We start from the raw sequence: 144,179 nt of genomic DNA on the forward strand, positions 1-144,179 counted from the left end.
TTTAGTATTTATAATCTTTTCATTTTAAATTATATAGTTGTTGCTTTTCTTCCTTTTTTTTGTATGCAGTTGCTTATCTCCTTTACCACTTTTCATTTTCAACATTTCTTACTATTTCATTTAAATGTGTTTTCTAAAAGGAATATATTGATAGGTGTTGGGGTTTTATCCAACCCAATCTGAGAATCTGTTTTATATATTGGAAAATTTAATCATTCATATGTTTTATTCCTTTCTCCCTACTTTGCATTTTTTTAAAAATTCCTTATTTACCTTTAAATAGTTCCCTTATTTAATTTTCCTGTTTGATCATTATTATTACTTAACTTTTCCATCTTTTTAATTAGGATATTCTATTGTACTTTTTCATTCAACTGGTTACTATTATTTTCATATACTCAAAATGAAATCTGTATGAAAGTAAGCATTATATAAAAACCAGAGGTCCAGTGCACGAATTCATGGACATTGAAAGAAAATTCATTAAAAGAAATATTTTAATATCATTATCCGCTCTTTCTCTATAATAGAAGTGTCAACCAAATTCACAATCGACAATGACAAATGGAAACACATGCGTGAGATTGGTGCCAGCGAGAGCTTTATATATATAGATAAACTTGCTTAATTAGACCTGCTTTCTGATTTAGCTAACCTTTTTCCAGCCCAGTGAAGCACCCCAACTTCTCTTTCAGGTAATTGTCAGCAACACAGCAGTAAATATCAACACAAAGCAGATTATTATTGTAGATCATGCAGGGAGAACAAAGGATGAAATATTTAACTGTAGCAGTGTTTGACTATATTCTCCGCAGTGAGAAAACCTGAAGTCATTTTCAAGTTCCACCATTTCTTACTTCTTTTCGTCAGGTCAAGTTTCTAAATTTTCTAAATCTCTGTTTTCTGGATAATGAAAAGAAAATAGGATTCTACTGAGTCTCCTATCTACCTACCCCAGGATTTCTGTGAGGATCAAATGAGATAAGACATGGGAAATGCTTCACAGACATTTGGTTAAAGTGTAAAATGTTTGCACCTGGATATAAAGCAAGTCGTGTTCCTGGGCTAAAGAAAGTGCAAGGAGGCTAGTCACTAGGGAGAGGAAGCTGGGCATTGCTATGTGATGTCATTACCTGGCGTCCACAGCAACTGTTTCCAGGCTGGGCTAGGCTATGGGCTGCATTTTGCACCATGGGGTCTCAGCAGCATTGCCTTTGTTCCTTCTTCCCTTCCTATTTCTTCTTTTTACAGCAGACCCTTTAGTATTTCTTGCATTGCTGATTTGGTGATAATAAACTCCCTTAGTTCTTTTTTGTCTGTGAAGCTCCTGATTTCACCCTCTGTTAGGGGCCAGATGTAAGCTGGCAAGGTCCTTGCACCTGAAGGGGATAACAAGGCTGGGACCCTTACCCACACAGTTTTCCCAGTCTTGTTTCCCAGACTATCAGTTGATAGTCTGATGGGAGATCCTTTGTAGGTAACTTTCTCTCTCTCTCTCTGGCAACCTTTAAGATTCTTACTTTGTCATTGGTGTTTGCTAATCCTATATAATAAAAGGCCCAAATGCAAATAGACCGAATGGCAGAACAACTGGAACAACCAAACAACTGAACAACCAGTCACTATGACGTGCGCTGACCAGCAGGGGGCGTGCGTGGAACATAGTGGGTGACAGCCACAGTGGGATCGTGGTCCAGGTGAGCAGGGATGCCTTTCTGAGTGAGCCTCTGGTGGTTACTGAAAATACTTTGCTCCTGTGTGCAATGATCCTGCTCAGCACTTGCACCTGCTGCTGGTGCCAGAACTGCTTGAACCCGCTGCCGGCACTAAAGCCACCACTTGCACCCACTGCCGGTGCTGGCCCCACTTGCCCTCACTGCTGGGGAACCCACTGCTGGCGCTGGCCTCAATCGCTCCACGCCATCAGAGGGTGCGCATGGGGCTGGCACCAACAGTGCATGGGAGTGGCAGAAGCAAGAGCGGGACTGCTGGCAGACAGGGGACTGGGGGCCGTGGCAGGATGGCCAGGCGGGGGTGCAGTGGATGGGCCAAGACCCACCCCTGTGCCCACCACAGCCACATGGCCCAGAGTTCCTTTCAAGGTGCACGAATTTGTGCACTGGGTCCTGTTTCATTACAATGTGTCTTGGTGTCAGTCTTTTTGGTTTCATTTTGTTTGGGACTCTGTGAGCTTCTTGGACTTGTGTTTGTTTTTGTGTGTTTGTTTTTTGTTTTTGTTTTGTGTGTATGTTTTTATTTTTTAATTAAATCTTTATTGTTGAGATTATTACAGTTGTTCCTCTTTTTCCCTCCCATAGCTCCCCTCCACCCGGTTCCCACCCCACCCTCTGCCCTTACCCTCTCCCCCCTGCACTGTCCTCATCCATAGGTGTACGATTTTTGTCCAGTCTCATCCCGCACCCCTCATACTCCATTCCCGCCTGAGAATAGTCAGTCCATTCCCTTTCTATGTCCCTGATTCTATTATATTCACCCGTTTATTCTGTTCATCAGATTATTTATTCACTTGAGTCTAAGATTCACTTGTTGATAGATGTGTATTTGTTGTTCATAATTTGTATCTTTACCTTTTTCTTCTTCTTCCTCTTCTTAAAGGATACCTTTCAGCATTTCATATAATCCTGGTTTGGTGGTGATGAACTCCTTTAGCTTTTTCTTATCTGTGAAGCTCTTTATCTGACCTTCAATTATGAATGATAGCTTTGCTGGGTAAAGTAATCTTGTTTGTAGATTCTTGGTATTCATCACTTTGAATATTTCTTGCCACTCCCTTCTGGCCTGCATAGTTTCTGTTGAGAAATCAGCTGACAGTCATATGGGTACTCCCTTGTAGGTAATTTACTTTTTTCCTCTTGCTACTTTTAAGATTCTCTCTTTGTCTTTTGCTCTTGGCATTTTAATTATGATGTGTCTTGGTGTGGTCCTCTTTGGATTCCTTTTGTTTGGGGTTCTCTGTGCTTCCTGGACTTGTAAGTCTATTTCTTTCACCAGGTAGGGGAAGTTTTCTGTCATTATTTCTTCAAATAGGTTTTCAATATCTTGTTCTCTCTCTTTTCTGGCACCCCCATAATTCGGATGTTGGTATGTTTGAAGTTGTCCCAGAGGCTCCTTACACTATCTTCATATTTTTGGATTCTTTTTTCTTTTTTCTTTTCCGGTTGGGTGTTTTTTGCTTCTTCATATCCCAAATCTTTGACTTGATTCTTGAGATCTTCTAGTCTGCTGTTGTAACTCTGTATAATATTCTTTATTTTAATCAGTGTATGTTTAATTTCTAGTTGGTCCTTTTTCATACCTCGAGGGTCTCACTAGATTTCTTGAGGGTCTCACTAAATTTATCGGCGGATTCTAGAGAATTCTTGAAAAACCTTAAAAGTGTGGTTTTGACCTCTATATCCAGTAGTTTGCTTTCTTCCATTTCTGTCATTTGTGACCTGTTTCTTTGTCTCCACATTTTTTATGCTTCCCTGTGTTGATAGAGTGGCTTTCTGTGCTAGGTGTCCTATAGGGCCCAGTGGCTCAGCCTCCCCAATTACCTGAGGTGGACACTCTTGGTGCACCCCTTTGTGAGCTTTGTGCACAGTCTTGTTGTAGTTAAGCCTTGATTGTTATAGGTATCACTGGGAGGAATTGACCTCCAGGCCAATTGGCTGTGAGAATCAGCTGTGTCTGCAGTGGGAGAACTTCTGTGCTTGAGACACCCTTCTGGGGCAAGACTTGCTTTAGTGGGGCTTTGGTGCTCACTGAGTCTGCACCCTGAGTGTGTCCCTTATGGGTCTGAGGAGTTGTAATCTGGATGGTCCCACTCTGACCACTGGGTACACTGGCTCTTGGATCTCTAAGGAGGTGCTAATTTAGCCTCTTCCTGAGACTACCCAGCAGGAGCCCAGCTGTGAAGCAATGCAAGGTGTTGTGGGGCCTTCGGCCTTCTTTTGGAAGTTCTGGTTTTCTCTGACCCAGCTGCAGTTTGTTAGGTAATTTTCAGATGGCAAAGGGCAAGGCCTTTCATATGCAAAAGCCTCTGCGCACAGCTTGCATGGGGTGGGGTCTCTGGGAATCAACAGGGCGGAGCAAGCAGCTATGGCTGCTCCTCAGTCCTACCCTAAGAGGCCCCACTTCTCAGTGTCCCAGTAATGGCTGCAAGTACTTCTGAGAGAAAGCCACCTCGCATTCCAACCTATGCCAGACAGTCCAGTTTCTCCTGTATGAGTCTGGGTCCCCAGAGACTTGCCCTGAACTGGAGTTCAGAGCAGTCAGGAGCTTGAGACTCCCTCCCAATTGAAAAAGACAACCGTGTCCTCAGTTTCCAGCCCTTTCCATGTGTGCCATGTCTTCAGCTGCCAGCCCTTTCTACATGCGCCATGTCCTCATCTGCCAGCCCTTTCCATGTGCGCCGCATTCTCAGTTGCCAGGCCTTTCCTCGTGCGCCTCTGTACCTCTGCACTTTACTTCTGCACCTCCTCTGAGTCTCAGTGTGCTTTTCTCTTTCCTTCTAGTTGTAGAATTTCCACTCAGCCAGCTTTCCTGTGGTTCTGGATGATGTCCGTTTTGTCTTTTAGTTGTATTTTTGTAGTGGTTGTGCAAGGCAGCAATATCCGGTGTTTACCTATGCCGCCATCTGGGTTTCTCTGTAATTATTGTGTTTGTTTTTTATTCCCAATATCAGGGAAGCTTTTTTGCCATTATTTCTTCAAAAAGGTTTTCTAATACTTGCTCATTTTCCTCTCCTTCTGGTCCACCTATTATATGAATGTTCTTTACTTTTGTGTTGTCCCAAAGTTCCCTTATATATAAAGATAAACTTGCTGATAAAAATCCTACTGATTTTTAAATTTTTTTTTCCATTTCCTGCTCTGCTTGGGTATTTTTTTTCCTACCTTATCTTCTAGCTCACTTATGTGGTCCTCCCTGCTTCTAGTCTGTTATTGCTTTCTATTGTGTTCTTTATTGCAGCGATGTCATTCTTCATTTCTTCTTGGTTCTTCTTCCTTTCCTCTGGATTCTTACACATATTGTTGAATTTCTCTTCCATCCTTTTCAGTGTCCTATGACCATTGCTCTGAATTCTTTGTCTGACAAATTGCTTGCCTCCATTTCGTTTACTTCCTTTTCCAGTGATTCCTCCTTTTCTTTCATACGGGGACTGTTTCTTTGTCTCCCCATGTTCGCTCTTCTCAGGGTTTCTTGTTATATAGCTCTCTCTCTCCTGTGTTGACTTAAAGGCACAAAATACAATATGAAAAGACACAACACACAGGGCACCAAACACAAATGTATTCATCATACCAATAATCCCAAATAAAGGTGACTACCAGAGAAAAGAGTGAAAAAATGATATTGAGATAAACAAAACATGTAAAAGAGAAAATAAAGTGAAGAAAAAGTAAGGGGGGGAAATATATGTATATGGGGAGAAAACTCCGAAAAACCAACAACTATTCTAAAAAATGCAAACAACAAACACCCAAACAACAAATACTGAGATGAATCTGAAGAGGCAGAGCTTATTTCTAGAATGTAAGGTCAAGGAATTGAATGAGTGGGGAAATGTCCATGATTCAGTATATAGGAGGTAGAATGAGAATGAGTGTATAATAAGAAAAGTAATAAAGAAAATACAAAAAAAGAGAAAAATATATATGTTTAAAAATATACATTTATATTAAAATATATATAAAAATTATATAAATATAAATAAATATATATATATATATATATATATATATATATATATATATATATAATTCTTTTCCCTTTCTTTATTCTATCTATCTATGTATTCATCTATTTTTGGAAAAAGAGAAATGAGAGTAGATAGGCCTGAGTTGTTGACTGAAACTAATTAAGCTATTAGTAGATGAAGAGAACAAGCAAGGAGAGAAAAATAGAAGAAACAAAAAACCAAACTAACAAACAAACAATCAAACAAACAATAAGACAGAAAGAAAGAAAAGGGGGGGAAAAAGAAAAGAAAAAAATTTGCCTAGTGAAGAAAGAGAGGAGAGAAGTGTGCATGGACTTGGAGCAGGGGTGAGGAAATTAGATATATGAGTAAGTTCAATTTTTAACAGGGAGTCAAAAGAAAGGATAGATAAAAACTAAAGCAGGAACAAGTCAGAAAAACAGGACCAAAAAGGGGAAAAGTGAGGAAGAGAGTGTTGGCATAAAGGACAAATTGAGATAAAGTAAAATAATGCTAAAATAAAAATAAAAATAGAATGTAGACCACTAATCCAAAAATAAAATAAAATAAAAGTTTTACAAAAGGTAAAATAATAGTAATAGAAATTAAAAATAAAAATCTACACTAATAAAAGAGAAACATGCAAATTGATGTCACTCACTACACCCAACAACCAATCAGGATGAGTATGCAAAATAACCCAACAAAGATGGGGGTTAATTTGCATATACAGGCACAGAGCAAAGACTGAAGACTGAAGACGACTGAAGACTGAAGACTGAAGACGACTGAATTCTGGAGAGGCTTGGTTTCTCTGGGACCAAATGCCTGGGTCCCGGGTGCCAGACGAAAACCGGTGCCAGAAGCCAGGAGAAGGAAGGCCTATTGCATGAATCTCTTCATGCAATGGGCCTCTAGTATAATAATGTAAAAGTAAAATAGAATGAGAAAAAAGAAAACAAATTTAGTTGCTTAAATAAAAGATAAAAAATAAAAATGTGAAGTAATGAAGGTTGTTCACTTCAGCGGTGCTTCAATGACCCATGGGGTCTGTTTTAAAACCCCTCTCTACTGCTCTGCCTGGCAGGTCTTTTTCCTGTCAAGTAGTCAGCACGGTGTTGAAGTTCCCTGTGATCCATCGCTCCTATGTGTCATAAGCCACAACCTTGTTTTCAAGCAGGCAGGATCTCTCTGCTCACTTTGTTTCTCTGCCTGCCTTCAGTGTATTTACAGAGTCAATTTCTGACACAACCCCTGGGTGGCAGTGTTTCTGGATTAGTTTCCAGAACCAAATGGTCCCTTGACCTGCCTCTTCTTTCCCTGCTGCACTTAATACTGGGTGGGAGGGACTGACTGACCCAGAGCTGGTTTCCTGCTCCTCTCTCCTTATTCTGATCCCCAGTTTCCACAAAAAAACAGCTTTCCCCTGCAGTCCCAGTGAGTGTTTTTAATAGGAAGTTCCTATGTACTGGGCTTAGCAAACAAGGAAGTAAAAAAAACAGAGGGACTGTGCCAACCTGTATCTTTCTCCGCCCCCTCCTCGCCCCACCAGCACTGTGAGTCTGAGAAAGAACTTCAGGCTGCCTTTCTGGGCACAGTGTCCCATGGCTGTGGCTTAGATATAGAGTTCCCCTCTGCCAGCAGCCCTGTGGACCCCCTTCCACATTTGAGGGCTAAACTGACCCCAAGGCCACAGATTTGATGGGGCGCAGTCTCCCTCTGAGACTCCCTGCAGCATGCGTTTCTCCCTCAAGCCTTGATCCCAGATCTCACCTCTCTCCAGGTGATCTCTGACTTTTCTGTCCATGAATTGCCTCACCACCTGTATTTAATTCGCCACTTCCAGGTGGGTGTTATTCAATTCAGCTGTTCCTTCTATCTGCTGAGTGATGAGGCCCAAGACCTGACCGTGTATTCAGCTGCCATCTTGTCTACCCCTGTACAAATATTTTAGGCACCTGTGGCTGGGGAGGCTGGAGTCTCAGTCTTTGTGGGTTCGCAGCTGAGGCAGCTGATCCCTGGGCATTGTAGTGGTAGGGTCCTGGGAGGTATCCAAGGTCTCCCTGGTTGAAGGTAAGGCTGGGATTCCAATCACAGCTGCTCTCCCCTTCAAGATGCCACGGTCTCTGCAACACAGACAACTGCTCTGGGAGAAATTTCAGCAGTAGTAGAGGCTGCCTGGCCAGTGGAGCCTGGTCAGCCAGTCCCCAAAAGTCCTGTGGAATATAACTGTCCCTCACTCACAAATACAGAAACTCTCTGCATGTCTACACACTCTCCTTTCGCTCTCACACTCACACATTATCTTGCAGCCTGCCATCCCATCGGCCGCCATCCCATTGGCCGCCATCTTGGATCTTTCTATGCCTTTTTTTTTTTTAATATATTTTATTGATTTTTTACAGAGAGGAAGGAAGAGGGATAGAGAGTTAGAAACATCGATGAGAGAGAAACATGGATCAGCTGCCTCCTTCACACCCCCCACTGGGGATGTGCCCGCAACCAAGGTACATGCTCTTGACCGGAATTGAACCTGGGACCCTTCAGTCCGCAGGCCGACGTTCTATCCACTGAGCCAAACCGGTTACGGCTCTATGCCTTTTTTTTATATACCAATAATGAACTCACAGAAAGAGAAACTAAAAAACAATCCCATTTACCATTGCAACAAAAAAAAATTAAGATACCTAGGAATAAATTTAACCAACAAGGTAAAGAACCTGTACTAAGAAAATTATAGGACACTGAAAAAACAGATAGAGGAGTCGCTGCTGCCCGAGGAGCAGCCCCAGCATGACTAAACACCTAGATCCTTTGGTGACAGTAAAAATGGGTAGACAAAGAAATCCCCAAATGAAAGAAAAGCATCACCCTAAAAGCAGCTAATTGAACTGGAGGCATGCAATATGTCATAAAAAGAAATCAGAATAAGGATCATATACTTAAAAACCTGATGGATGAAAAAAATCAACAACTTATGTAATAATCAAGAAGAAATAAAGTGTGATATAGCTGCAATAAAAATACACCATGGAAAGTTTCAACAGTAGACTAGGAGAAGCGGAGGACCAAATTAGCAAATTAGAAGAGAGGGAAGCAAAATACACCCAAACTAAAGTGTAATTAGAGAAAAAAATTAAAAGACAGGAGGAGAGTCTAAGGGAGCTTTGGGACAACATGAAACGAAGCCACATATGAATAATAGGGGTGCCAGAGCGATAGGAAGAGGACCAAGTATTCGAAAACCTATTTGAAGAAATAATGTCAGAAAACATCACTGATATGTGGAAGAAAAAAGTCACACAAGCACAGAGTCTCAAACAATATGAACCTGAAGACCCACACCAAGACAGGTCATAATTACAATGGCAAATGTTCAGGACAAAGAGAGAATTTTAAAGGATGCAAGAGAGAGGCAGAAAGTTATGAAACAGGGATCTTCCATTAGATTATCAAATGATTTCTCGACAGAAACACATCAGGCCAGACAGGAATGAAAGGAAATTTACAAAGTGATGCACAGCAAGGGACTAAATCCAAGATTACTCTATCCAGCAAGGATATCATTCAAAATTGAAGGGGAAATAAGGAGTTTCACAGACCAAAAAAAAAAAAAAAAACACAAAAAACTAAGGGAGTTTATCACTACCAAGCCAGCAATGCAAGAAATGCTAAAGGGACTGGTATAAAAAGAATAAATAAAAAGGAAAGAACCAACACAGGCACAAAAAATAAAAATGGCTACAAACAAGTACCTATCAATAATAATTATAAATGTAAATGAAATAAATGCTCTGATCAAAAGACATTGAATGGCTGAATGGATAAAAAAAACATGACCAATATATATGCTATCTACAAGGGACCCACAAAGACTGAAAGTGAAGGGATGGAAAAATATCTTTCAGGCAAATGGAAATGATAAAAAGCTGGGGTAACAATACTTAAATCTGAAAAAATAGACGGCAAAGTGAAGGCCATAACAAGAGATAAGGAAGGCCACTTCATAATACTAAAAGGAATGATAAAACAGAGGATATAACCCTGGTAAACATATATGCACCCAATGCAGGAACACCCAAATACATAAAAAAAACAAACTGGAAGATATCAAGGGAGAGATTGAGAACAATACAATCATAGTAGAGGACTTTAATACCTCAATGACATCACTGGATAAATACTCTAGACAAAAAATCATCAAAGAAACAGCAATCATAAAAGATTCACTAGATCAGATACACTTAATTGACATCTTCAGAACATTTCACCCAAAGCCACGGAATATACGTTCTTCTCAAGTGCACATGGGTCATTTTCAAAGTTAGACCACATATTGGGTCACAAGCAAAGTCTCTCCAAATTCAAGAAGATTGAAATCATATCAAGAATCTTATCAGACCGCAATGGCATAATATTAGAAATAAACGACAATAAAAACAATCAAAAAAATCCTAACACTTGGAAGCTGAATAGCATGCTATTAAACAAAGATTGGGTTACCAGACAGATCAAAAAAGAAATTAAAAACATCGTGGAAACAAATGACAATGAAAACACAACAATCCAAAACCTATGAGACACAGTGAAAGCAGTCCTGAGAGGGAAGTTTATAGCTCTACAAGCCTACCTCAAAAAAAAAAAAACAAGAAAAAAATGGTAATAAATCATCTAACTCTACAGCTTAAAGAATTAGAAAGAAAGCAACAACAAAATCCCAGAGTGAGCAGACAGAAGGAGATAATAAAGATCAGAGCAGAAATAAATGACACACAGACCCAAAAAAATATACAAAAAGATCAATGAAACCAAGAGCTGGTTCTTTGAAAGGATAAACAAGATTGATGAACCTCTAGCCAGGCTCACCAAAAAGCAAAAAGAAAGAAGACCCAAATAAACAAATTCAGAAATGAAAGAGGCGAAATAACAACAGACCCCATAGAAATACAAAGGAGTGTTAAAAAAAATACTATGAACAACTCTATTCCAACAAACAAGACAACCTAGAGGAAATAGACATATTCCTAGAAAAATACAACCTTCCAAAACTCAATCATGAAGAATCTAAAAATCTCAATAGGCTGATAACTATAGAGGAAATTGAAGGAGTCATCAAAAAGCTTCCAGCAAACAAAAGGCTGGGGCCAGACGGCTTCACAGGGGAGTTTTACCAAACATTCAAAAGAGAACTAAAACTTATCCTCCTCAGGCTGTTCCAAAAAATTCAAGAGGAAGGAACACTTCCAAGCTCATTTTATGAGCCCAGCATTACCCTAATACCAAAACCAGATAAAGACAACAATGAAAGAGCATTATAGGCCAATATCCCTCATGAATATAGGTGCCAAAATCCTCAAAAAAATCTTAGCAAATCGGATCCAGCATTACATTAAAAAGATCATCACCATGAGCAAGTACGATGCAAGAATGATACAATATCCGCAAATCAATAAACGTGATACATCAAATAAACAAATGAGAGATAAAAATCACAGTCATATCAATTGATGCAGAAAAGGCATTTGACAAAATTCAACACCCTTTCTTGATAAAAAACCCTCAGCAAAATGGGAATAGAAGGATCATACCTCAACATAATAAAGGCCTTCTATGACAAACATACAGCCAACATCATCCTCAATGGGCAAAATCTAAAACCATTTCACCTAAGACCAGGAACGAGACAGGGATGCCCACTTTCACCACTCCTATTCAGCATAGTTCTGGAAGTGCTAGCAATAGCAATTAAACAAGAAGAAGAAATAAAAGGTATTCAAATTATAAAAGAAAACATAAAACTGTCATTATTTGCAGATGACATGATACTGTACATAGAAAACCCTGAAGACTGCATCAAAAAATTATTAGACTTAATAAATGAATTCGGCAATGTAACATGATATAAAATTAATGCAAAGAAATCTATGGCATTTCTATACACCAATATTAAATTTACAGAAAGAGAGATTAAAAAAACAATCCCATTTACCATCGCACCAAAAAAATTAAGCCACCTAGGAATAAACTTAACTAAGGAGGTAAAGACCTGTACTAAGAAAACTACAGGACACTGAAAAAAGAGATAGAGGAAGACATAAACAGATGGATGAACATACCATTTTCATGGATTGGTAGAATCAACATCATTATAATGTCCATACTACCCAAAGCAATCTATAGAGTCAATCCACTCCCTATTAAAATACCAATGGCATATTTCACTGACCTAGGATGAACTCCCAAAATTTCATCTGAAATAAAAAAAAGATCCCGAATAGTTACAGCAATCCTGAGAAAGAAAAATAAAGTAGGTGGGATCTCAATACCAGATATCAAGCTGTATTACAAAGCCACTGTTCTCAAAACTGCCTGGTACTGGCACAAGAACAGACATATAGACCAATGGAATAGAATAGAGAACCCAGAAATCATCCCAAACCACTATGCTCAATTAATATTTAACAAAGGAGGCAAGAACATACAATGGAATCAAGACAGCCCCTTCAATAAATGGTGTTGGGGAAATTGGAGATACATGCAAAAAAATGAAACTAGACCACCAACTTACACCATACACAAAAATAAATTCAAATTGAATAAAGGCCTTAAACATAAGAGGGTAAACCATAAAAATATTAGAGGAATCCACAGGCAGCAAAATCTCAGATGTATACCGAAGCAATATCTTCACCAACACAGCTGCTAGGGCAGTGATGGCGAACCTATGACACACGTGTCAGAGATGACACGCGAACTTATTTTTTTGGTTGATTTTTCTCTGTTAAATGGCATTTAAATATATAAAATAAATATCAAAAATATAAATCTTTGTTTTACTATGGTTGCAAATATCAAAAAATTTCTATATGTGACACAGCACCAGAGTTAAGTTAGGGTTTTTCAAAATGCTGACATGCCGAACTCAAAAGGTTCGCCATCACTGTCCTAGGGCCATGGAAACTAAAGGGATAATAAACAAATAGGACTACATCAAAATAAAAAGCTTTTGTACAGCAAAAGAAACCATCAACAAAACATTAAGAAAGCCCACTGCATGGGAGAACATATTTGCCAATGTTATCACCAATAAGGGTTTAATCTCCAACATTTATAGGGAACTCATACAACTTAATAAAAGAAAGATAAACAACCCAATAAAAAAATGGTCAACAGATCTAAATAGATACTTTTCAAAAGAGGACATAAGGAAGGCCAAGAGAGCCCTAACCGTTTTTGGCTCAGTGGATAGAGCGTTGGCCTATGGACTGAAAAGTCCCAGGTTCGATTCTGGTCAAGGGCATGTACCTTGGTTGTGGGCACATCCCCAGTAGGGAGTGTGCAGGAGGCAGCTGATCGATGTTTCGCTCTCATCAATGTTTCTAACTCTCTATCCCTCTCCCTTCCTCTCTGTAAAAAATCAATAATATATATATATATATATATATATATATATATATATATATATATGATTTTTTTAAAAAAAGAAAGGTCAAGAGACATATGAAAACATGCTCAAAGTCACTAATCATCAGAGACATACAAATCAAAACGACAATGAGGTACCATCTCACACCTGTCAGAATGGCTATCATCAACAAATTAACTAACGACAAGTGCTGGCGAGGGTGCGGAGAAAAAGGAACCCTCTTGCACTGCTGGTGGGAATGCAGACTGGTGCAGCTACCGTGGAAAATAGTATGGAGTTTCCTCAAAAAACTAAAAATGGAACTCCCATTTGACCCAGTGATCCCACTTCTAGTCTAGGACTATATCCCAAGAAACTAGAAACACCAATCAGAAAGGATATATGCACCCCTAAGTTCATAGCAGCACAATTTACCATAGCTAAGATTTGGAAACAACCTGAATGTCCATGAGCAGATGAATGGATTAAAAACCTGTGGTACATCTACACAATGGAATACTATACTGTGGTAAAAAAGAAGGAATTCTTACCATTTGTGACAGCAAGGATGGAACTGGAAAGTATTATGTTAAGTGAAATAAGCCAGTTAGAGAAAGATAAATATCACATAATCTCACTCATTTGTGGAATATAATGAACATAATCTGATGAACACAAACAGATCCAGACACACAGAAACATTGATCATGTGAACAAGATGATGTTTTGACTCCTGGTGGGTCAGCCTGACCATGCTTATTGGTTCTGCTTGCCTGATTTACAGCTGAGTCAACTCCCTAATTACTTCTCACAGGCCTTAAAAAGAAAACTTTAAGAAAAACTTAACCCTCTATTCACATATAAGTATATATGTTCTAAGATTTAAAATATTACTTTTCAGATTAATTCAGGTGCTCTATCTATCAGGTTGTAGGTCTCCCCTATCAATACCACATTTATGCAAAGAGGTGACACACTGGACTACAGGATGTTTTTGAGCCCTTGATGAATACACACTGGGAAATGCCATTAAAATGTCATAAGTATGCCTTCCTTTTAAGAGTTCCAATTACCTTTACAGCAGATTGTCTCTTTGCTTTAAGAAATTTACATTCTACCTATTGTTTCTGGGAAAACTTCAAGTGTCTTGAATGTAAATATCTTAAGAGAAGCTAAGAGTTTTATTGAATGTATCTAGGTATCAGGTGTCTGCAGATTTTTTGGCTTCCCTGGGAAAAGTGTCTTTTTCTCTCTTTGGATTTGGATTGTTATGTATATCATTGTCCTTTTTCTTTGAACAGTTGCTATTGTGACTCATGCTGTAAGCAAAAAAAAAAAAAAAGAAAAAAAAAAAAGAAAAGAAAAGAAAAGAAAAAGAAAGAGAAAAAAATTCTGAGAAAATAGACTGAATCAGTTGGAAACCCAGCCATCTTTTGGGACCAAGCAAGTGACATAAATGTTTGTTCATTCTAACACCGTATTCAGAGGTGAGTAGTTCAGGGGTAAACTGGAAAGTTTGTGTCTTCTCAAGGAATACCAATTCCAAAAAAAATTTTTTAAGCACTCTGAATTAAGTTTTGTTTCTAGCCATCATAGAACAACAGGGACCAGATTTATCCTCCTACCATAGCAAAGAGAAAACATCAATTTTCAGACACAGGACAATAGTCAGTGGTCCTATAACAAAGGAAATAGGAATGGTAAGTCCTACGTTGTCCAAATTTATTTCTGTAGTCTCCATTTATAGTATACCAGTGACCCAGTGCACAGATTTGTGCTCATTGAAAGGCAATTCATTAGAAGGTGGCAGGTGGGGCGGGACTGGGCAGGACTGAGCGAGAAAGGCCAGACATGCCTTTGAGCCAACCTCCTGTGGTCCCTCCATGGCCAGCCACACCTAGGGCAGCACAGAGGCTCGAAGAGCATCTGCAGTGTGAGCAGAGTCCCTCTGGCAGGTGGATTACCTCGGCCTAGCCTGCAGGGATCAGGCTCCAACGTCCCCCAAGGGGTACTGGATTGTGAGAGGGCGGTTCACTGCAGTTCAGCAGCTCCTGCATTGAGCATCTGCCCCCTGGTGGTCAGTGTGCATCACAGCTACCAGTTGGAGCGTCTGACCGCTGGAGGTCATTGTGTGTCATAGCTACTGGTCAGATGGTTGGTCGGTTGGACGGTTGTTTAGCCTTTTATATATATATATAGATGGAAGGGTGCCTACACAGAAGTCAGAAATCACACTACATTGAGGAAACAGAGTTTGGTGTTTGGGAAGGCCAGTTTTCTAGAACTTGGGAGATAATGCTGAGAAGGCAGCAGCTACATATAGAGAGTTCTGCAGAGATCTGCATAAGGTTGCCCTGAAATCTTCTGTTGAGGACTGATCTGTAAATATGTGTGAGGAAACCACCAGAAATAATGGGAATAACTACTAAAAAGGAGGATCCAGAGCAATCTTTAGTTCTCCCACAATCTGAGACCAGTTTGTGGAAAAACTATCCAATACACTGGGCACAGGACAGAGTATTCAGAGAGGCGTTCCCCTAATAATGGAGCCAGGCTAGCTCTTAATTAAAGGCTGCTCTGAACTCATCCTATAAAGCATAAAATAAGTCTCCAGGGTATCGGACTAATTTCAAGAAGTTTAATTGCATCCCAAAACAAAGCCCAACAAAACTGAAATGAACACACTGAAATCTAGCATCTTCAAAATTCAATATCCTGCCATCTAGTAAAATTTAGCAGTCATACAAAGAACTAGGAAAATATAACCCCTAATAAAAAATATCAAATTAATAGAAATAGAAATAATGCAGAAAGGATATTAAATTACTACAAGTCTATAGATATACAAGGTAGAAGAAAATATGAACATGATGAAAGAACTGGAAGTGTCGTCAAAAAACTACAAAACACTTGTAGAGCTGAAAAATAAATGATCTCTAATGAAAAATAAATGAAGATATTAACAGCATATTAGATACAGCAGAAGAAGCCTAGTGAATTTGGAGATATTGTGACAGAAAGTATCCAAAATGAAACACAGAGAAATAAGACTGAAAAAAGTCAAGGGAGTGCCAGTGGTCTGGGAAAATATCAACTAGTCTAGCATATGTGTAAATTAAGTCAAAGAGGGGGAAATATTTGAAAAACATCCCCCTGGACAGGTTGCTCAGTTGGTTAGAGCGTTGTCCTGACATGCCAAGGTTGCAGGTTTGATCCCTGGTCAGAGCACATATAAGAAGCAACCAATGAATGCATAATTAAGTGGAACAACAAATTGATCTTTCTCTCTCATCAGTGAATAAAAAAAATTTTTTAATAGATTTAAAGAAATTATAGGTAGAAAATTTCCAAATTTGACAAAAAGTGTAAACCTTCATATTCAAGAAGCTCAATGCCTTCTAAGTAGGAGATACATGAAGAAAAAACACAACAAAGCACATAACTTATTTTCAGCAGTGATAAAGAAAAACATCTTAAAGGAGAAGAAAGGCCCATTACTTATAGAAAAACAAAGCTATAAGTAATAGCATACTTCTTCTCAGAAACTATGCAAGACAGAAATCAATGGAGCAAAATATTTTTCTGAAAAAAAGTCAATCTAGAACTCTATAACTATAGAAAATATTTCAAATATTGAGATGACAAAAACTTTTTCAGACTAAACACTTGAAAAATTTTATCACTAGAAAATTGCACTACAAGAAATGTTAAAGGAAGAAGTACAGAAGGAAAATGACCCCAATGGAAATTTGAATTTACACAAAGGATTGAACAACATGGGAAATGGATCGATCACTGGCTTTAGTTTATTACAAAAAAATGTAAAGTTTATTTTCCATTGTTGACATTATTACAGATGCCCACTATTTTCCCACTTTCCCCCTCCACCTATCCCCCACCCCACCTCAGTCCTTCAACACGCTATTGCCTGTGTCCATGTGCTATGCATATATGCATATAAGTTCTTTGGTTAATCTCTTCCTGTCCTCCTACCCCCTCCCCTCTGAGATGTGTCAGTCTGTATCCATGCCTCTGGACCTATTTTGTTCATCAGTTTATTTTGTTCATTAGATTCCACATATAAATGAGATCATGTGATACTTGTCTTTCTCTGACTTATTTTATTTAGCATAATAATCTCCAGATCCCTTCATGCTGTCTCAAAGGTAAGACGGTCTTCATTTTTACAGCTGCATAGTATTCCATTGTGTAAATATACCACAGCTTTTGTATCCATTCATCTACTGACTTGGGCTATTTCTAGATCTTAGCTATCTATATATATAAAAGCCTAAGCTACTGTCCGACAGTCCAACCAGTAGCTTTGACATGCAATGACTATCAGGGGGCGGACGCTCCAACCGGTAGCTATGACGTGCACTGACCACCAGGGGAAAGACACTTAACGTAGGAGCTGCTGAGCTGCAGTGACTTGGCAGCTGCCATTCTCGGGTGATTCACCCAGAACCAGAGAGGAGGGAGCCTGATTTCAGGGTGCATCATCCAAGAACCACCCTCTCGCAATTTGGGACCCCTTGGGGGATGTTGGAGAGCCAGTTGTGGCTCAATACCCAGAAGCCAGGCCGAGGAACTCCACCTGCCAGAGGGTTCCTGCTCACTCTGCAGATGACCTTTGAGCTGCGGCTCAGCCCCAGGTGCTGCCAGCCAGGGAGGGATTGCAGGAAGTTGGCTCCAGGGTGTGTCCAGCCCATCTCACCCAGTCCCACCCCACCAGCCACCTTCTAATTAATTTCCTTTCAATGTGCACTAGTTGTAAATAATGTTGCTATGAACATAGGGGTGCATATATTCTTTCTGATTGGTGTTTTGGAATTCTTAGTATTACCATTGTAAAACCTGGTTATTATAATTTAACAGGAAAGGAGCAAAGGGAAGACTAGATAATATAGGCATGCTATTTATACAGCTTTGCAAGGAAACCACAGTTAACATTCTCCAAGTGTGTGCCCCGCAGATCACTGGGGGAAGGGACTGGACAATAGATGCATGCCCTGGGTAACAAGGGAAGATGCTTGCTTGTCAGTCACACCTGGGAGCAAGTCAGTGGCCTATTTTGGCAAGGGTGAGAAATCTGACATACTTAGCTCCTAAATAAGGAAAGATCCCCCTCTCTTTCTCTTGCTGCTTGCCCATGACTCCTGGATTGCTGGGCTTTCATGTTCTGCACTTGCCTGTGTGGCCCACAGCCACATGAACTCCACATAATGGAATGATGTTTAGCCAGTTGCTACATTGGACCCAACTCTACCATGGAATAAAAACTCTAGATACTGGCTATGCTTTTAGCTCTGCTAAAGCCCCAGCTGCGCCTGTCTCAGGAATGGATTGAGGGGAAAATGAACTTTGGAACCCGGGGAATGTAATTCCATGAAAATAAAAGCCTTTTACCAAATCTCATCCTTCTGTGGGGGCCTCTAGAAATGCTTAGTCCAGCAGTGCCCTCAGAACCCCACTCCCACTAGTGATGAAGAAATTCAACTTTTCAGTAATATTAGGATATATTCCCAGAAGTGTGATTCCTGGGTGAAACAGTGGTTCTATTTTTATTTTTTTGAGGAAACTCCATACTGTTTTCCATAGTGGCTAAACCAATCTGCATTCCCACCAGGAGTGTATTACACTTCCCTTTTCTCCACATCCTTGACAGCACTTGTTGTTTATTGATTTATTGAAGAACAGGCATACAGATAAATGAAACATAACAGAGATACCAGAAATTGACCCATGCCATTATGGTCAATTAATTTTTGACAAAAGAGGCAAGAGCATCCAATGGAGTAAAGACAGTCTCTTCAATAAATAGTGTTGGGAAAATTGAAGAGGTACATGCAAAAAAAAAAAAAAAAATGAAACTAGACTACCAACTTACACCATACACAAGAATAAACTAAAAATAGATAAAAGACTTAAATGTAAGTCATGAAACCATAAAATCCCAGAAGAAACCATAGGCAAAAAAATCTCAGACATCTTACATTGCAGAATTTTTGCTGATACATCTCCTAGGACAAGAGAAACAAAGTAAGAAATAAATACATGAGACTACATCAAACTAAAAAGCTTCAGCACAGCAAAGGAAACTGTTACCAAAATGAAAAGGCAATCCATGGTATGGGAGAATATATTGGCCAATGATACATCTGATAAGGGGTTAATTTCCGAAATACATAAAGAACTCATACAACCCAACAAGAAGGAAGACAAATAATCCAATTTAAAAATGGGCAAAGGACCTGAATAGACACTTCTCCAAAGAGGACATAGAGATGGCCAACAAACATATGAAACAATGCTCAATGTCACTAATCATCAGAGATGAAAGTTAAAACTATAATGAGGTATCAGCTCACACTTGCCAGAATAGATCATTGCCTTTAAAAGGAAGATTAGCTAAATAAATAAATAAATAAATAAATAAATAAATAAATAAATAAATAAATAAATAATTAGCTTTGCTTTCTTAGCCCACAGCTGCACTTTATTTATTATTTTTTAAAATATATTTTTAATGATTTCAGAGAGGAAGAGAGAAGGAGAAAGAGAGACATCAATGATGAGAGAGAATCATTGATTGGCTACTTCCTGTACAGCCCACACAGGAATAAAGAGCCCGCAACACAGTCATATGCCCTGACCAGGAATTGAACTTCCTGGTTCATAGGTTGATGCTCTACCACTGAGCCAATAAAGATGAAATTGAGATATCAGGATCCTTTGATTCATGGAAGAAAGTAACCTACTTTAAGAAACTGGATACAATGTAAGTTAATAAAAATATAAGAAAATGTTTATTTTCCTTGGCCTTATAGATGTTAATAATTTATCATGTGCCTTATGTAACAAAAATTTTTCAGTAAGTTGTAGTTTCATTTTGAGATTGGAGTTAAAAGAAAAAGGAATTGAATATTTAAAATAGATGTGGTAAGTTCATTAAAGCCAAATATTATTTATTCTAGTTTTTAAAATTAGAAATGAAAAAGCAACTGAAACATTTTACAGAATGTAATACTGTATTGTCATGGCTGGAGCACACAAAATCTTAATGAAGCTGTGTATAGATGGCATTGCAATACCTGCTGGATGAAAAGTCAATAAAAAAATCATGGATGTATGTTTTCCAAATATATAGTAAAATTTTGTTTGTTTTTCTTAAATCCTCACTGGAGGATATGTTTTTATTGGTTTTATAGAGAAAGGAAGGGAGAGAAGCACTGATCAGTTGCCTCTGGTATGTGCCCTGACGAGGCATTGAACCTGCAGCCTAGGCATGTGCCCTGACCTGAAATCAAATCTGCAACCTTTTGGTGTGAAGCGCCAACAAACTGAGCCACCCAGCCAGAGCTGTAGTAATTTTTTAAAAGATATGTTTTTATTGATTTCAGAGAGAGGAAAGAAGAGGGAGAGAGAGATAGAAACATTAATGATGAGAGAGAACCATCAATCAGCTGCTTCCTGCATGCCCCCTACTGGGTACCGAGCCTACAACCTGGGCATGTGCTCTGACTGGGAATTGAATGTATAACCACTGAGCCACATCGGTCAGGCTATATAGCAACTTTTTAAATTAAAGATTTAACTGAAATGAAGATTGAGATATCTTGTTGTAGAATTCTGAATTTACCTAAAAAGAAAATGGGCAGGTCTATGTAATAACTTAATCAATAAAGAAATTTTTTTTAAAAAATGGGCAGGTCCAGAGAAAGATAAATACCACATGATCTCACTCATTTGTGGATTATAGAGAACAACATAGACTGATGAAAAGGGACAGACTCAAAGACTGAGAAACAGCAATCAGGCTATCAATCCCCAGAAGGAAAGTAGGGGAGGGCGGGGGTAAGGGGAAGAGATCAACCGAAGGACTTGTATACATGTATATACGCCATACCAATGGACATGGACAACAGGGGGATGGGAGCATGAGTGTGTGGGGGGGGGAGGTTGGGGGTTAATGGGGGGGATGAGGACACATTTGTAATACCTTAACTAATAATAAAAAAAAAAAAAAAAAAATGGGCAGGTCTACTGATTTTGCTGTTTTGCCTGTATCTGTCTGGTACAACACCAACAGATCATCAAATGTCTTTTATTTGAATGATTGTCAGTAAATACTTCAATTAAAATATTGAAATGTTAAACTTTTTGAATTTCATAACTTAGCTTAGAATATGTACACTGACATTTGCATTGATGGTGCAAAAGCCAGGTGAGTAAAACTGAAAGCACAAATTAAGTCATTGTATTCTACCCTAAAACACATATGTTGGAAAGGAAAGAAAGAAAGTTTAAGAATGTCCTTTTAAAAACTTATAAAAACCATTAATCTTATTGAGTACATGCCCTTTTAAGATTTTGTGATGAATGGGAACTACATGTAAATTACTTCTGGATACTAAAATACTGAGTTTTCAGAAAAAGCATCTGTGTATGTCTATTGAGTTGCAAGCTGGAATCACTGCTTTTTTTTATAGCACATTATTTTTACTTGAAACAATGACTGAGAAACTATGATTATTTAATCTGAGTATTAAAGGCATTTCTCTTGAATAGAAATAAAGCCTATTAACAACAACAACAGCAAAAGGAACTGAAAGATTTGATGCCAGTTATAAAAATCAAACCATTGCTAGGGTTGGAACAAGCTGTTCTTGATGGGGAACATAAAAATACACTTTTGGGAGGGGGCTAGCAATCTGACTCTGTACCTAGTTAATCAGTATCCCTAATGCACATGCTTGCTAGCCGATAATTAACTCACTGTGCCTTCCTTAATTATCTGGTCTTACAAGAACTATTTACCTAAATACTCACATTTTTTTTTCTTTTTAAATATATATTTTATTGATTTTTTACAGAGAGGAAGGGAGAGAGATAGAGAGTTAGAAACATTGATGAGAGAGAAACATCGATCAGCTGCCTCCTGCACATCTCCTACTGGGGATATGCCCGCAACCCAGGTACATGCCCTTGACCGGAATCGAACCTGGGACCTTTCAGTCCGCAGGCCGACGCTCTATCCACTGAGCCAAACCGGTTTCGGCTACCTAAATACTCACATTTTACAGAGGCCATAAACCATGAACGATACACAACCCCTGGAGGGGGTTATCAGCGCTGGTGCCAGGCCAGGCCTTCAGGTGTGGTCTCACGTCCCTCACCCCAACACATGGAGCTTTTTTCAAAGCCTGCAAAAGGTCCGGAAGTCTGATCCATATTTGGGGAACAAAGAAAGCAAAGGGTATAAAGAGAAAGCTTCCTCCATATTGGTTTGCTCAGGATTTGAAAACAGGCTCCCCTGAGTCATGGTACTAGTACATCTGGAAATAAATGGTTTTTTCCTGTATCTCTGAGTACTCCTGTGTATTTTTCGGTTGCCTGGTAAATTCTGTAACATTCTGACACCACAGAGGGAGATCTAAGTGGGAGTTGAAGTTCATACAATTATACACTGGTGAATTGCAGTGGGGTGAGGGGTTGTTCATATTTAAGAAAAAAGAATAAAAATAAATACAAAATTGGGCACAAAGTGAGTATTTTTTAGAATGAGAATACAACAAATTACTAAAGGATTAGTAATTCAAGTCCCTTTCTTCAAGATATCTTTTCATGCAATTTAACCAGACATGTTTGTATAGAAATGCTTTTATCTTGTAATCTGGCTTCCTCACTGCATCTAGAACCCATGACTACAGACTCCCAGCCCATATAGGTCCCATTAAAGTTTACAGGGGACCCAAAGCTGCACACAAATTCACTTCTCCTCTTACTGGTCCTAATAGAGCCTGATGCTTCTAATATTATATCATAAGTGTAAACTTAACCAATGAAAGAAAAAACCTGCATAACGAGTACGTAGGTAAGAAGCAGAACTCTTATTAGCACACAGAAGTCCTGTGGAGTCCAGCCACTATGTCTTTGCCTAAGTGAAACAGGAATTTTAGGGGAATACAGGCAGGTTAGGGAATTTTTAGAATTCGGGCCCATGGAAAAAACATAGAGCTATAGATTGGGAGAAGGTACATTTCCATAACACAAGGAAGCTAGGAGCAGTTACATTTCCATAAGACAAGGGAGCAGCAACAGGTATATTTCCATAAGAAAAGGGAACTTGAAGTAGCCAAAAAAGGTCCATATTTACAAAATAAAGAAGAAAGAAAGCCCAGACAGCGGTTCTCAACCTATGGGTCGTGACCTCTTTGGGGGGTCAAACGACCCTTTCACAGGGGTCGCCTAAATATATCCTGCATATCAGATGTTTACATTACGATTCATAACAGCAGCAAAATTACAGTTATGAAGTAGCAACGAAAATAATTTTATGGTTGGGGTCACCACAACATGAGGAACTGTATTAAAGGGTCGCAGCATTAGGAAGGTTCAGAACCACTGGAATAGGAGGACAATGAGGGAAGAGAGCCTCAGGAGTCATTATAGTAACCAATTCAAAAGGGAATATTGACCAGGGGGGATATCAGGACACAGGAACTGCAGCCTTTATAAACCATGGAAACAGGAAGTCGGTGGGACTCTTTACCCCTGCCCACATGGGAGTCCGTTTTGTGTGACTCTCTCCCTGGTTGACAATACTCTGTGTGCATTACCACATGTCTTTTCTGGGTGAAGAAAGCACTGTTCGTATAACTCCACTGGGAGAGGATACTATAAGTTACCTGTACTAGGGTTTTCCTATATTTCACCTGATGCCCCTTTTCCTGTTGCTATGTTAATCTGTATTCTTTCACTGTAGTAAACTGTAACTATAACAGCTTTGCTATATTTTGTTCTTCTAAACCTGAGGATGATCTTGGGGATTTCCTGAATCATAGCCTAGCAAAGGTCATACAGATGTTTTCCTACCTTTCATTTTTAAAGCTTTATTAGTTTATCATCCATATTTTGGTTTTCAATACCTTTAGAAATGATTTTGGTCCATTGTGTGTAAAGTACAGGTCAAGATATATACATATTTATTCCATATATTCACTTGACCTTGCACCAGTTATTGAAACAATCATGTTTAGAATTACACTGCCTAATTCCTTTTGTCATAATAATGGGGAAAATGAGACATTGGGGGGGGGTGGGGGGGAGGCTAGCAATCTGAATCTGTGCCAGTAACCTAATGCACATTCTTGTTAACCTATAGCAGTGATGGCGAACCTATGACACGCGTGTCAGAGGTGACATGCGAACTCATTTTTTGGTTGATTTTTCTTTGTTACATATATAATATAAATATCAAAAATATAAGTCTTTGTTTTACTATGGTTGCAAATATCAAAAAATTTCTATATGTGACACAGCACCAGAGTTAAGTTAGGGTTTTTCAAAATGCTGACACACTGAGCTCTAAAGGTTCGCCATCACTGGCCTATAGTCTGCCCCTTCTTTAATTATCTGGTCTTGCAAGACTTGTTTACCTAAGTACTACTCCCATTTTAGAGAGGCCATAAACCATGAACAATACACAACCCCCAGATGGAGTTATCAGCACTGGCGCTAGGCCAGGCCTTTAGGTGCGGTCTCACAGCCCTCATCTCAACACATGGGGCTTTTTGCAAAGCCCACAAAAGGTCTGGAAGTCCCATCCCATATTTGGGGAACAAAGAAATCAAAGGGTATAAAGGGAAAGCTTCCTTCATATTGGCTTGCTCAGAATTTGGAGAGAAACAGTCTCCTCTGAGTCCTGTGCTAGTACATGTGAAACATCTGAAAATAAATGGGGTTTTCCTGTGCCTCCGGTACTCCTGCGTATTTTTTGGTCGCCTGGTAAATTCTGTAAAAATAAATCATCTGATCACCTGTGTATCTGTTTTGACCATTAGTTTAAATTCTCCAGCTTTCTTACTTTTGAAGACTAACTTGGTTATTTGTGGCTCTTAAGTATTTACATTGTTTTTGGTATTTAAACTTTTAACAATGATACTCATTTGATTTATGTAATTTTCAAACTGTTAGAATAAAAAATGTAGCATTGCCAATCAATTGGTGTGTCTCTCTCACATCAATGTTTTCCTCTCTGTGTCTCTTTCTCCCCTACCCTTCCTCTCTTTTACTCTCTCTAAAAAGCAATGGAAAAAATATCCTTGGGTGAGGATTAACAAAACAAAACAAAAAGTAGCATTGTTGCTGAGGTGAAGGCAATATACAAAAATAATTTTATTTCTATAAACCAGCAATAAGTAGAAAACAAAGTATAAAAAGATAGGCTAATAATGTTTTATTAGAAAAATATTTCTCTTAAATATAACTTTTAAACAGATCTGTGAAACTAGAAAGTAATTTTTCAAATAATTTGTTAGTATTTTCCCTGATATTTCCTTTGGAATTATTTCCAGTTTTAAGAAAGAAAACAATGTAAAAACTGTAACTCATTGGTAGTCATTTTAGTAGAAACATACATTCAAAATATAAATAAACATACGTGTTATAGTTTAATGATTTTTATAGGAAAGGTTTTTACTACTTACTCTTTGGTATTTGAGATTTTAAAACTAATTTTTTTTCTCTCTTGATATTGAAGCTTATAATTGTCTTTCACTATCATTAGTTCAATATTAAGTAGTAATGTCTTAAAAAATTTAAATCAAAACCTAATCCAAAAAAAAATTATATGCCCTTATAAAAAGCTTAAAACTTTTTAAAAGTAATTCTAGAACTTCAATGACCATATTTACTACTAAGTCAGCAAACTGATAACTGCAATTAGAGGCTACTGTATCTAGATGATACAACATTTATATAATAACTAGGGGCCCAATGCATGAATGTATCTACCTTGAAAGGAACTGTGGGTGAGGCTTCAGTGGGCACAGGGGCAGGTGTGGGCCCATCCTTCGTGCCCCCACCTGGCCCCTCCTGCTGTGGCCCTTTGTCCCCTGTCTGCTGGCAGCCCCACTCCCGCCGCCACCATTGCCACACGCTGATGGCACTGGCCCGGCTCATACCAGCTAACGGGTGTGAGCAGGCCAGCACCGTCAGCAGCTGCGAGCAGAGGCTGCTGCCCCAATCATAGGGGTCGGGGTCGGCAGCCACCACTTGCACCTGCTGATGGTGCTGAGCAATCGGGACCGGTGTCGGGCACCAGCAGCAGGTGAAAGCAGCAGCTCTGCCACTGACAGCAGGTGTGAGCAGGGCTTTCGCTGGCAGCGGGTAGGAGAGGTGGCTGTCGGCCCTGATCACTCCTCAGGAGCAGGGGGAGATGGAGAAGCCCTGAGGGGCAATTGGGGCTGGCAGCGCCGCTTGCATCCGTTGATGGCGCTGAGCGATTGGGGCTGGCGACAGGCGCCGGCAGCAGATGTGAGTAGGGCCAGCGCCAGCAGCAGGTGTGGGCACCGACAGCAGGTGCAAGCACCCAGCAGGACTGCGGCATGTGGGAGCAAAGAATTTTCAGTAACTACTAGAGGCTTGCCGCAATGACAGCAACAGGCACCCCACCTTCGTCTGGTATCCCTGCTCACTTGCTCCACATCCCGCCACTGCCAATGCCTGCCATGTTCTGTGCTCTGCCATCTGCTGCCAACACCATGTTCCACGTGCACCCCCTGGTGGTCAGCGCATGTCATAGTGACCAGTTGTTCGGTTGTTCCGCAGTTTGGTCTATTTGCATATTAGGTTTTATATATATAGATAATTATAACATTCCAGTTTAATCCCCTGATTTGCTAGCTTTAGTTTGTCAACAAGTTCTACTGGTTTTATTGTCTTGTGATTAGATCAGCACACAATATATTTTACTTGTCTATTGTGTATGAAAAAGGGACCACATACTATACCTGACAAGCTCAGGGGAGACCTCCATGGCAGGCCTTACAAAGTGAGAGACCTACAATAACTACACAGGTTGGTCTGAAATTAATACTTCCTAACTAAAAGTGAGTCATAATGAGTAGTCATGTCCTAGGCTGGTATCTGCCCTGCCAAAGGTCAATCTTTACCTAACAGAGACTGTCTATTATTGTCTGTTTGCATCTATGATAACATACCTTCGAATGTCAGAGTGATCCCTTTTTCCAGACACCTCAGAGCATAATCTCGCACCAGAACAGGAGACCACAGAACCCCTCATTATCTTGTTGTCCTGCATACCATCTCTATGTGCTATAAATGTTGACTGTTAACTATCCTATACCCACCAATGTAAAAGAAGTATATGTCTCTCTGTTTTACCTTTTACACAATCCCAGAGATTTCTCAACTATGCTTTCTCCTACCTTCCTAATCTACCACCAATGGATTTTATTTAACCCCCTTACATCTTCTCCTTTGATTCTAATACATATAACAAGGTACAAAACTGCCATTCTCTAGAGCATTTTTTCAATCTGTTGAGATTTTGCTTCCTGGCAATAGTCAATTTGGCTCAAATAAACTCAAAATTTTCTGTGTCAGAAACATCTTATGTTTCTGTGACTGAAACATGTTTCTTAGGTTGACACTATAATTAAGTTCTATTTTCTAAGTAGCAAGCAAATGTTCAAGGAAGCTTTATTATAATAAAGGAATGAGTAATATTTCTATTTCATTTGATGTGATTTTAAATTTTAATTTCCTGACTTCTCAAAAAATAACTAGAGCATTATATTTCCTGAAAAAAAGGAAAAAAGCCCTGCTAAACAATTACTTTCTAAAGAAAGTATAGGGCAGCACAATGAGAGAAAATAGTAAATAATCTGTCAGTTCAGACAGACAAGTGAATTGGTTGTATCTCAAACACAGGGAATCCCTATCATGAACCCATAGTTCTGGTCAGACACCCTAATTAGATTACACTGGATGATAAGACATTTCTATAGTTAGTTCCTGTGATAAGAAAATTTGGTCTTCATCCACAGGTTCCTGGCTCTCAGCTCCCAGAACCCTTGCAATTTTATGACCAATAAAAGCAATGGGAGCATCTTTTGCTATAATATTTTGGTCTCTTGTCCTCAGTTCCTGAAATGGCTTCAGGGTCATAAAGGTGAAGTAGGTGTCCAGTCATATAACATGCCCCTTTCACCACAACTGGGTTTATGTTAACAAGGCGACTTTTGGAAAGCACTTAAGGATGGGGGCTGGTTTCCAGGGGAACCAAACTTGAATAGAGGGTCTAAACTTTCAGTCCTACTCCTTGATGAAGGGAGAGGGGAAGAGAATGGTGATGGGATGGAGGTGGAATCAATCACCAATGGCCAATAATTTAATCGATCATGCCTATGAAATGAAGGCTTCATAAAACCCAAATAGATGGGGGTCAGAGGCTTCTGGGTTGGTGGAGTGTGGGGGAGAGCAGCATGCTCAGGAGCAACAGGAAAGCTCTAAGTTCTTTTCTCATACCTTGCCCTAAGCATCTCTTCTATCTGGCTGTTCCTGAGTCATATCCTTTACAATTAGTGATTAAAGTAATCTAATAAGTGAAATGTTTCTCTGAGTTCTATGAGCTGCTCTAGAAAATTAACCAAACATAAGGAGGGGTCTGTGAGACAAATAGATGATAACCTGTGCTTTTGATTGGCTTCTGAAGGTGGTGGGGGTGCAGACTTATAGGACCCACCCCTTAACCTGCTTGAGGAGGGGGTCATGTGAACCTGATCTATAGTTGGTTGGCCAGAAGTACAGGAACCAGGGCTGTGAATGGCCTCTGAAATGAAAGGCTGTGTTGTGGGACTAAACCCTTAACCTGTGGAACCTGATGCTATCTTTGGGTAGTGTCAGAATTGAGTTAAATTGTGGGATATACAGCTAGTGTCAAAGAAGTCCCTGTGGGTGTAGGGAACCCTCTCCTGCACATGCACCCCCCCATGTTGGAATCTTTAGTTCCCCCAAATGGTAATTATTATTTATTTACCTATAGGTTTATAAGCCCTTTTGTAAGAAAAAACAAATCAATATAGCTCAGCCATATAATTTTATACACTAAATATATACTATGTGTTATAGAATATATTTTGTGTTATATACACATATTATATACTAAGTACAAAACATCATGACCTTCCTCAGTTGTGGCTAACCTTTATAACTGGCACAGCCATTAGGCTAAAGACAGTGGCCACTCTTTTACATATATGTGTGTTGTCCATGAAAGGATCCTGGTAAAAATACCTTACTGAGAAAGAAGTCTGAGCTTTAGTTACCCAGAGGAATGCTTTTTCTCCAAAAGGGGCAGCTGCAGTTCTCTGAGAATAGAGCAGCAGTGTGCTACAGCTGCCACTATCCAGCAGAGGTGGCAGGAACACCATGTGCACAAAACAGTAGATTTGTAGAAGTAGGAGACATAGGAATGTGAAGCTTAAGAAGAAAATAGGCTGTCAAGGGAGAAAGAAGCAAAATTTGTCCTAATGCACACAATTTATTCTCCTGAGACAAGTGCTTTCAATACAAAGATAACGTTGGAAGAAACAGGAATTTCTTCCTTGTTTATTTTCCTTTAATATTTGCTTATATCTCAATATTTATCACAAACATGTAATAAAGTTGATATATACATATCTGTTTCTGCCACTGGACTCTGAACCCACACCCTCAAAATTTTATACTTGGGTAGAACTGAATAAGAGGCACTATCAGTATATATGCCAACCCATAAAGTAGCTAATAATGTTACTATACACAGGTGCACAGATTTTGGATTAACTTTGTATATCCTCATTGAAATGGTGGTAACTTTTTGTCTTTGCATATATTATTTTGCCTGCAGAAACAAATTGGAAAAAATCCCAAAAGTTTTAAAAATTTACTAAGAGAAAAATGTGCCTCCTTTGATTAACATAGCCAAGGTGAAAAACTCTATGTAACATTGCAATGTTAACCTGAGTTAATATAAATCATGGATTATAAAGTTGTAGTTACATTTAATTGCATTAATCTGACCCCCATCTCAGTAAACAGTATCTCTTCTAGTAGTTTAGGACAAAAACCATGCAATGACAGATGATGCTTCCCCTTCTTTACATCTGAACTTTGAGTAAATTCAGTTAGGTATGTCTTTAGAATATAGCCAGAATGCACCATTTCTCACCAGCTTCCCTGCTATCACCTGTCATTTCTAGCTTGGATTATTATAATACTAGAGGCCCGGTGCATGAAATTCGTCCACTGGGGGGGAGGGGGGCCCTCAGCCCAGTCTGCACCCTCACAAAGTCTGAGAGCCCTAGGGGGATGTTGGGCCTAGGACAGCAGTCGGACATCCTTAATGCTGCCGCAGAGGCAGGAGAGGCTCCTGCCACCACCACTGTGCTCAGCAGCCCTGAGCCCGGCTTCTGGCTGAGCAGCACTCCCCCTGTGGGAGCTCACTGATCACCAGGGGCCATCTCCTGTGTTGAGCATCTGGCCCCTGGTGGTCAGTGTGCGTCATAGCGACTGGTCATTCTGCTCTTTGGTCGATTTGCATATTAGCCTTTTATTATATAGACCTAGTGGCCTGGTGCAAGAAATTCCTGCATGGGGGGGATGCCCCTCAGCCTGGCCTGCACCCTCTCCAATCTGGGACCCCTCAGGGGATGTCTGACTGCTGATTTAGGCCCGATCCCTGTGTGTGTGGGATCGGGCCTAAACTGGCAGTTGAACATCCTTCTCACAATCCAGGACCCTGGCTCCTAACTGCTCACCTGCCTGCCTGTCTGGTTGCCCCTAACCACTCTGCTGCCTGCCTGATCAACCCCAAATGCCCCCCTTCCCAGCCTGATCACCCCTAACTGCCTTCCCCTACTGGCCTGCTCGCCCCCAACTGCCCCCCCCCCCACTGGCCTGCTTGCCCCCAACTGCCCCCCGTGCCACCCTGCTCGCCCCTAACTGCCCCCCCACCGGCCTGATCGCCCCTAACTGCCTCTGCCTTGGCCCCACCACCACGGCTTTGTCCAGAAGGACATCCAGAAGGTCTCCCAGAAGGTGTCCCAGTCTAATTAGCATATTACCCTTTTATTAGTATAGATTCTAAAGTGTCCATTCTTTCAACTGCTCATCCATTCACCCATCCAACAATTACTAATAAACAACCACTTAAATCAAACACTGTTTTGAATACTTACAAACACTGATATTTGCCCTTCTGGCCTTTAGAAAAAGACTACCTCTTACCTATCCTGAATATTAATATGGTGCATATTCTAGACATAACTGCAAATGTACTAAACAATCTATACTGAGAAAATTAATAACCAGTTAAGAAATTATTTTTCAAGTTGGGATTTTAATGCTGTGCTTCTAAACCAAACTAAACTGGAGAACTTAATGTCATTAGGAATATTCTGATAGATCACTGTCAGTAAATGTTTTTAGCATATAACTCAGAAGGAATAAAAAAAATTGAACCATATTGCTATATTAACATACTTTTTATTTCCAACTTAAGTGAACAAAATATTTTGGCTTTTACATATCTAAAAAAAAAGAGAGAAAAAGAATTGAAGTTTGCTGCAACCTTTTGCAGTGATGATTCAGGATCTGGAGAAGGGGCCATGCACAAATGGATATACTAGACAAGAAATATATATTTAGAAGGCATGGGGGAACCAGGTGGAGACCTACTCTCTAGTGGAGTGGCTCCCTGAATGTCTGGACCCATAGCTTTTTATTTACTAGAATACACATTTGCCCTTTAGTAAAGCAAACAGACATAAATGGTAAGGTTTGGTAAACAATAAAGGATTATCAGGGTTAGGGGATTGCCTTCAGCCATTCAGCCAGCAGCAAGGTAATACAATGCTGATTCTCAGCCCTTGCTGAATATCAAAGTCCATCAGCTTTCTGATGGACTTCTCGCATTTATATGTTAACTACTTGTTGGTCTTTGCCTCCAGCAAAGTTAAATTCTGTCAAATTCTAGCAATAAAAAATATCCATCCATGCCAACTAAAGAAAAGTGATAAAAAGCCCAATCTCATTAAGAAATACATTTCAATAAAATACTACATCTTATAATAAATGAAAATTGTGATATTTATATTTTGATCAGCTGAATTGGCTTAACTTTTAGAATATTATGATCACAAGATATGCAATAAATTTAAATATACACACTGCTGTGGGAAAGAATGATAACCAATACGGCTTTCATGCTTAAAACCATACTACATAAGAGCAGAATTCTGTAAGTCAGGGTTTCTCAATAGTGCAGCAATGTTGACATTTTAGGCTGGCTAATTATTGTTGTTTTGCAATATCCCTGGACTCTTACCACTAGATGCCAGTAGCCCATACCCCACACCCTTGTTAAGACCAAAATTACTACAGATATTGCCAAATGTCAACCAGGAGGCAACAGTCCCTAACTGGGAACTACTGCTACAGGGGATAGAATAGCAATACAATGTGAAACTTTGACTATCAAAGAACTAGGTCACTTTTTAAAAAATAGATGACAGTTATCAAAATACTATAATATTTAATTCCATTCAACATTTAAGAGTGATATGTCGAGTGAGACTCCCTCCACGTTCTGCGTGGAGTAGGGTTCGGTATCTGAAAGAGGAGCTGCACAACAAATGAGAGAAAAAGACACGAGATAATTTTGCAATATTGGGGGACCAGGCGGCAAGTCCCGAAGGACTTCTCCCGATGCTCAGGCCGCTCCAATCTTTTATTGATCTGGAGTAGCCCTTAGGGTAAGGAGGTTTCAATGACACACAGATCAGCAGACAATTTCCAGGAATATACAAAGTATCTGATTAACTCATCAATAGATTTCCGAGAGTAGGTAGAGTATCTGATTAGCTCATCAATAGATTTCCGGGAGTATCTGATTAACAATAATCAACAAGGATCTACATAAGTATCTAAGGAATTAAGGGAACTAAGGTGGGGATGCTTCAACTATTATTACCTAAATTAACTGGGTGGTTCCTAGATTAACTGGGAGGTGCACAGCCCTGACCTTTGCTAGGACTTTCAAGCCCTGACCTTTACTAGGACTTTCAAGGGCTACTAGCTTTTGGGGGGTCTCTGTCTAAACTCAGCTAGTGAAGACAATGAATGGACTCCGGCAGTGATAGATATTGTAAAATGACATTTTATGATGTACTGGAAACTACATTATTCGCCTTTAATTTAAACTTTTTGGGAAACAAATTTGGATGTTAGCTTATAATCTACTAGCCAATAGCCAAAAGTATTCTGTAGTTTATAGGATAGGTGGGTAGTGTACATTAACATTAACTTACTGACCTTTTTCCAAACCCTAATAAAGTACTTTAGAATAATCTTGCCAGAGGCTAAAACCAACAGTAATTAGCATATTATGCATAAAGACCCATTGGAAGGCCAATGGACTTTGATATTCAGCAGGGCTGAAAATCAGCATAATATTGCCCTGCAGTAGGCTCAGTGGCTGAAGGCAATTCCCTAACCTGATAATCCTTTTACCATTTACCAAACTTTACCTTTGATATGGCTGTATGCATTCCTAAAGGGCAAATGTGTATTCAAGTGAATAAAAGCTGATAGGTCCAGGGTTTCAGTGAGCGTCTCCACCAGAGAGAGGTTTCTGCCTGGCCCCCCATTCTTTCTATATTCATATTTCTTGTCTAGTGTTTTCATTTGTGTGCTGCCCCTTCTTCAGATCCTGAACACTAGCCATAAATGGATGCAACAAATCTGAGTTTATCTCATATAGCTCTATGCCTACCCCCCACCCCACTTGGGAATGCATTAAGCTCCTGAAGATTATCTTTCTTGATAAGTTTAGAAAATCTAACTGAAAAGAATATCAGGGCTTTTATATAAATGTAAAATATTTACATAAAAAAAGCAAATGTTTTTCAAAACTCAGTATGTATAGGCTAATAACCTTTTTTACTTCCATTTTTCAAATGATGCCTATACAATTGCAAGGATTTGGAAGTTGAGAATAGTTTAAGAACTCCAAAGACATTTTCCATACACAGAAACAGTGCCATCCTTAATCCTGCTACTAACAATCTAAATAGCCCCTCACTATGTCCCAATTATCACAGCTTAATCAGTTTATTGGCAAGTATGCTAATAGACCAATCATTCTAACTATAAATATAAAAATGTATGTAGTGCTTTTATTGTTTTAAACATTTCTACATAAATTATCTCATATTAATTGGACACATCTATAGGACAGGTACAAAAGATGCTAAAGATAAGAAGTCGCTCTTTCTCCGCCATCGAGGTGCATGTGTTTGCCTCTGCCTCACCATGTCTTCCCACAAGACTTTCAGGATCAAGAGGTTCCTGGCCAAGAAACAAAAGCAGAATCGGCCCATTCCCCAATGGATTCGGATGAAAACTGGTAATAAAATCAGGTACAACTCGAAGAGGAGACATTGGAGAAGAACCAAGCTGGGCCTATGAGAAATCACACATGAGAGATGACTCACATATTTATGCTGTATCCAGGTTGCCTACACCCTTAAATGAATGAAAAGATGCTACTGTCTGGACAGTTGGGGCATTTTAATTGGAAGATTAATGAACTTGTGACTTTGCTCTGTTGATTTTTTCCTCCTGAAATAGAAGGTTGATTCAGTAATAAATGTGAGATCTTTAAAAAAAATAAATAAAGATAAGAAGTCTACTGTTTAGTAATAAACTTGCCAACCTTTCAACAGCATCAGCCCTGACATTTCCAGACCAATCATATTAAATAAACTCTATTGTTCTAAAAATTCTCATTTGAGATTCTGCTCAGAACTTTACATTGTATGGAGTTTTGGGATGCTTGAAGGCAAGAAACCAAATTACTGCCAAAGGTGGATGTCCTTAGTTGTGACAGCGAAATTTATTTAAGTCATTTTGACAACTAAATCTTCCAATTTGTCTGTATTTAATGCAATAGCATTTAAGAATCACTTCTATATTGAATATATTAAATTGTCCAAAGCTTTCTTTCAAAGTTTGAGTTCTTATATCATGAAGGACAAAATACTAACTTCAACAAGACTTCTCATGACAACGGCTCATTTACAAACAGCTGTAGAGAAAAGTGAATTTGACAGTGTTTCTCATTAGGCCCCTGTAGAGCTGGTCTATACATGCCAATTACTAGGGTCTCCTAAAAATTATTGTTCAATCTCTAAAATTAACTCAATTAAGACCCAGGTATTTAATACCGTATCAGAAACCACCTATCCTTCAGACTAACAACTCCTCATTCTAACGCTAAAATTGAAAATCATTATCATTCACAGCTACTGGTAGAGTCCTGGTCCTCTAAAATTTATACCAAAACAAGGCGCTGTAGTTCATTCCCGAGTTATTTTTGCAGTGCTGGCGTCAACTAGAGGCAACCCGCCCGCGCAGAGCACCAGGAGGCCCCCACAGTCCGCTGTCCCCTCGGTTACCGCCACAGCAAGTCCCCGCCTGCGGGAACCACGTGGGGTGCCCTCCCTCCTGCTCCTCAGGGACCCGAGGGGCGGCTCCGGGGCGGTCTCTGCGCCCAGTAGGAAATGGCTTCAGGGTCAGTCTGGGAAAGCAGACCGGGAGCAAAGCAAACCTGCCAATAGCTCATCCAGGCTTCTCCACAACCGGGTAGGACTCACGTGGACACCAGGCCAGGAGAGTTCCCTGTTCCTCCTACTGTCCCTTTAACACGGTGTCTTAAGGCTTTCAATTTTGCGTGTCCACTCAGGAAAACTTAAGATGCCTTTACCAAAATAACACGCCAAAGACGAAATCCCCAAGGCCCCACAGCCCATGCCTTTCCTGTTTTCTCCAGAGGTTAGTACCCCTAGCCAGATGCACCCCCAACCATATAAGGGCGGGGGAGGGGCACGATGCCCCGCTCACTCCGCCCCGCCCCACGCGCGCTCTCAGCGATAGGGAGGTGCATTAGCTTTTCGCAATTCAGTTCTTCTTGTCCCTTTCCCCCCCACCCCCCCGCCCCGCCCTCAGAGGACCATTTCCATGGTGGGAAATGTCAGGCTCCAGTAATCTTCCACAGTCATGAAAGATGAACTATTACTAAAAGTCTTCTCACCACCAAGCTCTCGAGTTCATCCCTCCTCCAGGGCTCGGGCTCGAACTCCGCCCCACGGAGACGCCCCGCTGCCACCCAAGAGCCGCGCTTACGCTTTCCGGGTGGCGCGCGACGCGCGCGTGCACCCCGCGTGCTCCGCCCCCGGTTCCCGGCGTCTCCGGAGAGCCAGCCAGGAACCTTGGCGTGCGGCAGGCGCCTCCTTCATCCCATCTTCCTACACTGTTGCTGCTTGTGGAGTGAGACACTCCAGCTTTTCTTCCCCTTCCGTGAGTCCCTCCTTCGATCTCCCCAAGACCCGACCGCCGCTGCAGCTCTCGCACCCTGAGAGTGCTGTGCGCATGCGCGTGCGTGCGGGCGCGTGGCATTCGGGCCCAGCGCCCTCGCCTCCTCTCCCGCCCCTCCATAACTTGGCTGGCTGAAAAGAGACGCCCTGAGAGTCGGTGCGGGGGCTCGGCGTTAGGAGCTCGAGAGTTGTGGAGACTAGGGACTGGAAGTCGCAGCCTGCTAGAACCGGCTCTTCCCCCCTCCCGCTCTAGCTCACACACCTACTCTGCTCCCATCCCAGGCCGCGCCCTCGCTCCTCCTCCCGTTCGGGGTTTTGGCGCGGCGGGGGCGCCCAGGAGGGTGCCCTCGCCCTCCGGTGCGGACGGGCGGCGGGCGGGATGTGGCGCCTGGTGCCCCCGAAGCTAGGCCGCCTGTCCCGCTCGCTGAAGCTGGCGGCTCTGGGCAGCTTGTTGGTACTGATGGTGCTGCACTCGCCGTCGCTGCTCGCCTCCTGGCAGCGCAATGAACTGACCGACCGGCGCTTCCTACAGCTCAATAAGTGCCCGGCGTGCTTCGGCACGAGCTGGTGCCGACGCTTCCTCAACGGGCAAGTAGTGTTCGAGGCGTGGGGCCGCTTGCGCCTGCTGGACTTCCTCAACGTGAAGAACGTCTACTTCGCGCAGTATGGCGAGCCCCGCGAGAGTGGCCGGCGCCGCGTGGTGCTCAAGCGCCTGGGCTCGCAGCGCGAGCTGGCGCAGCTCGACCAGAGCATCTGCAAGCGGGCCACCGGCCGGCCTCGCTGCGATCTGCTGCAGGCCATGCCGCGCACTGAGTTCGCGCGCCTGAATGGCGACGTGAGGCTGCTCACGCCCGAGGCTGTGGAGGGTTGGTCCGACCTGGTGCACTGCCCCTCACAGCGCCTGCTCGACCGCCTAGTGCGCCGCTACGCCGAGACCAAGGACTCGGGCAGCTTCCTGCTCCGCAATCTCAAGGACTCGGAGCGCATGCAGTTGCTGCTGACCCTGGCCTTCAACCCCGAGCCGCTGGTGCTACAGGTAGGCGCGGAGTCCGGGCCGGACGGCGTGCGGGAGGGGTAGTGCGGGAAGCGGGAGTCAGGAGAGGTGGCCCCTTGGCCCTCGTTACCCAGTTTGCACCCTACCCGCTTGGGCCAGGCTGCGGGCGTGGGAAGGGGACAACGCTGGGGAACCTTGGGCGCTGTGCGGTACTGCGGAGGGCGTCCGGGGCGGGTGCAGAGTCCGCCCTTGTCATCTAGACGCGGCGCTTCTCGGATTTGACTGCGGATCCTTCAACACCAGAGGGAGCGCATCTGCTGTGCTCCCAAAATGTCTTTCCTAGTTTTCTTCCGTTCTCCGTGCCTTTCTGATTTTATCCGCCGGTCTGGACTTCCACGGCACAGTCCGTTCACGAGTCCTTGGACCTTTCTTATTTCTTAGTTCTTTTCAAGTGTTTTCTTTACCGAATCTGCTCTCCCCTTTAGTACCCTGCAAGGCTGACCTACCTTCGGCTCCAAAGTCTGTCTTTGTTTTATTCCTTAGCTCATTTACTTAGCAGATCCTTGGAAAAGCTGACTTGAGGACAAGCTGGGAAAGATAGGGACTGAAATGGGGACTGTGTTCAGGGGTGGGGTTAATCATGAGTCTTGCTCTGGGTGGGATTAAGGAGAGGAAAATATTAAGGCTTCCTAGGATTTGGGGGCTGGGAGGGTTATTATGGCCAGGATGTTTTCATCCTGCTCCTGTGACCTTCCCTATTCTTCTGGTATTTTGCTGCAGGAAAGAGGTGAAATGTTAGGCCAGGGCAAGTAAAAGGGAAAAAGAGATTCTCACCTCTCTAATGGAGTTATTGGCTCTCTCTTGACCTTTTTAAAACAAATGTACCTTTTAGGGGAGTAGGTTGAGTTCTTTGTAATGTGACAGCAAAAAGAAAACAAAACTTAAAAGAAAAGAAAAAACAAGGTTGTGTTTACCTTTGGAGCAGTTACTGAGTTTCTACACATTCCCATCCAGCAGTCGAGCTGTGTCCTTGGATAGTGGTTACAACTGGGAGTATGATCCCTCCTGATAACCCTAGGAAAAGTTAGTTGCTCATTTTCCACACCAGTTTTGCTGTAGTATTTGAAATACAAGGCGAAAAAAACATGATTTAAAAGTAATCACAAATAATTGTGATATAATTTATGTCCTTTCTGTGCTGTTAGGAATGTCACTGATGGCTGGGGGTTTTCTATGGGTTGCATAAATTAGGAATCATATTCATTTATGTTGCTTTCTTTTCTCAAGTTCCATTGCCCAGCTTAGCTAAGAGAAACTAGTTTCCTTTGATTGGTTAAGCCAAATAATTGTAACACAAAATAAATATTTTGCCTCAAACAAAACTTTAGTGTGTGTCTTGGTAAATTTTAAGTTGTGATAGGATATAGTATGTAACGAGTCAAATTCAAAGTATGGATTATATATTGAATATTGCTCTCTTTAACAGTGAAATGGTTGAACGTCCATTGAAGAGGTCGTTTTAAAACTAGTCAGCCATTAAAGTTTGTCTGTATTTGTGATATATACATTTGATTTGACACTTTTTAAAAATTTGAACTGCCTTTTCTCTTTGAAAAATAGACGATTATGTTAGCAAGGTGATCCCTGGAAAAAGATTTAGCATTTGTGGTTTGCTGAGTATATTACTCTCTTAATTCTCTGGGATTCCAAAATTTAGTAAGGAGCTACAGTAGTAGAATACACATTTTCTGCACTTACAATAATGGCTGGCTATTAAAAGACTAAAGGCCCTGTGCCCAAAATTCATTCACTGGGGGGGGGGGGGGGGGGGTTGTCCCTCCGAATGCGCCCTCTTGCAGTCCTGGAGCCCCGCAATCCATCCCCCTGCAGAGCCTGCTGCTGCAGGGTAGCCTGGGCCTCCTTCTTTGGGGCAATCGTGGAGCCCTCTGATTGATCCCCCCACTGGCTGGTGACCTGGGCCTTCCTCTGCGGGTTGATCATGGGGCAATGGCGGGGCTCCCGACCAATCGCATCGCACCTGCCTTGGATGGCCTGGCGCCTGTGGGTGTCATAGCGTGGTCGTTCAGCGCAGTTCGGTTGATTTGCATATTATGCTTTTATTATAGAATTTTATCAGGTAATGCTATTGACATATTAGAAACAGCTAATGTTAAAACTAATATTTTAAAAACATGTATTATGTATGCAGTTCTTTATAAGCATGACATTTAAATATGAGAAACTTCAGCATTTGATAAGCAAGTAGAAAAATAAGGCTTATTTTATTTATTTATTTATTTATTTATTTATTTATTTTTTAAATTAAATCTTTATTGTTCAGATTATTACAGTTGTTCCTCTTTTTTTCCCCCGAAGCTCCCCTCCATCAGGTTCCCACTCCACCCTCTGCCCTTATTCTGCCCCCTACTGTCCTCATCCATAGGTGTACAATTTTTGTCCAGTCCCTTCCCACACACCCCCAACCCCTTTTCCCCCTGAGAATAGTCAGTCCACTCCCTTTCTATGCCCCTGATTCTATTATATTCACCAGTTTATTCTGTTCATCAGATTATTTAGTCACTTGATTTTTAGATTCACTTGTTGATAGATGTGTATTTGTTGTTCATAATTTGTATCTTTACCTTTTTAGAAGGCTTATTTTTAGATAACCGATCTTCATAGAGCTTCTACTTTGTTTATAGAACCACTTCATCTTTGGTAAAAACTAGTGAGTTAAGAAGTGTGGACAATATTACTTGAGGTCTGATGATGGCAACGGATGAATGGATTAGAAAACTGTGGTACATATACACAATGGAATACTATGCTGCTGTAAAAAAGAAGGAATTCTTACCATTTGCAACAGCATGGATGGAACTGGAGAGCATTATGCTAAGTGAAATAAGCCAGTCAGTGAAAGAAAAATACCACATGATCTCACTCATTTATGGATAATAAAGACCATTATAAACTGATGAACAAAAATAGATACAGAGGCAGAGCAGCATTAAACAGACTGTCAAACTACAGTAGGAAGGCTGGGAAGGGTTGGGGGGGCGTGGGGGTAAGAGATCAACCAAAGGACTTGTATGCATGCATATAAGCATAACCAATGGACACAAGACACTGGGGGGTAATGGAGGCTGGGGGAAGGTCAAGGGGGGGAAAAAGGGAGACAAATGTACTAATATTTTAAGCAATTAAAAAAAAGTGTGGACAATATTACTTGAGGTCTGATGATGTTATAAAACCACTAAAATGAAAGGAATCTTAAAATTCTGTGATCAAGTACAAAGATTGTTACACACTAAGTCAAATCGTGATGTTCATTACTTTTTGTTATCTAGACAAACGTATACAATTTTAGTATTTATACCAGTTTATATAAACTGTTAATAGCTGTTTTTGTTAGTTTTGGAATACAAGTTGATAATATTATAAAAACTCACTAAAATTTGGTTCTTTATTTATATATATTTTTTGGTTCATGTATTTTTTTTTCCCCCTTAATCTTTACCCCGAGGATATTTTTCCATTGATTTTCTTTTCTTTTTTTTTTTTTTTTATAGAGAGTAGAAGAGAGGGGAGAGACAGAAACATTGATGTGAGAGAGACATATGGATTGGTTGCCTCCCACACGAACCCCAATGGGGGCCAAGGACCCAGCCTGCATCTGAGGTACATGCCCTTGACCAGAATCTAACCAGGGACCCTTCAGAACGCACGCTGACACTCTATCCACTGAGGGAGGTTCATGTATTTTTAAAAATGTTTTTGTAAGGGTACAAGCATGTGTTTTACAGTTTAAATCCCCCCCCCCTCCCCTCCTCCCCCCCCCCCCCCCCCCCCGTCCCCTACCCCACCTCCCAGGAGATAACTACTTATTGAATTTTTGGACATTTTGTGACGAACTAGATTTTCCCTATCTTATAATGTCTAAAAATTAATTACTTTGGAGAAATTGTCTTTTGAGCTGGCATCATCTAACTATTCTTAACAAAAGTTCCAGTGTAGTAATAAGCATGTTTCCAAAATAAACATTTAAAAACCTCCTTTATAAGGTACTAATGAAATAATTGAAAAACATTTTTATGATCATCAAGCAACAGGGTAATGCTAGTAGTACCTTTATTTTCTACTCTGATACATTCTTTTCATCCTCACCCTTTTTAACCTCACCAAGAAGTATATTTTAATTACGAGTATGCCATAATCCTATGAAAAATTTTGGGGAGAAGGACTTCGTTGATTTTATATTGTGCAATAGCATTCTTGGAATATTCAAAAGTTGAGGCGTTGAAGGATTTGGCAGAATGGCAACATGTTTTCTGTTACTGTATTGGTAAATTTTCTATCAGTATTTGTCCTGTTCTTGAAGTTATACAAGTTGTGTATGAGAAAACAGTGTTGCCTAGATTTCCTGAAGTTCAGATTATATCTCTGACTTTTTCACCTGGAGATAGTGAAGATGGTTTCTTAGAAATAAAGGAAGCTCTTAATTGTTCAGGGAGGTAGAGATGGAAATTTGTTTTACTGTTATATTTTGTAGAACTTTATTTACCTTAAGTTTTCTGAATCATGATTTTAATAGGACTTCTTTGATTTTTACAGTATGTAGCTATCATATTTAAGCTTTGCATTTTAAGCTTTTATTTATTTTATTTTTTAAATATACTTTTATTGATTTCAGAGAGAGGAAGGGAGAGGGAGAGAAAGATAGAAACATCAATGATGAGAAACACTGATTGGCTGCCTCCTGCATGTCCCCCACCAGGGATCGAGTCCACAACTGGGCATGTGTCCTTGACCAGAATGGAACCTGGGGCCCTTCAGTCCGCAGGCCAACACTCTATTCACTGAGCCTAATTGGCAAAGGCTAAGCTTTTTTTAAAATTCCTGTAAATGGCATGATACATTCAAAACACCTTATTATATAGTAGTGCCTGATTTATAGTCAGCACTCAGTGTTAGACATTAAATAAGGTAAAGGTAACTTTACCTGGTGTATTTGATCAGCTGTTTTGAAGCTTGTTTGGTATGGATCACCTTAAAAACAGTTATGATTCCTGCTATGAACCATATTTTTATTTACTTTGATTTAGTACCTTCCTACATTATAGGATAGATTTTAAAGACATCTTTGAGTGATTGTTATTTTTATCCTTAAAAATCATTTCTACAGGTGCAGAATATATTATTAAGGTGTACTGCCTAAACTGTAGTTTTTGAAGTAAACAAAATATTATGGCCATTTAGCTAATTACAGGTTGATAAACTTTTTTTATGGGACTTATTTTACTTATCTATAAAGTGAGACTGTTGGTTCAGATCCTTCTCCTTTTCGACCTGAACATCCTGTGACTCTTGACTTGAGAAAGTATTTTTTTACTTCTTTTCTGAGCTTGACTTTAATTTGTGGGTTTAAGCTCTTCTAAAAGCGGGTTGGGAGGTTTGAGACTTGGCCAGAATGCATAAACAACCCTATTTCACATTTGTCTTTCTATCCCAAAATGTTTACACACATGAAATCATATTAAAACAAAACAAAACCAGAGACTGCCTTTACAGGAAAAAATATGGAGGTAAAGGTAGCCAAGGATCTCGTGGGTCTATATTGCATTTAGAAAGGATGTTCTAGACTTTGTCTCAGGAGTTTCTTTTCAAGCAACAGCTTGGGGAGCCACATAACGCTCCAACTGGCTGCTGCTGCAGTAACTGCATTCCCAGATTTAGGCTTCAGAGATGGTTCTGACTAGGTAGTTCTGAGTAGAGCACTTTTTATTTAATAAATTCATAAGCTTAAGACTAGAGGGTTTTTGTTGTTTTTCATCGGAGGTTTTATTGACATTTTTGACACTTGAATGACCTTCATGAAAGATCAAACAAAAATAATTATGTATACCTCAGATCCAAGAAGAGGGAGACTTGTATTTTGGAAAGACCATAGAAATAGTAACCTTAGGAAAGCGTCTCTTCCAGGTTAGTGGACTAAAATCATTTGACATCCTCACCTATTTTCTGGATTAATCCATATCTTTTTACCATAATTAATTCTAAGTGGGTTTTTTTCTGTACTTTTTCTAGTCTTTGAACTCTCTTTTTATTTTCATATTTCCACTGCATGGGTCAGCAGATGTTCCTCAAGTGTGTTGGTGGGAAATAAAAAGCTTAATTTGGGGGGGGGGGGTCTGCTTTCTGGACATAGGTTTTCAGTTTCTCAGGGGATCTTCAGACTGGTTTTTGATCTCTGATGTATTGGCTTATGGTCTCTGGCCTACTTCCTATATTTCTATCATTGCTGCTGACTTTTTTTTATATGTATACACCATCATATACATATATTATACATTAAGATTTCAGGAAGAAACATAAAATCTGGGTACATTATAGTATATTCATCTCTCATATAAACAAAAGTAGATTATCCAGGCAAAAATACAACCTACTAACTTATATGTGTTTCCCATAAATCTTATCTGGTCTGGAGAAAAAATACGATGTGAAATAAACACTTGGGGATCATTCACTGCTATTTACAAAGCCAAGCCAGAGGATGACACTGGCCCTCCCTGCCTTCGCCTGACTCTTTTTTTTTTTAATCCTCACCCTAGGATACTTTTCCATTGATTTTTAGAGAGAGTGGAAGAGAAAGGGAAAGAGAGAAATATCAATGTGAGAGAAACACATCGATTGGTTGCCTCCTGCATGAGCCCTGACCAGGGACCAGGGTGGGGAGGACCCTACAAGCAAGATACCTGCCCTTCACTGGAATTTAACCCTGGTCTGCAGGCAGACACTCTGTCCACTGAGCCAAACGGGCTAGGGCTGCTGCAGACTCTTTAGAATGCTGGCATTTTTTTCTTTCTTCACTTTTCGCTCATTATTTGTATATCAAACCAGTAGGGCCTTAAAATATAAGCCCTGTGTTTTTCCTACATCTACAGTGAACTTTAGTATATGATTGCAAAATGTCTTAAGACTTTAATTACTAGTGTAAGATGAAGATTGTTACTCATCCTGGTCATAGACCCTGAAAGGCTTTAAATTATATAATCAATTTGTATTTTATCCAATTTGTATGTCATTTTTAAAAATAGATTCTTGATGGGAAGTTATCTGTTAAATAACCGGAAGCTCTTTGGACTTACAGTCCTGGATTTAGAATGGGAAGAAATTAATTTTGTTTATTTGATAAATATTGTGTTGTAAGGCATTTGGACTGAAAGGATCTTTCTAGGCAGCAAGAAGCTTACTGTGTAGGAGGTAAGTATATAAATAATTACTGTCAATATAGCATTGTAAGTCCTACAAAAAATACGTACACTCTATTAGATACTATCTGGGTATATCTTCATAGATGCAGATGCTAGGGAAAATTTCATACAGGAATTGAGTTCTGAAGGATAAATGGAATTCTGCCTATAGATTAGGGGAGGAGGAGACAGAAGCAGTAATGGGGACGGTATTGAGATAGCATTCTATACTACCTTAAAGTTATTGAGTGGCATTGAGCAAGTTAATGTTAAAGAGCCTGAGTTTTTTTTTTTAATTGTTTTATTGCTTGAAGTATTACAAAGAGTATTGTATATGTCTCCTTTTTTTCTCTCCCCTTGACCCTCCCCTAGCCTCCCATTCCGCCCAATGTCTTGTGTCCATTGGTTATGCTCATATGCATGCAAACAAGTTCTTTGGTTGATCTATTACCCCCACCCCCACCCCCACCTCACGCCCTAACCCTCCCCAGCCTTCCAGCTGTGGTTTGACAGTCTGTTCGATGTTGCTCTCACTCTGTATCTATTTTTGCTCATCAGTTTATAATGGTCATAATTATCCATAAATGAGTGAGATCATGTCGTATTTTTCTTTCATTGACTGGCTTATTTCACTTAGCATAATGCTTTCCAGTTCCATCCATGCTGTCGCAAATGGTAAGAGTTCCTTATTTTTTACAGCAGCATAGTATTCCGTCATGTACATGTACTAGAGTTTTCTATTCCATTCATCTGCTGATGGGCACTTAGGCTGTTTCCAGATCTTAGCTATGGTGAATTGTGCTGCTATGAACATAGGGGTGCATATATCCTTTCTGATTGGTGTTTCTGATTTCTTGGGATATATTCCTATAAGTGAGATCACTGGGTCAAATGGGAGTTCATTTTTAACTTTTTGAGAAAACTCCATACTCTCTTCCATAGTGTCTGCACCAGTCTGCATTCCCACCAGCAGTGCACAAGTGTTCCTTTTTCTCCACATCCTCTCCAGCACTTGTCGTTTGTTGATTGGTTGATGATAGCCATTCTGACAGCTGTGAGTTGATACCTCATTGTTGTTTTTATTTGCATTTCTCGGATGATTAGTGACTTTGAGCATGTTTTCATATGTCTCTTGGCTTTCTGAATGTCCTCTTTTGAAAAGTGTCGATTTAGGTCCTTTGCCCATTTTTTGATTGGACTGTTTACCTTCCTTTTGTTAAGTTATATGAGTTCCCTATAAACGTTGGAGATTAAACCCGTATTGGTGATAACATTGGCAAATATGTTCTCCCATGCATTGGGCTTTCTTGTTTCCTTGATGGTTTCTTTTGCTGTGCAGAAGATTTTTATTTTTATGTAGTCCCATTTCTTTACTTTCTCTTTAGTTTCCAATGCCCTAGGAGCTGTATCAGTGAAGAAATTGCTTCAGCATATGTCTGAGATTTTCTTGCCTTTGGATTCCTCTAGTATTTTTATGATTTCCCATCTTACATTTAAGTCCTTTATCCATTTTGAGTTTATTTTTGTGTATGGTGTAAGTTGGTGGTCTAGCTTCATTTTTTTGCATGTATCTGTCCAATTTTCCCAACACCATTTATTGAAGAGACTTATCTTGACTCCATTGTATGTTCTTACCTCCTTTGTCAAATATTAATTGAGTATAGTGGTTCGGGTCAATTTCTGGGCTCTCTATACTATTCCACTGATCTAAATGTCTGTTCTTGTGCCAGTACGAGGCAGTTTTGAGAACAGTGGCATTGTAATACAGCTTGATATCTGGTATTGAGATCCCACCTACTTTGTTCTTCTTTCTCAGGATTGCTGCAGCTATCCTTCTTTTATTCCAGATGAATTTTTGGAGAGTTCGTTCTACCTCTGTGAAATACGCCATTGGTATTTTAATGGGAAGTGTGTTGAATTTATAGATTGCTTTGGGTAGTATGGAAATTTTAATGATGTTGATTCTACCAATCCAAGAACATGGTATGTTCTTTCATCTGTTTATGTCTTCCTCTATCTCTTTTTTCAACGTCCTGTGGTTTTCTGAGTAGAGGTCTTTTACCAACCTTAGTTAAGTTTACTCCCAGGTATCTTAATTTTTTGGTGTGATGGTAAATGGGATTGCTTTTTTAGTCTCTCTTTCTGAAAGTTCACTATTGGTGTATAGAAATGCCATAGATTTCTTCGCATTAATTTTGTTTCCTGCTACATTGCCAAATTCATTTATTAAGTCTAATAGTTTTTTGATGGAGTCTTTAGGGATTTTTATGTATAATATCATGTCATCTGCGAATAAGGACAGTTTTACTTCTTTTCCAATTTGGATGCCTTTTATTTCTTCTTCTTGTCTAATTGCAATGGCTAATACTTCCAGTACTATGTCGAACAGGAGTGGTGAGAGAGGCATCCCTGTCTTGTTCCTGTTCTTAGAGGAAATGGTTTTAGTTTTTGTCCGTTGAGAATGATGTTGGCTGTGGGTTTGTAATATATGGCTTTTATTATGTTGAGGTATGATCCTTCAATTCCCACCTTGCTGAGAATTTTTATCAGAAATGGGTGTTGGATTTTGTCAAATGCTTTTTCTGCTTCAGTTGATATGACCATGTGGTTTTTTTCTTTTAATTTGTTTATGTGATGTATCACGTTTATTGATTTGCGGATATTGTACCATCCTTGCATCCCTGGGATAAATCCTACTTGGTCATGGTGTATGAGCTTTATGATGTACTGCTGGATCCGATTTGCTAAGATTTTGTTGAGGATTTTGGGATCTATGTTCATGAGGGATATTGGCCTGAATTCTCTTTCATTGTGTTGTCTTTCCCTGGTTTTGGTATTAGGGTGATGCTGGCTTCATAGAATGAGCTTGGAAGTGTTCCTTCCTCTTGGATTTTTTGTAGTAGTCTGAGGAGGATAGGTTTTAGTTCTTCCTTGAATGTTTGGTAAAACTCCCCTGCGAAGCCGTCTGGCCCTGGGCTTTTGTTTCCTGGAAGCTTTTTGATGACTGCTTCAATTTCTTCCATAGTTATTGGCCTGTTGAGATTTTTAGATTCTTCCTGATTGAGTTTTCGAAGGTTGTATTTATCTGGGAATATGTTCATTTCCTCCAGGTTGTCTAGTTTGTTGGAGTAGAGTTGTTCATAGTATTTTTTTTTTATTATCACAAATAGGTTTTTTTAATTGTCATTAAATGTCTGAATTTTAAACAGATTCTTGGATGTTCATAGTATTTTTTAACAATCATTTGTATTTCTGTGGGGTCTGTTGTTATTTCGCCTCTATCATTTCTGATTTTGTTTATTTGGGTCCTCTCTCTTTGCTTCTTGGTGAGCCTGGCTAGAGGTTCATCAATCTTGTTTATCCTTTCAAAGAACCAGCTCTTGGTTTCGTTGATTTTATGTATCGTTTTTTTGGTCTCTATGTCATTTATTTCTGCTCTAATCTTTATTATTTCCTTCCTTCTGCTCACTCTGGGCTTTTCTTGTTGCTCTCTTTCTAATTCTTTGACTTGTAGAGTTAGATGATTTACTACCATTTTTTCTTGTTTTTTGAGATAGGCCTGTAGAGCTATAAACTTCCCTCACAGGACTGCTTTCATTGTATCCCATAGGTTTTGGATTGTTGTGTTTTCATTGTCATTAGTTTCCAGGATGTTTTTGATTTCTTCTTTGATCTCATTGTTAACCCAATCAATATTTAATTACATGCTATTCAACTTCCAAATGTTTCAGTACTTTGGGTTGTTTTTATTGTAGTTTTTTTCTAGTATTATGCCCTTGTGATCTGAGAAGATGCTTGGTATGATTTCAGTCTTCTTGAATTTGGGGAGACTTTGCTTGTGACCCAATATGTGCTCTATTTTTGAAAATGTCCCATGTGCCCTTGAGAAGAACATATATTCCGTGGCTTTGGGGTGAAATGTTCTGAAGAGGTCAGTTAAGTCCATCTGATCTAGTGAGTCATTTAGGATTACTGTTTATTTGCTGATTTTTTGTCTAGAGGATTTATCCAGTGACGTCAGCGGTGTACTAAAGTCCCCTACTATGATTGTATTGTTGTCGATCTCTCCCTTAATATCTTCCAGGAGTTTTTTATGTATTTGGGTGCTCCTCAATTGGGTGCCTATATGTTTATCAAGGTTATATCTTCTTGTTGTATTGATCCCTTTAGTATTATGAAGTGGCCTCCCTTCTCTCTTGTTATGGCCTTCACTTTGAGGTCTATTTTGTCTGATATAAGTATTGCTACCCCAGCTTTTTTTTTCTTTTCCATTTGCCTGAATGATATTTTTCCATCCCTTCACTTTCAGTCTGTGTGAGTCCCTTCTAATGAGGTGGGTCTCTTGTAGACAGCAAATATATGGGCCATGTTGTTTTATCCATTCAGCCACTCGATGTCTTTTGGTTGGAGCGTTTAGTCCAGGGGTGGGCAAACTTTTTGACTTGAGGGCCACAATGGGTTCTTAAACTGGACCGGAGGGCCGGAACAAAAGCATGGATGGTGTGCTTGTGTGAACTAATATAAATTCAAAGTAAACATCATTACATAAAAGGGTACAGTCTTTTATCAATAGTTTTATTCATTTCAAATGGGCCGGATCCAGCCTGCAGGCCATAGTTTGCCCACGGCTGGTTTAGTCCATTTACGTTTAAAGTTATTATTGAAAGGTACTTGTTTGTAGCCATTTCTATTTTTTATTTCTGTTTTCTTTCTGAGCTTTTTATTTCTTCTTTTTACACCAGTCCCTTTAGCATTTCTTGCATTGCTGGCTTGGTGGTGATAAACTCCCTTAACCTTTTTTTTCTGTGAAGCTTCTTATTTCCCCTTCAATTTTGAATGATAGCCTTGCTGGTTAGAGCACAGTGGGGCCCTATTTACGAGTTTAATTCATTCTGTGACGGCGCTCGTAAGTCAAATTACTCGTATGTCAAATCTTAATGTGAACAAGTGAGACACATGATGCTGGGCTGATGTTGTGGCATTCACTGTGACATTTGCTGTACCAACTAGCGGTGCGGTATCTGAAGCTGGCTCATAACCCGAATTTTAGCTCGCAACTCAAAGCAAAAAATCGGCCGAGAGACGGCTCTTATCTTGAAAAACTCGTTATTCGGGACACTCGTAAGTCAAGGCCCCACTTTATTCTTGAATTCAGTCCTTTGCTTTGCATCACTTCGGAAATTTCCATCCATTCTTTTCTGGCCTGATGTGTTTCTGTTGAGAAATCATTTGATAATCTAATGGGATATCGCCTGAATATAATTTCCGTCTCTCTCTTGCAGCCTGTAAGATTCTCTCTTTGTCCTGAACATTTGCCATGGTAATTATGATGTGTCTTGGTGTGGGTCTTTTCGGGTTCATCTTGTTTGGGACTCTCTGTGCTTGTGAGACTTTTTTCTTCCCAACCTTACGGAAGTTTTCTGATATTATTTCTTCCAGTAGGTTTTCTAACCCTTGTTCCTCTTTCTGTTGTTCTGGCACCCCTATTATTCGTATGTTGTTTCGTTTCATGTTGTCCCAAAGCTCCCTTAGGCTCTCCTCCTGTCTTTTATTTTTTTTCTCCAATTGCAGTTTAGTTTGGGTGTGTTTTGCTTCCCTGTCTTCTAATTCACTAATTCGGTCCTCCGCTCTTCTTAGTCTACTGTTTAAACTTTCAATGGTGTTTTTTATTGAAGCTATATCAGTCTTCATTTCTTCTTGGTTCTTACATAAGATATTGATTTTTTTTCATCCATTTCTTCTTGATTCTTTCATATGTCGTTGATTTTTTTCCCTCCATCCGGTTTATGCCCTTTAGGACCCTTAATCTGAATTCTTTTTCTGACATGTTTCATGCCTCTGTTTCACTTAGCTGCTTTTCTTGCGAGTCCTCCTCTTCTTTCCTTTGGGGGTTTCTTTGTCTACCCATGTTTGATCTCACCAGCAGATCTAGATGTTAAGTCGTTCAGGGGCTGCTCCTGGGGTGGCAGTGGCTCCTTGGGCTGCAGTCGCTCCTTGGGTGGTTGTGGTAGCAGTTTCTCCTCAGTTGGCAGCAGCTCCTCTGGTGGCTGCTGTTCACAGCTGTGGTGGCTCCTCTGGCTGGTTGGCGGAGGCTTCTCACACAGCTGCTGTTCCCCAGACAGAGGGTGTGCTGATCACGATGCTGCTGTTCCTTGGATGGGGGCGTGCTGCACATGCAGCTGCTACTCCTTGAACTGGGGCTGACTGCTCACGTGGCTGCTGTTTCTTGAATGGGGGCTGGCTGCACGCTGCTGTTGTTCATCTGATGTGGTGGGCTGCTTGTGGGGCTACTGCTCCTTGGACTTGGACAGGTTCATTGCAAGTCTGCTGCTCCTCGGATGGGGATGGGCTCCTTGCACGGCTGCTGCTCTTTGGATGGGAGTGAGCTGGACACGTTGCTGCTCCTCCTTTTCAGGTGTGTGGTTATGTGGCTTGCTCTCTAGCACGGCACTGCATGGTCTCGTTAGCGCTTCAGGCTGCCCCTTTAGGCGCAGTCCTCCGTAATTATGGAACCCAGGTCTCAAATCCCCTGGCGCCAAAAGTCTTGCAGATTTCCTTCCCCGTCAGGGGTTGGGCCTGTCCCAAGGGACGCGGCTGGGTGTCACATGGTCTCCCTCTGACCCTCTGGGCTCAGAGATCTGGCAAACTTTTTCAAGCCTGAGTTTCTTAATCAGAGAAGTGGGAATAGTAACATTTATCCAACAGAGTTATTTTAAAGATTAAAGGAGATAGGATTATTTAGATAACATACACAAAATATCTTTAGTGATAACTTTTAAAAAAATATATTTTTATTCATTTCAGAGAGGAAGGGAGAGTGAGGGAGAGATAGAAACATCAATGCTGAGAGAGAATCATTGATCGGCTGTCTCCTACACACCCCCTACTGGTGATCAAGCCGGAAAACCTGGGATGTGCCCTTGACTAGAATCAAACCCGGGACCCTTCAGTCCTCAGACCAGCACTCTATCCACTGAGCCAAACCAGCTATAGCAATGATAAAGTATTTTTACAAAATATTATTAATTTATAAGTTATCTTAGTCCATTTTTAGATAACTATAGTAGTTGAAAAGGTCTTTCATGCATTATGTTTACATCTGTCTTAGAAATGTATAAATTTTACTCATAGCAAATGTTCAAATGTCACCCCTTTTACATGTACACATATCATATATACCTATGTGGCTGCTGCTTCAGGCTGTAGTGTTTTGGGAATAGTAATTAAAAGGGGGGGGCTTAGGGATTTGTCCCATATGAAGTACAGTGAATTGAATGAATATTGTAGGACATAGGGTTCAGTAGTACACAGCAAATAGTTTAATTTTTGTCTTTAAATCATTATTATAGTTTAATAATTTACTTAGTAATTGATGAATAATTTTAAAAATGGAGGTTAATTCTGGGTTATTTATAGCCATTTTTAAACTCTGAGACAGACTGTCTTTTTTTCTTTATTGATTAAGGTATTACATATGTGTCCTTATCCCATTGTCCTCCCACCCCGCATCCTCCCACTCATGCCCTCACCCCCCTAGTATCAGTGTCCATTGGTTAGGCTTAAATGCATGCATACAAGTCCTTTGGTTGATCTCTCCCCCTTACCCCCACCCTCCCCTACCTTCCCTCTGAGGTTTGACAGTCTGATGGATGCTTGTGTGTATCTGGATCTATTTTTTTTTCATTAGTTTATGTTGTTCATTATATTCCACAAATGAGTGAGAACATGTGATATTTATCTTTCTCTGACTGGCTTATTTAGCTTAGCATAATGCTCTCCAGGTCTATCCATACTGTTGCAAATAGTAAGAATTCCTTTTTTACCGCAGTGTAGTATTCCATTGTGTAGATGTAACACAGTTCTTTAATCTACTCCTCTGCTGAGGGGCACTTAGGCCATTTCCAAATCTTAGCTATGTTAAATTGTGCTGCTATGAACATAGGGGTGCATATATCCTTTCTGATTGGTGTTTCTAGTTTCTTGGGATATATTCCTAGAAGTGGGATTACTGGGTCAAATGGGAGTTCCATTTTTAGTTTTTTGAGAAAACTCCATACTGTTCTCCACAGTGGCTACACCCATCTGCATTCCCACCAGCAGTGCATGAGGGTTCCTTTTTCTCTGCATCATGGCCAGCACTTGTCATTCGTTGATTTGTTGATGATGGCCATTCTGACAGGTGTGAGATGGTGTCGCATTGTCATTTTGATTTGCATCTCTCAGATGACTAGTGACTTTGAGCATGTTTTCATATGTCTCTTGACTTTCCTTATGTCCTCTTTGGAGAGAATCTATTTAGGTCCATGGGCTGTGCCAGGCCATCTCAGCCAAGGGTTCGGTGAGCCTGAGGCGGGGCTGCGAAGGATTTAGAAAAGACAGACAAAAAGAATAAGCTGCGTCTAGGGCAGGGGTGGGCAAACTTTTTGACTCGAGGGCCACAATGGGTTCTTAAACTGGACCGGAGGACCGGAACAAAAGCATGGATGGAGTGTTTGTGTGAACTAATATAAATTCAAAGTAAACATCATTACATAAAAGGGTACGGTCTTTTTTTTTTTTTTTTTTTAGTTTTATTCATTTCAGACGGGCCGGATCCGGCCCGTGGGCTGTAGCTTGCCCACGGCTGGTCTAGGTGGATCTCCTGTGCCTGGCTGAGGCCACAGAGAGGGATCCAGAGGGCAAGCTGAGCCTTTATTTTATAGCCAGAGGTAAACAAGGTAGTGGTCACCATAGTTACAATGTTCTTGTGAGTTTCACTTGTTTTGGCAGCACTTGCTGCATCTCCCAGAGCCCATTAGCTACCCAGATAGTATCTAGGGAGAGTCATAAGGTCAAGCTTAATTATGCTAAGAGGGCTGTGCCCTCTAAGCTGGGACTTGTTTGTGGCTTTGCCAACAGGTCAGTCCAAGGCTTAACCCTATAGCCACTCTCTACAGTTGCCCATTTTATTATTGAGTTGTTTATCTTTCTTTTGTTAAGTTGTATGAGTTCCCTATAAATGTTGGAGATTAAACCCTTATGGGTGATAACATTGGTGAATATGTTCTCCCATGTAGTGGGCTTTCTTGTTGTTTTGTTAATGGTTTCTTTTGCTGTACAAAAGCTTTTTATTTTGATGTAGCCCCATTTGCTTATTTTCCCTTTAGTTTCCATTACCCTAGGAGCTGTATCAGTGAATATACTGCTTCATCATATGTCTGAGATTTTGCTGCCTATGGATTCCTCTTATATATTCCTCTTATATTTTCATTAAGGGCCCGGTGCACGAAATTCGTGCATGGGGGTTGGGGGTCCCCTTAGCCCGACCTGCACCCTCTCCAATCTGGGAGCCCTCTCCAATCCGGGAGTTTCTGTCTGTTTTTGCAATCATATGAGCGAATTGTCTGAGACCCCAACCCAGTTTGGTTTGATGCTCACAGAATAACAGAGGTCTTTTTTTTTTTTCTTTGCTCCATTGGTGGAGATTTCCTGGAAGTTGCAGGATATCTTCCTTTTAATTTTTCCTTGACACTCTGACTTTACTTATGTCTTTCACCTTTGTCTTCCCTCCATCCCCCACCTGCAACAGTAACTTGCTCTAGGCTCACTTTGCTCTAGTTTCTAGGGCAGGAATGGGCAACCTTTTTGTGAGTGTGTGCCAAAACCAGCAAAATCTATGACTTAAAATTCTTCTGCATGCCAACCCTAATTTTTTGAGAATATATTATGCCTACTTGATATCTCTGAAGGTGTACGTATGTGAAGAACCTTGAAGAAATAATAAAATTCATTTGAACGACAAAAACACACTATATGATGTGAAAAATACATTTATTTTTTAATGTATACATGTACACTGATAGTCCGGCAGAAAACTTTATGACTCCGTTTGATATTATCAGTGGGACTTCTGGTGCTGCATCACTGATGACAGAGATTTTACATCAGGTTTATATTTCGTGACCTTCAGAGATATGCATGAGTTACTACTTTCATCCGTCAGGCTACTCCTATTACGAGACTTAACAAAATTCATCACTGAGAACAAAGATTCACAACTGTATGGTTATGAAACCAAAACACTGGTCGGATCTTGGAAGACAGGGAGCGTTAAGGCAGAGGCATAGAAATTGCTCTTCCCCTCTATCATCAATCCATGTCTATGGTCTTTAAGATAACATGTGATGTAAAATCATTTATTTATCTAAGATGCACCTACACTGAATTTATCTGAAAAATAAAAAAGTCGATATTAAGAAAAAAATTGTAAATGGAAGATTATAAGAGAGGGTTTCACGTGCCAGCAAAAGTTACTGGCATGCCATGTTTGGCACGCGTGCCAGGGGTTGCCCACCCCTGGTCTAGGAGATCCCACAGTGTGTCTGCCACCAGAACTACAATTCCCAGCATTCCTGGTGATCCCCATGCTCTGGGCTTCCGCTTCTGGTCCAGGGGGTGCAACCAGAACTACGATTCCCAGAATTTCTGGTGCTCCCCGCATTCTGGACTTCCACCCTCCAAGCCACTCGCTCTTGGTTCACTCTCCTCTGCCAAGTCCCCCAAGCCGCCCGCTCTCCTGCCCCGCCCCTGGCCGCTTGGCACCTGCATGCATGTGCGCTGCCCACAGGCACACCATCATTGTCAGGTTAATTTGCATACTCACTCCTGATTGGCTGTGGGCGTTGTGGAGGGATTATCAATTTACATATTTGTTTATTAGTACTAGAGGCCCGGTGCACAAAAATTTGTGCACTCGGGGGGGGGAGGGAGGGTCCCTCAGCCCGGCCTGTGCCCTCTTGCAGTATGGGACCCCTCGGGAGATAACGACCTGCTGGCTTAGGCCTGCTCCCGCGTGGCAGAGGGCAGGCCCAATCCCTAGGTGCAGCCCCTGGTCGGGCTCAGAGCAGGGCCGATTGGGGAGTTGGGGCGCCGCCCCCTGTCATACACAGAGCAGGGCGATAGGGAGGTTGTGATTCCACCCTCAGTCACGCTCAGGGTAGGCCCGATTGGGGGGTTGGGGCATCATCCCCTGTCACACTCAAGGCAGGGTTGATGGGGAGGTTGCGGCGCCACCTCCTGTCATGCACAGAGCAGGGCCAATCGGGGTTGGGGCATTTCCCCCTGTCACTCACAGAGTAGGGCCCATCAGGGGGTTGGGGCTCTGTACCCTGTCACGCACAGAGCAGGGCTCATCAGGGGGTGGGGGCGCCGCCACTCTCAAACTCAGGGAAGGGCCGATGGGGAGGTTATGGCTCTACCCCGTCACACACAGAGCAGGGCCCATGGAGGGGGGGGCGGTTGGGGTGCCGCACGCTGTCACACGCAGAGCAGGGCCGATCAGGGGGTTGGGGCGCCGCACCCTGTCACACACACAGAGCCGCAGGGCGATCAGGGGGTTTGGGCGCTGCCTCCTGTCATGCTGATCCCGGTGCCGGGAGGCCTCTAGGTTCCACTGATTCCGGTGCTGGGAGGCATATTACCCTTTTACTATATAGGGTAGAGGCCTGGTGCGTGGGTGGGTGCCAGCTGGTTTGCCCTGAAGGGTGTCCTGGATCAGGGTGCGGGTCCCCACTGGGGTGCCTGGCCAGCCTGGGTGAGGGGATGATGGCTGATTTTGCAGCTGGTCACACATCCTTCAGGGTGGGGGTCTCCACTGGCGTGCCTGGCTGGCCTGGGTGAGGGGATGATGGCTGTTTGCAGCTGGTCACACACCCTTCAGGGTGGGGGTCCCCACTGGGGTGCCTGGCCAGTCTGGGTGAGGAGCTGAGGGCTGTTTTCAGGCTGGGGGTGACTGAAGCTCCCAACCACTGCTTTTTTCCTTTTTTTAAAAAAATTTTATTCTGGGCCAGCTTTAGCTTTGAGGCTTGGCTCCAGCTCTTAGGCCTCCGCTGCTGAAAGTAGGTTTCTGGCCTTTGCTTACAATGTTGCGATCCTGCTGGCTGAAGCCTGGCAGGTTTCTGGGGTTTTGTTTAGCTTTTATGTTTGTTACATAGTTGCTTGCAGCTCAGAGGCCTGCAGCGGCAGGTGAGGAACGTTGGAGTCCTCCGTCACTGAAGCAAGCAAGCCTCATGTTAGTTTCAAGCTGCCTGGCTGCCAGCCGCCATCTTGGCTGGCAGTTAATTTGCATATTACCCTGATTAGCCAATGGGAAGGGTAGCGGTCGTACGCCAATTACCATGTTTCTCTTTTATTAGATAGGATAGGTGGTTTCCTGTCTTATGTTTAAGGCCTTTATCCAGTTTGAGTTTATTTTTGTGTATGGGGTAAGTTGGTGGTCTAGTTTCATTTTTTTGCATGTATCTGTCCAGTTTTCCCAACACCATTTATTGAAGAGACTGTCTTGACTCCATTGTATGTTCTTGCCTCCTTTGTCAAATATTAGTTGTGCATAGCGGTTTGGGTTGATTTCTGGGTTCTCTATTCTATTCCATTGGTCTATATGTCTGTTCTTGTACCAGTACCAGGCAGTTTTGAGAACAGTGGCTTTGTAATACAGCTTGATATCTGGTATTGAGATCCCTCTTACTTTTTTCTTCTTTTTCAGGATTGCTGTAGCTCTTTGAGGTCTTCTTTTATTCCAGTTGAAGTTTTCGAGAGTTTCTTCTAGGTCTGTGAAATATGCTGTTGGCATTTTCATAGGGAGTGTATTGAATCTATAGATTGCTTTGGGTAGTATGGGCATTTTATTAATTTTTTAAATTTATTTTTTAAATATTGATTTCAGAGAGGAAGGGAGAGGGTGAGAGAGATAGAACCATCAATGATGAGAGACAATCATTAATTGGCTGCCTCCTGCACGCCCCCTTCTAGGGATTGAGCCTGCAACTCGGGCATGTGCCCATGAACAGAATCGAACCTGGGACCCTTCAGTCTGCAGGCCGTCACTCCATCCACTGAGCCACACCAGCTTGTGCTAGTATGGACATTTTTTTTTTTATTATTATTATTAGTTAAGGTATTACAAATGTGTCCTCATCCCCCCATTAACCCCCAACCTCCCCCCCACACACACACAAACTCATGCTCCCATCCCCCTGTTGTCCATGTCCATTGGTATGGCTTATATACATGTATACAAGTCCTTCGGTTGATCTCTTCCCCTTACCCCCGCCCTCCCCTACTTTCCTTCTGGGGATTGATAGCCTGATTGCTGTTTCTCAGTCTTTGGGTCTGTCCCTTTTCATCAGTCTATGTTGTTCTCTATAATCCACAAATGAGTGAGATCATGTGGTATTTATCTTTCTATGACTGGCTTATTTCACTTAGCATAATGCTCTCCAGTTCCATCCATGCTGTTGCAAAAGGCAAGAGTTCCTTTTTTTTTTACCGCAGCATAGTATTCCATTGTGTATATGTACCACAGTTTTCTAATCCACTCATCTGCTGATGGGCACTTAGGCTGTTTCCAAATCTTAGCTATGGTGAATTGTGCTGCTATGAACATAGGGGTGCATATATCCTTTCTGATTGGCGTTTCTGGTTTCTTGGGATATATTCCTAGTAGTGGGATCACTGGGTCAAATGGGAGTTCCATTTTTAGTCTTTTGAGGTAGCTCCATACTGTTCTCCACAGTGGTTGCACCAGTCTGCATTCCCACCAGCAGTGCAGAAGGGTTCCTTTTTCTCCACATCCTCTCCAACACTTGTTGTTTGTTGATTTGTTGATGATAGCCATTCTGACAGGAGTGAGATGATAACGCATTGTCGTTTTGATTTGCATCTCTCGTATAATTAGTGACTTTGAGCAGGTTTTCATATGTCTTTCGGCCTTCTGTATGTCCTCTTTCGAAAAGTGTCTATTTAGGTCCGTTGCCCATTTTTTTATTGGATTGTTTATCTTCCTTTTGTTAAGTTTCATGAGATCCCTGTAAATGTTGGAAATTAAACCCTTATCGGTGGTATCATTGGCAAATATGTTCTCCCATGTAGTGGGTCTTCTTGTTGTTTTGTTGATGGTTTCCTTTGCTGTGCAAAAGCTTTTTATTTTGATGTAGTCCCATTTGTTTATTTTCTCTTTAGTTTCCATTGCCCTAGGAGCATTATCAGAGAAGAAATTTCTTCGGCATATGTTTGCGATTTCGCTGCCTGTGGATTCCTCTAGTATTTTTATGGTTTCCCGTCTTACGTTTAAGTCTTTTATCCATTTTGAGTTTATTTTTGAGTAAGGTGTGAGTTGGTGATCTAGTTTCATCCTTTTGCATGTATCTGTCCAATTTTCCCAACACCATTTATTGAAAAGACTGTCTTGACTCCATTGTATGCTCTTGCCTCCTTTGTCGAATATTAATTGGGCATAGTGGTTTGGGTTGATTTCTGGGGTCTCTATTCTATTCCATTGATCTATATGTCTGTTCTTGTGCCAGTACAAAGCTGTTTTAAGAACAGTGGCTTTGTAATACAGTTTGATATCTGGTATTGAGATCCCACCTACTTTGTTCTTTTTCAGGATTGCTGCAGCTATTCAGGGTCGTTTTTTATTCCAGATGAATTTTTGGAATGTTCGTTCTAGATTTGTGAAATATGCCGTTGGTAATTTAATGGGGATTGCATTGAATCTATAAATTACTTTGGGTAGTATGGACATTTTGATGATGTTGATTCTACCAATCCATGAACACGATATATTCTTCCATCTGTTTATGTCTTCCTCTATCTCTTTTTTCAGTGTCCTGTAGTTTTCAGCATATAAGTCTTTTACTTCCTTAGTTAAGTTTATTCCTAGGTATTTTAATTTTTTTGGTGCAATGGTAAATGGGATTGCTTCTGTTGTTTCACTTTCTGTAAGTTCACTATTGGTGTAAAGAAATGCCATGGATTTCTTAGCATTAATTTTGTATCCTGCTACATTGCCAAATTCATTTATTAAGTCTAATAATTTTTTGATGGAGTCTTTAGGGTTCTGTATGTACAGTATCATGTCATCTGCAAATAAGGACAGTTTTACTTCTTCTTTTCCAATCTGGATGCCTTTTATTTCTTCTTCGTGTCTGATTGCAATGGCTAGTACTTCCAGTACTATGTTGAACAGGAGTGGTGAGAGGGGGCATCCCTGTCTTGTTCCTGTTTTTAGGGGGAATGGTTTTAGTTTTTGCCCATTGATTATGATGTTGGCTGTGGGTTTGTCATATATGGCTTTTATTATGTTGAGGTATGATCCCTCAATTCCTATCTTGCTGAGAGTTTTTATCAAGAAAGGGTGTTGGATTTTGTCAAATGCTTTTTCTGCATCAATTGCTATGACTATGTGGTTTTTCTCTCTCAATTTGTTTATGTGATGTATCACGTTTATTGATTTGCGGATATTGTACCATCCTTGCATCCCTGGGATAAATCCTACTTGGTCATGGTGTATGATCTTTTTGATGTACTGCTGGATCCGATTTGCTAGGATTTTGTTGAGGATTTTGCCATCTATGTTCATGAGGGATATTGGCCTATAATTCTCTTTCATTGTGTTGTCTTTATCTGGTTTTGGGATTAGGGTGATGTTGGCTTCATAGAATGAGCTGGGAAGTGCTCCTTCCTCTTGGATCTTTTGACATAGTCTGAGGAGGATAGGTTTTAGTTCTTCCTTGAATGTTTGGTAAAACTCCCCTGTGAAGCCATCTGGCCCCGGGCTTTTGTTTGCTGGAAGCTTTTTGATTACTGCTTCGATTTCCTCCATAGTTATTGGCCTATTGAGATTTTTAGATTCTTCCTGGTTAAGTTTTGGAAGGTTGTATTTATCTAGGAATATGTCCATTTCCTCCAGGTTGTCTAGTGTGTTGGAGTAGAGCTGTTCATAGTATTTTCTAACAATCCTTTGTATTTCTATGGGGTCTGTTGTTATTTCTCCTCTTTCATTTCTGATTTTGTTTATTTGGGTCCTCTCTCTTTGTTTCTTGGTGAGCCTGGCTAGAGGTGTATCAACCTTGTTTATCCTTTCGAAGAACCAGCTCTTGGTTTTGTTGATCTTTTGTATTGTTTTTTTGGTCTCTATGTCATTTATCTCCGCTCTGATCTTTGTTATTTCCTTCCTTCTGCTTACAGTGGGCTTTTTTTGTTGCTCTCTTTCTAATTCTTCGAGTTGTAGAGTTAGGTCATTTATTCTCATTGTTTCTTGTTTCTTGCAGTAGGCTTGTAGAGCTATGAACTTCCCTCTCAAGACTGCTTTTGCTGTGTCCCATAGGTTTTGGATTGTTGTGTTTTCATTGTCATTTGTTGCCATGATGTTTTTTATTTCTTCTTTGATCTCACTGGTGACCCAGTCGTTGTTTAATAGCATGCTATTTAGTCTCCATGTGTTTGATTTTTTTGGATTGTTTTTGTTGTAGTTGATTTCCAGTTTTATGCCTTTGTGGTCTGAGAAGATACTTGATATGATTTCAATTTTCTTGAATTTGAAGAGACTTTGTCTGTGACCCAATATATGGTCTATCATTGAAGATGACAAATGTGCACTTGAGGAGAATGTATATTCTGTGGCTTTGGGGTGAAATGTTCTGAAGATGTCAATTAATTCCATCTGATCTAGTGAGTCATTTAGGATTGATGTTTGGTAATTAAATGGGGATTGCATTGAATCTATAGATTGCTTTGGGTAATATGGACATTTTAATGATGTTGATTCTACCAATCCATGAACACAGTATCTTCTTCCATCTGTTTTATCTTCCTCCATCTCTTTTTTCAGTGTCCTGTAGTTTTCCGAGTACAGGCTGAGACAGAATCTTAAAAGATTTATTATGTGAAGTATGTATGCTGCTTCAGGGTCTTTGTATTTTGACTTTCTAGTGCTCATTTGGAGCTCTAACTATCAAGTAAAGAGATCTGACAAGAATTGTATGGCATTGGTCAATAGTGCCAGTAACTGATCTATATACCCTTGGATACAGTAAAGTTGACAGGACTAGGCACAATTTGTGCAGTCTTTGCTTTCTGGGGCATCAGGTGTGGACAGCAAACAAATAAAGAACAAGGTAAATTCGGATTTACATCCTGTGGTGGAGAATTGAATTGGGGATAAAATATTTTAAATTGGGTGGTCAGGAACTGCATTTTAGCGGAGGTGTGAATGATGAGAAAAAGCCAGAGGTGCTAAGTTCTGAGGGCAGTGGGGTTTTAGCCAAGAGATACGGTAAATTAAGAGGCCCTCAAGCAGAATCAAGCATGGGAATAGGGAAGCATGGTAGAATATAGGGTCACAGAGGAGGTAAACAAGGACCATCCTATATAATAAAAGAGAAACATGGTAATTAGCATGCATCTGCTACCCTTCCCATTGGCTAATCAGGGCAATATGCAAATTAACTGCCAGCCAATATGGCGGCTGGCAGTCAGGCAGCTTGAAACTAACATGAGGCTTGCTTGCTTCAGTGACGGAGGAAATCAACGTTCCCCGCCTGCCTTGCCGGCCTCCGAGCTTGCAGTTTGAAACATAGTCACAAATATAGAAGCTAAACAAAACCCCAGCGAGCCAGGATCTCAGAGCTGGAGTTGATACAGTGTTTCCATTATAGAACACAAACAAACCAGTTACCTGCTTTCAGCAGCCCAGGCCTAAGAGCTGGAGCCAAGCCTCAGAGCTAAAGCTGGCCCAGAATAAAAAAAATGAAAAAAAAGGAGTAGTTCGGAGCTTCAGTCACCCGCCAGCCTGAAAACAGCCCTCAGCCCCTCACCCAGACTGGCTAGGCACCCCAGTGGGGACCCCCACCCTGAAGGGTGTGTGACCAGCTGCAAACAGCCATCATCCCCTCACCCAGGCTGGCCAGGTACCCCAGTGGGGACCCCCACCCTGATCCAGGACACCCTTCAGGGCAAACCAGGTGGCCCCTACCCATGCACCAGGACTCTATCCTATATAGTAAAAGGGTAATATGCCTCCCAGCACCTGGATCAGCGGAGCTGCGAGACCTCCTGGCACCAGGATCAGCATTACAGGGGGCAGCGCCCAAACCCCATGATCGCCCTGTGGCTCTGTGTGTGACACGGGGCGGGGCCACAACCTCCCTATCCGCCCTGCTCTGTTCATGACAGGGGAAGGCGCCCCAACCCCCTGTTCATCCCTGCTCTGTGCCTGATAGGGGGGAGCTCCTCAACCCCCTGCTTGCCCTGCGGCTCTGTGTGTGACAGCGTGCGGCACCCCAACCCCCTGATCCACCCTGCTCTGTGTGTGACAGGGTGCTGCGCCCCAACCCTCCCCCCCCTCGGGCCCTGCTCTGTATGTGACGGGGTAGAGCCATAACCTCCCCATCGGCCCTGCCCTGAGTATGACAGTGGCGGCGCCCCAACCCCTGATTGGCCCTGCTCTGTGGGTGATAGAGGGCGGTGCCCCAACCCCTTGATCCACCCTGCTCTGTGTGTGACAGTGGGCGGTGCCCCAACTCCCCTATCGGCCCTACTCTGTGAGTGACAGGGGGGAGCTCCCCACCCCCCTGATTGGCCCTGCTCTGTGCGTGGCAGGGGGTGGCGCCGCAACCTCCCCATAGACCCTGCCTTGAGTGTGACAGGGGGTGGTGCCCCAACCCCCCAATTGGCCCTACCCTGAGCGTGACTGAGGGTGGCATGGCAACCTCCAGATCCGCCCTGCTCTGCGCATGACAGGGGGCGGCGCTCCAACTCCCCAATCAGCCCTGCTCTGAGCCCAACCAGGGGCTGCACCTAGGGATTGGGCCTGCCCTCTGCCACCCGGGAGCAGGCCTATGCCAGCAGGTCGTTATCTACTGAAGGGACCCAGACTGCGAGAGGGCACAGGCCCGGCTGAGGGACCCCCTCTTCCCCCCGAGTGCACAAATTTTTGTGCACCGGGCCTCTAGTATCCTATATAACCTTCTAACCATGCTTAATGAGTTTAGGATTTTATTTTCAGAGCAATGGGATGCAATAATAGGGGTTTTAACAGGGCCTGGTTTGTGGAGATAGGTTTTAAGTGGTAAGAGAACTAGTTTGAGGGAGAGAGTGGTGGTTTGGATTAAGATGGTTGCAGTGGAGGTTCTGAAAAATGGTCAGGCCTAGTATACTTTGGAGAAGTAGCTGACAGCTTATTAAAGGGATAAGGGAAAGGGAAAAAGTAAAGGATATCTCCTGGGTTTTTGGTCCAAGCTAGTACTGTCTGGCGACTCCTTTTTTTGATGAGGAAGCCCAGAGAAATAATGGCTTTAGAATAGGGGAATGGAGTTTTGTTTTGACTCCATTAAATTTAAGGCAACAATAGAAATACAAATCTAAAACCAGGCACAACGTATTTAACAGAGAGATACTGATATTTTGCTATTTTTCTTTTTTTTTTTTTAATTAAATCTTTATTGTTCAGATTATTATATTTGTTCCTCTTTTTCCCCCCATAACTCCCCTCCTCCCAGTTCCCGCCCCACCCTCCGCCCTCACTCCCCACCCACTGTCCTCATCCATTGGTGCACGATTTTTGTCCAGTCTCTTCCCACATCTCCCACACCCCTTTCCCCGCCAAGAATAGTCAGTCCATTCCCTTTCTATGTCCCTGATTCTATTATAATCAACAGTTCATTCTGTTCATCAGATTATTTATTCACTTGATTCTTAGATTCACTTGTTGATAGATGCATGTTTGTTGTTCATAATTTGTATCTTTACCTTTTTCTTCCTCTTCCTCTTCTTAAAGGATACCTTTCAGCATTTCATATAATCCTGGTTTGGTGGTGATGAACTCCTTTAGCTTTTCCTTATCTGTGAAGCTCTTTATCTGACCTTCAATTCTGAATGATAGCTTTGCTGGATAAAGTAATCTTGGTTGTAGGTTCTTGGTATTCATCACTTTGAATATTTCTTGCCACTCCCTTCTGGCCTGCAAAGTTTCTGTTGAGAAATCAGTTGACAGTCGTATGGGTATTCCCTTGTAGGTAACTGAGTTTCTTTCTCTTGGTGTTTTTAAGATTCTCTCTTTATCTTTTGCTCTTGGCATTTTAATTATGATGTGTCTTGGTGTGGTCCTCTTTGGATTCCTTTTGTTTGGGGTTCTCCGCGCTTCTTGGACCTGTAAGTCCATTTCTTTCACCAGGTGGGGAAAGTTTTCTGTCATTATTTCTTCAAATAGGTTTTCAATATCTTGGTCTCTCTCATCTTCTGGCACCCCTATAATTCTGATGTTGGTACGCTTGAAGCTGTCCCAGAGGCTCCTTACACTATCTTCGTATTTTCGGATTCTTTTTTCATTTTGCTTTTCCGGTTGGGTGTTTTTTGCTTCCTCGCATTTCAAATCATTGACTTGATTCTTGCGCTCCTCTGGTCTGCTGTCGGGAGTCTGTATAATATTCGTTATTTCAGTCCGTGTATGCTTAATTTCTAGTTGGTTCCCCAATATAAGATCGAGGGTCTCATTAGTTTTCTTGTAGATCTCATTAAGTTTATCGGCGGCTTCTAAACAGTTCTTGAGAGACCTTAAAAGTGTGGTTCTGAACTCTATATCTTCCATTGACAATTTTGTCCTGTTTCTTTGTCTCCGCATTTTGTTATGCTTCCTTGGTGCACCCCCTAGTGGTCTTTGTTCACAGTCTTATAGTTAAACCTTGACTGTTGTAGCTAATACCAGGGAGGGTTTGACCTCCAGGCCAAGTGGCTATGAGAATCAGCTGTGTCAGCAGTGAGAGAACTTCTGTCCTCTAGGGAGGTGCTAATCTAGCCTTTGCCTGAGGCTATCCGGCAAATGCCTGTGTGCAGGGCTTGGGCGGGGCGGGTCGCACAGGATCAACAGGGTGGGCCGGAGAGAGCAGTTATGGCGGCTCTCAGTCCTGTCCCCAGGGGCTCTGCCTCTCTGAGTCCCAGCACCCACTGCAAAGCTCGGAGGGAAAGCTGCACTCGATCTGACCGAAGCCAGACAGTCCCGCTTCTCCCGTTTGAGTCTGGGTCGCTTAAAGACTCTCCCGGATCTGGAGCTCAGAGTCTGCGACTCCCTCCCGATTGAAAACGCCAACCGCGCCCTCCTCCGCCAGCCCGCTCGCGCACTCCGCACCTCAGAATTTGACTTCAGCACTGCGCCTCCTCTGAGTGTCCGTATGCGTTTCTTTTTCCTCCTAGTTGTAGGACTTCCACTCAGCCAGCGTTCCTGTGGTTCTGGGTGATGTCCCTTCTGTCTTTTAGTTTCACTTTTGAAGTAGTTGTTCAAAGCAGCAAACTCCGGCGTTAACCTATGCTGCCATCTTGGTTCTCCGATATTTTGCTATTTTTCTGAAGGGCTGTGTTAATTCACTTTCTGTTTTAAAGGAACCAGAGAAGTTAGTACTGTTCTACTTGGCAGATTGTTTAAAGAAATCAGATACTGAGTAAATAAAGTAAGGTAGCATTCTTAGGTTATTAGGTCAAAGAAACTTATATCTTTTTTTCTTTCTTTGAGTTTTTTTTTTTTTATTGTTTATGAGTATTTGCGATTGGTGTATGTAGGAGTATTTCAACTTAGAAATGTGGATCATAATTGCTAGTTGTGAGAGTAAGAAATGGTCAGTTGAGACTAGTAAATTTATGCATATTTAAAATTTGTAGCCGCATGATTTTTTTTTTTCTTTTGTAATGGGGGAGAGCATTTCTTGAGCTATTTATTTTAACTGATGATTTATTTCTATTACATGTAGATAGTTTTCTATTTTTGAGGTGTTTTAACACTAGTTTCCAATTTTAGATATAGCTGTTGGATATATATTCAGTAAAATAACACAACCTTACTATTTTTTTAAAAATATATTTTACTGATTTTTTACAGAGAGGAAGGAGAGAGATAGAGAGTTAGAAACATCGATGAGAGAGAAACATCAATCAGCTGCCTCCTGCACACCCCCTACTGGGGATGTGCCAGCAACCAAGGTACATGCCCTTGACCGGAATCGAACCTAGGACCCTTCAGTCCGCAAGGCGACGCTCTATCCACTGAGCCAAACCAGTTAGTGCTCAATCAACCTTACTATTTTTAATGCATTGCTTAATATTGTTTTTTTGGAATCTAGGTGGGTGAAAAATGACATTCAGAAAATCATTTAATGAAATAAATGGGACATATTCTATGACTTGAAAATCTTGACATTAAGATTCTCCAGTTTTTGACATGGATATTAGCCACTATTTGGTAGCATAAATTAAAAAACCAAAGTTATAGAGTAATTTTAGCAAGAATTAGGTGACCATTAATTTATCTCAGTAATTTTACTCTATTCACTCTCCAGACAGTTAACAAAGCTGTGAACACATTAGTCTGTCACCAGTACAATTGACTAATCTCTATGAACAGCTGTTACAATATGCATTACTACAAGGGAATTTTGTTCAAATTTGGGCTTTTAAAAATAACTTTGAAACTCAAACTGAATAAGCATTTTCTATGCTTCTGATAACATTTACTTTATAAAAGTGTTCTAAAGTTTAAATTTGTGAGTGCTTGGGAGAGCGCAGAGAAATGCCAGTTCTGTAGAAAATCTATAACCATATCTTAGATTGTATGTTTTCATTATTGGTAGATTTATTTTTAAGTCTGTTTCTTTTTGCTAGGAATTTTTTCTTTTTTAAAGAAACACAGTTTATAACACATTTCTTCATTAGGTGAACTGCAAAGTTAGGCTCATTTTAATGGTATGTTATGAGGTAAATGACCATTAAATAGTTTATTTTTCTTGTATGAAAGGAATTATGGTCTTTTGTATAATTTTTAAAATATTTTTATTGATTTTTAGAGAGAGGAAAGGAGAGAGAGAAACTTCAGTCGGCTGCCTCCTGCATGTGCCCTAAGAATCAAACTGGCAAACTTTTGGTGCATGGGATGACGCTCAACCAACTGAGCTACACTGTCCAGGGCTAGACTTGACCGTATTTTAATCTATGAGTTACATGCTATTCATTATAAATAAATAAAACCCAGAGGCACTGTTTTATGTATTTTTATTCATACATTCCATGTCTCTTTTTTTATGACTGTGTTCTGAAAGAATAAAATGACCTGGTAGAGCAATGTCTATTAATCACAAGATGTTGTGATATTGTAAAAACTTGATGTTAGTTAATTCTAGTATATAAAATATATTTTTAAAAATATATTTTTATAGATTTCGGAGAGGAAGGGAGAGGGAGAGAGAGATAGAAACATCAGTGATGAGAGAGAGATAGAAACATCAGTGATGAGAGAGAATCATTGTTTGGCTGCCCCCTGCACACCCTCACTGGGGATCGAGTCCACAACCCAGGCATATACCCTGAACAGGAATCGAACTGTGACCTCCTGGTTCAAAGGTCGATGCTCAATTAACTGAGCAACGCTGTCCGGGCAAAATATTTTTAATGTTAAGGCTTTGATTAACATATATCTGAGTGTTTTTTTAGCGTGGTAGATGTTAGTTTGTGTTTTATTCTATTAGTTCCCAATATGACCTGGTCCCTACCTCCTTCTCTAGACTCTATTACCTCAAGGCATTTCCTCCTCATTAATTTAACTGTGCCTGTCCGGCCATCCCTCCCACCCCCCAACCCTTCCAGTTGTGAAAAGAAAGTTTCTGTCTCTAACATTTGCCTGGCAAGTTCTTGCTACTCCATCCTCAGTCTGTCTATTATACTGATCCTTTAGATCTCTGCTTACGTAGCACTTCCTTTGACAGGTTGCCCTTTACTACACGACTTAAAATAGGTCTCTACTCTTTCTTTTTTTTTCTTTTTTCCATTTTAAAATTTTTTTAATTGTTTTATTGCTTAAAGTATTACAAAGGGTATTACATATGTCTCCTTTTTTCCCCGCCCTTAACAATCCCCCGGACTCCCCTACCCCCCAGTGTCTTATGTCCATTGGTTATGCTTATATGCATGCATACAAGTCCTTCGGTTGATCTCTTACCACCACCCCTGCCCCTCAACCCTCCCCGGCCTTCCCACTGTAGTTTGACAGTCTGTTCAAGGCAGCTCTGCCTCTGTATCTATCTTTGTTCGTAAGTTTATAATGGTCTTTATTATCCATGAATGAGTGAGATCATGTGGTATTTTTCCTTCATTGACTGGCTTATTTCACTTAGCATAATGCTCTCCAGTTCCATCTATGCCGTTGCAAATGGTAAGAGTTCCTTATTTTTTACAGCAGCATAGTATTCCATTGTGTAGATGTACCACAGTTTTCTAATCCATTCATCTGCTGATGGGCACTTAGGCTGTTTCCAGATCTTAGCTATGGTGAATTGTGCTGCTATGAACATAGGGGTGCATATATCCTTTCTGATTGGTGTTTCTGATTTCTTGGGATATATTCCTATAAGTGAGATCACTGGGTCAAATGGGAGTTCCATTTTTAGTTTTTTGAGGAAACTCCATACTGTTCTCCACAGTGGCTGCACCAGTCTGCATTCCCACCAGCAGTGCACGAGTGTTCCTTTTTCTCCGCATCCTCTCCAGCACTTGTCGTTTGTGGATTTGTTGATGATAGCCATTCTGACAGGTGTGAGATGGTACCTCATTGTTGTTTTGATTTGCATCTCTCAGATGATTAGTGACTTTGAGCAAGTTTTCATATGTCTCTTGGCTTTCTGAATATCCACTTTTGAAAGGTGTCTATTTAGGTCCTTTGCCCATTTTTTTGATGGGATTGTATATCTTCCTTTTGTTAAGTTGTATGAGTTCCCTATAAATGTTGGAGATTAGTCCCTTATCAGATATAACATTGGCAAATATGTTTACCCATGCAGTGGGCTTTCTTCTTGTTTTGTTGATGGTTTCTTTTGCTTTTTATTTTGATGTAGTCCCATTTGTTTATTTTCTCTTTAGTTTCCAGTGCCCTAGGAGCTTTATCGGTGAAGAAATTGCTTTGGCATATGTCTGAGATTTTGTTGCCTTTGGATTCTTCTAGTATTTTTATGGTTTCCCGTCATACATTTAAGTCCTTTACCGATTTTGAGTTTATTTTTGTGTATGGTGTAAGTGGGTGGTCTAGTTTCATTTTCTTGCATGTATCCGTTCAATTTTCCCAACACCATTTATTGAAGAGACTATCTTGACTCCATTTTATGTTCTTGCCTCCTTTTTCAAATATTAATTGAGCATATTGGTTCGGGCCGATTTCTGGGCTCTCTATTCCCATTCTTGTGCCAGTACCAGGCAGTTTTGAGAACAGTAGCTTTGTAATACAGCTTGATATCTGGTATTGAGATTCCACCTACTTTGTTCTTCTTTCTCAGAATCGCTGCAGCTATTCGGGGTCTTCTCTTATTCCAGATGAATTTTTGGAGAGTTCGTTCTAGCTCTGTAAAATATGCTATTGATATTTTAATGGGAAGTGCGTTGAATTTATAGATTGCTTTGGGTAGTATGGACATTTTAATGATGTTGATTGTACCAATCCATGAACACGGTATGTTCTTCCATCTGTTTATGTCTTCCTCTATCTCTTTTTTAAACGTCCTGTAGTTTTCTGAGTAGAGGTCTTTTACCTCCTTAGTTAAGTTAACTCCTAGGTAACTTAATTTTTTGGTGTGATGATAAATGGGATTTTTTTTTTAGTCTCTCTGAAAGTTCACTATTGGTGTATAGAAATGCCATAGATTTCTTGGCGTTAATTTTGTATCCTGCTACATTCCCGAATTCATTTATTAAGTCTAATAGTTTTTTGATGGAGTCTTTAGGGTTTTTATGTATAATATCATGTCATCTGCGAAGAAGTACAGTTTTACTTCTTCTTTTCCAATTTGGATGCCTTTTATTTCTTCTTCTTGTCTAATTGCAATGGCTAATACCTCCAGTCCTATATCGAACAGGAATGGTGAGAGTGGGCATCCCTGTCTTGTTTCTGTTCTTAGGGGAACTCGTGTTAATTTTTGTCCATTGAGTATGATGTTGGCTGTGGGTTTGTAATATATGGCTTTTATTATGTTGAGGTATGATCCTTCTGTTCCCACCTTGCTGAGAGTTTTTATCAAAAATGGGTGTTGGATTTTGTCAAATGCTTTTTCTGCATCAATTGATATGACCATGTGGTTTTTTTCTTTCAATTTGTTTATGTGATGTATCACGTTTATTGATTTGCAGATATTGTACCATCCTTGCATCATTGGGATAAATCCTACTTGGTCATGGTGGATGAGCTTTATGATGTACTGCTGGATCCGATTTGCTAAGATTTTGTTGAGGATTTTGGGATCTATGTTCATGAGGGATATTGGCCTGAATTCTCTTTCATTGTGTTGTCTTTCCCTGGTTTTGGTATTAGGGTGATGCTGGCTTCATAGAATGAGCTTGGAAGTGTTCCTTCCTCTTGAATTTTTTGTAGTAGTCTGAGGAGGATAGGTTTTAGTTCTTCCTTGAATGTTTGGTAAAATTCCCCTGTGAAGCCGTCTGGCCCTGGGCTTTTGTTTCCTGGAAGCTTTTTGATGACTGCTTCAATTTCTTCCATAGTTATTGGCCTGTTGAGATTTTTAGATTCTTCCTGATTGAGTTTTGGAATGTTGTATTTATCTAGGAGTATGTCCATTTCCTCCAGGTTGTCTAATTTGTTGGAGTAGAGTTGTCCATAGTATTGTTTAACAATCATTTGTATTTCTGTGGGGTCTGTTGTTATTTCTGATTTTGTTTATTTAGGTCCTCTCTTTTTCCTTCTTGTTGAGCCTTGCTAGAGGTTCATCAATCTTGTTTATCCTTTCAAAGAACCAGGTCTTGGTTTCATTCACTTTATGTACCTTTTTTTTGGTCTCTATGTCATTTATTTCTGCTCTAATCTTTATTATCTCCTTCCTTCTGCTCACTCTGGGCTTTTCTTGTTGCTCTCTTTCTAATTCTTTGAGTTGTAGAGTTAGACGATTTACTACCATTTTTTCTTGTTTTTTGAGATAGGCCTGTAGAGCTATAAACTTCCCTCTCAGGATTGCTTTCATTGTGTCCCATAGGTTTTGGATTGTTGTTTTCATTGCCATTAGTTTCCAGGAGGTTTTTAATTTCTTCTTTAATCTGTCTAGTAACCCAATCAATATTTAATATTATGTTATTCAGCTTCCAAGTGTTTGAGTATTTTGAGTTGTTTTTATTGTAGTTTATTTCTAATATTATGCCATCGTGGTCTGAGAAGATGCTTGGTATGATTTCAGTCTTCTTGAATTTGGGGAGACTTTGCTTGTGACCCAATATGTGATCTATTTTTGAATATGTCCCATGAGCCCTTGAGAAGAACGTACATTCCATGGCTTTGGGGTGAAGTGTTCTGAAGATGTCAATTAAGTCCATCTGATCTAGTCATTCATGTAGAATTGCTATTTCTTTGCTAATTGTCTAGAGATTTATCCAGTGATGTCAGTGGTGTATTAAAGTCCCCTACTATGATTGTATTGTTGTTGATCTCTCCTTTGATATTTTCCAGGAGTTTTTTTATGTATTTGGGTGCTCCACCATTGGGTGCATATATGTTTATCAGCATTATATCTTCTTATTGTATTGATCCCTTTAATATTATGAAGTGGCCTTCCTTATCTCTTGTTATGGCCTTCACTTTGAGGTCTATTTTGTCCGATATAAGTATTGCTACCCCAGCTTTCTTTTCATTTCCTTTGCCTGAACGATATTTTTCCATCCCTTCACTTTCAGTCCGTGTGAGTCCCTTCTAATGAGGTGGGTCTCTTGTAGACAGCAAATGTATGGGTCATGTCTTTTTATCCATTCAGCCACTCAATGTCTTTTGGTTGGAGTGTTTAGTCCGTTTACGTTTAAAGTTATTATTGAAAGGTACTTGTTTGTAGCCATTTCTTTTTTGTTCGGGTGTTTTCTTTCTGAGCTTTTTATTTCTTCTTTTTACACCAGTCCCTTTAGCATTTCTTCTATTGCTGGCTTGGTGGTGATAAACTCCCTTCGCCTTTTTTTTCTGTGAAACCTCTTCTTATTTCCCCTTCAATTTTGAATGATAGCCTTGCTGGATAGAGTATTCTTCGATTCAGTCCTTTGCTTTGCATCAGTTTGTAAATTTCTGTCCATTCTTTTCTGGCCTGATGTGTTTCTGTTGAGAAATCATTTGATAATGTAATGGGAGATCCCTTGAATGTAACTTTCCTTCTCTCCCTTGCAGCCTTTAAGATTCTCTCTTTGTGCTGACCAGTTGCCATGGTAATTTTGATGTGTCTTGGTGTGGGTCCTTTCGGGTTTGCCTTGTTTGGGACTCTCTTGTGTGATTTTTTTTCTTCCCCCCCTCTGGGAAGTTTTCTGATATATTTCTTCAAATTGGTTTTCTAACCCTTGTTCCTCTTTCTGTTGTTCTGGCACCCCTATTATTCGAATGTTGTTTCGTTTCATGTTGTCCCATAGCTCCCTTAGGCTCTCCTCCTGTCTTTTAATTTTTTTCTCCAATTGCTGTTCAGTTTCGGTGTGTTTTGTTTCCCTGTCTTTTAATTCGCTCATTCGGTCCTCCGCTTCTCCTAGTCTACTGTTTAAACTTTCAGTGGTGTTTTTTATTGCAGCTATATCACTCTTCATTTCTTCTTGGTTCTTACATAATTCATTGATTTTTTTTTCATCTGTTTCTTCTTGCTTCTTGCATAACTTGTTGATTTTTCCCCTCCATCCGTTGTATACACTCTACGACCCTTAATCTGTATTCTTTTTCTGTCGTGTTGCATTCCTCTGTATCACTTAGCTGCTTTTTTGGCCAGTCCTACTTTTCTTTCCTTTTGGGGTTTCTTTGTCTACCCATGTTTGATCGTACCACCATAGCTAGAGGTAGAGTCATTCAGTGGCTGCTCCTTGGGTTGCAGTGGCTCCTCGGGCTGCGGTTGCTCCTCGGGCTGTTGTGGTAGCAGCTCCTCCTCAGTTGGTAGCAGCTCCTCTGATGGTTGCTGTTCACAGTTGTGGTGGCTCCTCTTGCTGGTGAGGGGAGGCTTCACACACAGCTGCTGTTCCTCAGACAGAGGGCGTGGTGATCAGGAGGATGCTGTTCCTTGTATGGGGGCGGGCTACAGAAGCAGCTGCTACTGCTTAGAATTGTTACTTTTAATCTCTTAAGCGGCCTCATTGCAAGGTGTTTTCCAATAGGGTGTGTCAGCTGTCTTCCCTGTAGGCAAGGCAGATATCTATCTCCCCAGGCAAGGCAGGTGTCTATGTGGCTGTGTGAAGGAATGACTGAGCCGAGGAGACTTGGAGTGTCTGCCTTCTGAGCTCTGTCCCCCGAGTCCCCAGTGCTGGCTTTTGCTCTCACAGCTCCAGTCCACTTCACCCTCCCTCTGCCAGAGCACAAGGTGGGTGGCGCCACAGGGAATGTTTGTGCCTTGGCCCTTTAAGAGGGTGCCTGAACTTTCAGCTGCCACTCCCTGGCAGACAGCACCCTACTGCTTTTCACAGCTTGATGTTATGTGGATACCTTCCTCAGTTTGGTGCTCTCCTTTGGGGAGCCTAGCTCCAGTATTAGATCCCAGAATTCTCAGTGGCACCTCCCCCCCCTCCACCACTGTCTGAGATATCTCTCTGGGACTTCAGTTCCCCTCTGTGTGTCATGTCTCTGCCCCTCCTACCAGTCTCTATGCCGGCTCCACCTTCGGTCCTTGGGTATCAAGGTTCTCTCCTGTGAGTTTTCCGTTGAATATTCAGGAAGCCTTCTCGTATTTCAGTTGTAATTCCAGCTTGTTCCTGGGAGCTTGACCATGCAGCATCCTCTACTCTTTCTTGATAGACTCTATTTTTCTGTAATTGGTAACAAGTTCCATCACTTATAATTTGTGTTTAATAACCATCCTCCCAACTCAGGCTAAAAAATCTTGAGAATAAGGACTATATTTTATTTACAACTGTTTACTTAGCATTTCATGGTGAAGTTAGGCTAGATCTAGGATTTTTTAATTCAAAGTATTTTCATTACACAACAATTTTCTCACTGCTTTTTACTGCAGCTGCTTATATATAGTAGTCAATGAAATGTGGGTTAACCTACAGTCCCTTATCAGCAATTCCATATTTAAAACTCTGTAGAAAATAGGTTTTATCAAATTAAAAAAAAACAAAAATAATAAATGTGAAAAAAACATGAGGTAATTTATGTGCTTTATTCCACTTAGGATGAAGAAGCTTACGTTATTTTTGCAGCAATAATAGATGTTTTTGTGAGGTTCTCTCACACACTATTAGAGGTATTGCTTAATATGAGATGCTCCTGAAAACTTCTGAAAGGGGACTCCTGGACTAGGGAGGTTGTATTTGCTTGACTTTGCTTTTGAGTTTAGGTGAATCACTTAAATGGTGCTGATAAGATTGAACTAGATCAGTGGTCAGCAAAATGCGGCTCAAGAGCCACATGCGGCTCTTTGGCCCCTTGAGTGCGGCCTCGACGTTTCAATTGCACTGTACGTGCGCGCCCACACGTGGTATTTCGTGGAAGAGCCACACTCAAGGGGCCGCAGTTTGCTGACCACTGAACTAGATTTACAACTCAGGTATCTTCCAACTCTAGAATTAGATTTCACATCCTTTTTATCTACACTAATAAAAGAGAAACATGGTAATTGGCGTATGACCACTACCCTTCCCATTGGCTAATCAGGGCAATATGCAAATTAACTGTCAGCCAAGATGGCAGCCGGCAGCCAGGCAGCTTGAAACTAACATGAGGCTTGCTTGCTTCAGTGACGGAGGACTCCAACGTTCCCCGCCAGCCGCTGCAGGCCTCTGAGCCTGCAGTTTCAAACATTGTAACAAATATAGACGCTAAACAAAACCCCAGAAACCAGCTTTCAGCCGGCTGGCTGGGATCTCAGAGCTGGAGTTGATACAGAGTTTCGAGAACCGAAACAAATCAGATACCTGCTTTCAGGAGCGGAGGCCTAAGAGCTGGAGCCTCAGGGCTAAAGCTGGCCCAGAATTAAAAAAAAAAAAAAAAAAAAAAAAGAGAAAAAAAGGAGCAGTTGGGAGCTTCAGTCACCCGCCAGCCTGAAAACAGCCCTCAGCCCCTCACCCAGACTGGCCAGGCACCCCAGTGGGGACTCCCACCCTGAAAGGTGTGTGACCAGCTGCAAACAGCCATCATCCCCTCATCCAGGCTGGCCAGGCACCCCAGTGGGGACCCCAACCCTGATCCAGGACACCCTTCAGGGCAAACCAGTCGGCCCCCACCCGTGCACCAGGCCTCTATTCTATATAGTAAAAGGGTAATATGCCTCCCAGCACTGGGATCAGCGGAGCTGAGAGGCCTCCTGGCACTGGGATCAGTGTGACAGGGGGCAGTGTCCAAACCCCCTGATTGCCCTGCAGCTGTGTGTGACAGGGGGCAGGGCCACAACCTCCCTATCAGCCCTGCTCTGTTCGTGACAGGTGAAGGCGCCCCAACCCCCTGATCGGCACTGCTCTGTGGGTGATAGAGGGCGGCACCCCAACCTCCCCCCCCCCCCCCCCCCCACAGGCCCTGCTCTGTGTGTGATGGGGTAGAGCCATAACCTCCCCATCGGCCCTGCCCTGAGTGTGACAGTGGTGGTGCCCCAACCCCCTGATCGGCCCTGCTCTGTGGGTGATAGAGGGTGGCGCCCCAACCCCCTGATCCGCCCTGCTCTGTGTGTGACAGGGGGCGGTGTGCCAACTCCCCTATCGGCCCTGCTCTGTGAGTGACAGGGGGGAGCTCCCCAACCCCCTGATGGGCCCTGCTCTGTGAGTGTCGGGGGAGCTCCCCAACCCTCTGATGGGCCCTGCTCTGTGCGTGACGGTTGGGAGCTCCCCAACCCCCGATCGTCCCTGCTCTTTGTGTGACAGGGGGCAGCGCCCCAATCCCCTGATTGGCCCTGCTCTGTGCGTGACAGGGGGTGGCGCCACAACCTCCCCATCGACTCTGCCTTGAGTGTGACAGGGGGCGGTGCCCCAACCCCCCAATCGGCCCTACCCTGAGCATGACTGAGGGTGGCATCGCAACCTCCCCATCCACCCTGCTCTGTGCATGACAGGGGGCGGTGCCCCAACTCCCCAATCGGCCCTGCTCTGAGCCCAACCAGGGCCTGCACCTAGGGATTGGGCCTGCCCTCTGCCACCCAGGAGCAGGCCTAAGCCAACAGGTCGTTATCTCCCGAGGGGTCCCAGACTGTGAGAGGGCACAGGCCGGGCTGAGGGGCTCCCCCTCCCCCCCGAGTGCACAAATTTTTGTGCACCAAGCCTCTAGTTGATTACATAAACATGATACTTGTTATGATAGGTGATAGGTTACTTCAGAATTTAGATGTATTTTGTATTGTTTACATATTCAATGAAAAGCAAATTAAATGCTGTTATTTATGGGTATATGTGTTGCCAAATTACAAATATTATATTTTTAGTACTCGTGGTTGCTCTGTATATTTCTCAGAGCACTGAGTGAAAATCTGGTAACTAATTTACCTATCCCATTGTAAATTAAAAACTGCTAGAGAATAGTGAAGATGTATTTCTGATTTAATCATTCTTGGCTATATTTAGAAGGAGTTCATTATTTGTAGATGCTTTTCAGGTAGGTAATAACAAAGTAAGCACATCTGTTGATGAATATCTGGACTTTTTATTCATCAGATTGAATTAGGAAACATGAAAATGTTTTGGTAATTAATTCTTTATAAAGAAGTATTTAATCTACAAAAAAAAATTATGCTTTTTTTTCTTTGATCCTTGTATTGCCTGATGAATATGTTGATACAAGAGATATTTCCATTATACAGAGGAAGATACTAAGCTCTAAGAAGTTTTGATTTTGCCAGGGTTATACAGCTAGTGAGAGGCAGAGGTGAAAGTGGACTTTGAAAGGTAGCCATTTATTTTTAGGTTCACTATTCTACTTATCCTATATAATAAAGAGGTAATATGCAAAGTGACCATCACACCCTCGCACAAGGTGGCCGGCAGGGGAGGGCAGTTAGGAGCAACCAGGCCTACAGGGCAGAGCAGTTGGGGGCAACCAGGCCTGAAGGGGAGGGCATTTGGGGGGGACCAGGCCTGCAGGGGAGGGCAATCAGGCTGGTAAGGGAGCAGTTAGGCATTGATCAGGCTGGCAGGGGAGTGGTTAGGGTGTGATCAGGCTTGCAGGCAGAAGCAGTTAGGGGCAATCAGGCAGGCAGCCAGGCAAGCGGTTGGGAGCCAGCAGTCCCAGATTGTGAGAGGAATGTCCCGGATTGGAGAGCGTGCAGGCTGGGCTGAGGGACACCCCTCCTCCCCCCCCCCCCCCCCAGTGCACTAATTTCATGCACTGGGCTTCTAGTATACAATATTATCCTTTAAATATAGAACTTTATGTTATACATCATAAAGAATATAAAATTATCTAAATTTTCTTATCTTGATTCTAGATATTTTATGTCATATTCATTTTATTTACTCTTAGGATGTAAGGTGACATAGTGGTTTTGTTTATTTGCTCCTGAAAGCTTGTTTTTAGGCTGCTGTTAATACATATATTATTGTTATTAATATTATTTGAGTTTTATGATATCCAAGAAGTAACTTAAGATTTCCTATTTAAAACAAAAACAAAAAAAGATACCTAGACATGGTGATTTATCTTGTTTCAGCTTCAAAATACTTTTTATTTTATAAATTAACGGTGAAGATATTTAATATTTCTTTAAATCTTAGCAGTAAAACATGTTTGGCTTAATACTTAAATTTCAACTTTTAATATTAGCATTGGTAGTAATACTTAACAGATGCTTTCTTATAAAATACAGTAATATTATAACTGTTTCTTGCAGTTGTACAATCTTAAACTATTATTTAGTTTAAAAAGCTTTACATATTATACTTTATGACATACATTCAAAATTGATGAAAAACCCTGAACAATTAGAGTGCCTCTAATCTAATTATAATTTAAATCATTCTACCTTTAAACACTCCTTCCTGACAGAAAAATATTTGTATATTTTTTCAAATGTAAATTCATTAAAATACATTTTATTTCAGATTACTTTAAATGATGTGCCTGTTCTAGCCATTTTGAAAATCTGATTGTAAGATTTGGTTTAAAAATTTTTTTTAATATATATTTTATTGATTTTTTACAGAGTGGAAGGGAGAGGGATAGAGAGTTAGAAACATCGATGAAAGAGAAACATCGATCAGCTGCCTACTGCACACCCCCTACTGGGGATGTGCCCACAACCAAGGTACATGCCCTTGACCAGAATTGAACCTGGGACCCTTTAGTCCATAGGCCAACGCTCTATCCACTGAGCCAAACCGGTTAGGGCTTGGTTTAAAATTTTAAAAGTGTGGACTGCAGTAAATGTCTTACACTATTACTGTATTTTATACTCTTGTGGGAGTTTGGTAATCAGAAGTAAGAAGTTGTGTTTCTTATTGTTCGATATACTTAAGAAATCCAAGCCATAAAGTCTTAAAATTTTGCCTCAAACTGCCTGACCATGGTAATTTTGGTTCTAAGTCAGGATTGTTTTTTTGGTGTTTTATTTACTCCTCACCTGAGGATATGTTTTATTGATTTTAGAGAGAGAGGAAGGTAGTAGGAGAGAGAAACATCAATTGGTTGCCTTCTATATGCACCCCTATCGAGGGTTGAACTGGCAACCTAGGTGTACAGGGTGACACTCCAACCAACTGAGTCACCCAGCTAGTGCTAAGCCATGATCGTTTTAAGTCCTATATAATAAAAGGCTAATATGCAAATAAACCAAACGGTGGAACAACCGAACAACTGGTCGCTATGACATGCACTAACCACCAGGGGGCATGCGTGGAACCTGGCAGGCGTCAGCAACAGGCGGCAGAGTGTGGAGCATGGTGGGTGTAGGCTGTGATGGGTTGTTAGAGCAGGCGAGCAGGGGCGCCAGACAGCCTGTCGCTGTCATCGGGGCGAGCCTCTGGTGGTTACTGAAAATTCTTTGCTCCTGTGCGCCTCAGTCCCACCTGGCACTTGCACCTGCTGCTGGCACCGGCCCCGCTCACACCCGCTGCTGGCACCGACCCCAATCACTCCATGCTGTCAGTGGGTGCAAGTGGGGCCGGAGCCATCAGCGCGTGGGAGTTGCGGCAGTGGAAGCAAGGCTGCTGGCAGACAGGGGACCAGGGCCACGGTGGGAAGAGCTGGGTGGGGGCGTGGAGGATGGGCCAAGACCCGCCCCTGTGCCCACCGTACCCTCGGTCCACAGTTCCTTTCAAGGTGCACAAATTCGTGCACTGGGCCCCTAGTATAATTATACTTATGTTGGCTCCCTTTGAGCATTTTCTTTGTACTACATGCAATGTTTTTAGTAGAATTCTGTTCTCATTAATGAAATCTGGCGATTTTGATTATACAATGAAAAATTCTTGTCATCTGAGCAAATTGTGCAAATTCATTTATTAGAGTTCTTCCAAAAGATTTAGGTAGCAAACTATATGGAAGAATTGTAGTGCTCTTCTTATAATGAGGAGTAACAGAATTTCAGTTAACATTATCAGAAATCACTATCTACATACATATATATATATACATATATATACACACATACATATATACATCCTATCTAATAATAGACAAACATGGTAATTAACCGCACCTCCGACATACTTCCCATTGGCTGATCGGGGCAATATGCAAATTAACTGCCAACCAAGATGGCGGCCAGCAGCCAGGCAGCTGAAGCGAACAAGAGGCTTGCTTGCTCCAGTGAAGGAGGAAGCCAAGGTTCCCTGCCTGTCCCTGCTGGGCTCTGAGCTGCAGTCTAAGAAACAATGTTGCAATTATAGAACCTAAACAAACCCCAGAAACCTGCTTTCAGCCATCAGAGCTGGAGCAAGCAGGACCGAAACAATGTTGCAAGTATAGAACCCAAACAAACCCTAGATTCCTGCTTTCAGCAGTGGAGGCCTCAAGCTGGAGCCGAGCCTCAGAGCTAATGCTGGCTCTCAGCTCCAGTGGCAGGCATAGAAGGTAAATAAATCCCAGAATTAAAAAAAAAAAAAAAAAAAAAAACACAACAGAAAAAAAGGAGAGGTTGGGAGCTTCAGTCACCCGCCAGCCAGAAAACAGCCATCATCCCCTCACCCAGTCTGGGCAGGCACCCCAGTGGGGACCCCCACCCTGAAGAGGGTGTGATCAGCTGTAAACAGCCATCATCCCCTCACCCAGACTGGCCATCCACCCCAGTGGGGACCCCCACCCTGAAGCAACAAGATGGCGGCTAATTTGCATACTGAAGGCGGGCGGCAGCGTTTGAGGCTGTCGGGGGTCTGGGACCCAGATCCATGTCCTGGCAGGCGGGAGGCAGTGCCTGAGGCTGTCCGCGGTCTGGGACCCGGATCCGTGACCTGGTGGGCGGGGCGGCAGTGCTTGAGGCTGTCCGTGGTCTGGGACCCAGATCCGTGACCTGGCGGGCGGGGGGCAGTGCTTGAGGCTGTCCGCGGTCCGGACCCAGATCTGTGACCTCATGGGCGGGGGGCACCGTGGAAGGCTGTCTGCTGTCCCTGGACCTGGATCTGTGACTCTGCCGGGCGGGGGCAGCGCTTAGGGCTGACCGCGGTCCTGGGACCCGGATCTCTGACCCTGCTGGGCGAGGGGAGTGCTTGAGGCTGTCCGCGGTCCCAGGACCCAGATCTGTGACCCTGCCAGGCGGGGGGCAGTGCTTGAGGCTGTCCATGGGACCAAGACACAGATCTGTGACCCTGCCAGGCGGGGGGCAGCACTTGAGGCTGTCCGCGGTCCCGGGACCCGGATCTGTGACCCTTCCCGGCAGGGCAGCAGCTCGCACAGGGGCGGATCTGCCGGGGTTGGGGAGGGCAGGACACCTGGCTTCCGCCCAGCCCCAGTCATTCTGGGCAGGTGAGCAGTGCAGAGAGCCTCTGGACAGGGGAGGCAGGCCAGCGGAGGGCGGCCTGTACTCCCCACATGGCGGTGGTGACAGCTGTGAGTGCGCCAAGTGGAGCCTGCAGGCTGAGCTGAAGTAGCGTCTGCAGGCCATTAGCGCCCAGGAGTGGCTGCGCAAGATCCACCTCCTGGGCCAGAAGGTGCAGGATCGCAGTGACAGCCACCGTGGCCACTGTGGTGGGCCAGACTGACGTCCTCCTGACCGCACCACGGGGGTTTACGGATCTGCAAAGCCAGAGGCCTCCGGTGTGCACATCCCCCCTGGCTTGCGAACATTCCCCAGCACACTGTCACCTTCCTACGCCTGCAAGAGTTGCAAACCAAGGCGTGCACAAGTTCTCCCCACCTCTCCACCGCACTTCCATCAACCCAGCATGCCTAACACACCCACAGGATATGCACACATCCCCTCTGATGCGCTCACGTCCTTTGGAGAGTGTCTGGGTGTTCTGGGTGCTGAGGGTGGGTGCCTGTGAGATGACAGTGAGAGGGCGGAGTGGTGATGCCCTATTCCCATGGAGGCCAGTGCAGCTACGAGATCACCTCTGGGGGGTTAATGCAGGTGCTGAGGCAGGAGCAGGTGCAGATAGACACACCTAGTGGGCACGGGCGGTCCTCGCTGAGGTGCCTTTGGTCAGCGTTCAAGATCAAGAACCCAGAGGCTGAGGGGAATTCCGTCCTCTCAGTGAAACAGTGGGATAGTCGGGGTGACTGTAGAGGAGGGATGTGCACTTTGGGTGCCAGCACCCATGAGCGACGGCTGCCCTGACTGAGCCTCGCTTGCTTGAGGCCTAGTGCACTCCTGCCAGGCAGCGGGTGACAGGACGTGCTTTTCCGAATTAATGAGAGAAAATGTTGATTCTCCTGCTGCCCACAAAGGTGGAAAGTGAAGTGGGGAGACATGTGGGGAGTGAGCGAGGTTCCCTGTCTTGGGGTTCCAAATCTGCTGTTGGTTTCTTTCACCGCTGACTAGAGATATACAGGGTGTCCCTCCAAAATATATAAAAGGCTAATATGCAAAGTGTCCCTGCGGGAGTTTGACTGGGAGACTGGGAGTTCTGTCACTCGCTATGACGTGCACTGACCACCAGGGGGTGGTGCAGAATGAAGGAACCCCTGGCCAGCAGCCGGGGAAGAGAGGCCCCCAGCTGGCAGCTGAAAGAAAGGCCTCGGCCAACAGCTGGAAGGCCCCGATTGGCCCTGATCACCGACCAGGCCTAGGAACCCTACCCCTGCACAGATTTCATGCACTGGGTCTCTAGTATGAATATAAAGTTGCTCAGTGTGACATTTGTTCATATATGTTACCCTTTTCTATCTGGGACTTGGGTAATGAAGTGTATATTTGACTCTGTTTTGCCAGTTGGAAAGGCTCCAAAAACAAGGAGATATTTGTACATGTGCAGATTTTGGCAGGGTTTCCTTTTTTCCTGTTGTCAAAGGCCATTTTGTTTTCACAAAGATATGTTTGTGTCTGTTTTACAGTATGGCATGTGAATAATACACGAGAATTATATGGAGGAGTGTTTTGTTTTAGTTTTTGCATGTTAAAACTATATAATATTATATACTTACTTATTTTTAGTGATTTTATTTTTTATGCCAGTGACTTTATACATGAATACTTCTGGGAAACATTTAAATCTTTTGTAAACATTTTGTCTAAATTTTCAAGGTCATGTAAATAATTAAGTTGGGAGGAAAAGTTGAAAATAACGTGGTTAGCAAACAGTTTTTTGCACTTCGCATTGGACAGCAGGCAATCTTTCACTTTTCACAATGCCCTAAAAAAACAAATTCTCAGGTATAAGATTAAAAATGTGTTTTCTCCTAATTGCTAAAGAGCCAATAAATATTTTCTCTGAACAGAAATTAAATCAATTAGCTACTATATCTAAAGATTCATATTGTCATATCTAAATTTTTAATTTATATAATTAGTGTTTTATCACAAAACTGAAGATGTTAAAATAAAAAATAAACAAGTTACATATAAAACTAGTTGTGTACTGATAGAATGGAAATGAAACACAAATGAAAATAGGTAATTATTTGGATGCTGTTGAGTTTTTAAAATCTTTTTGTTTTAAAGTTGATAAAAATTTTAATGTAAGACTTAAATTTTGTCAGTTTTATAAAAGCTAAGGCTAAAGTTAATATTACTTACTTTCTTGAGAAGTTCAAGAAGAAAAGCCCCATCTCCAGCTCTCTTAACACATATGGATTGTTTAATTATTATCAATAGAAATAGGCACATTTCTATTCTGCAGTGTTTTCTGTTGTTTTCCCTGCAGTACTGGTATAAACATTTTATCAGAATTTTTTTTTCCAATTTAAAAAAGGTGTAAGGCTGAAGGAATGGCTCTTAAAACATATCTTGTCCTACTGGTTCTGCTTAGTGGTTAGAGCATCAACCTGCGGACTGAAGGGTCCTGGGTTTGAGTCCGGTCAAGGTCACATGCCCAGGTTGTAGGCTCGATTCCCTGTAGGGGCCGTGTAGGAGGCAGCCAATCAATGATTCTCTCTCATCATTGGTGTTTCTCTCTCTCTCTCTCTCTCTCTCTCTCTCTCTCTCTCTCTCTCCCCCTCCCCCCTTCCTCTCTGAAATCAATAAAAATATATTTATAAAACAAATAAAACACACCTCCTCTGGTCATATGATTTTCCAAGAAGTTCTTTAAAATATTACTTCCCGTCCTTTTGTCGGTGGGCATTTTAGCACGAGAAAGTACCTCAGATAAAGCCTATCGTTTTATTTAATTTGAAAATAATTGTTCATGGTCATAAAGCTTTCTGTTTTAGGATGTTAATCCTCCCAGTAGTTATAATAAAATCTGCTAGAAAACCTTGCTAAGATAGGGGTAGGTTAAAAGACACTTCCCAGAATCCTCTGAATTCCACCCCTAGAACCTACACCACTTCTTAGTAACTAACACTTATTATATTCATAACTAGAGACCTGGTGCATGGATTCGTGCACCGGTGGGGTCCCTCAGCCTGGCCTGCACCCTCTCACGATCCGGGACCCCACTGATGCATGATCGGGCCAGGAGGGACCACTGGAGGGCTTCAGGGTGTGTCCAGCCTATCTCGCCCAGTTCCCATCGGCCAGACCCCAGCAGGAAGCTAACTTACCTGTCGGAGCGTCTGACTCCTGGTGGTCAGTGCGCATCATATCTACCAGTTGAATGGTCGCTTAGGCTTTTATGTATATAGACTAGAGGCCTGGTGCGCAAAATTCGTGTGCAGGTACGGTCCCTAGGCCTAGCCTGCGATCAGGGCCATCTTCCCCAGCTGCCCACAGCCAGCCCCACTGCCAGCCACCCCTGGTTCCCTGTTTGCCATGGGTTGATCGGTGCCTGATGGCCGGGGGAAGGGACCAAGAGGTCAGCTATTCCTGCCTGCTCACCAGCCCCACCCCCACTGTGGATCCCCCTCTATGTGTAGGGTGACTGTAGGGGTGGGGGCCTTGGCCTGGCACCCTCTGTGTCCCCCACCACCCACCCCCAGTTTCCTGTTCGTCATCAGGCTATTGGAGCCTGCTGGCCAGGAAAAGAGACCAAGAGGTGGTCAGTGCCCCTCATAATGACTGGTCCAGTGGTCTTTCGGGTCCTGCTGTTAGGGTGAATTTGCATATTACCCTTTTATTATATAGGATAGATTATTTGTTTGGTATCTGTCTTCTAACATCTTTATTTTAGAGACTCTGTTTTGTTCACTCTTATTGCCAGCCGAAGCACAGTGCCTGGTGTGTGGTAAATACATGCTGACTAATAGGCCTGCAGTGTTATCCATTCAAAAGAAAGGATTGGTTGATTGTCCTTACTTACATCAAAAAGAAAGGAAACATAAAATACTTTAAAATTTTCTAATAAAGTATCTTTTGTTTTGTTATTTGGTCAATTTGGTCCGAGATTTTAATAAGCAATACTTTTTTTTAGCTTTATAATGTAAAGCTATTTTTAAAAAAAAAAATTTTTCAGAACCATAGTAAAGGTATGAAACAGCCTAAGTGCCCATCTGTAGATGAATGGATTAGAAAACTGTGGTACATCTACATGATGGAATACTATGCTGCTATAAAAAAGAAGGAACTCTTACCATTTGCAACGGCATGGATGGAACTGGAGAGCATTATGCTAAGTGAAATAAGCCAGTCAATGAAGGAAAAATACCACATGATGTCACTCATTTCTGGATAATAAAGACCATTATAAACTTATGAACAAAAATAGATACAGAGGCAGAGCTGCCTCGAACAGACTGTCAAACTACAGCTGGAAGGCCGGGGAGGGTGGGAGGGCAGGAGGGGGGTGGGTAAGAGATCAACCAAAGGACTTGTATGCATGCATATAAGCATAACCAATGGACATAAGGCACTGGGGGGTAGAGGAGGCCAGGGGATTGTCAAGGGCGGGGGGGGAAAAAAGGAGACATATGTAATACTCTTTATAATACTTTAAGCAATAAAAGAAAATAAAAAATAAATTTTAAAAAAAGGTATGAGTTGGAAAAGAAATGACATTTCTCTCTGCTGCACTATTGACTACAACAAGAAAATCCAAGCTCTTGCCTAGTAGCAATCTCTACTGAAAGGATCTGGGGATAGATTTAGGATATCCTCATCAGAATCACTTATAATATTAAGATAATTCTTTTGTAGATTTTTCCATCTGATGAAGGTTGGCCATTTGCAAAGTATCTTGGAGCTTGTGGAAGAATGGTGGCTGTAAATTATGTTGGAGAAGAACTGTGGAGCTACTTTAATGCACCATGGGAAAAACGAGTTGACCTGGCTTGGCAATTAATGGAAATAGCAGAGCAGCTTACTAACAATGACTTTGAATTTGCACTCTACCTCCTGGACGTCAGCTTTGACAATTTTGCAGTTGGTCCTAGAGATGGGAAGGTAATCATTGTGGATGCTGAAAATGTTTTGGTTGCTGACAAAAGGTTAATTAGACAAAGTAAGTATATAACTTTTAGATTTGTTTTTGTATCCGTTTTTTCCTGTGTCAAAATAATGTTTACATTTATATGAAGCAAGTCTTTCATTTCCTTCTTAGATGGCAACCTTACATCTTTTTTTGTTTTATTTGACCAGTATCAATAAACAAATACTGATGAATTATACATGTTCTTAGTCACAGATTCTCCATATTTAGTAAAATATCCTTTTGGTTCAATCAGATATGCTCTGAGTGTGTATGTACACATGTCTTTTTCCACACAGTCTGCTGTTTCTGAGCATTAGGAGTCTAATGCAAAATTAAGTTGTATATACTACTTACAGGCTGCCAGAAAGGCTGTGCTGCTCTCCAGAATGTTCCATGTTCCATTGTTCTACAGTGATTTTTTTTTTCTTTTCATTAGCACTGTAAATCTTTAGCTTTGGTTTGACATTATTACATCTCACGCAAAACTTTACTCCCCATTTCTTTGTGAGTTCTTCAAAGTGTAGGTGGGCAGAGTGTCTGAAATGTTTTTAAAATTAAATACCATAGGAATTTTAAAACATTGGGGACAATACCTATAGTTCTATAACTAACCTACTTAGTAAAGGGAACTTGAAGGGTTGTTGCTTCATGGTGAGAGTCTTAATATTTTTAGTTCCCTCCCCTCCCTTTATATAAGGATCTTCTTTGTGGCACCTGGGGAATGCAGTGAATGTAACAGCAGTCTATTTGACACTCTTGCATGATCCTAGCTTGATCCTGTTAAATACTATTTGGTTTTCCCAGTGCCTTGTTCTATTGGACACTCAGCAGACTAGTTTCTGGTTGTATCCTGACTGCCCTATAGATCCTCCCACAGGGGATGGACACCTGCTGGAAGCTTAATTCCCACTTTCCTCTCCTGCACGTGTAAATGCAGCAGCAGCTTGCACCATGCTTTTCTTTTTTAAAGTACACAACTCAGTGGTTTTTATTATATTCACAGAATTGTACAACTTGCCTTAATTTTTAAAGTATTCATTCCAATGTTTGTAAAAAGAAATTTTTAATTGATTCTAGAGAGAGGAAGGGGGAGAGAGAGAGAGAGAAACATTGATGTGAGAAAGAAACATTGATTGACTGCCTCCTATATGTGCCCCCACAGGAATCGAACCCACCACCTTTCAGTGTAAAGGATGACACTCCAACCAACTTAGCCACACCGGTCAGGGCTAAAATTTAAAAAAAAAAAAAAAATTCTTGATGTGAACATTCCTGGGATACATGTTACAATTTTATACCAACTAATTCCTGACTTGGAATGAATACAACCCTACAGTTTCTCTATTCTTACCTTTCATACAAAGAGCATTACTCCTGTGCTTTTTTAGGCATGCCTACTTATTTTCAAAAGGCTCAAGTAGGGCTGTCTGATTAGCCACTTTGCAAATGGCTATATCTATATTTACCCTCTTTCTAGTAAATTGCCTGTATTTTTATCCTTCACCAGGAAATGGAGGTTTTGATGTGGCACCTCCCTTGGTATTCTTCCTTTTACTAGTACCTTCTAAGCCAGTGGTTCTCAACCTTCCTAATGCCACGAGCCTTTAATACAGTTCCTCATGTTGTGGCGACCCCCAACCATAAAATTAATTTCGTTGCTACTTCATAACTGTAATTTTGCTACTGTTATGAATCGTAATGTAAATATCTGATATGCAGGATGTATTTAGGTGACCCCTGTGAAGGGGTCGTTCGACCCCCAAAGGGGTCGCGACCCACAGGTTGAGAACCGCTGTCTAAGCAGTAAAAACAATACATACTCATTCCTCTTCTTCAGACACAGTAAAGAGCCTTCTTTGAGAACCTGCTGCATCAGTCGTCTTCTTTAATTTTCCACCCTCCTTAAAATCCAGTTTCTCTTACCTTCCCATAAGCAAGTTTGTTGCTTTTCAACTGTTTTTAAAATCTGCCTATCTCTGCTTCCTGAGTCTCCATTCATTCCTCAACCATTAAAACCTCACTTAGAAATCTGCATTACCATTAGCGACCACCTAATTGGCCAATTCCTGAAGTCACTGATTAGTAAAAACTTCATGAAATTCTTTACTCCTTTGGTTTCCTTCTACTTATCACATAGTTCCTTTTTAAAAACATAAATCTGATCTTATCATTTCCTTGCTTAATACTTTTAAGATTTCCCATTGTTCTTCAAGTAAAATTCAAATTCCTCCCCAGGGCATAATCTGTATGACTTGACCTTATTCTGCTTCGTTTTTAATATCCCTCTGTCCATTGTTGCCCTTGATGCCTCAGCCAAAATGGCCTTTTGGTTTCTTGAATGAACCTTTCCACTTCTGGGCTTCCCATATGCAGTTTTCTCTGCCTAAAATACCACATCTCTCTTCTATATGCTGTTAGGTACTTGTCCTTCAAGCCTTAGCTTAAATGTTAACTCTAAGAGAGACTTGACTTGACTGCTGTATGTAACTTTAGGTTGTTTCTTTCATAAATCTTTCTACTGTTAAAAACTCCTGTTTCCTTCATAGCATTTCCTACAATTTATGATAATGTTTGTTTACTTGCTTAGTTTCTATTTCACATACTGGATTGTAAGCCAGTGAGGATAGGAGCCATGTATATAATCTGTTTTGTTTACCATTAGACACCCTGCTTGCCATAGAGCAGGCATTCAAATAATTACTTTCTGAATGAATGAGTTTCTTTCACTAACATCTCTACCCCTTCAGTTTTAATGTTCTTCTGTCGGTCTTTTTTTCCCTTTTGCTTTCAACATATTTTCAATACAATTAAGCCATTCTCTTGGCTCCACCAAACCTTTTATGCTGATGCACTCTAAATATGTATTCTGTCCCTTTGGCTTCAGTTGCATATATTACATGTCCACACCTGAATATCTCATAACCACTTTATATTTACTTTATATATATAAACACTGTTATGTTAATAGTGTCTAGGTTTTCATCTAATTAGGACCTTAAACTTTACTCATACACTTACCTGTTAATTTCTGTCTCAAATGTTTCTACAATCTGGCTTTTTTTTTGCTTTTTTTTATCTGGACCTCCTTTAGTTGCTGTCATCATGTTAGTCCCTCCAGTCTTCAGCCTAGAGATATCTTTCTGTAAAACAAATCATGGTCTTGATTACACAAGATAGAACTTATTTCTCTAGCCTCTGCTATACCTCCTTCCCAGGTACCTGTCTCACACTCTAGCCACAGAGAACTTACAGTTTCCTGAACTAGCTGGATTAGTCCCTTAGGTCCATGCCTTTGCACATACTGTACCCTCAGCCTAAAATGATGCTTTTCCTTTTTTTTTTTTTAAGGCTTGCTTATATTTTAAGGCCTAAATCAGATGTTCTCTCTGCAGCCTTCTACAACCCCAGACAGAAGTAGTGCTTCCTCTGTATTCCTGTGCCATACTACTGTATGCCACTTTATGTGATTAGAAGGTTTCCCTCTAGACTGAACTCTTCAGTAGTAGGCACCTTGTTTGATCCTCTGCTTGGCAAGGATGTGCTCCCAAGAAATCTTTATGTAAATTAATATACTTAAATGTTTAAAATTATAATACAATTTTAAGAACAAATACTATGCTAATTAGGGTATTGTCAAATTGGAAATCAATAAAAACTCTTAAAATATATTTTCCTCTTTCTGCTCTTCCTCCTTTTACAGATAAACCTGAAAATTGGGATGTATGGTATGAAAGTAAGTTTGATGATTGTGATAAGGAGGCTTGCTTATCATTTTCAAAAGAAATTCTTTGTGCTCGTTCCACTGTGGACCACAATTATTATGCTGTTTGTCAGAACCTCTTATCCAGACATGCCACCTGGCGTGGCACATCTGGAGGACTCCTTCATGATCCACCAAGTGAAATTGCCAAAGATGGCCGGCTAGAGGCCTTGCTGGATGAGTGCGCCAACCCAAAGAAACGCTACGGGAGATTCCAGGCTGCAAAAGAACTGCGGGAATATCTAGCTCAATTGAGTAACAATGTGAGGTAGTCTATGGTGAACTTTTTTTTTTCTCCATTTAAATAGCACTGGCTAATACTAAACCACCAAAAACTACCTGGAAAAAAGAAACTTGGAAGTAATATTTTCAGAGGATGACAAACGTGCACTGATACATCTTATGTTAACATTCATCAAAATAAGACATTACTTCAAAAACCATATGATTATTTTGAAGATCTTTTTGTTCTTACACTTTGGAAACTTGAGCTATCCTTGACTGCTTTGCCCCTTGAATGCCTTAGTGCATTAATTAATATTGTCAAGCTATTAGAAATGAATCTGATAGTTATATTGGCTTGTGTATCAAAGGGTACTTGGTATACTTGACTTAGTTTGCATTAGTATCATGATTTTGTGAATCTCTTACATTTACTTTGAATGTCACATTAGATTGGCCTGTTTTATAGGCTACTTTTTCCTTCCTAATTTTTTTTCTATTTTTATGTTTTTCCTTCAGTCTTACACATGCAGGTTACTTTTAAATTTGGACTAGTTTTAATTCAGTGCTATGCAGTACATGTTAACCATTAGGACAGGATTTCTAGGTTTACTGTGTTTTTTCAGGAAGCTGAATATTTTATTATGTAAATACTTTTCTTCCCATTTTCTGTGGTTTCACCATTGCATGAGCTCATTTAAGGTTATTTAACAGTTATATCACTCTGTGCCAGTAATTAGAATTGTACACTAAACATGAAGTTGGCATATGTTGCTAAATGTCATTTTGTCCTTTAAAAGGCTTTAAGAAGAGTGTGTTAGTAGTTTTCACCTTGATGTTAATTTTGACAGGAAAATATAACCCCAATATTTTTTAAATGCTAACTAGTCTAAAATAGTAGTGCATATGCCAAAGAAATATTAGACCTAGTCCCATGGTTAGAATTTAAAATTGGTCACTTACTCACTCTTATTGTCCTACTTGCAATATGTTCTTTATCATTATTAAGTTCATATCTCCATGGTCATTTTTTTATCTTGAAAAGTTAAGCTACTGCTTCCCAGCATAGACTACTTAAAGATATTCTAACTTTTATTAATCGGTAGTTTTTCAGAAGTAACATGGTGTCACCATTTGAGTCTAATCAGGCCTCATGACTTTTTATTAATGAATGGATTAGTAATTTATACTGTAGCCAGTCTGCCCAACATGGTCTTCATTACCCAGTTGTTAAACATCAAAACATAAAAAATTAAGTATGTGGATAAAAATTAATAAATATGTGAAATCTGTGGGCTTTCTTAAAAAGTTATAATTGACATATATTGACTGTCACTAACTGATATTATTTTTGTTTGAAATCATTACTTTGTGTATGACAAAGTTTGGTGTAGTGTGCAGTATTTAGTTCTAGTTCTAGACTGACTTTATTATTTATTAATCAGAAAGTGATTAAAATATGCACAACCAAAGCCAGGTTTTTCTTCTGTTTTTCATGCATTTAGCAACTATTTATTGAGCCACAGCTCTGTGTCACGCATATTACTAGCTGCCACACACTGCCTGAACATGACATGGTTAAGCAACTTTACAATAATGATCAAATATTTTTATGTAGATATTTCTTAAATCAGGATGCTGCTGATTTCATGTTATTTTATTATTGTGATGGAAATTCTACTTGTGCCATCTATAACCGGGTTGCTATAAAAAGAGGAGGATGTTCTTAATAAAGGTAATTCCAGTTTAAAACTGGAAGAAGGATAAGATTTCTTCATTGTAAAATAGATTGCAGTGTGTTAACTTTTATATATCAGTACATTAATATATCAACTAGCCTTCAAACATTCAGTGCTGGAAATTTTACTATGCTGATGTTTTACAACTTAGGAAAACTTTTGAGGGGAATAGGTAAAATTACTTGTCAGACATTCAAGCCTTCACTCAAAACTTCAAACAAAATAATACATTTTCAAAATGGAGCACCTTTTACATTTGATAAGTCTTCATTACCAATCTTAGAATGCCAGTCACAGAAAGGTTGTCTTTCTGTGGCTTACAAACATTTATCTTACTTTTGGGAAATGATTGTGATTGCAGAATAGGAAGTGAGAGAACAGCTGCCAGCAATCATAGCTGCATGAGGGAGTTTTGTAAACCTGTCATTTCCTTGTAAAAATTATGTGGAATTTTCTTCAGAAAGTTGAGAAGGTAGTAAAAGAGTTAGGAATTTAACAGGGAAAATTGTATGTGAAAAGCAATAAATTTTTGTTCACTTTGCTATCAAGATATTCACTATCAGATATTTATTATATAGCAACAATTTATATTTTTAATCATTGCCCATTAATAGGTGCAGTAAAATATTTTTGAATCAGACATTTGGGGTTTGTATGTGCATTAAAGTTGTTTTTTGTACTGTAAGTTACTGTTTAATTTTAATAATTTACCAGAACTGTCTCCCTGTGCCTTTACAATATAAAGTTGTTTCTGCAACTTTAATGCTCTTAATAAAGAATACTTTAAGAATCACACTTGTCAAACTATCTCTTATCTTCAAATACCCAAATTTTTCTTGAGTGGAAAGTGAGGTTGTATAGATGTTTTTTTTTTCCCCTGAATGTATTTTGATATAATTTTCAGAAACTATCTGTGTGGGCATGGTTTTTCTGTAATCGTGACATTTTTAACTTTTACCACTAAAATGGTATTAAACTATATTATCGAATTTTTCAAATTTATACAAAAGAATAATGTAAGGAACAATAGTGTAACTATGGTTAATACTAACTTCAAAACATGTGGCCAAACTTGTTTCTGTATCTCAACTTACTTGCCACTAGCTTATTTTAAGAAAATCTGAGATACTTGAGTCCAGTGTTTTATACATGAGGTATTCTCTCCTCCAACAAAACCACAGTGTATTTCACATCTAAAAATTTAATGGTAACACCTCAATATCACTAAAGCAGAACAACTCAAATACCACTGGTGTTGTCTAAAAAGCTCAAGATCCAACTGCAAGTATTTGATGACCAATAAATATAACAAAAATGGATTGTAACAGTTTAAATATGTAAATTATGCATTCAAAATGATAATAGCAATAAGAAATGAACAAATTTAGTCATTTTTGGAAGGATATTGAGGAGTTATTCTGAAAACTGGTATCTGGGAAGGAAAGAAGCATTTATATGCCTTACCCCAAGTAATTAGATAGTTGAAGGGGAAAAAAAATCTGTGGGATATGTAGAATTATTCCGGTTAATGCAGAAGGAGTGTTTTTAAAATATTGCTCTTTTGCAATTCTTAATTGACAAGAGCTAGGCAATGATTATCAATAGCTGCAAACATTATTAATTGAAAAGGAGTGGATCAGGAGGTCAAGACCTGAATTTACTAGTCAATCTCGATGTGCTTTCCAGTACAAGCCAGTGAAAAGGAGCACCCAGCACCACCTGTGAGGTGCCTTCCCAGGAAAAAAACAAAAAACCTGCATCTGATCAAGCCCCCAGATCTATCTGATAATGAGAAACACCCAGGACAGAGGAACATGTTAGAGGCTTCCATGGGATTCAGTCCAGAGAGTCCAGAATGGGCAATTTTACAGGGTAAATAACTTGGTTTTGTTTAACAAATGCAAGGAAAAGAGGGAGGGAGGCTTTACATTAAAGGAGACTTGCGTAGCCCATAAAGTAAATGCAAAGGTTACCTTTCTATCCTTATTAAAACAAAGTGGAAACAAAATTTGAACCATAGGTGAATGTCTTGGGTAACCTTATCTACTTTAATTTTGCACTTGCTTTGGTATGTGGAAAATACTTAAAGAATCTATTGTATACTGTAGATGTTATAGCTATAGTTCATTATACTAGTTAGCTATGTGTCTAAATTTTGTAATAGAACATTTTAGTTCTTTTTCTTTTGAAAAGTATTTTTCCACGATCACAAAAATAAGTAGTAGCAGACCTGTGGGTCAACACGGATTTTCCAATTGCACAGTGGTCGGCAAACTCATTAGTCAACAGAGCCAAATATTAACAGTACAACGATTGAAATTTCTTTTGAGAGCCAAAGTTTTTAAACTTAAACTATATAGGTAGGTACATTGTTATTAACTTAATTAGGGTACTCCTAAGGCTTAGGAAGAGCCACACTCAAGGGGCCAAAGAGCCGCATGTGGCTCGCGAGCTGCAGTTTGCCGACCACTGGCCTACAATGTTCTACTAGACTAGGATGCAGTGTTTTAGAACCAGAAGCATATAGTTGAAGGCAAGATCATATAATTGTAAAAACTCATTTGCATTTCCTCAATTATTAAGTTAGGGGAGTAAAGGATTTGTGAGGGCAAGAAAAGGAAGAGAAATCCCAAGTGAGATAGAGACAAGGTGAAAAAGAAGTGAAGTTTAAGAGGGACATGGGGAGAAGAGGGTAGAAAACGAGAAAAATAAAGGAAAATAAAGGGTGGTAAGACCTTTTCTCCTTTGACCTCAAAACTTTAGATCTCTCAAATATCTATAGATTACTTAGATTATTCTTCTCATTATGAGTTTACTAATATATTCTGTTTCTAGAGAACTACCTCAGTCTTTTAGTTTTTTTAAATTATTCTACAAATATTATTGAAACTAGGCAGTGCCTTATACTCTAAGTTTTAAGAATACATACTTGTAAGAAAGTTTACCTTGCAGGGTGACAGACTTTTAAAAATAAGCTCATGGTATTCATTCAGTCAAATTTAGGATTTTGTCAATTTTAGCTTTACTTTTCTATGTATATCACAGATGTTTATATGACTCAAGACATTGAAAGAAGTCACTAGGCTGTGAGATGAAGATATGACTAACAGCTCTAGCCAGTTTGGCTCAGCGGATAGAGCCCGGGACCCTTTGGTCAATTCCAGTCAAGGTCACATACCTTGTTTGCAAGCTCCTCACTGGCCTGGACCCTGGTCAGGGCTCCTGCAGGAGGCAACCAATAGATGTATTTCTCTCACATTAATATTTCTCTCTCTGTCTTTCCCTCTCTCTCCCACTCTCCCTAAAAATCAATGGGAAAAAATATCCTCGGCTGAGGGTTAAAAGAAATGACTCACAGAAGTGATGCTCTCTTCCTCTCACTATCAAATCAATAAAAAATTTTTTTAAAAGATAGTTGATGAGGCTTGAGAGAATTAATGATACCCTCTTACCTTTCTGCCTAATTTAGAATAAATTAAGAGTCAAACGCAGGAATCAAGAAGATGGAGAATAACCCAACTGGCATGGCTCAATGGTTGAATGTTGACCTATGAACCCTGAGGTCATTGTTCGATTCCCAGTCAGGGCACATGGGCTCAATCCCCAGTGGGGGGCATGCAGGAGGTAGCCGATCAGTGATTCTCTCATCTTGATGTTTCTATCTCTTCCTGTCTCCCTCTGAAATCAATAAAATTGACCCTCATGCCATCGCAAAAATGATGGCACCCACAGCCAATAAGGAGGGAATATGCTAATTGCTGACCCACCCTCAAAGATGGCAGCACCCACAACCACAAGATGGTGGCGCCCAGTCTCCTCAGCCCCGCTGGGGCCACAGGTGCGCGGGCCCGGCCTTGCTGTGCGCCTGCCTCCAGAGTTCCCCAGTCTCTTCAGCCCCTCAGCCACCCAGGGCCAGCCCAAGGCGCAGGCAAGCCTTGATGGCAGCTGCCCAGCCACCCAGGACTGCCTGAGGCTCAGGTAACCAGGGCCGGCTGAGGCTTGCACTGCCAGCAGTGGCAGCAGCAGAGGTATGATGGGGCATTGCCTTCCCCTGATCACCAGGTCACCTCCCGCCCCTGAGGGCTCCCAGACGGTGAGAGAGGGCAAGCTGGCTGAGGGACCCACCCCTTCAGTGCATGAATTTTCATGCACCAGGCCTCAGTATATATATATAAAAGCCTAAGCAACTGGCCATTCGCCCAGCCAGCTGGTAGCTATGACACACACTGAACACTAGGGGGCAGATGCTCAACACAGGAGCTGCTGAGCTGTGGTGACTTGGTGCTGGGGTCCAACCCCAGCAGGTCCAGGGGTCCCCAAAGGTGTGGACGGAGTCGGCGAAGAAGGAATGACACGGAGACAGCGTTCAGTTGATCAGCAGCCTAGCCAGGATCTCCAGCCAAGTTCTGGTCTGGATCTCCAGAGAAGTTCTGGTTCAGATCTCCAGCCAGGTTCTGTGGCCAGTTGTCTTGCTAGGTTCTCCAGGTTCTCCAGCCAGGTTCTGTAGCCATGTTCCCTCGCTAGGTTCTCCAGCCAGGTTCTGTGTCCATGTTCTCTTGCTAGGTTCAGTCACCAGGTTCTAGTCAGGTTCTCTTGCCAATTTCTGTAGTCAGGTTCAGTCCAGGATCTTTTGCCATGTTCTCTCCAGCGAAGTTCTTCTGTCTCTAGGTTCTGTGTAGGTTCTGTCTTCTTAGTTCTGTGTTCTAAGCTCTGTATTCTAAGTTCTGTGTTCTAAGTTCTGTGTCTTGCTGTCTTGTGACATCTGTATTTATACCAGTTGATTCCAATCCTATCAATCTCTATTCCAAAGGTTAGGGCCTTTCTTATCTCCATTCCAGGGAGTAAAGATTATGTAGCTTAAGCATGATTGTTCGTAGTTAAAGTGATTAATTACCCGCCTGGCACTTAGTTAAGAGGTTTTATTCCCTCCCTAACTTCAGGGGAAAATCCCTACCTGGGGAAACAACCTTTCTCAGAGACCTTGGTTAAAACACATAGTGCCAAGAAGGTGAGCAAACATATTAAGAACAGTATGCCATATATACCAGGTCCCTTGAAACAGCAAGCATGGACCAGCTCCCGGCAAATTCCCCCTTTTTTATTTTTTAAAAGCCAGGCATTAAAAAGAAAAACCTGAAATGCTCTCTTGTATCCATTTTAAGAGTAGGTTTGGCACTTTCCGCTATTACCTGAGTCCTGATCTATCACCCCAGGGAGAGCTTGCCAATCCTGCACTTTCCCGGGGTGGAAAGGCTGCAGTGGGGTTAAGGATAAGGCTCCTTGGGCCTACCTCCTCCCATGCCTTTACATTTACCTTTCCTTCCTCAGAAAAGCATGGACATACTTCTTGTATAAAACGTTTTGTCTGACTGGGAGTAACCTTAATTCCTCTTCTAGCAAGCATATGTGTTAAAAGATCAATACAGAGTCTTATTTCTTTAGACTCAGTATGGCACATCTTCTTAATCTAAAGATCAATACAGAGTCTTCTTTCTTTGGACTCAGTATGGCACATCTTCTCCATCTAAGTTCTGTACTATCCACCTTCTTACCCTACTTATCCTCTATAGGGGGGTCTGAGTACCCTGGTGGAGTCCTATCCGTCCCGAGTGTCGGGGTTCTCAATGGGGGGGGGGCTTGCCTAGGGGAATCCTGTTCCAGGGGTTCCCAAAGGTGTGGACAGAGTCGGCGAAGACTATCCACCCTCTTCCTACGGTGGAGTCCTATCCTTCCCGAGTGTGGGGCGCTTACCTAGGGGTCCCTGTTCGGGCGCCAGATGCTGGGGTACAACCCCAGCAGGTCCAGGGGTCCCCAAAGGTGTGGACGGAGTCGGCAAAGAAGGAATGACATGGAGACAGCGTTCAGTTGATCAGCAGCCTAGCCAGGATCTCCAGCCAAGTTCTGTTCAGGATCTCCAGCGAAGTTCTGGTTAGGATCTCCAGCCAGGTTCTGTGTCTATGTTCTCTTGCTAGGTTCTCCAGCCAGGTTCTGTAGCCATGTTCCCTCACTAAGTTCTCCAGCCAGGTTCTGTAGCCATGTTCCCTCACTAGGTTCTCCAGCCAGGTTCTGTCCAGGTTCTCCAGCCAGGTTCAGTCACCAGGTTCTAGTCAGGTTCTCTTGCCATGTTCTATCCAGGTTCTGTCTCTAGGTTCTTCAGCCAGGTTCTCTCGCTAGGTTCTGTCTCTAGGTTCTGTTGCCAGTTTCTGTCCAGGATCTTTTGCCATGTTCTCTCTAGCGAAGTTCTTCTGTCTCTAGGTTCTGTGTAGGTTCTGTCTTCTAAGTTCTGTCTTGTTACATCTGTATTTATACCAGTTGATTCCAATCCTATCAATCTCTATTCCAAAGGTTAGGGCCTTTCTTATCTCCATTCCAGGGAGTAAAGATTATGTAGCTTAAGCATGATTGTTCGTAGTTAAAGTGATTAATTACCCGCCTGGCACTTAGTTAAGAGGTTTTATTCCCTCCCTAACTTCAGGGGAAAATCCCTACCTGGGGAAACAACCTTTCTCAGAGACCTTGGTTAAAACACATAGTGCCAAGAAGGTGAGCAAACATATTAAGAACAGTATGCCATATATACCAGGTCCCTTGAAACAGCAAGCATGGACCGGCTCCCGGCAACTTGGCATCTGCACTTCTTGGGTGATGTATCCAGAACCAGAGAGGAGGGAGCCTGATTCCGGGGTGTGTCACCCAAGAACTGCCCTCTCGCAATCTGGGACCCCTCAGGGGATGTTGGAGAGCTGGTTTTGGCCCAATCCCCACAGGCCAGGCTGAGGGACCCAACTGGTGCATGAATCCATGCACCAGGCCTCTAGCCCATTGGCTCCCCACTTTGGGTCTGGCTCCCCACCAGGCCTCTAGCCAATTGCAGAGATCATGGGTCTGGCCCTTACAGAAACTTTTCAACTCAATTAGCTAAATGATGAGACTTGCAAGACCTACTGGCTGCGGCCCTGACATATGGCGCCCACGCTGGCCCATCTGCTTAATATTGATTTCCAGAGGAGGCAGTGAATTTTTCTGCTTCCACTCTTGGCTGGGAAACCGGCCACAGCTTCCCTTCTTCCAGGCAGACAGTAGTGTCAGCAGGCAACCTCCAGGGAGGAAAGGAGGCAAAGGAGCAGCTCAGATGGGAAGAAGGAAGTTCCCCACCGCCATAGTACTCTGCCTGGTCTGAAGGGCCTGAGCGGAAGCCTGACATTGAGCAAGGTCCTGCCCTAGGATGACTAGATTCCAAGCTAAGTAAATCCTGCTTGCTAAATAATTGCATTTTGCAGCTAAATGCCCACAAGGCGTCAGTTACCGCCAAACTTAGGGTAAAGTGAGATGAAAGAAGCAAGGCAAATATAGAAAGTGACATAGTATTGGGAGAAGAGAGGAGGGAGCCTGATTCCAGAGTGTATCACCTGAGAACTGCCCTCTCACAATCTGGGAACCCTTAGGGGATGTCGGAGAGCCGATTTCAGCCCATCCCTGTAGGCCAGGCAGAGGGACCCCACCGGTGCACAAATCCATGCACTGGGCCTCTAGTATATGTGTGTGTGTGTGTGTGTGTGTGTGTGTGTGTGTGTGTGTGTGTGATGGAGGATTTTACCTATGCTATTGATAAAGCTGTTGGACAGCATGGCCTATGACATCCATGATAACAGTAGTTTTCCAAATACTGTATTCTGCAATTAATCTTTCCCATTTTTATCCCAGGCAGAGTGGGAAGACGACAGATTTGTCATTGAAGCTCTGTGTGGAAAGCACACATGGAGAAGCAGAGAATTGGCAATTCATAAGGAAAGAGAAGTGGCTGGATACACAGGTCTACCAGGAATTGCCTTTCCCAAAACTCACTAGTTAGATGACCCTAGGGAGGGGACAAGGTACGTCAAGAGAGCCACTGAAAGGGCGAGGAGTACGCCCTCCACCTTGCCCCAGGGTAAGGGCTATGCCCTTCATCTTAACTTGGCCATGTGCTCAGCAAGCTTCTTCCCGGAAGATAGTCAAGGGAAGTGCACGCCATCACTATGACCACATCCTGTGTAATGAGACACCGACTCGCGCCTGGCCAATCGGCAGGGCCCACAGTCTTTTCTCCTCCCCTTACCCCAACCCCCTATAAAAGCTCTCTCCACACAGAGTTTTCTCTCTCTCGGCCACTGGAGCTTACCGTTGCATCGGTGAGTGTGGCAGGGGAGCCAAACCTAGGTTTGAAATGAATGACTCTTTGCTTTTGCATCGGACTCGCTGGCTCCCTGTGGGTTCTTGGGAATCATGAAATCTGGGCACAACATTTGGGGGCTCGTCCGGCATTCCCAAGACCATCGAGGGACCCCCGATCCGAAGAGTCTGACTGACCGCGGTATGTGTGTGTCGTTGTATGTTCTGTTCAGTGTGAGCTCGTTTCTGGAACCTGTAATTGCCTGAGGGGTCTAGGCGGACGCGCCGTGAACGACCACAGGCAGGGGAGAGTTGGAAGACGTTCCGCTCCCCAGGAGGGATGGATATGCCCCTCACCCCAGGAGGGATGGATATGCCCCTCACGAGGGATGGATATGCCCCTTGCGGATTTGAGACGAGGCAGGTCGCTCCTGCCGGTTTGGCGTAAGGCCAACGTCTAGTTGCTTCCATGGAGTTGGAAGCCTGTATTTTCGGGCCCTGTTTAGTGTTCTGTGTTTGTACTGGACGGATGTTATGGGATGGACTCAGACTGCTCCTTTGGGTATTGTGATTGATCATTTCAAGGAGATTGGGGGAGGCTTTAGAGCTCCCTCAGGAGTTGGGAAGTTTTAGGAATTGAATGGATTGTTTAAAGTCTGAATGAATGTCTGGTGAAAGTGTGGGAGTGTGGAGGGAGGGGGATTGCCCTCCCCCCTCCTTTGTGTGGCGGTCGGGCGGCCGCCTGAGTGAGGGTCTGTGGAAATAGGTCACCCCCTCCCCAAGTAAACGCATCTGGGATTTCTGTGCACGTGTTAGGAGAAAAGCTGGCTTAAAACTAATGTGCGCACCGTCCGTTTTCGGATAGGGTTTTGGGCTAGTGTATTTAATTTGCTACCTAAGATTTTAAAAAGTTCTGCAATATAATGTTGGCCGTCTATCTTTTAGGGGTTTTGGTTTGCTCTTCCTTTGTTTATTGTGAGAATGAGGAAATCACCTTTTCTGTCAGAGAACAGTTTAGACCACCACAATGTTGAGCTGCCTGACTTGGCAGCCGCCATGTTGGCCGCATGGCATGCCGTGCCCCTGGGGGCCGCCATCTTGGAACAGCAGGCCCCTCCCTCTGACTTAGTCAATCACAAAAGGAATGTCTGCTCACTGAGGCAGGATGGGATTTCAGGGGTGGAGTTTTAAGGCGGAGTTTTACTAAGGAAATGCAGATGGGGCAGAAAGTGTGCCTGCCTCCCAGATTTATTTAATACTAAATTAGCAATCACGGTCTTAATATAATTTTAGTGGTATGATAGACCAATGTTTTGAGCAGTTGGCTTTATAAGGGCCGACAATAGTGCTTGTATTTCTTAAAGGGCTTGTAGATAGAGAATTGAAAAGCTTTTACAAATTAATAAATGCATCCAGGATTTCTGTGCACATGTAAAGGAAAAGGCCAGTTTAAAAACGAGTGTGCATAGTTTTGAGCTGAACTTGACCTTTTGCTGTGTACAGAATAAAAACCCGAGACTGTTTTGGCCTTAATAGTTATGGGTTTGCTTCTTGAATTCCCCAGCAGGAAAATTGTGACCATTTTGAAATTTAGCAGCTATGCCAGGATAGCAGTAATCCAATTTCTAAAGTACAGTACAATTATTTCAGCTAGAAACTGTGGTTTAAAAGTTCTAGCTACCTGGAAAACATGGCCTTGGTATGATAGGAGGAAAAAGAAATATTAAATGAATGGTAAACCAGTGAACTGGGACTTGTCACTGATGGTGGATTGTGAAAAGGGCTGGACGTGGCCTAACTTCTCCTTCCTTGGTACCCCTGAAACGTCTGAGGGTACTTCTGGCCTTGGTTTTCCAATGTGTTAAATCTGTCGATTCCGAAATCCTCTTGAAGGACATTGAATGGTTCTTTCCTTCCTCTTTAACTTTTGGGGGATTGTGTGAATGGATTACTGATGTAGATTATCAAGAATCTCTAAGGTACTTGTCCTGTATCTGGAGGAATGGCTTCTAGATGGTATTCACCATCTCTGGGACTTCCGGAGGGAAGTCAAAGCTCGGACTGGCTAAGGGTTCGGATCTGGCCTATCTTTTAAAAAGGTAGAAAAGAAGCATTCCTAGGCAGTTTTCTACTGCCTCTGTTCAGGGACTTGTTCTGTATCTCGACACAACTGAAACTGATTTGTTGGTATTTTGTGGTATAAATGTGGCATGCACCTCGAAGTTCTTAATGGGGAATGTATCTAGTTATTGTGTCTATTTAGTCTTGATTTCCTTGTTCAATATGAGTACCATTTCTATCTGGATGAGACGTAGGTCAAAAGTCCTGTCCTGGGATGTGGGAAAGGGAGGCCTCCACATCTGTTCCTGTCTGCTCACTGAAAGGGTGTAAGTTGGATGTTTATTTGATGTTTGTATGTCTACTTGGGTATAATTATTTGTTCATGTAAGTGTGGAAGTCTGTGGGAAAAAAAAGGCACACGCTTGCCCCAAGAGCGCTTGCTCTCTGTCAGAGGTGGAATCTGCCCGCCTAACTAGTAAACATCTCTGTCTGTTTGTTTGCTGGGAACTTTGATTTGCTATGTGATATTCAGTGCTGGGTTGGGATTTTGGAATTCTGGGGTAGATTTAAAAGGTATTTGTGGCTTTTCTAGTCTGATTGGGACATTTAAGGGTGGGGCTCACAGTTCCTCAGGGCAGAGATTTCATGGGACCTTCCCCCTGCCTGTGCTGAATTAAATAATACAGGCCAGTGTCATTTAGCTTGCTGGTTAAAGGAAAACAATGGGCCTTAGAATCTGTAAAGGTGGGCAGGAATGAAGCTGGTCAAATGTACTGCAAGGGTTTGGTACCTGTTGCTGCTAGCAAAGGAGGGGCTGATACCCACTTCTAACGCACTACCTTGAAAGAGGCCTGGTTGCTGCTCTGCCACAAAGGGAACTGATTGAAAGGCCAAAAAAAAAAAAAGCAGAGCGCTGTAGCTGATAAACAGGGTTACCTAGAAGCCATCAGGACTTTGACTCAGAGACTGGCGAGGACTGGGTGGCTTTTCTTTAACAATCTCTGTCCTTGAGAGGGCTCCAGAGGGTGCACGAGGACATTTGGCCGCGCCTCCGCGACCAGCCCAACCCCAACTCCTCATCAGCACAGACCAGGAGATTGGGTCCACGTCAGAAGGCACCACCAGGAGATCCTAGAGCCACGTTGGAAGGGTCCCTACACTGTGGTGCTGACGACCCCCACCGCTCTCAAGGTAGACGGCGTCGCGACCTGGGTCCATCTGGAAAGACTTCATCACCAAATGGAGCATCGATCGAGATCAACGCAACCCGCTCAAGCTCAAGCTACGGCGTGCTCGACCTGCCTGATGCCGGTAACATGACTTGGGATCACTCCTGTCACCAGGAGCCCCCACAATACTGTGTAATAATGCCTGCATCTTCATGGACATGGCTCCAAAGAGACAAGGACAATTTATAGGATCACATGTTTGGTAGCAGAAGATTTGGCTGCCTAAAGCGGCCATGATGCCAATATTATGTTTCATTGTATTGATATGTTATATTAACCTTTGATTCTTTTGCAGGTTTGAATGTATGTTGGCTGTCCTGGAAGGGAGCTGTGTGGGGTGACCCCCAAAAGTAAAGGGTGCCTAGCTGCCAAGAGGGCAGGGGCCCAACTGGGCAGGGAAGGGTGCCCATCAGGTTTTGGTCTCTTTTGAGAGACAGCTAACAGTTGGCAGCCTGTAATACTGTCTTGCAGGCCTGAGTCACCATGCCATGTCAGGGGTAGTAAAGCTGGAAAAAGCCTGTTTAGAATAGAAGGTCTGAGGCATAGTTATACATAGAAAGAAGGTTTTATACCAACAGTTACTGTTTTGTTTTAAATCCATGAAAAGGAATTAGCAAGGAAAGTCAGAAAATCTTAGAGCAGATCAGTATGTTTTTCTCCTTATGTAATTCCTCCGAAATCTGGCAATGCTAAATAAGTCATGGCAAATATCAGGCTTTGCATAGTTACAATAAGACTGATCCCTAATAGTGGTTTTATTAACGGAAAACTTTGACTGGAGTATCATGTTTTAAAGAGCCCTGTCTGAACTCTAAAGACTTGAAGCCACTAAGAATGCCACGAAGAAAGCCTGGTATCCTGCTTGGGAACCCTGAAGATGGCTGGCACTGGAGCGTCAGGCCCATGCCCTACCATCACTGGCGGTTGGTAAGAGTAGAAGGGGAGCAGTAAAGATGCCTCTGCATCCCTGCAGAACCCCACACACTCTGGGCCGCAACAAGTAGGAGGGCTACTGAGATGGGCCTTAAAGCCTGGAGCGTGGGCTCAGGTGGAGTTGCTACAGGTGAGGGATTCACCTAACTCAGCAGATACTGCAGGCAGGCTTGATGGCAGCTGGATGGCTTGGCTTCCTGGCCCTACGGGGCACATTAAGATTCAACCATGAAATTCCAGCAAAGGTAGTCAGTTACCATTCTTGTTGTGTGTATGCAAACATCAGGACAGTAGATAAATTAATCTTGATTTGGCTTTTTGATAGCCATGGAGGAATTTTAAGAAGAAAAATCCTGTTTCAATAGAAGTTGTTAAATCTAAAATGGTTTCTTTCCCTTCCACCGGGCCATTTGTTAAGCTTATAGGGATAGTTCAGTTGATAGTTCTGTGTGCCCAGTATGGGCCTCTAGCAATGGTGGAATAGAAATGCAGTCCGTCTCATGATAGAGCCGGAAGTTCCAAGACAAGGGAGGAATGAAAGGGCGAGGAGTACGCCCTCCACCTTGCCCCAGGGTAAGGGCTATGCCCTTCATCTTAACTTGGCCATGTGCTCAGCAAGCTTCTTCCCGGAAGATAGTCAAGGGAAGTGCACGCCATCACTATGACCACATCCTGTGTAATGAGACACCGACTCGCGCCTGGCCAATCGGCAGGGCCCACAGTCTTTTCTCCTCCCCTTACCCCAACCCCCTATAAAAGCTCTCTCCACACAGAGTTTTCTCTCTCTCGGCCACTGGAGCTTACCGTTGCATCGGTGAGTGTGGCAGGGGAGCCAAACCTAGGTTTGAAATGAATGACTCTTTGCTTTTGCATCGGACTCGCTGGCTCCCTGTGGGTTCTTGGGAATCATGAAATCTGGGCACAACACCACCTAGAAACATGAGTCAGAAGTCCATGTCTTCCTTTCCCCAACACTCCAGCTCTAGCCTAGTGAGGCAGACTACTTCGCCAATAAGTTTGTGGCCATTTAATGTTTGTGTAAACTGCTTCTTCTTTTCCTTTGCTCATTTTTAAAAGCTGATTCATAAGTCTCTTGATTTGTAGGAGTGCTTCATCTTATTAAGGTTTTAATTTTTGGTTAATTGTTGTAATTACTGTATTTATTAAATCTAAGATGCCATTGATTGCAAGATATTACTCCTAAGGGGAGGGAGGTTTAAAAAACACAAACTATGTCACAATAAGTTTTATTACTTAACATTTTTATTTTATACTAGCTGTACCCGGCCACGCGTTGCTGTGACTCAGTCTGGTTAAATGGAAAAGAAAAGAGAAAGCGCACATTTCTAATATGTTTAATTTCACAATGCTTTTGGGTATACAATATTTTTTGTTGTTCCAAAAGACTGGCCTAACCCGTATCATTTGAGAAGAATGTTTCAAAAAATAGAAAAAAAGTGACCTCTTGTTTTGTTTATTTTTTACTATTTTTACTTATACAGGTAATTATTTTATAATTTAAAAATATTAAAGAAGAACTAAAAGTCTTCTTTGAGTTCTACCAATAGAGATTGTCTGATTTGCCGACTCTAGAACACGCAACATATAATTGTCCATGTGAAAAGCAATCCGTGTCTAGATCTAAACCACACAATTCTAAAGATTGGCCCTGAGCTTTGTTGATGGTGATTGCAAACGCCAATCGAATTGGGAATTTCAATCTCTTAAATTGAAATGGCATATCCGATGGAATCATAGGAATGCGAGGAATGAGGATATCTTCACCTTTGAAAGGTCCTGTCAAGATTGTTGCTTCTACGACGTTGCTCATTAATTTTTTTACTGCAAGCTGCGTGCCATTGCAAAGCTTTGGCTGGTTGATATTTCGCAACATGAAAATTGGCACGCCGATTTTCAATTGCAGTACATGCGGTGGCATCCCTGGCAGATCGAGTGAATTCAAAAATTCTGTTGGATAATTAACCGCTTCATCTGCTTCCACAACAGTGTCGACAGACCTGTATGTGACTGCCTCGCTTTGAATGTTAGACTGAATGATGTTCTTAAGTCCGTAGGCGTCTTTGTTCTTGGCCGCAAGAATAGCTCGTTCACTCAGCCAATCGTGATTCTTATCATTGGTTTGAATATTGGGAAATACTTTTTCAACCAATTCTTCTTTTGACGTCACTAAATTGCAGAAGTTATGAGGCAATGAAATGCGTCCTGAGGTCAGATCAACCGGCACCTTTTCGTTCCCAATTCCCAGCAATTGATGTGAGAATGTCTCAGCTGATCGATCGTTTTGCAGCTGGACACGCATATTTGTGGTTAATTTTATCTACAATTTATAATTGTAAACAGAAACATTGAAATGGAATCGTAAAATATTTAGTATAGCGTGTGTTGCTCTTACGTCCAACGGATGGCGCTGTTTTTCAAAAAGAGCATGTTTTTACCTGTCACAGGTGTGACATCTATATAATAATAGGTATGTAGGTATGTAAAAACACACGCGTGTTCAAATGCAACGTTGTGTCAAAATTTCAAAGCAATCGGTGAAGAACTTTCAGAGATTTAAGATTTTGAACAAACGAACATTTACATTTTTATTTATAAAGATGTATTGAAAGAGCTTGTTTAGACTTTTTGTGTGTATATTTAAGGGGGAAAACATAAGTGAAATAGATGGGCTAAGGTATTTGCAAATATTTTTATTATTTTTTAAAATCCTCACCCAAGATTATTTTTCCATTGATTTCTAGAGAGAATAGAAGGGAGAGAGGAGAGAGGAGAGAGGAGAGAAGAGAGAGGAGAGGGGAAGAGAGGTGGGGGGCGGGGAGAGAGAGAGAGAGAGAGAGAGAGAGAGAGAGAGAGAGAGAGAGAAATACTGATTGATTGCCTCCCACACGCTCTCCTACCTATCGGGGCTGAGGAACATGCAACCAGGTACATGCCCTTGATCAGGAATCCAACCCAGGATTTTTCAGTCTGAGGGCTGATGCTCTAACCACTGAGTAACTGGCCAGGGCGTTTGCAAATATTTTAAACTCAGAGGTCACCCACTCTCTTGAGTGACTGACTTCTCTTTTCCGAGCCCTCGCTGTACTTGTTTTCCTGCACTATATATTACCCTGTGTGTCATCAAGAATATTGCAGCCATATTTCTCCTGAGCAATTCATACTGTTCCCAGAATATTTTCTCAAACCATAGCCACCAATTCTGATGCTGACACTTTGTTGTACTTAGTAGTGGATGTAACAAGCTTTCAGATGGAAAAAATGCCCTTTGTTATCCTTAAATGACTCTTGAACAGTGTGTTGATTGAAGTGTTTAGGGGTAGCACCTCACCAATAATAATGTAATAACAGTCAGATTTGGACTTGTGCAGGCAATGGCTTCATTTCACAACTACTGCCTGGCAGACAACAAACTTAAGTCACCATTGATGGTAAAATGAATGTTGATTTCAGGTATGTAAAAATGTAAAGAAATGTTTATTATAATTGATGAATTAGAGTGGGGGGTTGTTTTTTTTTAAGTGTATCATGATGCATCGTGTTTACCTTTTTTTGTGGTAAAACAAAATTAGTCATTTAACTATTTTAAGTGTACAATTCAGTGGTATTAATTACACTCACAAGGCTGTGCATCCATCACCACTATTTCCAAATTTTTCATCATCCCAAAGAAAGCTTTACCCATTAAACAATAACTCACCACTTCCTCTTTTCCTAGTCCATGGTAATTTCTAATTTAATTTTTGTCTCTATGCATTTGCATATTCTACATATTTTATACTAGAGGCCCGGTGCACGAAATTCTTGCACGGGGGGATGTGTGTGTCCCTCAGCCCAGCCTGCATCCTCTCCAATTTGGGATCCCTCTCACAATCCAGGAATGCTGGCTCCCAACTGCTCGCCTGCCTGCCTGCCTGATTGCTCCTAACTGCTTCTGCCTGCAAGCCTGGTCACCCCCTAACCACTCCCCTGACAGCCTGATAGACATTTAACTGCTCCCCTGCCGACCCAATTGCCCCTAACTGCCCTCCCCTGCTGGCCTGGTCACCCCTAACTGCCCTCCCCTGCCAGCCCAATCACCCCTAACGGCCCTCCCCTGCAGGCCTGGTCCCTCCCAACTGCCCTCCCCTGCTGGCCATCTTGTGTCCACATGGGGGTGGCCACCTTGTATGTTAGAGTGATGGTTAATTTGCATATTACTCTTTTATTAGATAGGACTAGAGGCCCAGTGCACAAAAATCTGTGCACTCAGGGGGGGAGAGGGGGTCCCTCAGCCTGGCCTGTGCCCTCTCGCAGTCTGGGACCCCTCAGGAGATAACGACCTGCTGGCTTAGGCCTGCTCCCGGGTGGCAGAGGGCAGGCCCAATCCCTAGGTGCAGCCCTTGGTCGGGCTCAGAGCAGGGCCGATTGGGGAGTTGGGGCGCCGCCCCCTGTCATGCACAGAGCAGGGCAGATCAGGAGGTTGCGATGCCACCCTCAGTCATGCTCAGGGTAGGGCCGATTGGGAGGTTGGGGCACCGTCCCCTGTCACACTCAAGGCAGGGTCAATGGGGAAGTTGTGGCGCCACCCCCTGTCACAAACAGAGCAGGGCCAATCAGGAGGTTGGGGCACTGCCCCCTGTCACTCACAGAGGAGGGCCCATCAGGGGGGTTGGGGCTCCATACCCTGTCACGCACAGAGCGGGGCCAATCAGGGGGTTGAGGAGCTCCCCCCTGTCACTCACAGAGCAGGGCGGATCAGGGGTTTGGGGCGCCACCCCCTGTCACACACAGAGCAGGGTGGAACAGGGGGTTGGGGCGCCGCACCCTCTCACACTCAGGGCAGGGCCAATAGGGAGGTTATGGCTCTACCTCTTCACACAGAGCAGGGCCCATGGGGGGTGGTTGGGGTGCCGCCCTCTATCACCCACAGAGCAGGGCTGATCAGGGGGTTGGGGCGCCTTCCCCTGTCAGGAACAGAGCAGGGCCGATAGGGAGGTTGGGGCCCCGCCCCCTGTCACACACAGAGCTGCAGGGTGATCAGGGGGTTTGGGGTGAAGTGTTCTGAAGATGTCAATCATGTCCATCTGATCTAGTGAGTCATTTAGGATTGCTGTTTCTTTGCTCATTTTTTGTCTAGAGGATTTATCCAGTGATGTCAGCGGTGTATTAAAGTCCTCTACTATGATTGTATTGTTGTGGATCTCTCCCTTGATATCTTCCAGGAGATTTTTATGTATTTGGGTGCTCCTGCATTGGGTGCATATATGTTTATCAGTGTTATATCCTCTTGTTATATCGATCCCTTTAGTATTATGAAGTGGCCTTCCTTATCTCTTGTTATGGCCTTCACTTTGATGTCTATTTTGTCTGATATAATGTCTGATATAAGTATTGCTACCCCAGCTTTTTTTTCATTTCCATTTGTCTGAAAGATATTTTTCCATACCTTCACTTTCAGTCTGTGTGAGTCCCTTCTAATGAGGTGGGTCTCTTTTAGACAGCATATATATGAGTCAGTCGTTTTATCCATTCAGCCACTCGATGTCTTTTGATTGGAGTATTTAGTCCGTTTACGTTTAAAGTTATTATTGAAAGGTACATGTTTGTAGCCATTTTTATTTTTTTGAGTCTGTGTTCCTTCTTACCTTTTTATTTCTTCTTTTTACAGCATTCCCTTTAGCATTTCTTGCATTGCTGGCTTGGTAGTGATAAAGTCCCTTAGTCTTTTTTTGTCTGAGAAGCTCCCGATTTCTCTTTCAATTTTGATTGATAGTCTTGCTGGATAGAGTATTCTTGGATTCAGTCCTTTGCTTTGCATCACTTTGTATATCTCCTTCTATTCCCTTCTAGCTTGATGTGTTTTTGTTGAGAAATCATTTGATAATCTGATGGGGGATCCTTTGTAGGTAACTCTCTGTCTCTCTCTTGCAGCTTTTAAGATTCTCTCTTTGTCGTTAACATTTGCCATTGTAATATTGGCATGTCTTGGTGAGGATCTTTTGGGATTCACCTTGCTTGGGACTCTGTACTTGTGTAACTTTTTACTTCCCCATATCAGGGAAATTTTGTTATTCAAATAAATTTTCTAATCCTTGCTCCTCTTCTTGTCCTTCTGGAAGCCCTATTATATGTATGTTATTTTGTTTTGCATTGTCCCAAAACTCCCTTAGGCTCTCCTCCTGCTTTTTAATTTTTTTCTCTAGTTACTGTTCAGATTGGGCTTGTTTCTGTACTTTATCTTCTAACTCACTAATTCGGTCCTCTGCTTCTTCTAGTCTACTGTTGAAGCCTTCCAAATGTTTTTGATTGTAGCTATATCATTTTTCATTTCTTCCTAATTTTTGCATAGGTTGTTGATTTTCTCGTCCATCTGGTGTATGAACTGTATGACCATTACTCTGAATTGTTTTTCTGTCATGTTGCATGCTTCCATTTTACTTATTTCATTTCTTGGTGATTCCTCCTTTTCTATCCTCAGGGATTGTTTCATTGTCTCCCCATTCTGACTATCACTAGAAGGTTCAAATGTCAAGTTGCAGGGGGCTGGGCCATGTGCAGTAGGAGTTTTGCACCCCCCAAGTGTCACTGAAGAGCTCTGACACCAAGTCGTGCAGCTGCTGTGGGTTGATGGGAGCCATGCTCGCCCTGGGTTAAAGTCTCAGGTGCTTAGTGTGGCCTCCTGTGCGCACCTAGAATCAGGGGGACCCTGCCTGCACCACGTTGACACAGAGAATCTGCTGGGGTGTGCCAAAAATCAGTCTCCTAGTGTGTATCAGGAGTCAGAGGCTCCCTGTGTCCGCAGGGAGAATCGAGTATCAGAGTCTCTGTTGCTTGGTGCTATCAAGACTCCAAGACTAGACCAAGACTCAGGGTCCCTATGTGCGCATGCGCCAAGAATTGGCGTCTCTGGCTGCTAGTGTGAATGTACTGGGAATCAGGGATCCCATGTGCACGCAATGAGAAACAGAGTCTAGTCCCTGGTGCTCATTGCTGCCTCTTGCGTGGAATTCAGGGTCCCCGGTCTGCTTGGGAGATCGGGTTGCACTAGTTGCACTGGAAAACAGCCTTCCATGTGCGCTTGCCCTGAATCAAAGTCAGGTGGCACTGCTGCTCAGTGTGGGTGTGGAGTCTGGTCACGCAGGTGTGCACTGCAGGAAGCAGACTCCCCGTGTCCATGCACCCAGATTCAAATTCAGTGCTGCCCCCCTGCATGGACACGGGGTCTGGTAGTGGGGAACAAACTCCTTGAGTTCGCACATTCAGGTTCAAATTCAGTGTAGTCTCCCTGTTTGGGTGCTGGGTCTGGCCATGGGAAGCATACTCACCGGGTTCGTGCCCCCAGGCTCAAATTCAGCGCTGTCTCCCCGCGTGGGTGCGGGACCCGGTCGCGGAAAACTATCTCCCCAAGTTTGCGCACCTATGTTCAAATACAGCACACTCTCCTTGCCTGGGTGCAGAGCCTGGGCGAGGGCAACAAACTCCCCGGCTTCGCACAACCAGTTTCAAATTCAGCACAGCCTCTCTGCTAGGGTGCAGGGTCAGGTCGTGGGAAACAAACTCCCGGGGTCTGCACCCCCAGGACCAAACTGAGCACAGTCTCCCTGCCTGGGCATGGAGCCCAGTCACTGGAAACAAATTCCCCGAGTTCACAAGTCCAGAATCAAACTCAGCGCTGTCTCCCTGCCCTGCATGGGCGTGGGATCTGGTCCCAGAAAACAGTCTCACCAAGGATGCCCACCCAGGCTCAAATTCAGCACAGTCTCACTGCCTGGGTGTGGAGCCTAGTTGCTGGAAACAAATTCCCTGAGTTCGCGCACATCCAGACTCAAATTCAGCGCTGTCTCCCTGCCCTGTGTGGGGATGGGATCTGGTCACAGAAAACAGTCTCCCCAAGGATGTGCACCTATGCTCAAGTTCAGCACAGTCTCCCCGCCCGCGGAGCCTGGTCGAGGGGAAACAAACTTCCCGTGTCTGACTCCAAGGCTCAAAGTCAAGCAGAGCTGCTGCTGCTGAGTGTGTGCAGAAAGCCCTATTGTGCAGCTGGGGTCTGGCAGTTCCTATGCTGCTGCCCCGAGGGTGGCGGGGGAGGGGGATTGGCTTTGTGACTCACAGAAATCTGCGGCCAGGGTACCTGGAGTCTTGGTGTCCCTGGGTCTGCAGCTGTGGTCGTAGGTCTTCTACCAGAGCGGCTGTAGTGTTCCGGTTTGCTACCGAGACCAGACTGGGTGGTGGCGAGGCTAGGATCCTAGTCTCAAGCAGTTCTGTTCTTCAAGATGGCGTGGTCTCTGCGCTGCTGGTGTCCTTCCCTGAGTGTTTGCGGCGGCAGCAGGGTTTTGCCATCTAAGACTGCCTGGATTGGCAGCCACTTGAAAGACCTGCAGGATCTAACTGTTCCTATTTCACTCACACACACACTTCTGGCTGTCAGCTGGGGCCTTCCTTCATTCCACACCACCCCCCTGGTGGTCAGCACACATCATAGCAAGTGGTCAAACTTCTGGTCAAACTTTGATCTCTTGGTTGACCTCCCAAGGGGACACTTTGCATATTAGCCTTTTAAATATATATAGAGATATAGATAGATATAGATATAGATATGTAGATATAGATATATAGATATAGATATATTAGATTCCACATATTAGTGAAGTCAAATGGTATTTGTCTTTTTCTGACTGACTTATTTTATTTAGCATAATACTCTCCAGGTCCATCCATGCAGTTGCAAAAGGTAAAAGTTCCTTCTTCTTTTTTTTTTAATTAAATTTTATTGGGGTGACATTAGTCAACATGAACATATAGGTTTCATGTGTGGATTGCTAAATTACAAAATCTGTATATAGCACCATGTACCCACCACCCAAATTCAAATCTTCTGTTTCCTCATATTAGGACACCCTCTGCCCCAAACCCCTCCCTCTGGCAACCACTACACTGATGTTTGTGTTCATAACTTTCAGTTCTATATTCCACATATGAGTGAAATTATATAGTTCTTAGCTTTTTCTGTCTGACTTATTTCACTTTGCATAATCTCAAGGCCCATCCATGTTGTTGTAAATGACGCTATTTCATCCTTTCTTATGGCCATGTAGTACTTATGGCCATAAGAAGTCTTATGGCCATTGTGTATATGTACCACAACTTCTTTATCCAGTCCTCTATTGCAGGGTACTTTGGCTGTTTCCATGTCTTGGCCACTGTGAATAATGCTGCAATGAACATAGAGGTGCATATATCCTTGCATATAAATGATTTTGTTTTTCAGGTATACACCCAGGAGTAGGGTTGTTGGGTAAGATGGTAGCTCTATTTTTAATTTTTTGAGGAATCGCCAGGCTGTTTTTCATAGTGGTTGTACCAGTCTACATTCCCACCAGCAGTGAATGAGGGTTCCCTTTTTTCCACAACCTGTCCAACACATGTTATTGCTTGTCTTGTTGATAATGGCCACTCTAACTGGTGTAAGGTGGTATCTCATTGTAGTTTTAATTTGCATTTCCCTAGTTGCCAGTGAGGTTGAACATCTATATATATATATATAAAAGGCTAATATACAAATTGTCCCCTCAGGAATTCAATCACTCGCTATGACGTGTGCTGACCACCAGGGGGTGGTGCAGAACATGGCAGGCATCGGTGACGTGGAGTGGCAGCAGGAGGCAGTGGAGGCGCTGCCAGCCCCAATGGCCCCTGATAAGAGCTGGATTGCAGTGGGATGGTGGAGCAGGTGAGCGGGCGATGCCAGGCCAAGGCAGGGTGCCAGGCAGGGCTGCGGGGTTGCAAGGCTGGGGGTGCGAGCTGGGGCTGCCAGGGCGAGACAGGGCTGGACATGCCCTGAAGCCCTCCTGTAGTCCCTTCTAGGCAAGCCAATCTCCTGTGGTTCCTCCCCAGCCAGTTGGCCCCAATTGTATCTCTGCAGCTGAAAGAAATCGGCGTTGTCAACAGAATATGTCTGACTACCAACTATTGACACAATGTACCTCTGCAGCTGAAATAAAGCGGCATCATTGACAGAGTATGTCTGAAAAACTGTCATCAACAAGTACTGCCAATACTGGTAGGAACTGCCTTCACAGCAAAAATAAAGTAAATAAGGATGCAATTATTGAAAATAGTTGTGGTGGAATGACTGTTACATGTCAATTTTGCCTATCACTGATGAAAAACCATCTGATAGAAAATTTACTTGATGTTGCAGCCCAAATGATATAAACTTTCCAGAATACCTGACATATTTTAAAAAATTAATGATAAACGAGGATTCTGACAGTAAAAATTTCATGGAAAATATTTTGTTATTGTTTATTTATTAATCAATTTATATATTTTTTCATGTACATTTTACTAATTTTCTTTCATCTCTGACACTTCTATTGTAGAGAAAGGGCAAATAGCAATATTTAAATATTTCTTCTAATTAATTTCCTTTCAATGTGCATGAATACGTGCACTGGGCCACTAGTCTTTTCATATATCTATTGGCTGTTTGTATGTCTTCTTGGGAGAGGTGTATTTTCAGGTCCTCTGCCCACTTTTTGATTGGATTGTTTATTTATTTGGTGGTGAGTTTTACGAGTTCTTTATGTATTTTGGAAATTAAACCTTTGTCAGAGCTACTGTTTCCAAATATCATCTTCCATCTGTTTGGCCGTCTGTTTGTTTTGTTGTCTATTTCTTTTGCTGTGCAGCAGCTCTTCAATTTGATATAAGTGCCTTCTTTTTTATAGCTGAATATAATTCTAATGTGTAGATGTATCACTGCTTTTTTATCCTCCTCATTTGCTGATGGGCACTTGGGCTGTTTTCAGATCTTGAGTGTTGTAAATACTGCTACTATGAACATAGGTGCTGCAACCTGCATGGCTAGGTTCAGGATCTGAAGGAGGGGCTGACGCACAAAGAAAATACTATATAAGAAATATGAATTTAGAAGGCATTGGAGGGCCAGATGGAGACCTCTCTCCTGATGAGGCACACCAACTTCTGGCCTGGTCCACTTTTTATTTACTTGAATACACATTTGCCCTTTAGCAATGCATACAATCAGATCAAAGGTAAAATTTGGTAAACAATGTAAAGATTTCTATGTCAGGAAATTTCCTTGAGCCATTGAGCCCACAGCAGGGCAGTTTTATGCTGATTTTCAGCCCTGCTGAATATCAAAGTCCATTGGCTTTCCAATGTTTCTCTTTGCATTTTTATGCTAACTGCATTTGCTTTAGATTTCCAGCACATAAGGGTGCATATTTTCTTTCTGATTGGTGTTTTGGGATTCTTAGGCTATATTTCTAGAGGGAGATTGCTGGATCAAAAGGCAGTTCCATTTTTAATTGTTTGAGGAAACTCCATAATGTTTTCCACAGTGGGTGCACCAGTCCTCATTCCCAACAGCAGTGTACTAGGGTTCCCTTTTCTCCAGAGCTTCGCCAGGACTTGTTTGTTGATTTTTTCATAGTAACCATTCTAACAGGTATCAGCTGATACCTCATTGTTGTTTTAATTTGCATTTCTCTGATGATTAGTGATCATGAGCATTTTTTTCATATATCTATTGGCCATCGGTATGTCCTCTTTGGAGAAGTGTCTATTCAGGTGCTTTGCCCATAATTGGATTATTTGTCTTCCTGGTCTTAAATTGTATGAGTTCTTTATATATTTTGGACATTTTAAAGAAGCTTTTAGAGTTACAGAAAGGTAGCAAAGGTAATACAGAGAGTTCCCAATAAATTTTCACCCAGTTTCTCCTATTGCTAACATCTTTTATTGCAAGGCAAATTTGTCACAACCAAGGATCCAGCATTGGTACATTATTGACTAGATTCCAAACTTGATTTAGATTCCACTAGTTTTGCCCTGGTGTCCTCTTTCTCTTCCAGAATAGCATATCACATTTAGTCTCTTGTCTCCTGAGCTCTCTAGTCTATCACAACTTCCCAAATTTTTCTGCATTTTAAAGACCTGCACAATTTTGAATGGGACTCTCTGATGTTTTTTTCATAGTTAAACTAGGGCTATGGGATTTTGGAAGGAAGCTAGTGAAATGCCACTCTCATCATTGTATCAAGGATTCCTGTTACCCGTATGACTTCCCACTGATGATGTTAATTGTAATCACCCATCTGATTGGTGGTTGTCAGGCTGTCCACTGTGCAGGTCCCTAAGCAGAGCCCATACTTAAGGGGTGGGGAGTTCATCTTCGTCCTTCTGAGGAAGAATACCTATATAAACTATATAGGAATTCTTTTGTTCAGGAGGTTTGTCTCTTCTCCACCATTTATTTATTCAATCATTTATATCAGTACCAACTTGTGGATAGTTGTTTTATATTATAGGTTATAACCCAGTTATATATTGCTTGAATTGCTCCAGCTTTGGCCATTGGGAGCTCTTTCACTTAGGTCCTGTATCCTGACATGCTCACATTATTTTTTCAGCATTTCCTTACTTTCTGGCACTACAAAATGCTCCAGATTCATTTGTATATTACCTCCTGCCCCAGCTTTACAACCAACCATTTCTCCAAAGAGCACTTATTCCTTAATTGGAGAATGATATAGAAAGCAAGATGTGGCCCCTTGGTATTGGAGTGTCATTGCTTCTATGCCCCTCAGTGGACACAGCTAGGAAATATATGTATGTATACACACATATATAGATATTTGTGTATTTATCCATCTATATCTATATTAAACCAAACATTATTTCATACTGATGTCTCCAAATCTAATCCAGGACCGCAAGGTTAATTTTAGTGCTCCCTCCCCCCTTGTTTGTCTGAGCCCCCTTCTTTCTCCAACAGCAAAAAACTTGGCTCCCTGGCACACTATGCCTTCACTTACTTAGTCTCAGCATGAATAGACAGTAGTGTAGGAATCGTTAGCCTATACCTCCACAGGAAGTAACTTATCCATATAAGTACAGTGTTTATGTACCTTTCTTATTGTCTTTACTCTTACAGTTTCCTGTCAAAATATTATTTTCCAAAGTTACTAAGGTTCAGCACCTTTTCTTTAAATGCCAGTTTTCATCGTTGGGAGCCAGCACTCTAGGTTGACTGGAAAAAAAAAAGTAAAGATACCATGGAAGGTTGTTTGTAAAGATGCCGTTTGCAATGTGACTTTCTCTTCCCTTGGAGAGGTAGGTTCTGCTTCCTACTCCTTGAATCTAGAACTGGCTTCGTTATTTGCTTTGGCCAATAAAATGTGGCTGAATGGTGTGATTTTGAACCTAGACCTCAAGAGGCCTTACAGTGTTTGCTCTGGCCCCTGGCACTGTGAAGCAACCTGAATGTACAGCTCAGAGACATGCGGCCCAGCTGACAGGCAGTACCCACTTCCAGGTATGTCCACGAGGCATCATAGACCATCCTGCATCAATTGAGCCCATTAAAGTGACTTGGCAAAAGTGACAGAAAAACTGCCCAGCTGAGCCCAGCCTAAATTGCTGACTCATCGAGCCCAGACTAAATTGCTGAGTTAATAAAGTTCATTTATGCTTATATATTGAAGTCATTAAGTTTTGGGGTATTTTGTTAAGCAGTGATAGATAGATAATTCAGACACTAATGCAGCCTGGACATTTTTTAACATTTCAAGGAGTTTCTATATCTTATCCCAGCTAAGTTTTTAGAATGTTTCCAATAGGCCCTATCAGAGCAGCAAATTTAACTCACTGCAGGTCACATGATAAATAGCACTGCTGTTTTTATAAACAAACTGGAGGCCTAGTGCATGAAATTCATGAATGGGGAGGGTCCCTAGACCTAGCTGGTGATCAGGGCCGATCTGTGGGGTGACCAACAGGGTGATCAGGAGGCCCCCGCTGGCACCTGCCTTGGCCTGCCTGGGGCCGCCTGCTTTCTGGCCCTGTACCCCGCCACCGGTGGCCTCCCTCTGTGGGAGGCGACCAGCAGGGCGGTCAGGGGGCTGCGTCGCCTGCTTACCCACTGGCCCCACCCCCCAACTGCCCCACTGCTGGCACTGGTCACCTCCCGTGATCAGGGCAATCAGGGGGTGGCCCCAGCCCACTGGCTGGCTGGCCCTGCCCTCCACTGCCACCCTCTCGCCGGCTGGCCCCGCTCCCCCACCACTGCCACCAGTTGCCTTCCTCTGCAGGTGACCCATGGGGCAATTGGCTGGCCTGGGGCCTGTGGGCTGGGGGCAGCTCCTGCGTTGAGCATCTTCCCCCTGGTGGTCAGTGTGTGTCATAGTGACCGGTCATTCCACCAGTTGTTCTGCCATCCAGTCGATTTGCATATTAGGCTTTTATTATATAGGACTAGTGGCCCAGTGCATGAAATTCATGCACATTAAAAGGGAATTAATTAGAGGAAATATTTTAATATTGCTATTTGCCCTTTCTCTATAATAGAAGTGTTAGAGATGAAAGAAAATTAGTAAAATGTACTTGAAAATAATATGTACATTTATTAATAAATAAACAATCACAGCATGATATAACAACAACAAAGTCATGATATAAAAACAACAAAAACATGATGTAAAAACAACACTGATACAAACAATGACTGATAAAGTGATTAAACTTATTATAATATCTCCCAGTATACCACATTAAGAGTGAAAACACTTTCAGAGTGCTTGACTAATTCCCTTGTGAGGAAGTATTTACAACTTTAACATCACATGCTCTTTGAACTTGAGAGAAAGCAACATATAACTGACCTTGTGTGAAAACGGGTTCAAGTAGAAATATTCCTACTCAGTCTAGTCATCATGGAAAACTGTCTTTGAATTAATTTTAATGGGAGGCCAGTGTCAGATCAGGTTCCTGGGTACAGGGGAATGGGATTCCTGGTTGGCAGGCTGCTGACAGCAAACTGTCCAATGGCTGATTCTTCAAGGAATGGGGCTCCCTCCTCCCTCCTGTCAGGATCCGGTTTGAAGGCCGGCAATGCCCCCGATTGCATGAGACCCAGATTTCCGCCATGCCCAAGCCAGGGCCCAGAGCTTTCTCCTGCCACCACCGCGCTCAGGCTGGGGCTTAGGAGGGAGCTCCCTCCCGCCGGTAGACTGGTGTTCGGTTGTTGTCTAGTCATTTAGGTCATGATGGTCCCTGGCTTTTTATATATTAGGATATTACAAAGTCAACCTATTTATTTTATGTTTCTCTAGCATATGATTTTCATAAAGATTCCAGATTCTGGCTGGATCTTCAGAATATGAAAGGACAGCCAGAGGTTCCATTTGTGTAAATAAATAGCTAGTTAGAGCTTCCAACTCCCAGCATTTCCTCAGTTACCACAGCTTCTCTGTAGACTTTTTGGAAACTTCTTTTAAATTTCTGGAACTAGTTGTAAAATGGAAACCTTTTCACATTTCTTGTTTATTCCCATCTTTTCTGTCTTTTCTCTTGCCTCAGTTACTATGTATAGTATTATGTGTTTGTGTTTTTGTCTTCATAATGCTTTGGCTCTTCATGGCCAACATCAGCCTGGCCATCTGGGACCTGCTGGGTCAGGTCGGCTAAGACAATTCTGATGCATAGCATCACAAGAAGGTCTGCTCTCCAGTCTTGGAAATTGCTCCATGGTCCTCAAAACATATTCTCTAACACATGGACTGCCAAAATGCACACTTTTCTCAAGTTCAAAATCAATTTTGAAAAGAAATTTGTTCAGTCTTAACTGAAATCACAAAACTAAGTTCTGAATTGTAAGTATGCTGTTATCTCTAAAATTTAGATGAATCTTGTCAATTATGCAGGAATTGCTAAGCTCTCTAGAGCTTTAGCAATGATTTTGTTGTTCTGACAAGCTGTTCAGGCTGTCAAAACATATCTAGGTAATTGGGTCCCTCACAAAAGACTTCTTCATGTAATACCTTTGCATGAAGAAACCCTTTAATAAGACAGGTTAGTAGTTTGGATCCCACTTGAAATTTCCAGAATTTTTTTCTCCATAACTGTTTTTACTACACTAGCACTGTTTAATATTTTTGTTCTATGGAGAACAAGAGTGACTTACAATTTTTTATTTAGCCTTCATGTATGATTTTTAAAAATATATCTTTATTGATTTCAAAGAGAAAGGGAGAATGAGAGAAAGATAAAAACATCAATGAAGAGAATCGCTAATCAGCTGCCCCTGGCACACCCCCCACTGGGGATCAAGCCCGCAACCAGGGCATGTGCCCTTGATCAGAAGCAAACCTGGGATCTTTCAGTTCATAGGCCAATGCTCTATCCACTGAGCCAAACCAGAGAGGGCTTTCATGTATGATTTTAATACAAATTCTAAATCTGAGCTTTGACAATCATGCAAAGTAATGTTCATATCTGCTTTGTGTTTCTTTTTAAAATACTCTTAAGCTACATATTAGAAAATTACCCATCAGATGAGTTTGGCTTTTGAGTTGGCAACTCAGGTTATATATAGTGCTATTGAAAAAAGATTCTATGGGTCTGCAGATCTTTTAACTTGGTTAAAATTTTTGGCAAGATTTCTTTTTCTGTGTGTATGATATTTGTTTCTTCTTGGCAAGTTTCTGAAAACTTGATGCTTTAAAAAATATATATGTGATATGATCCTCAATACTTGTACCATTTTATTTTTTGACACTAAGAAGTTAGCTTGTACCGGGCCTTGAGCTGAACAAAATATATGTTCATATGTGTTGCAAGTTTTGAGAATTTGTCCTTTCTTTGAAGAGCATTTCTATCTGTGGATGAATGTACCTGGAGTTACATATCTGAGATACTGGAAAAAGAAAAGTTGTGGCCACAGGAACTCATCCTTCATCGATTCGCCACCTGTCCTCATCAAGACCAAGAAGAAATTCTGCAATAGTGTTCAGCCTGACTGTTTCCAAGCAAGAGACTGTTGAAAAAAATCATTCTTAAAGGAGGGAAAACCCTAATCTGAAAAAAGGGGTCACATTCATTTATTTTTTTCTGTCTGTTTACATTTGAAGTCTTTGAAAAGCAAATTTATTCTTACCACTTAAAAGTGACTTAAAAAACATCAGTATGAGTTGTTGCTTTATAGTTGACTTTTAGTCCAATAGTTTAAGTCACAACCTTGAGAAAATGGTCAGTTTTTCCCCTTTGTTCTCTGATAAACTACCTTGTAAATAAATGAGCATGCCTGGTCAGTAGTGAGGTTGGCTGAAAGAAAGAGAACGTTTAGGATATTTCTTTGATCTCTTTGATCCAATTGTGTGCTTTACTCTGTAGTCAGGATGCAAGAAAGCAGTCCTTAACAAAATCTCCAATGTGATTTCCATGTGGACACCATACGCCATGCCCTTAAAATAACTCTTTCTAATCTTCAGTCTTACAATGTTCCAGATTTAAATTCCATCTGTACCCACCTCCCAGCTTCTTTTCTGCCACTCCAGGGCTGAGTAGCCATAAATAATCTCTCCATCTTTGGGGCTGAGCCAAACATACAGGATAACTTAAGAGAATGCCTTATCTGTATGGTTGAATTTAACTCTATGGATTTCAGAATAAATATTCTTTACTGAGAGCTACTACAAGGTCTACCTAAATGTCTTCATTTTAGACGATGGTGAAACTTTAATAACTACTCTCTTATACATTAATAAATATTGTATTGTGTGTTATGTGTAGTACTAGAGGCCTGGTGCATGAATTCGTGCACCAGTGGGGTCCCTTGGCCTGGCCTGTGGGATGGAGCCGAAACTGGCTCTCCAACATCCCTCAAGGGGTCCTGGATTTTGAGAGGGTGCAGGCCAGGCTGAGGGACCCCACTGGTGCATGATTGGGGCTGGGGAAGGACACAGGAGGTTGGCCAGCCAGGAAGGGACCATGGGAGTGCTCCAGGGCTTATCCAGCCTGTCTCACTCAGTCCCAATTGGCCAGACCCCAGAAGCAAGCTAACCGGCTGGTTGGAGCATCTGCCCCCTGGTGGTCAGTGCACATCATAGCGAGTGGTTGAGCAGCCTTAGCATATTATTAGCATACTAGAGGCCTGGTGCACAAAAATTTGGGCATTCGGGGAGGGGGGGTCCCTCAGTCCGGCCTGTGCCCTCTTGCAGTCTGAGACCCCTCAGGGGATGACCACCTGCTGGCTAAGGCCCACTCCTGCATTAAGTGTCTGCCCCTTAGTGATCAGTGTGTGTCATAGTGACCAGTCATTTTCAGTCATTCTGCTATTAAGGTCAATTTGCATATTACCCTTTTATTATATAGGATAGAGGCCTGGTGCATGGGTGGGGCTGGCTGGTTTACCCCGAAGGGTGTCCTGGATCAGGGTGGGGGTCCTGCTGGAGTGCCTGGCCAGCCTGGGTGAGGGGCTGAGGACCGTTTTCAGGCTGGCCACACCCATTCAGGGAGGGGGCCTTGCTGGGGTGCCTGGCCAGCCTGGGTGAGGGGCTGTTGGCTGATTGTAGGCTGGCCACAGCCCCTTCAGTGTGGGGGTCCCTGCTGGGGTGCCTGGCCAGCCTGGGTGAGGGGCTGATGGCTGTTTGCAGGTTGGCCACAGACCCTTCAGTGTGGGGGTCCCTGCTGGGGTGCCTGGCCAGCTTGGGTGAGGGGCTGAGGACCGTTTTCAGTCTGGCCACACCCCCTTCAGGGAGGGGGCCTTGCTGGGGTGCCTGGCCAGCCTGGGTGAGGGACTGATGGCTGTTTGCAGGGTGGCCACGGCCCCCAGCCACCCAAGCTCCCAGTGGAGGGTGGATGGAAGCAGGTATCTGGGATTTATCTATCTCCTATAATTGAAACTTTGTTGCCTTGAGCGGAGGCCACAGCCAGGCAGGGCAGGTGGGAAGCTTGGCTTCCTCCATCGCCGGGGCAACCAAGCCTCCTGCTTACTCCAGCTCCATGGCTGCCAGCTGCCATCTTGGTTGGGTTAATTTGCATATGGTCACTCTGATTGGCTGGTGGACATGGCTTGGGGTGTAGCAGAGATGCAGTCAATTTGCATGTTTCTCTTTTATTAGATTAGATTATGTTTTGATTGGTTGAATGGATGACCAGATGACTGGACACTTAGCATATTGGGCTTTTATTATATAGGACTAGTGGCCCGGTGCATGAAAATTTGTGCACTCGGAGGGCATCCCTCAGCCCAGCCTGCCCCCTTTAACAGTCTGGGAGCCCTCACAGGATGTCCTACTGATGTCCCTGTGAGGAGCGGGCCTAAGCCGAAGTCTGGCCTCCCTCTGTGGAAGGCAACTGGCCAATCAGGTATATAGATACTTTCTGAAGGCAGCACAGACTCTTTCCTTATTTCTTTCCTCTGCAGTTGGAGAATAGGGGACTAAAAGGTGGACACAGAACTGTGGCCGGGCCTGGGGCTCTTGTAGGCAGCAGAAAGAAGGAGAGGGCTGGGGAAAGTCTAGACATGGTTTTCTTCAATTGTCCTCCCTTCCTCCGGGCCCCTCGCTCTGTTCTCCCCTTGTCGTGGTGGACACTTGGGCCTTGGACTGACAGGAGCCCAGCGATGGTGGAGTTCAGCCCCCTCACTTCTCAGCTGAACATACAACCACCTCACATTCCAAGTAGAGCTGTTTTCAAGTGGCTACAGTGCTGGCAATTCATGCCTCCTGGCCTTTCCCCTCTCGGGTTTCCTCCTTGGGTCAGTTGCAAACTTCACCGAGACACCGAAGCAACTGTGCCCTGGTACTTCTGCACCGGCCCCTGCCAGGGCCCACACCAGGAGGATACCAGCTAAGGTCCCCTCCCTGCACCCAGCGCTCTCCTCCCTGTTCTACCACTGGGGAAAGGGAACAGCTCACCTTCTCTGGACCCTGCCAACCTGGCAGGCTGAGGCACAGGCCAGGCGGTGCAGCCTAGGGTGCTGGTGGCTGCGAGCCTTCTCCCCGTCCCTGAAGCATGGGGTGGGATTGCAGCAGCTCACAGCCACCCCTGGGCACCATGCATGGAGATACCACTCTCCACTGAGCCACCGTCTGCCCAGGACCTGTGGGGGTTGGGGTGGCCTCGGGCTCCCACTGGCCCCACTGTAGCCAGACTCGGCTTGGCGGCCACCCCCACTGCCGGAGGGCTGTGCATGCCCCATGGGCCTCATCGCCCTCATGAATCCCCATGGTCTGGCCATCCCATCCCAGGAAGTGGCCATCCTGATTGCCATAGCTCACTCTCCGGTGCAGTTGGGCCTGCCCAGCAAGCATGTAGGCAGGAGCTGGGCCTCTGTGGGGAAGGAGGAGGGATGTGGGCCAGGGCAGAAGTGGGGAACTTGGTGGTGTAAACACAACCCCCCGCCCCCCCCATGCCGGCCCCTCACTGCGCTGCATTCCCGAACCACTGGGTGCCTCTGCCCAGCACTGTGCTCTCGGGCCTGGGGTGGGGATGAGGGACCTGGAGCTGCGGCCTGAAGGCAGCCCTTGCTGGCCTGAATCACAGTGGTTGATCAGGGAGGGATGCGGGGTGCCAAATTCCGTCTCTCTCTCTCTCTTTCTCTCTCTCTCTCTCTCTCTCTCTCTCTCTCTCTCTCTCTCTCTCTCTCTCTCCCTCTCTCTCAGAGGGCCCAGTGTCCGGGCGGGTGGGGCTCAGGCCCCACTCACCATTGTATTGCTGCCCGCTCTGTTGCTGCTGAGGCGGCGGCGGGGGCTGCTGACCTGGCCCAGGCTCCTGGCCAGCCTCCTGCGCCTGGACCCCAAGCAGCAGCGGAGCTTCCAGCAGCCAAAGCAGCAGCAGTAGCCAGCTGGGGGGCAGCGGCGGTGGTGGCCAGAGTCCCAGCTCCCCTCTGCCATGGCCCCGCTGGGAGCGCCCGGCACAAAGTTCCCAGCCTCCAGCGCCAGCAGCTGGAGACTTCTTAGGTGCCTCCTCCTCACCACCGCCCTCGCTTCATGAATCGCAAGTTTCCCCAGAGGCAGTGGCTGCAGGATGCAGAGCAGGAGACAGGGGAGCAGGCAGATCTCCCAGGCAGCAGGGGGAGTCGCTGCCCCCTGGGGAGATCTCCTCGGCACGCGCCGGTGCCCTCCATCAAGCCCGAGCCAGAGCCGTGCTTGGCCCACTCCCCTTTCTCCCGCTCTGGGTTCTGCAGCCGTTGCCTCCGCGGAAAATTGGGATTCATGAAGCGCCGACAGCTGGGAGAGCCGGGTGGCTCCAGCACTCCAGGGTCGCCTCCTGCCTTCCTGGCCCTGGGCTGGATGGCTCCCGGCGGGCGGGCGGGGCTCATGCTAAGGCTAGCAATGCCGCCGCCGATCCCCCCGCCCACCTCCGGGTCGCACACAGGAATGGGCCCCGTGTCTCTGGTAGGGGGGCGAAGCAATCGCTACCACTTGCCTTGGCCCCAGCCCCCGCCCACCCCCCGACTTGCACACAGGAGTGGGCCCCTGTCTCTGGTAGGCAGTGGAAGTGATCAGCACCGCTTGCCTTGACCCAGCCCCCGCCCACCCCTGGGTCGCACACAGGAGTGGGCCCCCTGTCTCATAGGCTGGCGAAGCAATGGGCACTGCTTGCCTTGTCCCCAGACCCCGCCCGCTGGCTGATCGCACACAGAGTGGGCCCCAGTGTCTCTTCTAGGTGAGCAAAGCCATCGCCACTGCTTGCCTTGGCCCCAGCCCCCACCTGCCCCCGGATCACACATGGGAGTGGGCCTCCTGTCTCTGGTAGGTGGGGGGAAGCGATCAGCACCGCTTGCCTTGGCCCCACCCCTTGCCCACCCCCCACCCCCGTTGCACACAGGAGTGGGTCCCCTGTTTCTGGTAGGCTGGTGAAGTGATCGGCACCGCTTGCCTTGGCCCCAGCTCCTGCCCACCCCCCAGATCACACACAGGAGTGGGTCCCCTGTCTCTGGTAGGCAGGCACAGCAATCCGCACTGCTTGCCTTGGCCCCAGCTCCCCGCCAGCATGCAGATCGCATGCCGGAGAGGGCCTGTGTCTCCTGTGGGCGGGGGAGGGCTCCGGTGTAGTGATCAGCACCGCTTGCCTTAACCCCAGCCTCCCCCCTTCATGGCACACAGGGTCCTGGATGGCGGCTTCCGCTGTCCTACCCTGCCTTCAGTATGCAAATTAGCCACCATCTTAGTTGGCAATTAATTTGCATATTGCCCTGATTAGCCAATGGGAAGGGTAGCGGTTGTACGCCAATTACCATGTTTCTCTTTTATTAGATAGGATAGTATACAGATGATATGCTATAAAATTGTGCACCCCAAACCTGTATAATTTTGTTAACCAGTGTCACCCCAATAAATTTAATAAAAATAAAAAATAATAAATAGTATATTACTGGATAAGTCATAATGAATAAGTCACTGAAAAGTTGTTAAATTATTTTAAAATATTCTTTCAATGAATAACTGTTGTGTAAGACTCCCTCCACTTTCTGCGTGGAGTAGGGTTCGGTATCTGAAAGAGGAGCCGCACAACAAATGAGAGAAAAAGACACGAGATAATTTTGCAATATTGGGGGACCAGGCGGCAAGTCCCGAAGGACTTCCTTCGTGCTCAGGCCTCACCAAGCTTTTATTGATCTGGGGTGCACCCATAGCATAGCCCTTAGGCAGGTGACCCCCTAGTAACAAGCAGACTAGCCCATCAGCAAGGATTTACATAATAATAAATGGGGGAGTAGTTTCAGCTACCACTGTCTGGACAAACAGAGGTGGTGCCTAGCTCCGACCTTTGCTAGGGCTTCAAAGGCCTTCGGGGGGTTCTCTGTCTACACTTATCAGATAGTGAAGGCAATAAACAGTTTCCCACAAATAACTATCTATTCCTTTATGTGCCTGGAAGTCTGTCAGCATGATGGAAGTGAACACATAAGGATGGTGTGAGGAAAGGAGACATCTATGAGATGCTGGCTGGAGGCCTAGAAGCATCTGTACATGGTCGTGGGTCACAGAAACTGTGGAAATAATGCAGTGAGAAGATTAAAAATGGCGGTAGAGTAAGTGGATGCTACACAGACATGCTCCTAGGACCAAACTGGAATTACAACTAAAATACAGAAAAACTTCCTGAATAATTAACAGAAGACTCATTGGAGAGAACCCTGATACTCGAGGATGGAAAGTGGAGACCTCATAGAGACTGATAGGAGAGGTAGAGGCATGAAACGCTTGCCAGACTCCCACAATAGCAACTGAAGTTGCAGAGAGATATCTCAGCTGTGGTGATTGCCACTGAGAACTCTGGGGTCTAAACACCAAAGCTGGGCCCTCCAATTGAGAAGGGTACCCACATAACATTTGGCTGTGAGATGCAGCAGGGTTTCTGTCTGCCAGAGAAAGACAGAATTTTAGGCACCCTCTTAAAAGGCCTATGCACAAAATTCCCTGTGGAACCACCCACCTTGTACTCTGGCAGAGGGAGGGCAGAGTGGACTGGAGTTGTGTGAGCAGAAGCCAGGAGGCAAACAACCCAGTTTCCTGTGCGAGTCAATCCCTCACACTGGTAAGGTCATCTTTTTGACCCAGACATTGGCTATACAGGCTGTTTTGCCTTGGGGGAAGACAGTTGATACACCCTTTGTAGAAACACCCTGCCCCACTGTGTGGAGTTTCTGAGACCCAATAAGAGACTGTGAATAACAATTAACCTCTAGGCAGAAGCAATTTCCCCACCTTGTTGAAAAAAGCTCTCTCTATAACTGTGGATGATTGCCTGAGGGCAATTCAAGATGGAAACCTATCAGTTGGTAGGCAGACAGTCTTTTGAAGATTTGAGTCTTTGCCTGAGCTAATTAGTCAGAAATAGCATTTGACACTGTCCTGCACTAGAAATTGAGAGGCATAGCAGATCTACCTAATACATAGTCACAAACCCAAACAGGCAGCCAAAATGAGGAGACAAAGAAACAACCCCTATATGAAAGAACAAGAGAATCCTCCAGAAAAAGAAATACATGAAATGAAGATAGGAAATTTATCTGATATAGAGTTCAGAGTAATGATAGTAAAGATGATGAACAGCATGAAAAAAGATATAGTAACTATGAAAACATATATAAAGAATGACATAACACAAATGAAGTATACATTGGAAGGAATACACAGCAGATTAGGGGAAGTTGAGGATCAAATCAGTGAATTAGAAAACAGAAGAAAATTTAATAAATAGGAGGACAGCTTAAGAGAGCTGTGGAATAATGTAAAATATAACAAGATTTGAATAGCATGTGTGCCAGAAGAGGAAGAAAGGAATAGAGAACTTATTTGAAGAAATAATGGAAGAAAACTTCCCTAACCTGGCAAAGGAAAAAGTCACAAATTCAGAATGCACAGAAGACCCCAAGCAAGAAGAACCCAAACAGGCTCATGCCCAGACACATCATAATTAAAAGGCCAAAAATTAAAGATGAAGAGAGAATTTTAAAGGCAGCAAGAGAAATACAAACTGTTACCTTTGTAGGAGATAGTCCTAGGAGATGTATCAGAAAACATATTGCTATGAGAGATGTCTTTGTAAGACTGACACATGGTTTCTCATCAGAAACTCTATATGTCAGAAGGGAATGGCATGAAATACTCAAGGTAATGTAAAACAAGGATGTGAAACCAAGGTTACTCTATCCAGCAAGGCTACCATTCAAAATAAACAGTGAACTAAAGAGCTTCCCAGACAAAAAAAGGCTAAAGGAGTACATCAGCACCAAGCCAGCATTATAGGAAAAGCTAAAGGGGCTGCAGTAATGAGAAGAAGAAATAGAGAGAGAAACCTAGGAATACAGAATTAAAATGGCAATAAATAGGTATCTATCAATAATATCCTTAAATGTAAATGGATTAAATGCTCCAATCAAAAGACATAGGGCCCTAACCGGTTTGGCTCAGTGGATAGAGTGTTGGCCTGCGGACTGAAAGGTCCCAGGTTCGATTCCGGTCAAGGGCATGAACCTTGGTTGCAGGCACATCCCCAGTAGGAGGTGTGCAGGATGCAGCTTATCAATGTTTCTCTCTCGTCGATGTTTCTAACTCTCTATCCTTCTCCCTTCCTCTCTGTAAAAAATCAATAAAATATATTTAAAAAAAATACATAGGGTAAGAAGAACAAAGTTACAGGAATCACAATACCAAATATCAAATTATACTATGAAGCTGCTGTACTCAAAACAGCCTCCTAATTGCACAAGAACATGAATATAGATCAATGGAGCAAAATAGAGGACCCAGAAATTGACCCAAGCCACTATGTTTAATTAATATTTGACAAAGTAGGCAAGAGAATATATTGGAGCAGCGACAGTCTCTGCAATAAAAGGTGTTGGCAAAATTGGACAGGTATATGCAAAAAAATGAAATGATACCACCAATTTACATCATACACAAGAATAAACTCAAAATGAATAAAAGACTTAAATGTAAGATGTGAAAACATAAAAGTACTAGAAGAAACCATAGACACCAAAATTTCAGTCATCTCTCATAGCAATATGTTTACTGATACATTCCCTAGGACTATAAAAACTAAGGAAAAAATTAACAAATGGAACTACATGAAAATAAAAACCTTCTGCACTGCAAAAAAACCCATCATCAAAATAACAAGAGAGCCCTCTACATGGAAGAACATATTTGCCAATGATATGTCTGATAAGAGGTTAATCTCCAAATATATAGGGAACTCATACAACTTACCAAAAGGAAGACAAACAATCCAATTAAAAAATGGGCAAAGGTTCTAAATAGACACTTCTCCATAGTGGATATGCAGAAACTTAAGAGACATATGAGAAAATGCTCAAAGTCACTAATTATCCAAGAGATGTGAATCAAAACGACAATGCGATATCACCTCACACCTGTCAGAATGGCTATCAGCAAAAAATCAACAAACTACAAATGTTGGCGAGGTTGTAGAGAAAAGGGAACCCTAGTACACTGCTGGTGGGAATGCAGACTGGTGCAATCACTGTGGAAAATAGTATAGCATTTCCTCAAACCATTTACAATGATCCAGTGGTCCCCCTTCTAGGAATATATCCTAAGAAGACTGAAATAAACATCAGAAAGATTATATTCACCCTTATGTTCATAGCAGCACAATTTACTGTAGCTAAAACTTGGAAACAGCCTCAGTGCCCATCAGCAAATGAGTGGATAAAAAAACTATGGTACCTTTACACAATGGAATACTACACAGCAATAAAAAGAAAGAACTCTTACCATTTGCAACAGCATGGATGGACCTGGAGAGTATTATGCTATGTGAAATAAACCAGTCAGAGAAAGGTAATCATCATATGATCTCACGCATATGTGAAATCTAATCAACCAAATGAACTGATGATCATAAATAGACCCAGAGTCATAGAAGCATGAACAAACTGTTGAACCTCAGATGGAAGGCAGGGGAGGGTGGGTGGAAAGAGATCAACCAATGAACTTATATGCATATATGCATAACCCATGGACACAGATAACGTGGTGGTAAAGACCTGCAAGTGGGGAGGCAGGACAGGAGCGGGCTAGATGGGGTGGGGGGAAAGGAGGATCTATGTAATACTTTAAACAATATAGATTTAGAAAGAAAACAACAACACAGTGCAGCAGAATGTGAGACAAAGGGTAAAGTTCTCAGACTGGTTTACCCATACTTTCCTGTGTGTGATTTTAGTACTTAAATGAAATGTTTTTGCTTTTATGGATGTGTGTGTGTGTGTGTGTGTGGTGTGCTGTTGTTGGAGCTGGGTATGATATTGATGGAGATGAGTGTGTAGGATGAACTGTTAAATTTTACTTATAGCAACTGTTTTTTAAGAATTATAAAATTATGTTTCTTTTCACATTTTTCTAAGTCTCTGAATAGCTATACATTCTATTAGATCTTAAACTCATAAAGATTTTTATCAGGTTTCTCTAAAATTGTAAAACAAAATTGTATCCACATGTTAAAAAGGACATGAATGTTCCTCTATGGAAAAGGTGCATTAAAGATGACTATGGCCCTAACTGTTTTGGCTCAGTGGATAGAGAGTCGGCCTGCGGACTTAAGGGTCCCGGGTTCGATTCCGGTCAAGTGCACATGCCTGGGTTGTGGGCTCGACCCCCACTGGGGAGCATGCAGGAGGCAGCCAATCAATGAGTCCCATCATTGATGTTTCTACCTCTCTCTCCCTCTCCCTTCCTGTCTCTCTAAAAAAAAAATCAATAAAACATTTTTTTTTTTTTTAAAAAAAAGATGACTATACCTTTCTCTTGGTTTGGTTTTGTCCATGGCACTTTTTGTCACCTATGTACTATATGATTTCGTTGTTCATTTTTTATTGCCACTTGATAAAAGGTCTGCAAGATCTCAGTGCAGTGTGTGAGAGGGCATTCTGAAGAGAATGGGATAAATGACTGAGTGACTAGCCTAATGCTTTCATAGGTATAATAGATATATATCTAAATGCAATTGCCTATTTACTAGATTATTGCATTACACACCCATTATGGTTTTTGAACACCAAAATATGAATACATCACATTTTCAGTGTCCTTTTATACACTTGAAATTAAGTGTTTCCATTAGGTATCACTTGTCTAAATGTGGTTTGCTTATTTTTTTAATTAAAAATACTTACTGGAATAGTTAAGGAAAATGTAGAGGGATTACTTAAATAATCTTAAAAATAGTAACTAGGGATAATTTTTTCTTATTAGGATAGAAACTGACTTATTAGTAGAAGTCTGAATCTTTCTGATGAATATTTGTTTTTGACTCTTTTTCTTTTATTAAAAGCATTCCTTATAAGTAGGAATGATGATGGCTACTATGAAAACAGCATTTGTGTTATTAGGAAATGTTATTCTTACCAGGAACACTTTTAAGTTACTTTCTGTGAAATAGTTTATAGTGCCTCTTTTCCTGTAAAGTTTAGCATCTATTCTTGACTTGTTTTCATTATATATTTTTACTTGAGGTTAAATTTGATGTTGTCTATAATACCTAACAAATACATTGCACTAAATTTACAAGTGGGAAGGAAAATGTGACATTTCTTTTACACGTTATTTCTTATCAAAGAACAGAGGAAGTGTATTTTGCTCCAATTGCACCCATTGAGAAGCATTAAAAGACATCAAGGCAAATATTATAAGAAAGTTTGTTAAGATATTTATAAGAAAGAAAAGACTAATGTCAAAGTGAACGTTAAAAAAAACATACAGGTGTGTGTGCTTCCGGACCATGTGTGTGCATACCCTCCTGCAGGAGTAAAGATATTTGCCTTGCTGCCAGGCTCCCGAGTATGCTTTGTGTTCTACAAGGACCCTTAAATTTGGGGACTCGCCTTATTTCTAACAATTTGGGGGCACATCCAGGATACCATTTGTCATCACAAGGGACAATTAGATCCCTTTCCTGAGAAGATGCACCCCACTTCCAAGTTACAATGGCCTTGGTGAGGAGGGACAGAAATTACCCCTAGGGCTGACTATGAGCTCAGGATCGAGAGTGAGCTAGCAATGCATGAATGGCCCAAGCAAGAAACACGACATTCAGGTAACCTCATGCATGAGCCACGATGGGAAATTGGACTGAGTACTACTTTGGTGATTGGGTATCCTCGTAAGTCGGGTATATGTGACTGGGATGTGTCTTGGACATAAAATGAGTGCCAAGTTCTGATCTGTGGTTCTGTTCTCCTGCAAGGGACATGGCCAGAGAGGGATGAAGTGGATCTCAGGGAGTATGAGAAACCTCCAACATGGAGGGTTGAGTACATAGTCACAAAGGACATTCCAAGGATGGAAAACAAAAATATCCTAGGCCTAGGGAATACATTCCCCTAAAATAGTTCACTGGAGAATGCTGAGATTCTGGGGAGGGGCAGTTCCTGAACTAGGGACAGAAGACATTGCTCTACTTTGGTGATTTTTTTTTAATGCAGGGCATTCTGTGGTTCAAACTTTTAGTGTGTTGTGCGCACTTGTATAAAAGTGTTTCTGTTGATGTTTTATTTCTCTTTGTTGTTTGTTTAATTTGTTTAAAGATGGGGCAAGTCCTGCTTTGGGGAAGCCCAGTTATGTGTGGCGGGGCTGAACACATGACAGGTTGCAAGAACATCCCAGAAGCTGCTAAGAATTCTTCATCTTGGGGACTCTTCCTGCTCTCCCTCTCAGGGCTTCAGCCACCAGAAACTCTTAGCTAGTGAGTTTTCTGTCTGTGTGTATTTTGGCTTGCTATCTTTTAGGGACTTTAATTTACTCTTCCCTGGTTTATGAAAAAGGGACAAAGATTACATGGGTAAGTAGGGATTATAGGCATAGGGAAGTAAGCTATACAGGCTGGGTTGGGCAACAAGGTTAATGTTCCCATGATAATGGGAAGTTCTTGAATGAGAATGGACTGCATTCTCAGGTTGACTCCCAGGTCTCAGGCACGTATGACTCCCAGCCGGGTTGGTATATTCTTTCTTTGAACAGAAAGGGCAATCATAGTTAACAGCATAATTAATATTTCCCATAATCACAACTAGTCCCCAATGTTCTATTTTTCCCCATAACACTGGGAGGAACAGATCTGTAGACGTACCCTCTAGCAGTGAAGGGGGGAAAGGGGCACTCTGTTTTTATAAAGAAAAATAAAATAAATAAAATAAAATAAAATAGTATTTTCACATTAAAGCCACTGAAGGCTGGTGCATTATCCCTGTTATAAAATTAGTCAAGAAAATTCTTTGGTTAATAATTGGCTTTAAAATCTCAAAGTTGTTAAGATATAATAAATAGATGTACTAGTAACTACAATAAAGGGCTTATGATAAAGCTTTTCAGTGATAATTATAAATATGTTAATGATAGAAGTCCAGTCACTGTGCTCTCTGTTGGAGGAAGGAGCCAGTCGTCCTTCTCCTTGTAAAGGTAGATAAACCTAGAAGAGAACAAGGGCAGACAGAGAAATGGGGTCCCTTGCCTTGCCTTCCCCTCCCTATGCAACCAGGGAACAATCTGAGGGAACATCCAAGATAGCCAGTTTGCAATACTAACTTCCCCTCAGGAAGAGGGCTGTCCTGATAAGACTACAACCAGCCAGAGGCCTCTGAGCTGCCAGAAACCATCTTTTCTAAGTTGCAAAAGGAGTTGGAACAGTGAAAAAAAAAAAAAAGGAGTTAAAGCCTCTGCTGGAAGACCCACGTGGCTTAGCTGACCAGCTCGACCCATTTTGGGGCCTACAAGTGTATATGTAGACCAAGTTAATGTCTCTCTTGGGAATATGATTCTCAGGAGAAGAAAGGGGAATGATTCAAAGGTTGGCTATGGTCATCTGGGAAGGGGAGCACCTGGTTGACCTTGGAGTACTTTCATCAGATGTAAAATTTCGAAACCCAAGAGCCCCAGTGGGAACATAACAATGAGGCCCATAGGGGACACATGAGAGATCTCAGGGAACTAATAATTAAAGGGATTAGGGAAGCAGTTCCTTGGTCTCAGAACCTAAATAAAGCCTTTAATATTCAGCAAGGCAAAGAAGAAGGGCCTTCTGAATTTTACCAAGACTAAAAGATTAAATGAGAAACTACTCTGGGCTAAACCCTGAGGACCCGTTGGGCCAAGGAATATTAAAATTACATTTTGTCACCAATAGTTGGCCTGACATCTCAATAAAACTACCAAAGCTAGAGAACTGAAAGGATAGAAATGTAGAAGAGGCTCAGAAGGTCTATATATGTAGAGATGAGAGAGGCAGAAACAGAAAGCTAACATAATGCTCACAACTGTAGAACAAGTGGCCCAGGGAAGGGTTAGCCTAGAGGGCCAGAAACAGAGGCCACAACAGTATGGACATCCCAAAAGAGGAGGAGCTTATGGGTCACACACATACACACAAACACAAAGGAAGGGACCCCTCACTGAGCCTTTAGATCCTAAGGCCAACATTCTCACCCCCTTCCCAAAGAACAGTTTCTTTACTTAACAGTTCTGATACTATCAGAAGCTGAACTCATTATCACCCAAACCTTAGCATGTTATTGCTAAGGAAAAATGTGGCAATTTTAAATCTAAGCAGCTGGGGGCCTGGAAACTGCAGTCATAGAAGAGGCCTGCTCCCTTTCCCTCTCAGCCTTTTCTCCAGCTTCATATGCCTAATTGGTAACTTAAAAGCTTTGGAGCATTGCTGATTAAATAGTAAAAAAAAATAATAATAATACCTAGGTATTTTGAGATAACAGGATACTGAAACATTAATTAATCTGAGTTTGCCTTGTATGGAGAATCTAGAGGATAAATTTGAATCTATTAATTAAATATGTCTTGTATTTTATTTAAATATATCCTTAAAAATGTGAATGTATTACTAATCTGGGAAATGCTAAATACTTAACTTGCCACCTAAAATTTAAGGTTTCTAAGACTTAAAAATTCTAGCTAATTGGAAATAAATTATATGGTTTTGGTAATAGAAGGCATGAAGTATGGAGATGTGTTATAGAAATAATTAGGTAATTAAGTTGTTCTAAAGCTAAATAAACAAAAGATTTGTGAAAATTATAGAAGAATTGTGAAAAGAAATCTTAAAGGGACATTATAGGTAGGTGAATGTAAAGTAGGATAATACAGAATTTGTTTAGACCTTTTCCAAAAAAGTTTTCTGTTAAAAGGGAAAAGGTTTTTCTTGTATTTGCTTAGGAAGCAAAAGTTCCATAAGTAATTGGAATCCTATATAATAAAAGCCTAATATGCTAAGTGTCCAGTCGACTGGTTGGCTGTTCAACCAATCAAAGCATAATATGCTAATGATATGCTAAGGCCACTCAACCACTTGCTATCATGTGCACTGACCACTAGGGAGAAGACAGTCGACTGGTCAACCAGTCACTATGACGGGTACTGACCACCAGGGGGCAGACACTCCAACTGGTAGGTTAATTTGCTGCCAGGGTCCGGCCCATCAGGACTGAGCAAGACAGGCCGGACAGGCCCTGGAGCCTTCCCTCAGTCCCTCCTTGGCTGGCCAACCTCTCATGTCCCTCTCCAGCCCTGATCATGCACCAGTGGTGGTCCCTTGGCCTGGCCTGCACCCTCACAATCCAGGACACATTGGGGGATGTCAGAGAGCCGGTTTCAGCCCAATCCCACAGGCCAGGCCAAGGGACACCGCTAGTGCACAAATTCCTGCACCAGGCCTCTAGTAATAATATATTGTGAGATTTTAATCAGATACTTAATTGCTTAGAAAAGAGTGATATTAATTGTGGGAACTGAAGTTTTACTAGTTTATGTTTGTGTTTAATACCCTCTTGTCACTTTGAATGAGATATAATCTTTTGGTAGAATGGGTTTGACAACCTTCCTAGGGTTTGAATGTTAAGAAGTTTTGTTTATTTGTTTGTTTGTTTTTTGACATAGAGTTGGCTGTAGGTGATTCCAATAGGCCCTGGAATGCCTCAAGACCTTCCTACAATTGAGACTAGGGACCAATTTCTTAAGAACTATGTACTGGGTATCTCTTCTACTTTAATCTTTCTCAGGTTAGAAGGCCTCCTGACCCAAGGCCCTCCTCTTGAGTTTCTGGTTCATCACCATCGACCAGGAGACTACGTTTGTTCTAATCAAGACATGGAAGGGAAAGAAGTTGGAACTCTCCTGGAAAGGACCCTACCTTGTCTTGCTTACCACAGAGACTGCTGTTAGGAATGTAGAGTGAGGTTGGACCCAACACACCCGGGTTAAGGGCGGACATACCTCAACTTGAACAGCCATACCAGGACATATCCCCTTGAATTGATGCTAAAAACTGTAAGCTATCTTAATAACCATCATGTACTGGGTTCTATTTGCTTTAGGGATCTGGCAAATTGCAGGGGCTTACAATGTGGGCTGGAGAAATGTGTACAATCTGGATCATGCTTACCCAGTTAAGTTATTGATTATAGGTAACTTGAATGACTTGGATATTTCAGCCTTTAGGTCAAAAGATTGGCTAGGACTATATTTAGGAGTAGAGGTCAAAAGACAAGATCCCCTAGCCCAATGCCACCACCATGAAAATAGGGTATGAGGGAGCAAATGATTGGGTGGAATGCATTAAATATTCTGTACGCACCCTAAATAAAAGCAACTGTTACTCTTGTGCAGTGGGAAGGTTAGAGGCCCAAGTGGTTCCATTCCCATTTGGATGGACCTCAGATAGTAAAGGGATGGAATGTGTGCTTGCCTTGTACCAGGAGGAAACTTCCTGGGAAAACGCTTCCTGTAAGACTCTCTCCCTGTTGTTCCCATTCAACAAGGCAAAGAGCAAGGACCTCCCAAAACGATCCGGCCCTGTTCTCCAATATAAACCTCTTGCCTCTCAAGGGAGGAAACAGTGCTCGGAGTTTATGAGAAATTTATCCAGATGTGTAAATTCTGAGTATCCTCAGAAACCAATCATGCTGTACTGTCGATACCCCGTGCTGATGTCTGGTGGTGTTATGGGGGACCCAGACTTGTGGCCTTGCCCAGCCAATGGAGTGGAACTTGCACTCTGATACAATTGGCTATCCCTTTCACTTTGGCATATCATAAACCTTTTTCAATGAACAGACAGACTACAAAGAGGAGAGAGAGAGTCCAGGGTGCTTCTTTGATCCCTATATACACACAGATCCCATTGGAGTTCCAGGAGGAGTGCCAAGGAGATTAAGGCTAAAAATCAGATTGCTGCAGGGTTAGAATCTCTCCTGTGCTGGTGGTCCACTGTAAACAAGAATGTGGTTGGATTAATTATATTTACTACTAGAGGCCCGGTGCACAAAATTTGTGCACAGGAGGAGGGTCCCCTCAGCCCAGCCTGCACCCTCTCCAATCCAGGACCCCTTGGGGGATGTCCGACTGCCAGTTTAGTCAGACATCACTCTCACAATCTGGGACTGCTGGCTTCCAACCGCTCGCCTGCCTGCATGACCACCCATAACCGCTCCCCTGCCAGCCTGATTGATGCCTAACTGCTCCCTTGCCAGCCTGATCACCCACAACTGCCCTCCCCTGCTGCCCATCGTGTTGCCACATGCGGGTGGCCATCTTGTGTGAGGGTCTGATGGTCAATTTGCATATCAGGCTTTTATTATATAGGATAACCAGCAAAGGCTTGTTAACTATATTTGAGACACAGCTAAAGGGATAGCTGAACAGCTAGATGCCACCAGCAGGGTGACCTCAGAGAACAGGTTAGCCTTGGATATGATTCTGGCAGAAAAAGGAGGAATATGTGTAATGTTGGGGTCAGTGTTGTACATTCATCCCTGACAACACAGCAGACCGACAGTCACTGAGGCCCTAAGGCAATGGCAGCTTTAGCTAATGCATTAGCTGGAACCTGGGATTGAGAATCCTTTCTCTGATTTACTAGAGCAATGGTTTGGAAAGTGCAAGGGAATGATGGTATCCACGTTCACCGCTTTGATTAGGAGTTACAGTGATGGGATGTTACATCATCTCATGTATTATTCAAAGGTTAATTGAAACCTCATTGACCAAATAGCAAATTAGTCTTTTCCTAGAGTCTAGACACTGTAGAGCATGAAAATCAATTAATGTTAGCTGAGTTTGAAGAAAAGAGTTTAAATAAAGAAAAGGGGAGAATTGTGAGAATAAACAAGTCATCTTTCCTGTCAAAGAACAGTTTAAGCAACCACCATGTTGACCACATGGCTTGTAGCTCCCTGGGGACTGCCATCTTGAAACGGCAAAGGTCAACCCCTTCCTTTGAATTAGCCAATTGCGAAAGACTGTGAGCCTGAGTTCCAATCAACAATAAGGGACAGGCCACGTGCATCAGGATTAAAAAGCTGAGCAGACTACCTGCTCGTGTGCACGTGCTTCCATACCATGGGCTGCACACCCTCCTGCAGGAATAAAGATATTTGCCTTGGAAAAAAAAAAAAAGAAAGAAAAACATGCAAACAAGACAGAACCAGGGAAATGAATATGTTATTATCAAAGGTCACAATCATCAGATGAAAGGTATGATATAAACAGCAGCAAGGCAATTTGAGAGCTAGATGCTTCTAGTATTATATTTGGAAAACAGTATAAGCCACTAGCATGTAAGAAATGGCAGTGTCTAGTGAAACTTTTCTACCATCAGGAAGAAAATGGGTGGGAAAGCTGACCAAGTTTGGTCCCTCATCATTATATTAAATCACTGTGTACATAGCTCAGAACTGGCATTAAGTGGAAATACTTTCATGGTACTGGGACAAGTAGAGGGAGTATTATGGCTAGTATTCTTTGATCATAAGGAACAGACAGTGACTCATGCTAGTTTATTTAAAAAACAAAAGAAAGTACTTATTATGTGTCTCATACTCCAACAGCATGAATGTGGCCAAGGAATGAATTCCAAGGTACTGGTAAACAACAGTTTCTCCCTATTTCTTGTTTCAGTGTATTGCTGTAAGTGTAATTTGAGCACAGATCTAACTTCTGGCTGGGAAGACACCCAAAAAACATTTCTACATCAACTTGTAGGATAATGCTAATGTGGTTCTTGGAATGTTGATCAATAGCTGATGGTTGCACCTGGGTTCTGACTCTTCTGATACTGCTGAGAATCCTTAGGGCTTGGACTCAACATGGGAGGAATTTGTGAGTGGGCAGGTGTAGGCAGGTCAGAAAATCAGTGTTAGAACTTGGCTGGAAATCCTAACCAGAACTTGGCTGGAGATCCTGGCTAGGCTGCTGATCAACTGAACACTGTCTCCGTGTCATTCCTTCTTTGCTGACTCCGTCCATACCTTTGGGGACCCCTGGACCTGCTGGGGTTGGACCCCAGCACTCTTCCAAGAGTCCAGCTTTCATAGGTCCCAGAACATGCCTTTCTCTTGACAGTTCACACCTGGGTATATAATAGCAACCAGCTGTTGCTGGTCCTGTGTGTCCCAGATGCCTTAAAGTCTTCTTAAATGTTATTCAACATTTTGAAATTGTTGAAATTTCAACAATTTGAAGGAAAATTGTCCCTTTATTCTTTCAATTTTAACATGTTTAAATGGATTTCTATTCTTTTTTAGGATCCTGAGGGGTAAGTGACAATTATGAAGATAGAAAAAATGTAGACTAATTTGGAATATTTAGTGGAATAATTAACATAACTGACAGAATGAAAGTTAGAGAGTGAGGGTAAGAGAAGAAGGGAAAATAACTTCTAGAGTTCTGACAAACTATTTGATGGATGGTTATGACTAATGAGTAAAATAGGCTATAAAGAAGTGTTTTTTGCAAAATATATTTCATATTCTTATTTAAGCACTTATATGTAGATGACAAATAGCAATTGGATGTATGAGGCTGTGGCGAGTCATTGGCAACTAATAGCATGTAAAGTCATCACTGTGATAGAAAGATAAAGAAAGCCCCTGAGAGAGACCTGGAATATTTTATTTAATTTTTTATTTACTTATTTTTAGAGAGAGAAGAAGGGAGAGAAAGAGAAACATCTATGTGAGAGCGAGACATCGATTGGCTGCCTCCTGTAGGCCTTCTATCAGGGATCTAGCCTGAAAGCCGGCATGTGCCCAACCGGGGATCAAACCAGAAAATTTTCAGTGCTTGGGACGATGCCGAACCAACTGAGCAAGTCCCAGACTATCATAACCTACAGAAAAGGGGAAGCCAGCAAAAGAGTCTAAGAAGCAAGTGGCTGCAAAGTAGTCAAAAAGCAGAAGAATATGGCGTCATGGAAGGAAATAAGAAAATTATATTGAGAATAGTTGGTCAACTATAACCAATAACAAATATAAAATCAGAATAGTCCTAGATCTTCTAAAGAAATTAAATCCATAGTTAAAAATCTTCCTAGTTCACATTTTCACTGAAGTGCTTCTATGAAACATTTAAGAAAAAAAATGTTACTAGTATACATTTTATTTCAGAGATCATATTGAGGAAATGCTACCCAACTTGTTTTAGGAGGTTATCAAAATTTTGACATAATAACCTGACATTACAAGGAAATTCCCCTCATTAATAAGGATGCAAAAACCTTTAACAAAATGTAAATATATATTAACATTACACATATTACTTATATATCTGTAAATTTAAGCCTTTTCATTTATTATATACATTTAAACTATAAATGCCCCTCTAAACACTGTTGTGACTGAATTCCATCATTTTTAAGTGTTCTTTTATTATTTACTTCTTAATACCTAGTAATTTTCATTCTGATTTCTTCTTTAATTAATAAACTATGTGCCTTAATTTCTCAACAACAACAACAACAAAAAAAAAGAAAAAGAAAAAAGAAAATCAGTGTTCATGAGATCAGATGTCTGGAAGGCAGAGAGAAATATCAATGTGAGAGAAACACATTGATTGGTTGCCTCCTGCACACACCCTTACCAGGCCCGGCCTGGGGAGGAGCCTGCAACCGAGGTACATGCTCTGGACTGCAATCGAGCCCATGACTCTTCGATCCACAGGCTGATGCTCTATCCACCGAGCCAAACTGGCTAGGGCTGGAACAGGTATTTTTAAAGGATGGAATGTGTTATTAAATTTATGGAGATATAAAATGTGTTATCAAATTATGAAGAAAGAATTACACTGATATTTTCCATGATATGAAAGCAGCCTGTCTTTGTTTTTCAATATATAAGTAATTTCTAACATAAAGGAAGAGAGCACACATGCCCTAGATATCCTGAATTGCCTTTCTCACATACTTTAAATTTTACTTGTAAACTTTCTTAATGGGAGTGGGGTTAGATGTAATTGAGCTAGAATAAATGCAATATGTCATTCATAAGAAAAAAATATTTGAGTAAATAAGTGAAGATTATTTTCACCTTCCTTTCAGTGACCACTGTAGCTACTGGCGTACACAGTAAGTTCTATACAGATAAGATACTGAATTCTACAAATCAGCTGCTCATGAAACTTTTCATATTACTTTATTGTCATGTTTCACTGAACACTCTAGTTCCAGCTTCCTCTTTCCAGATGCCAATAAGACATTTTCACATGCACACCCACTATTAGCTCAAATTCAGATATCTCACATTAAGCCGCCCTCTCATCCAGATCTTCCTTCAATCTCCCCACCCCTCTTTACAGTGGGTAGCAGACCTTTCTCCCATCTACTAAGGGATACATCATGAGTTATCATTGACTATTCCCTCTCCACCATAAAGTGCTGTCTACTCTTCCTTTATAATGTCCCATTCTTCGTAGTCCCACAGCTATGGCCTTCAACTGATTTGTTGTGACTTGTCACTTATTTCTCAGATTTATTTATCTCCAGTTCAAAGCTCACTACACACTTTTGCCAAATTAACCTATCTAAAAACATTGCTTTCATTGGGCCTTTCTTTGGCTTGAGAATTTATAGTAATTACAATGCTTGAAGTTTTAATCTAATTGAATTTGACTGTCATTCAGGGTCTTTTATCATTGGTTTAATATTACTTACAAAAATTACCTTTGAAATGTCCTCAGAATACACTCTGCGATGACTAGGTTGATCTCTGGTACATCCTAGGCACCTAGTGATACCTTACTTAGCACTACTGGGTAGTTGAATTTTAAGACTGATTACTTTTTTGAAAATAGAGTTCTCTATGTCAGTTCATATTTTAGAAATAATTTTAGACATCCTTTGGAGATGTAAAAATGACCTGTTTTGATATATGGCCACTCCAAATCAAATTTCTATCATAAGCAATAGAAACACTGTATTAGACTGCATGATTTAATGAATTAATTGTTTTTCTCAACTATAAGCTCAGATCTTTTAAAATTTTGTTTTTTGTTAAATAAAAATATTACCATGTTTCATTCATGCTGCAGACCCTAGCTTTGCTGTAAACATTCAGGGTCCTCATATTGCCTCTTCCCTTGGACTTTTGTGTGCTTTGCTGTGCCTCTCAAGGCACACCTTTTGCCCTTCCTGCTGTGCCAGGCTCTTGTAGGTTCCTGAATGTTTGCCAGTTCCTAAACCTGGCAATAGACTTGTGCTACAAAAGTTTGTGTTGTTACATTTCACACTCACTTTAGATTCTGGGGAAAAAATGTAACTCTTTAATGTTTCTTTGGAAGTGTACTTAAATATTGAACTCTACACATGCACTTTATGAAAGCTACTAAAATTTATACAATGTAAATAATTATTTAAATGAATGCCTATAAACATAATAAACTGCACATTTATGTGATGTTATTGGATATCATTTGTCTAATTAATGAAATATACAACTAGATTCATTGATATTTTAGCTACATTTCAGAATGGAATCTAGGATGTGGCTATTGACTCCCTCTTGAATTTCATTATATTTTACTGACATTATCCTTGGAAATGATGTGCATAAAACAAAGGAGAGGAGTAGATTGATTACTTACTAAGAATTTAATTTGGTAGATTGAAAACTCAGTATGCTTTTTTCTTGGGTTATTTTTGCATTACAGAAAATATACTCTTTAAAATATGTATTATTAAAAAAACGGCAAAAGTTAGAAAGTTGGACAAAGAAGTAGGTAAAATTAGAAACATTTATTTTTCACACTTATAAATAATCTGCTTTCCTTTTTAGAACTGCCTTTGACTGAAAAGGATTATATAGTGTGTTTTCTCCAAACTGTTATGTAAAATTTTATTTCTCCAATTCTTAAGCTAGAAGCCAAAACAATGTTTTTGGGGGTCTATGTGCTTTGCTTGATCTTGCAAAGCCTATTTCATGGTCTGCTAGATTCTAATGGAGATGGTTAGCAACGAGATAATATTTATTTATATAGAAAATAAATTTACAACAGAGTGCTGTTGGGGAGCACATGAGACATGGTTGGAAAGTTGTAATGAGGACATTCTGATAAAAGGGAAGTGTGTGGAAAGCTGCCTGCATGTTTATTGGAATTCCAACTTAGGGGAGACATAGGAGAATGTCTAAGGCAGCACCCCTAATTATTCTTTGACCTTTCCAAACAATCCTTTATGCTCAATCCCTGGGTGCCTTTGCTTAGAGGACAATGTAAACATGTATCCTCCCA

At 42.2% G+C, this 144,179-nt stretch overlaps 2 protein-coding genes across 2 annotated transcripts; both read left to right on the top strand.

The window, feature by feature from the left end:
• The first annotated feature begins 34,255 nt into the window (after window positions 1-34,255).
• On the top strand, window positions 34,256-34,485 carry LOC118676110 (60S ribosomal protein L39). The gene has a single exon (XM_036349453.1). It carries the CDS (start codon window positions 34,272-34,274, stop codon window positions 34,425-34,427), a length of 156 nt encoding a protein of 51 aa, XP_036205346.1. The 5' UTR covers window positions 34,256-34,271; the 3' UTR covers window positions 34,428-34,485.
• Window positions 34,486-36,167: 1,682 nt separating this feature from the next.
• Window positions 36,168-92,749, top strand: DIPK2A (divergent protein kinase domain 2A). Its single transcript, XM_036349452.1, has 3 exons — window positions 36,168-37,370; window positions 85,960-86,263; window positions 89,934-92,749. Exons 1-3 carry the CDS (start codon window positions 36,714-36,716, stop codon window positions 90,263-90,265), a joined length of 1,293 nt encoding a protein of 430 aa, XP_036205345.1. The 5' UTR covers window positions 36,168-36,713; the 3' UTR covers window positions 90,266-92,749.
• Window positions 92,750-144,179: the final 51,430 nt, after the last annotated feature.

This window comes from Myotis myotis, unplaced genomic scaffold (genome assembly GCF_014108235.1).
Source record: "Myotis myotis isolate mMyoMyo1 unplaced genomic scaffold, mMyoMyo1.p scaffold_m19_p_2, whole genome shotgun sequence".
Classification (NCBI taxonomy): domain Eukaryota; kingdom Metazoa; phylum Chordata; class Mammalia; order Chiroptera; family Vespertilionidae; genus Myotis; species Myotis myotis.

Excerpts from the sequence above, each read along its gene's own strand:
- LOC118676110 (XM_036349453.1), top strand. The coding sequence starts at position 34,272 with ATGTCTTCCCACAAGACTTTCAGGATCAAGAGGTTCCTGGCCAAGAAA.
- DIPK2A (XM_036349452.1), top strand. The coding sequence starts at position 36,714 with ATGTGGCGCCTGGTGCCCCCGAAGCTAGGCCGCCTGTCCCGCTCGCTG. Across the intron at positions 37,371-85,959 it reads CCGAGCCGCTGGTGCTACAG|ATTTTTCCATCTGATGAAGG; the intron begins GTAGGCGCGGAG and ends ATTCTTTTGTAG. Across the intron at positions 86,264-89,933 it reads CAAAAGGTTAATTAGACAAA|ATAAACCTGAAAATTGGGAT; the intron begins GTAAGTATATAA and ends CTCCTTTTACAG.